The sequence below is a fragment of the Dermacentor variabilis genome, chromosome 8 (assembly GCF_050947875.1).
Source record: "Dermacentor variabilis isolate Ectoservices chromosome 8, ASM5094787v1, whole genome shotgun sequence".
Taxonomy (NCBI): domain Eukaryota; kingdom Metazoa; phylum Arthropoda; class Arachnida; order Ixodida; family Ixodidae; genus Dermacentor; species Dermacentor variabilis.
The window spans coordinates 79161122-79305300 of NC_134575.1; the positions used below are offsets into that span (position 1 = coordinate 79161122).

General features: G+C 46.8%; 3 protein-coding genes across 4 annotated transcripts; 1 reads left to right on the top strand and 2 right to left on the bottom strand.

Annotated features, from left to right (window-relative positions):
* Positions 1-4246: 4246 nt before the first annotated feature.
* Helz (Helicase with zinc finger) lies at positions 4247-95667 on the top strand. 2 transcript variants are annotated; one of them, XM_075702434.1, is made up of 20 exons: positions 4247-4573; positions 5499-5612; positions 7263-7446; positions 11814-11949; positions 12318-12500; positions 20694-20861; positions 28362-28573; positions 28812-28976; positions 34700-34931; positions 39907-40017; positions 58515-58630; positions 59629-59841; positions 64944-65079; positions 68165-68297; positions 68396-68514; positions 69277-69594; positions 72189-72296; positions 76559-76634; positions 83511-83715; positions 87215-95667. In XM_075702434.1, the coding sequence occupies exons 2-20, from the start codon at positions 5603-5605 to the stop codon at positions 88986-88988; spliced, it is 4599 nt and encodes a 1532-aa protein (XP_075558549.1). In that variant the 5' UTR covers positions 4247-4573; positions 5499-5602; the 3' UTR covers positions 88989-95667. The 2 variants fall into 2 exon arrangements, with proteins under 2 accessions (XP_075558549.1, XP_075558548.1); XM_075702433.1 differs by lacking the exons at positions 4247-4573; positions 5499-5612; positions 7263-7446 and adding an exon at positions 10193-10311.
* A 5261-nt stretch (positions 95668-100928) lies between these two features.
* On the bottom strand, positions 100929-109579 carry PIG-Z (phosphatidylinositol glycan anchor biosynthesis class Z). The gene is made up of 2 exons (XM_075702435.1): positions 109282-109579; positions 100929-108215 (listed from the first exon to the last, which is right to left on the bottom strand). The coding sequence occupies exons 1-2, from the start codon at positions 109430-109432 to the stop codon at positions 106651-106653; spliced, it is 1716 nt and encodes a 571-aa protein (XP_075558550.1). The 5' UTR covers positions 109433-109579; the 3' UTR covers positions 100929-106650.
* A 23138-nt stretch (positions 109580-132717) lies between these two features.
* LOC142590366 (membrane metallo-endopeptidase-like 1) lies at positions 132718-135659 on the bottom strand. Its single transcript, XM_075702436.1, has one exon. The coding sequence runs from the start codon at positions 135528-135530 to the stop codon at positions 132930-132932; it is 2601 nt and encodes an 866-aa protein (XP_075558551.1). The 5' UTR covers positions 135531-135659; the 3' UTR covers positions 132718-132929.
* Between the last annotated feature and the right edge of the window lie 8520 nt (positions 135660-144179).

Genomic DNA, 144179 nt, shown 5'->3' on the forward strand with positions numbered 1-144179 from the left:
TGTAAAGATGAGTGTTCTTCCAATACTTTATTGCCAACTATGTTCAAGAGTAAAGTTGGAAGAAAGGTGCGAGAAATGTTATAATGGTGGCCATAGTGCACATAAAATGCGATGTGGTGGAGCACGTTACAAAGCTCTGGGGAAGCCAGGCTAGCCAGACCAGCTAAACAATTCGCATTTGCGAGCAAATTCCAAGTATATGGACGAACTGCTTGTTTGCTCCTAATGATCCATTTGTGCTTGTATTAATGCTTCATTGCATGGAATCTGATGACAAAATCTTGCTAATGTGGTGTAGTAGAACCTCGCCCATACGTTTCGGTAAAAACCGTGATTAAAAAAGACGTACTATCCGGGAAAACGCATGATCCGAAGTAAAAAAAAATTGAGAGAATGCAATCGTTGACATCCACGTAATGCGAAGCGTCGCGCTGATCGTTACGGCACGAGACGCCGACGCGCGTCGAGCTGGCCGTGATCCGGCCGCCCGAGACGCTTTTTGTTGTTTTACGATTGCGTGGTGTTTTTAAGAGGGCGACGGGAAACCGAAGCGAAATCAAGCTGGTGAGCGACGCTCGGTGCTGCCGAAATAAAACGTGGCGCCCACATCGCGCCGCCTGCAGCAGGAAACGGCGGCGCGTTTGGATTATCGCCTACTAAAAGCGTGCAGTACGCTATACCAACGGCACTACGCACCACGCGCTGTAAAACAGAGAGGTGAAGATGCTTATCGCAATGGGTTTGGCGGAGATTTGCTGGCACCGGAATGAGAATATGCGCACGCCGTCGTTTTCACGGGAGACTGTCCTCGATCGCGCGCGCCTCGCTCCTTGTTCACATATGGGACCGAGCGGCCGGGAAACGTATACGATCGCAGGCTGCGGCGGGGAGCGTCGGCGCGTTTCCGTTGTCGCGTATTAAAACCGTGCGCTACGCTTCCGACGGTACCACGTACGCGCTGTGAAACAGACAAGCGAACGTGCGTATCGCTATGGGATTGGCGATGATAGCTGTGAATGCCGCGTGCGACGACCCCGGAGATTTGCTGGCACCGAAATGAGAAACTGAGCGTGTGCCGGTGTTTTCACGTGAGACCGGCGGGCGAGTATTGCGGTGAAGCTGCCGTGGCGGCCAGCTATATACGCACTGTTCTCGATCGTGCGCGCCTCGCGCATTTTTCGCGTTCACGTGTGATCTAGCGGCCGGGAAACGTATCGTACGATCGCAGTTTGGCAACGTACTGAAGGTTGGTGCCGAAATATCGCGTTTTCCGGGAACGTATGAACCGGTAAAATATTAGCATAACTCTATTGGGTCATTTTCTGTGTTCTCGATTGCGAACGAATTGGTGCCGGGAAGACGTACGTAACGGCGCAACGTAGCAACGAGGTTCTACTGTACCAGGTTGGGAAGATCATTCGTTATTAATGGTGTAAACAGCTGTTAATAATTCGAACAGTATTCGATTCAATTTTCTTGTGGCACTAGTATTTGATTCAGTCTTGAAAATTTCTATTCGCGTGTTCCTATAGTGGAAGAGTTGAGGAGGACTTCGGGATGGAAACTTGGGAGGTTTATTTACATTATTTACAGTGAGAGTCAATTAACAGTCTTAAACGTCATTACGGGCCGGCAGCAACTCGGACGCTGCAGCCCGTGGCAAGAAGCTCGAAAGAGATGAATCAATGAATGCTCTAGGAATGCTCTCGCTGCTCCCGGTCTGTGTCTTTTAAGCCCTTCGGTGTCTCGAAGACACGTCACGTTCGGCCAATGGGCGAGCCCGCTCAGGTGTCGCCATTTTCGGCCAATCGGCGAGCCCGCTCAGGTGTCGTCATTTTCTGCCAATGGTAGGCTCCCGTGCGATTGTGTCACACCCGGCGAAGAGAGTCGCTGCTTCGTCCCCCATTGTCCGAGGGCTTACTTCTCCCTGCGGTCTTGCCTTGCTGACTTGCAATGCGCCGTCACAATAGGCGGATGGGGGCGACGCTGCCAGGGTTTCGCGGTGCATTACACCCGCCTTGCCTCTTGGACCCAAGTTACCTGGAACAGTGCCAGGCTCTCGCTTCACTTTCGGAAAGAATCAAGCAGTGAATAGCTCTACCTGCGGCACACGAGGTGGGGGCCGCCAACTTTTTTGCACGTGCCGCGCCTCTGGAACGTGATATCCGTGCTTCTGCGCTTCTTAATTAGCTGTGGCGCGATTCGATGTGGTCTGGTGAACTCGAAGTTGGCTCAGGAAACGGTCCCGTATCTAACACTGGACAGTGCTGGTCCTGTGCGCTGTCTTTGTCCTTGTTTTTATTGTAGTACGATTTTGGTTCGTCATGAGCCAACCAACTTGCCCCAGGAAATGTTGTGCTTGTCAATTTGGAAGCTTCCGGAAAACCCTGTAATAAATACATTATTCAAGCGAGTGCAAAATCTGCAATCTTACAATAATGCAATGGCTGCCTGGTTTTAGGCGTGGTACTGAGAAACCGGAGAGTTCTAGTGCATCTGCAACATATGGAGTCGCCTAGTGTTCGTATATTCTTTTTGTGCTGCGCAACGACCACTTTGTAATGTTGACCATAATGCGTTTGAAGTGGTTAAGATCAAAGTAATGCACACTCGATCGGTGGTGGACATATATGGGCCACTAAAGACAGCCCGGTTATTGCCAAGTTCGAAAAGGGCGTCAATTAACACCACATCCAGGATGCACAGGATATTCGTTCCCATTTGTGCCTGCTACACTAGCAAATGCAAGAAAATGTCTCGAAGATAAGGGACCAATGAATAAAAGCAGTGCCATTAAAAAGAAAAAAAAAACTGTGATAACTCCAAACTAAATTTATGCACATGCATTGAAGTTGAACAGAATTCCTAGCCTTAGTATGCTACCCTGCATCTGTTTGCCAGGGCAGGTAAATAAATTTAGCTACTGATATCGAGATGCAGGCACTTCACAAATAGCTGTTTAATTTCAGAATGAGCAGAATGTGTCACGCGAATGCAATCCCGCGAATTATACACGTAAAATGGCCGCGCGCGCGGCCATTTTTGCGTGTGTATTCGCAGACTTTCTTTCACGTTCAGAAGAACGCTTATGCAGCACGCATTGAGCAACAGAAAGCTGTATCGGAAGTTTTGCATGCTGTTCTGCAAGTTTCTCATTATTATATTGACACTTTTCTACTACTTACAAATATACGAGGATTTGATAAATTAAGACTAATTATGTAATTATGTGTAATGCAAAAAATACTCCGAGTATCTCCAAGCAATGGCAAACAACATTACCTTGGTTCTGTCCAGCTACGTGGCATTTTCATAATTTAAACCTTGGTGCATGATAGTTGAACACCGTAGCTGTATACCATAGTCTGTTATAACCGAAAGTATGTTGTATGCAAATCTGTTGAAACTGGCGTGGATCATATATATATATATATATATATATATATATATATATATATATATATATATATATATATATGGAAGGTGGGTGGCCATGCAGCTAAATCGCGCAGAGGAAGCAATCGATGAGGTACCGAAGGAAACCACAAAACTTGCGATTGCTGGCATGAAGAGTCAGCGTCGAAAGTTCATTTGGGACAATGGGATTGGCACAAAATCTGAATACCCCCTCAGACACGTACGCAGACTAGTAAGCAAGCTTGCGTAGCAGCTAGCGCACGTTGTTTTGCTGATCGCGGGCGCAATTACTGTGCACGAATTAATTTTTTCCGAGAGATTTGCGCACCCGTAGACGAGTGGCAGCTACATCGAATATGTCCATTCCGTAGACACAACGTGACACGCGCACCGACAATGGAGCACGTACGTACATAGTCAGAATTGGAGCGCGGTTATCGATCGTTGGGAAATGTGCGCGCTAACGCCTGTTGGCAGGATTATGGGCAGGACGACTAGTAGTTCATTTACACATGGCATGACGCTAGCAGTAAATGGGAAATGACGTTGAAGGGAAACGGGGCCTAGACTAGTCGCTCTGTTACGTAGAGTGTACAGGCAAAAGCGCCAAGCCTGTTCTTTCTTGTCGCGCCTCTTAGCATATAACTCTTTCTGGAGCCTGTCTGGTCTATGCACCAAATATATTCTACAACGCCGCAAAGATGCGAACACACCATTACCGTGTCCACCTCCACAACAAGATTCCACTACTACGGACTTCCACCATCCACGATGACATGGGCATCAATATCACCAAGAGGCGCCAGACAAACCTGGAGCCACTCCAAGCCTGTCGAAGCCAGTTCCAGTTCACTTTGTTGATTGCGGCCTGCAGCTACTGCAGCAGCTCGTGGCGTGTGGCAACGAAATCGTGCTGGTCTATTGACCTTTCCCTTAGCGCTGTGATTGCGGTAGTCGGCGCGTCTCCAGGCGCCCGTTTGCCGTCTACAGTCGCCGCTCTGTTACGTCGGCCTGTCACATCAAGCGTACTTCCTACTCGTACTCGCTGCAACATGACTCACCGCGTCGGAAGATAAGCACTTTGCCCAGCAGCTGTCCTGCTGCGCATGTTCAAGTGTTCTTGGTGTATACGTCGCTCACTTTGACCGGTTTTCAGGTAAGCTCGAGTAACTTCGCGTTTATAACACTTCGCACGTCCACAGCGGTGTTTCTGGGACTATCCGTACCTTCCGAGACACCGCGTTGGAGTTGCGTCGTCCGGCGGTGACTGAAGCAGTGCCATGACGTGAAAGGGGATCGCGATGTCAGACCGACGAAGGCAACTTGTTTATTAGACCTTGTTTTGACAGTGCTGTTGCCAACAGGGGATCGCGCGCGTCGTCGTGTTTCAACTGGTGGTGCCGTGCGCAAGCGGAAACCCCGCTTGTCAGTTCGTCGGCGCGAAAACATAGTTTCTGTTTCTATAGTGCTACGCTAGCACATGGGGCCTAGGGTGACGAACGCATGGGTATCGCGCTGGCTTGCAATGCTTCGATTGTCACAGTACTCCGGCAGAAAAATACGGCGCGCCGAGGTAAGTAGATAGGAGTGCCGACGTTTGACGATTCGCTTGTTAGATGCTGGGCCAAGGGAACGCGTCTTGCATGGACAACAAACATTGCTGGAGGTGGGTGCTGTTTTTATGTGTAGAGTGTGGTTCGTGTAAGGGAACGCCTGTAGAACGCGAGCATAATTTTGCACGCTGTAGGAGTCGCGCAGGCAACTCGCCGCGCCAATTGCCAAAGCGCGGGACGTGGGTCTACCAGAGGGGTATGTGCCGATTTATATGACGCTTGGTTAAAGCAACAAAGCCGAACCACTCATGGGGCATTGGGATCAGTTGCATTCTTACCTACATTATGCAAAAGTGGTGCGCTGAACACAAAACTTTACAGTCGCAATCGGATACCGAGGCAGCGCTACATTGTTCATTGTTTTCTCTCGCTTTGTCCACCAGCTTCCCTTGTTAATTCTCCCCTTCCTCCTCATTTTCTTTCTTTTTCTTTGCAAAATAAGATATTGCGCATTGTCTGTTCTTACAGTGCCATAGGAGTATTACATGGCATCGCAGTACAGCCCTGCCTAGCAGCCATGCTTACTCTTTGGTTCCAGTAGACCAGGCAAGAGAAGCTTCGGACACACGAACATGTCTTGGGGTAAGTGTTCCAGAAGTTGTGCAAAGTACAGCTAGTTCTTTCAGACTGAAGTATAGCAGTGTTTGTGCATCACTGTGGATGCACCAGAGCAGTATTTCTTGGGAATAGTGTGCAGTGGCCGAGTTGTTTACCATTGTTACTGCACGCTTAAGATGTGCGCATCTGGTCACATGGCCTGTCAAGTGCTCATGATCAGTGTGCCATTGTCTAAATAGTAGAGAGCTACTAAGTGACAGCATAGGGCACATTCCCAAAGTGCCTGCAGCCGTTTATGAAGAGAGGGAAACAAGTTACTATGGAGTCTGTTATTTAGGTAGCCGAATTCCTCTTTGTGTAGGAATCATCAGCCTATTTTTATCTCCACTGCACTGTGAAGGCCTCTCCCAGCGATATCCAATTACTCCTGTCTTGCACTAGCTGATACCAAGTTATGCCTGCAAATTTCCTAATTTCATTACACCACCTGATTCTCTGCCACCCTCGACTGGGCTTCCCTTGGCACCCTTTCTGGAGCTCTGTGTAGAGATAAGGCATAGTTATCTTTGAGCATTGAGGGCAGTGATAGAGGCTTATCAGATTTTTGTGTTGTATTATGGCAAACAGCATTTTTCATCCCGTGGTGGCCATACTTAAGTACATTAGGAAGTATGCTTTGTTATGGATGACAGTAAATGCAGCTAGTCACCCGTTTTTATGCCTTGCAGAGATAAGAGACAGATAAAAGAAGCATTTGCTTCCGAGTGAATATAATAGTTGGATAACTAGGAGACAAATTTGTCCTGCGGTGGACATCACAATGGGCTCTTCATACTGAAGGAATGCAATAAAGGTAAACCTGGCTCGAATATGCATTGCAGAAGAGATAAAAAGAAAAGAAAGAAAAACCTTTTGAAATTGATTTGTAGTGTTCAGTAGCACGAAACCAGAAAGAAATCTAAGGTCTGCACAGTCAGTGATGTAAATGTAAATAGCAGGCTCAACATTTATAAGACATAGCAAGATGCCGATATGAATTAGGGGGTTCAAAGTTGGGTTTTTTTTATATGCTGGCTGAGCTTGAGACGAAAAAACGGGAGTTGGGCAGACCATGTAATGCACAGAACAGGTAACCAGTGTATTTATTACGGAGTGGGTGCTAAGAGGTGGAGAACATACATGAGCATGGCAGGGGTTCAGGTTCATAGCTTGGTTTGCGTGAACACAGTACTGAGGTAATTACTGATCCGTGGGAGAAGCCTTTGTCTTGTATTGGACTTAGAATTAGCTAATAATGGGTGTGCTAGTAAAAATTTACCGATGTGTTAGTGATAATAAATCATTTGCTTAGGGACCACTAATATGTATGTACCTTCTGTATTTCATTGGCAAGTCAGTGCTTTGTGTGTCTCCCTTCCTTGTACTCTTTGTGCGCACTTTTTAAATTCTGTAAGCAGGGTAAACTGTTCTGTAAACTGTAACTGTTCTGTAATTCTGTAAACTATTTCTCCTGCACAAGAAATCTGTTGCTTGTAGGCAGGTGCAGCTAGGTTGTTGCTATTTCCTCCTCGCCTTCTCTCTGACCGTCTCAAGTTGGCTAAACCAGCGTATCGTCGGTCTCTTTGTATTTGGTCTGTGCGTTGCTCCCTTTTTACTTTTTCCTCTCCTTTGCAGCTGACACCGAGTCTGATTTTGCGTGCGAGTTCTGTGGGGTGAGCTTCCATGGGGAGAAGGAGTTTCGCGACCACTGCAACTCTCCTGAGCATCGGACAGTGCTTGTGTCTGATGGCGGCCGCACTTGGAAGCACCGGCCACCGCCACGTGGCGTCCCAGCTGACGAGCTCTCAATCTGTCAAAAGTGAGTGATCCGTTGGCATCCTTTTGACACACCCTACTCTCGTTTCCGTCCGCGAAAGATGACAGGTTTCTACAAGAATACTTGCCCGGGCTGGTCAGTTTACCCACATGGCAGTAACTTTAGAAAACGGTGCAGCAAGATAATGATGATCTAGAGGCACTGAGGATTAACACATACACAGTAACTATTGCTTTGTTATGTGGCAGGTCCTGCTGAGCCCTGGTTAAGTTTGTGGAAAGTACCAACCTGTCAGGAAGGAAGGTTGGTCTAGCTGCTATGACGTGAAAACTGTCAAAGAAGTGCGAGAAACATTCAGAGAGAAAGAAAAGTATGCACATGCACATGGGAAGTGTCTTAGAGTTCAGACAAGCTCTAAATCAGTTTAGGCTGACAAAATGTTTTCTTCAAACTCTATTTTCGTTTTCAAACTCTTATTTTCGTTTGACTACTGGAAGAGAAAACTGAGGCCAAACTTTCATTTCCTAAGTTTTGCACCGAAAATCCAGTGCTGGTGTGCCACGTCACGAATTTCCAAGTATTTTCTCATATTTCAGCCGTTATGGTGCTGCAGAAATAGGTCTTGAAACTTGCTACGCTCAGTTGTTGCCTCCCTTAGAACTCGGGATGCAATGTAGTCTTATATTTATCAACAAAAATTTAACTAAGCTCTAGCAGTTGTCTCCAAAATCCATCAGATAATGACCAGCTGGTGTGGGAACTTCAAAAGGGCATTGTCTGTTTTTCGTTTTTGCCTCTTTTCTCGCCTGCCAAGGCTGCTGTCATGCTAAGAGTGGATTTTTTAGTACTATAGAAGGCTCATTTACTAATGCAACTGCGCTATTCTTTGTCTTTAGCGCTCCTTTAAAAGATCTTTGCTCACGATTGTGTCCAGGTGTCCCGCTTTCTGTTTCTATTTTCCCCGCTGTTTGAACAGTGCTTGTGCGTCTAGTACCGACAATGTTATCTTTAGCCGTAAGCGTGATAATTCCTTTCGTATAGAAATATCACGTGGAGATCACCTTGCAGTAGCATAAGAGGCCATGCTTCTGGGTCCTGTGGTTAGAGCAGGGCTCATTAAATTGGCCATGTGTCCCCGACTTCTGCATGTAGATGACACCATAGCTGTTTCAACTTGTGGGTAAGCTGCCAGCAAATTTAGTATTCAGTGAACAAGTAAACCAGTTTCTAGCTGAATGCTGAGTGTTGCTTTTGTTTAGAAGGCCTAACTGTCCTGCACTATGGACCAAGTCGTTACACTAGCATATTGCTCCAGGCAGTATACAAGGGCTTGCATTTTCTAATGTACATTCTTGCATCATCCCGCAGTTGTTTCTGTATACAAGCGAATGTTCGTACTGCAACTACAGTTTGCAGGAATTGCCCTTTGCCTTGCAACGTAATAAAGCTACAGCCAGTAAAACTGCTGGAATCTCAACCAGCCAACATTCAGCTTGCTGAACCTTACTCCAGATTCCTGGTCCCTGACTGAAACCTTGTTATGTAGCCAGTGGCATCTCCTTTTTTTTTATTTAGTTATTTCATTACAAAAAAAAAGAAGATACCCTTTTCCTCTTTCTATTCCCCTTTCCCCCACCCCCAGTGTAGGGTAGCAAACCGGATGCTCTTCTGGTTGACCTCCCTGCCTTTCCTATCCTTGCTTTTTCTCTCTCTCTCTATTTCATTACCCACAGTGCTGATTGGCATTACAGCGGGAAACAAATAACAATGCAAATTTAGAAACACAATGCCGGTAGAGGGAAACTATCAAAAAAATTATGCATTATAAACATTGAGAATACAAGTAAACAGAAATGTGATCACTCAAATTTGAAAACTTACAGATGTAAATGCCATCTACAAAAATGTAGTAAACCCGTCGTTTGACACAATAGTTTTAACATCACTGGGCAGCATGTTCCGCTCCGATAGTGTACGTGGAAAGGACATTTGAAGCAACTTCTCTTTTAGATTCTGTGACTTTGTTTACGTGATCTGTAAGGAGGGAAATAATCTTTTTGTAATTAATATCAATCTCTGTTTATGCATGTTCTAGAAGAAGAAAGAAAGAATGTTATAAAAAAAGTTGACTCTTACTACAGTAAAACCTCGTTAAACCGTACCCGCTTAAACAGTAGTTTTGTTTTAGAAGTAGTAAAGTCAAATACCCAACTCAGCGGCCATTGAACATAATGTGTTTTGTATTTGCATAAACTGTACCACCTTATTGCGTACGTATCAGTTAACACGTAGTGTTTCCACTTTTCGTCGTGCAAACATGGTGGTACGTCGTCTCCATCGGGTGGCCCAGCAGAACAACAAGCCTCAGAGATCAGAATGGCCTCCAAGCGTCCTGTGCGATTGTGCGTGAAGCCACATCAACATCATTTCGGTGCCGTGCCAGAGAGTGTCGTGCAAGCAAGGACTCGTGCTATTGCCGAAGCTCGGATAAAAAAGTGATGCCAGGTGCTCAGCATAGAAGAAAAATTAGACACCGTTCGTGCTATCGAACGTGACACGAAGAAGTCGGCGCTGGCATGCGACAGGGGTCTACTGTGTGTGGCATTTGGAATGTGAAGAAGTTGCTCGGCAGTGCTGCTGCGACCGCGAAGTGATGTTGGCTACGAGGTTCCACTTTTCGCCATCACTGCCTCTGTTGTTGCCAAAGTGTCGCCTAGCGACAGTGATGAGGACGACACGGGCGATTCAGGCCCGACAGTGGCAGAAGCTGCACGTTACGTCAGCCTCACAAATGCAATCGTCGCGACGAGAACAGCACCCCGCAATGAAAAAGGCACCCCGCGACTTCTGCAACACTACCGCACCCATGCACCGAGAAAATTGCAACGTCAACGAGGAATCTGCCATGTGAGTGTTTGCTAATAATAGGCCGCTGGCTGAAAAGCTGGCTCGCAGCTTCAGCAAGTTTGAGGCCGCTGTCGTCGCTACTAGGCCACCGCGGCATCAAATGAAAATAACACCTTTGTCACGCGAAGTGTATAAATACTGCATGTATTTTTCCCCTTTCATCGCACTCTCTCTAAGTTCCGTTTTTGACAGGTAAGTGGGCGACCTCATGCTATTTCGGTTAAGCAGTACTACCGTTTAGTGCATACTTTTTTCGAGCTCCGGCCAACTACGGTTTAATGAGGTTTCACTGTATTTTTCAGCGTGCCTGTAAGGCTTTCCATTTGAAAGTTTCTTTAGCTTTAATACTGTGAACTTATTTAAACTCTGGGAAAAAGGAATTTGTTTGTGGTAATTGAAGTTCTTTAGATGCAAACCTATGACACACTCTGTGAGCAGGTGTGAGGCATCCTCATTGAATGCGCTTCACCAGAATCATGGATAGGGCTTATCAGGGTTGTAAATTTGCTTTCTTAACTAGAGATGTGCAAATATTAATCTTAAGACCGAATTGAATTTAAGTTAGATAGTACCATTAGTGAATTGAATTGAACATAGAATAGTTTTCAGATAATGATGAGCAATTTTCATCATTGTAATATAAAGCTATGTTAACATCCTAGTATATTCAAAACATTAGCTGGCTTCTGTCATTACATCGCGCATAAGGAATCATTGTTCATCAAAGGCACAAATGGAGCACAAGGAACAGATAAGCACTTCCTCCCTATCCTCGGGACTCTCAGGTGAGCGCGAATACTAGTGGTTTAGCTGGAAGTCTGGCTTCCTCAGTGAAGTGTAGCATTCTACACTAGTAACTTCCGGTCTTTCATGTGTACTATGGCTGCTGAGGTAATTTGCTCCAGTTGTTCGTTTCATCTCCCGCAGTTTATTCTTTAAAAACATTTTTAAAAAACCATTTACAAAATATTCTTATTTACAAATGGTGTCTATTTGATTCGAAAATTGAATTGAACAATATTCGATTCACTAATGAAAATTTTCGAATATTTGTACGCCACTATTTGGAGCCATAGACAGCTTTAGTTCAGCGCTGCAGCTGCTGTGCACACAGCATGCAAGGTCTCTGCTCATGCAAGCAAGTTCTTTGCCAGGACTGATTTTAGTTGCACTCTGTATATGCGTCGTATTTCGAAACATTTAAGAAACTTTCGTTTACATTTAGTGCGTTGCTTAGTGCCATCTCGTGGGGCATCGCGGTATCGTGACAAGATTACGGAGTCGCCGCCATCGTGAACTGTAACGCCCACCATTCTGTAAATGCTCCGACCCTCGTTGGGAGTGGGATCTCGTGAGAACCTGCAAAGCCCGCCCGTAAGCAAGAGACGAGTGCACGCCTGTGCGGAGCCTGGTGTCGCGGCTACAACCTACACGTGGGCACTGCTGATATGCAACTGGCTTGCGTACAGTAAACCGAGAGTGCCTGTTGTTCTTTCCTGCAGCCACCATATTTATGGCCAGTGCCGGCTGGGAAGCCAGTGCTGCGAAGCTCACAGTGAGGATGAGCTGGCCGAATGGCAGGAACGTCTCAGGTACCGCATGGAGAGGGTCAAGAAGGCCCAGCAGAAACACCTCGAGGTTTGTGGAAGCGCTGTTATCCATTTCCTTTATGGAGCGGGGGGGGGGGGGGGGGGGGGAGAGTTCTCACTCCTTTCAGGTTTTGAAGAGTCTGTATGCAGGCAGTGCCTGAGACCTAATGAGATTAGTGGGGCAAGTAAAGCTGTTCTAAGCTGCATGTAATGTACATGTGTTATTTTGGAGGCCATGTCACGTGTGACCCTTTGTTGTCTGCTGCTTGTCATGAACAAGACAGAATGTGCTTGCTGGGCTGTGGAAAGGGGTTGCATGCGTCCACAGTGCATGAAGGCTAAGCTTTAAAATGGGCCAAGTAATTTGGTGGTGTTGCTAGCAGAAATCCTCAGAGCAGTTGTCCTGTGTTTGTACAGGGATACCAAGAGTATGCTAAGGATCTGCTGGAACGGTACACAGAGGCTAAGGACCCCACGGCCATGCAAAGAGTGATGACAGAGACCATGCCAGGCCTCAGGCTGACCTGCAAGCAGCAGCTCAAGCGCACGGTCACTTCCAAAGAGACCGCGCTGGTCTGGGAGTTTGAGCTTTGCACGATTGTGAGTATGGACACAGCCAACTGGGGTGATGGCATTGACGTTTAGTTGATGAGATGCTTGTTTTCCCTGACTTAGTTCCTACCATGGTGCAAGTCCAATTCTCTTCACGATTTCAATAACAGTGCACTAAGAAAAGTGAAATTTCCTCGGCTTCTACTACAGTTAAATTTCAATGTAACAAACTTCAATGCAACGAAATTCACTATATAATGAAGTACTGTAGTTATTCAAATCTAGCGCATACTTTTTTTTTCGATGAAACGGGTCCAAAAATTGCGTGCGTGTTAGAATCGAGTACGACCCTAAATCTGTGTTATTGTATAGCCATCAGCATTTCAAAATGGCCGCCTCAAACGTGCTTCGAGCCTAGCTGCCATAGCTTCCTCCATGTGCTGTAGTCTGTGTGCTTAGGTTAGTCCGCCAACCGTCTTCCCGTTTTCTGCCTTAGCTCTATCAGCGTGGAAGTGGTGACTGCGAAGACATGCCGAGTTCATCATGATGCCACAATAAAAAGGGAAGTGATGACATGTGCGGAGGCAGATGGAAATTGGGCCGCATCACAGGCTTTTGGAGTTCCCGAAGCTTGCCTGTGGGACTGGCACAAACAGGAGAGGTGACAGCTGCTGTGTACGGCCCGGCTGCATGGCCCCTATCTTGAAAATGATCTGAAATTGGGACAGAGTCTATGCATTGTCGTGCACCGCACCGTGTTCTCATCGTTTACTCTGCGTTGAAGTGAGAAGCAGCATGAAGGTCAATTCGCTCACTCCTGCTATCGCACTTCCTCACTCCAGTGTTTTGATAGCAAGTTTCTGCAGTCATTGAGTGAGATGTGTTAATGTTTGCTTGTGCACATGGGACACCATTCCTGTTAATTTAGTTAGTAAGTGGACGTCTACAAGTGTATACGGCCGATAAAACTTTACTATCCTTACTTCGTATAACTGTCTGCTAATTGGCTATTGCAATCGATGCTTCGCCTTTCAGGTGAAACTGCAACTTTTTAAAAATTTATGGCAACTTTAGTGCTATGGGAGTAAATCTGTTTTTCCAAGTGAGAGAAAGTTGTATTTCTGTATGAAAAAATTAGATGCACGGTACTGTAAAGGACTTTTCTTTTTTTTAGGTCACGCCAAACGAGTATATGTTACAATCAAGGGAGTTTTTTTCTTTCTTATATTTTTTTGGTCACAGAAAATGGGTGTGCGTTAGAGTGGAGTAAATACAGTACTTCACTTTTTATAACTTCTTGTCCATGGAACACCATGTATTTTTAACCTCAGTATAACAAAGTGTGTTTATGCACACTTTCAGTATGACGCAATTTCACTGTCGCGGCAAAGAAATACCGAGACAATGAATGGAAACTTCTGCGGATGCAGATCATCAAATGGTTTAAATTGCATGCAGATGCTTGTGAACGTACCTCTCAAATCGTTTGCACCTCTGAGAGCAACCGCCGAAGCAGAGCAGCATTATGTGCGATAAGATCGGATTGCTTTGGGTGCAAGTGAAATCATGCGAGGGTGAGCTGAGAAGGATGGTGGCTTGGTGAGCACCATCTTCTCGCACGAGCAAAGTGAAAAGAGGGGCGAGGAGCAAGCTCGCGGTAACGTCATCAAGCACGTGGGGGTGGGGGTCAGGTTGGCGCACATCTCCTTCTTTAGTGCAGCCATATCGTGTTCACTATACGCATCCTGTGCACCGTTTTAGAGGCAATCTGCCGCACGTGAAAGACTGGGCAAGGTGAGATGGCATGGCTTCAGGGGCTGTCTTCCCATGCGTTTAGTACTGGAGGTTGCGTAATCTCGAGTTTCGGAGACACGTTCAAGTGAGAGACAGACGAAGCATTCGCTACCCACTGCCAGCGCTTTTCACGATAGCATCGTTCCACTGCAGGCGGCACTATCAGCTGCAAGGGTAGAGTGGACGCGAATGTATTGCTGGCTTCAATTTGTACTGCTGATGTGAAGATATCGTCGACAGGGCATGAAATCGTATCTTTGTTGCCGACATCAAATGGTTTCTTTTCTTGTTCACATTTGCTTATTCTGATTGCCCAATAATTCGTAAAATTTTGCGGCTCCTTCAATGCAAGAAAGCTACATCGGTGACTAATTATTTGCATAAATCAGGGACTGTACTTATTTGCATAAATCTGTGACTGTACTTATTTGCATATAAGATTGAATTTTAATATAACAAAAGTGAAGCAAATGGCTGATTTTATCAACTTTGTTATATTGCCACTAGGTGTCACGAGCCAGCGCTGAGAAAGAAGTTGGGACTGGAACGCGCGCTCGGCAAGAGGCGGGCGCTGAAGAAGTAGAAGCTGAGGACAGCGGCTTGAATTATTGCACACCATCTTGTATAACTGTCTGCTTCGCCGACGCCGGGTACATCTTCCATTGTCTTTTCGGGACAAAACTGGTGGAGGTGCTAGGTACGGTTTATCCGATGCCACAAACCCCTCCTGGTAGCAGGAGTACCAGTCCTCTACTAGTGAACACACCTGTTCACCGGGCAAGCAGGAGAATCCGAGGGTTGCCTCCGGACCTTGGATCATCTCTCCGCAACAACATCGACGCCCCCACACACCGGTATGGAAGGAACATCGACGTCCCTACCGACCATTAGGCAAAGTACGGCCACAAAGGCAACTCAGTATCTGCGGCAGAATCTCCGAGTGTCGAAAGTGTTCCACGGAGATATCTTCGAGGATGTAGAAGACTGCTTAGTCCAGTTTGAGCGCGTTGCCAAGATAAACGAGTGAAGCGACGCGGCGAAGTTAAGGAACGTCTACTTCAGCTTAGAGGACGGTGCCCGCACTTGGTACGAGAACCGAGAAGGGCTCATCAAATCGTGGCTTGAGTTCCGTCGTGCCTTGCTGGAGACCTACACCAATGCTGATCGCCGCGAACGATCCGAATGGGCGCTCTAATCCCGCATACATCTGCCGAATGAGAGCGTGACGTCGTACATCGAGGATATGATGCGCCTCTTCCGTCGGGTGGGCCCAACCATGTCCGAGGAAAAGAAGCTGCACCATCTAATGCGGGGAGTTAAGGAACAGCTATTTGCTGGCCTTGTTCGAAGCCCGCTGAAGACTGTGGCTGAATTCCTAACCGAAGCCACCACAATGGAAAAGATGTTACACCAGCGCTCAGCTCTCTATGAAAGGTGATTGAACGCAACTTCACCTTCGGACCAGTGCTCAGCTCCGTATGACAGGCATGCGAACGCTTCTTCACTGACGGACGTGATTGCCTTTGGAAACATGGACGCTCTCCGAGACCTTACCCGCTCTGTGGTGCGTGACGAGCTTCAACGGCTCACCTGCCCGCCTCAGCCCACGCTAGGTTTCATTTCTGCCCTTGTGAGGAATGAAGTGCAGCAAGCGATCCAAGGTCCCGTTCCAAGCAGCAATGCGCCGCCTGTGACAGCACATTATCAGCGGCCGTCGTATGCGGAAGTTTTGAGGCCCTGCCCCCGCTCCGACCCATTTCGATCCCGCCACGTCTTACGCCGCGTCATACGTCCTGCCGCTTCCATCAGTGCAACCGATCCAATGTATGGAGGATCGGCGCCCGCTCGAAAGGAAATCTGACGTCTGGTGTACCCCAGACAGAAAGCCTCTGTGCTGTCACTGTGGAGAAGCCGGTCACGTATACCGCTAATACCCATACCGCCGCCTCGCACTGCAAGGTTTTGCCGCGGATTCACCAAGGCCCAGATATGGCGAAAGGCCTAGGGCAATTGAAGAATACCTGAACCAGCAGAGTGTGCCACCGTTCCCTCGGTGGCAGTCGCGCTCTCCGTCCCGTAGGCGTTCTTTCCCAGCTCCTAGAAGCCCTCCAATGGCAGCGCAGGGACGATCGCCAAGCCCTCGCCGGGAAAACTAAGAACAGCGACCTTCGGGGGCGAGTCCGCTTATAATCGCCCTTCCGAAGACCTCCCATCGATGCGAACACGGTCTATTCCGCACGATTCAACGACGACAGCAGCCGAACTCAGCGACAGACTCTCGCTAGACATACCTGTTGTGCTCGACGGCCGCCACGTTAGTGCTTTATTGGACACGGGGCCGACTACTCAATCTTGTGCAATAAACTAGTGATGGAACTTAGAAAAGTTATCACGCCTTGGTCTGGAACGCAAATTCGTACTGCTGGCGAGCATATCGTAACACCGTTGGGCATGTGCACGGTCAAAGTACAAATTCGTGGGTCCACGTTTCCAGCCAGCTGCCTTATACACTGCGATTGTTCTTGGGACCTCATCTTGGGCGTCGACTTTCTGCGAGAGTATGGTGCCATTATAGACCTCCGGAAGCCCACAGTGACTTTTTTGACAGAGAGAGCAGCAAACATACGCGACAATTGCCGACGTAACGCGCTTCGGGTTTATGCCGACAGTGTAACTTTACCACCACACGCAAGTGTCCTGGTAGCGGTCGTATGAGACGATCTGTGCGACGGCGAAGGTGTTGCAGAGGACAACTCCTCCCTTATGCTGACTCATGGTGTATGTGCAGCCCGCAGTCCCATTATGCTTCGAGGTGGGCATTCTGCGCTCCTCGTGATGAACTTCAGCCAGGAACATCGGCACCTGTTTCGTCGTACTACTATCGCTTTTGCTGAGCCCATAGCAGATGTTGCTGAATGCTTTGCGTCTATGACAAAGAACAACCCAGCTCAGACACTCAGCAATATCGACATCAATTCAGGCCTTTCGGAGGAAAAGCAAAAAGCGCTGCGCGAATTGCTACTTCGGTTCAAGGAGTGCTTCGCATCTTCTTCTAAGGTACGCCAAACGCCCATCACGAGACACCGAATAATCACGTATGACGATTCTCGTCCCATACGACAACTGCCTTATCGCATATCGGCGAAAGAGCGCAACGTGATTAATGCACAAGTGAAAGAAAAGCTTGACGATGACGTCATACAACCATCCCAAAGCCCTTGGTCGTCGCCGGTGGTCCTTGTCAGAAAGAAAGACGGAACGCTTAGATTCTGCGTTGACTATAGAAAGTTGAATAACGTCACAAAAAAAGACCTTTATCCGCCTCCGCAGATCGATGATTCGTTAGATCGACTGTGGCGAACTAGGTATTTTTCATCCATAGAGCTGAAGAGCGGATATCGGCAAATCGAACTTGACGAACGAGATCGCGAAAAAACTGCCTTTTTTACCCTGGATGGACTGTACAAATTTAAAGTACTTCCATTCGGCCTTTATTCTGCACCGGCGACATTCCAGCGAATGATGGACACTGTTCTGACGGGTCTGAAGTGGCACAGCTGTTTAGTATACTTAGATGACGTCGTCGTGTTTGTGGCGACTTTCGAAGAACATCTGAAGCGTTTAGAGGCGGTACTTGAGGCGCTCCGCTCCGCTAATCTCACACTAAAGCCAGAAAAGTGTCGCTTTGGTTGCGAAGAGCTGAAGTTTCTTGGGCATGTCGTGAACGCCGACGGCGTCCAGCCTGACCCAGACGAAGCATCTGCTGTTGCTGTTTTTCCGACTCCTCGCGACAAGAAAGCAGTGCGCTGCTTTCTCGGTCGCTTCATTGCAAATTTCTCGCGCATCGCTGAACCACTCATAACGCCTTACGCGAGAAGACACACCCTTCGTTTGGACAGATGAGCAGGACGCAGCTTTCACCGAGTTCGGCAACGCCTGCAGGAATCACCCGTCCTCGCTCACTTTGACGAGGACGCTGACACCGAGGTGCATACCGATGCAAGCAACATTGGTCTTGGCGCTGTACTCGTTCAACACCTGGAAGGCGTCGAGCGAGTCATCGCTTACGCCAGTCGCACCCTTTCACGCGCCGAAATCAACTACTCCACCTCCGAGAAAGAGTGCCTAGCGAATGTGTGGGCCATCATGAAATTTCGGTCTTATCTCTACGGTCGCCCTTTCAAGGTGGTGACAGATCACCATTCCCTGTGTTGGCTAGCCAATTTACGAGGCCCGTCCGGGCGACTTGCTCGATGGAGTCTCCGTCTACAGGAGTTCGATGTTACCATCGTCTACAAATTGGGCCGTAAACACGAAGATGCGGACGTGTTGTCGCGCGCTCCCGTCAAAACTTGCGGTAACGACATGGACGAAGACGGCGCATTCCTTGGGGCCCTCACCGCATCTGACTTGATCATACGGCAGCGCGAGGACGCCGAAATGTGCCCTCTCATCGATCACGTAGAAGGCAAGAATGCTACAATCCCACGACACATTTCTCGCAGTATCTCGGCCTTCTGCCTCCGAAAGGGTGTCCTCTACAAGAAAAACTTGAGTGCTAGCGACAAAGAGTATCCATTGGTCGTACCTGCCGCCTTCCGTGATGACATTCTCCTAGCCTGCCATGATGAGCCCACGTCTGGACACTTGGGATTTTCACATACTCTTGCAAGAGTATGCCAGACGTACTTTCTACCACCAGTCTACCCAGTCTTTCTACCACCGTGAAGCGTTACGTGCAAAGCTGCCATGAGTGTCAACGCAGGAAATCGGCGTCTTTGAAGCCCGGGGGGTTACTCCAACCCATCGCACCACCTAGCGTGCTGTTTGATCAAATCGGCATGGATCTTCTGGGACCCTTTCCCTTGTCAGCCAGCAGAAACAAGTGGATTATAGTCGCCACGGACTATCTAACACGATATGCCAAGACGAAAGCTGTACAACGTGCCACGGCCTACGAAGTTTCCCAGTTCTTTATCGGTCACATAGTCCTCAGACATGGTGCCCCATCACTGACAGAGGCACTGCCTTTACAGCCCAACTGATAAAGGACATATTCGAGCTGAGCTGTACGCAGCATCGCAAGGTGACTGCCTATCATCCGCAGACCAACGGACTGATGGAATGGCTAAACAAAACCATTGCTGACATGCTGTCTATGTATGTGGACGTCCAGCATAAAACATGGGATCAAGTCCTGCCGTACGTTACATTCACGTACAACACTGCCATTCAGGAAACCACACGATTCACACCGTTCCGTCTTTTCTACGGGCGCGAGGTCCAGACCACGCTAGACGCTATGCTCCCGCACGACACCGACGCATCACTTACTGCCGACGCCGAGCAACTTACTCAACACGCAGAGGAAGCTCGTCAACTTGCGCGCATACACATCACGAAGCAGCAGAGTCCAGACGCACGACGCTACAACCTTCGACATCGGCAAGTCGAGTACCAGCCAGGTGACCAAGCCTGGGTGTGGACTCCAGTCTGTCGCCTGGGGTTGTCTGAGAAGGTCCTTAGTAGGTACTTTGGACCCTACAAAGTGATACGCCGCATTAGTGAACTATGAGGTAATTCCCGACGGTGCCGCATCGCCTCTGCGTCGACAGCACCACTCAGAGATAGTGCATGTTATTCTCCTCAAGCCGTATTTCGCACATTAAGGCGGCGCCAATCCGATCTCATACGACTTCCACACTTCTACTTTCTAGTTTAGTAAGCATCGGGTCGATGCCTTTCTTTTGACGGGGGAATAATGCCACTAGGTGTCACGAGCCAGCGCTGAGAAAGAAGTTGGGACTGGAACTCGCGCTCAGCAAGAGGTGGACGCTGAAGAAGAAGTAGAAGCTGAGGACGCTGGCTTGAATTATTGCACGCCATCTTGTATAACTGTCTGCTTCGCCGACGCCGAGTGCATCTTCTATTGTCTTTTCGTGACAATATCAAGGTTTTTCTGTATTTCAACATATGATAAAGGAAGGCCTGAGGATTGTGAAAAAAATAAAGAAGTGCTAAAATAGAATATCTTGACCAAGTCAACCATTTCGTTGCCCCATCCTCCCTTTTAACAGGTCCGAGGTTTGTATGAGCTGTGCACACACCAGGTGGAGATGAGTTCATCACGTAAATGTGCATTCTCACTCCTGTCGGTGTGGAGTCTTTCACCGACGTAAATGCATTTGTGGATGTACTGCGATTCCTCTTGCTGAATTTAGTTTTCAAGGCCAGTTTGCGTGCGTTCGGTACAACAATATTACAAAATAATTAAAGCTTTCTGGCGGTCCCGTGAGATTCATTATATTGAGATTTCACCGTGCGAGTTTGGAGAAGAATGCAGAAACATCTGTTTGCTAGACTTTTGGCGCATTTACACCCTTTGTTAATGGACTCGTACTGCATCCGAACTTGCTTGACCACGATCCTTTCTTGGTTTGTGAGCAGACGCCCCTTCAGCGCCTGGTCCTGCTGCACGACGCCTTCCGGGGCCACTTTGAGCTGAGGCGGGTGGAGAAGTCCCCGTTCAAGTTTGTGCTTGCGCCAGGCTGCCAGGAGTGGGTCAACAGTCTCAGGGCGCCCACCAACAAGGACGTGCTCGTCTACTTCATTCAGGTAGGGCAGTGGGCATTGGACAGCAGTGGTGTGCAAAGGGGGGACGTCTGCCCTGATGTTCAGGGACGCTTACACAAGCCTCTGGGGTTTCAGAGGCCTCTCGGTAACACAGGAAATGACAACATCATACTGGGAACACAGACCACTTATTGCTCCTTTTATGCAATAATGCCAGCTAGCTGAAATACAGTCGAACCCCGCGGTAAAGAAAGCCAGAGATAACGAAATTCACGTCACAAGATATTTTGTATCTACGGCGAATGCACATAGGATTCATTGCATGTTGTGTATTTTGGCAACGAAATGTCTCTGACCGCCACATTATTGAAATTTTCTGGAAAATTGCAGCCCATATTATCTACCATGTAATGCTACAGAGTACAATAAAGTGCACAAATGCATTTTCTCTACTCTGAAACTATGAATTAGTGGCGTTCTGTTGTACTGAATACCAATGAGGTTCTCGGTTTAATAGTTAACCTGTGCTTTGCGACAACCTTTATTTATTGCGTATTAAAGTTTGCTTTCTAGTTTTTCTCCAAAATCCAAAGGGCTATCCTAACTTTGTGGCAGGTGGGTTATCGTAAAGCGAATCTGCACGACAGATGAAAGGACCCCGCACCATGTGAATTGATCACCGCTCTGCGTGTAGCCAGCGCCGGCATAAAGAGCAGGCACCATCCATGCTGTTTTATTTCAGGTTTGGCGCGATTTGCCACAGGTCAAAGATTCTGAAATCGGGAGGGTCACGACTAATTTGTACGAGGTATCCCCCGCTCCTCCATCCGCCATCCACGCAAATGCATGCAGCTAAGTTGTCAGTGCACTAGTCACACTAACGCTTTCACACCTGCCGTTTAAATTCATAACGAGTATTTTGACAGGTTTGCTCGAAGCTACAAAAAAAAAAAGTTGGTGTGCATTTACAAACAGTGCCTGGAATGAGATGACACTGTACACTGTGTCACAAATATGGTGTCTGTGAACAACTTTGTCGCCATCCCACACACTTGCTTTCGTTCGCGAGGCAGTCTGTCAGCTTTCCGTGCATCGCGTGGCAGCTGTGAATGGATCTGCGTCGATGCGACACAAAACCACAACTTTAGTCGTCGATGCCCGCCAAAGCAGCGCTATCAGGCATAATCGCCTAGGCATTGTGCACTAAATAGGCAGTGCATTAAATATGCACTGCTTTTATTACTGTTCCCTCTGTCAGCGTTGTGTTATCACTTTGATCTGTCTTGTTGACCTGGACGAACCTTGTACCAACAAAGGTGGCTCTGGCTGATGCAGCACTGTTCTGCTAATTGCGGCGTTCGGGTGCTGTGTGTGTGATCCCCGCATCAGGCCGACGTTAGCGAGTGTTCACAGGGACAAAGTGCACTGCTGCCTTAGCTGGGGCTGCCTGTTTGCAGCTCCTTTTGCGCTTAAAATGAAGTGAAATGCTAACTTAACAGCATCAAGGGAAGACGCAGGTCTTGAAATGACAAAAAATTGCAAAAAAGTCGATTTTTGGAAAAATGCATTTTCGCTACATTTATACATTCAAGAATCCCTCCGCAAAATCTAGAACCTAAATTTATTGGAAAGTAATAAAAAAACACACTTATACGGGCCAGGGTGGCCGCGGAATTAGCAAAAAATTGCCAAAAATGTTCGAACTTTGCGCCGTCGCCATTTGCGAACGCGTTGGCCGGCGGGCCCCATTTTGAGTTTGTTTGGAAGCTGCTTTGTGCGTATTTTGCACCAGTTCAAAATGGCGCAGGTGAGGAGGAACCGACGCTATTGCGTCATTTTTGAAGGATGCGCTCGTGCCGCTGATTGGCCAAATCACGCACGCCCCCCGCGCGCCTTGCTCCTATTGGTCTGGCGCTGTTTGAGTGCCGATTCCCGCTTGCCCGACAGGCTGGAAGCTCTCGTGCATGCTGCGAGTTTCTCTCGGTGGTTTTATCGCGCCGCTGTGAAGTTTGTTCAGCCACTCGCTTCTCGACAACGTTCGATAAAGTGTCTTTTTCGCTGCCCGAATGGCTGGAGGAGATCGTCGTCTGAAGACTACTATGCGTCAAACGTTCGGCAAGGCGCAAAGGCGTCTGTGGAATGCGCGACAGAAAACGGATAAGCCTGTCATGCACCCGGAGTTACCGGCTGCTGGTCTGCCTGAAGATTCTGCCGAATTGAGTTCCGAGCTGCAACCCGGTACGTCTAGCATCAACACTTCGTCCACCCACGCCTCGCGTGTTGGCGCAGACCGTGTAGATACCGTTTTCTTCACGACCAAAGAAAGAAGCAAGCGTGCAGCAATTGCCGACAAGGCAAAAACGTGCCTGGTGTCGCAGTCTGCAACGGAGCGAAAGTTTGAGCTTCTGGGTTTTGACATGAAATAGGACGTCAATGACAGTGGAACGGAATTTGCGATCGTGGATTTTTCCGTTGTACAAGACTTTTTTTGGACTTAGCCGTGTCCTGTGTGCGGCAAGAAGACGCTGATGCTTTCGAAGGGCCCCGCCAAGGAGTACGGGCTCCGTGCGAAGCTTGTGCTGGAGTGCTCCACGTGTGGCATGCGCGAAAGGATGATCAGAGGATGAAAAGGGTCGTCAGAGGCTTCACATGTCCAACAAGGATCACACAAACAGAAATGATTTGACAAAGAAGCTTGCAAAGAGGCACAAGCCAGCAACAGACTCTGCCTACAGTCCTGGGCTTTTGTAGGTATAGGTGTGACTTGTGCTGAATGCACAATTGTGAGAGAGTGCAAGAGATATACATTTTTTAAAATTTGAATTCCAGGATTTCGCGTTCCAAAACCATGATATGATTCTGGATCGATTTTGACCAATTGGGAAGCGCTACAACACAAGCACATGAACTTTTTTGCGAGCAGCTTTCCGGGCAAGTTGGTAATCCATTGCTTAAATGATATTGCGCGACAAAAAAACGACACGGACTTGAGTCGTCTGTCGTCTTCTGTCTTCGGACGTGAGTAGTGTGTCGTCTTCTCTCACATCCGTGTCGTTTTTTGTCGCTCAGTATCATTTAAACTTTTTTGCATTTCGGCTCCATTGAAATGTGGCGACCACCACTGGGATTTGATCCAAATTTTTTGTTGGAGTCTTAAACTTTGTGAAAAGGACATATTTTGTTGTGGCCATGAACCCTGTGCAACTTTATTTGCATAGGGATGCCGTTTGTGTGCCTTCTGTTCAACAAGGAATTAAAATAGGAACGTGAAGCTCGAGGTGCTAGCTTTCTGGCATTGCTTTCAGTGACTATGCATGATGTTGCAAGCAATATCTCAGTGTTATTTTTGCACAATGGCCACATATATGTCATGAAATTGTTGCTGAAAGACAGGACTACATGGTGATGCAATTTATATTGCCATATTGTTAGACCATTCAAAATTGCAATAAACTGAAAGTTCGAACTCGTTTTTCTCAGCTTAATTTTTTCGGACACCGCACACTGCCATACGGGGGTATCTTCATATGTTCTTTCTAAGTACCAGCAAAATGTTTGGCATCAATATATTTGTGTCGAATATATCTAGCTGGTGATGCTATTTATTTATTTCTAAAGTTGCCAGATAAATTTTAATTGCCACTAAATACAAATGAAAATTAGCAAAAATATTGAAATTATGTTTACATCTGTTTTTTTTTTGCATTATAAGTGCACTGAGAACAATAAAAATAGCATCACCAGCTAGAGCTACTCTCTGATGTTCTGGCCGTATACTTTGTTTTTGCTTTTGACAAATTTAAGTTTTTGAAAAGTCCCGTAAGAAATTGATTGAATTTCTGTTAAAAACATTGCATCATTTGTTCTAATGAAGATATACAAAATCTAATTAGATATTTGCAATCAGCAGAAAAAACTGAACAATACCGTTAAATATAATCCAGTTTACACTAAAATTAACAAAATTGGTTTTGGAACCCACGTCTCCCCTTAAGCAGCATCAAGCACGAGAGGCTCTGTGGCACAAGCGGCATGTGGCATTACGCAGATCTCTGCACTGAATATGTTCGATATTAAAAAAACTGAGCAGTAGATAATTGATTCGCAAACTGAATTATTCATATGTTTGCTGTTTAGTTTGATTCAGCGACATTCGAATATTTGCGCACCCCTACAAATTATCGATGCTGTCATATGGTGCTAGCAATGGACCACATGGGCTCTCTCATCGTAGCTCTGTGACTACAGCACTGGCTTTTGTCACTGTGTGTGCCATGAGGGAAAGCTGAATGTCAGGGAACATGAGTCACTTGTCCCCACAAGCTCAACAAAGATGGGTTCAACATGTGTTGAAATCTGTCTGCAAGTGTGAAGTTTGCCTCTGTATGGACTAGGTGACGTGAATAAAGAGAAAACATGCTGCCGGAATAATCTGGCGGGCCAAATTAGAAAAGAGGCATAAAGTAGCTTGTACACGCCACACCTTCATTTGGCAGTACAATCTTCAGCCCGCAATAGCGAAACCCCTTGACAATGGAATTCTCGCGACAACGAAGTATTTTTGTACCCCGGCGAACGCCCATAGGATTCAATGCATTTTGTACCTCTTGACAAGGAAATGTCGCAGTACTACAATCCCACATCAGCGAAATTTGCCCCGAATGTAACCCCGTATATTACCTACTAGTGCAAGGCTAGCAGTCTCCAAAATGTGCTCAAATGCGATTTATTCGCACTAAAATTGCTAAAAATACCACCACATTACACTTGCATGGGCGCTGCCATTTTTGTTTACAAAAACAACCAAGCGCCGCCAGCAATTGCATGCCCTGAAACACGTCATGGCCACCAAGTTGTTTGCCGATTGCCCATTTGAAGTGGCACACATGTTGCTACCGACATGTGACGACGGTTTTTGCACCCCTAGTGCAGTGGTTAAAGTGTGCCTCAGTGAGAAAAATGCAGCAAAAGCAAGGAAATCCATGTCCCACCGACGCTGAATTGTTTATGGCACTTGAGGTGGCGGTTGCAGCATGGAGTGCCACGCATCGGGCCGTGATTGAGCGATTGTCCGGGAATATGCATCTCTTGCTTCAAGAATGCTGGTTTTGGTGCCACTTGACAGGCTTCGCATATGAATTTGGCACTGGACTTAGATTTGCACGAAGAGGCCGTAATCTCGACCGATTGCCTTCAGATGTATGAGGTACGATAACTTTAGCGCTCGGCACAGGATGCGTTGGCATCTACGGGCAACAGCATTCGCTGGAGAAATGTGGTTGCTTGCCTGGAGTACTGTTGCTCTGGTTCCTCTGCCGAGTTACGCAAAATTTTGCAAAAGGGATCATATCTCAGATAGCACTTGACAAAGAATTGTGCTCCACGACAGGGCTGCTGTTGTGGATCAGCGCATGCGGCGCACTTTTTACTATGGGCACTGCACTTTTATATCCTTGAGCGAGCTTGCCAAAGTAGGCTAACGGAATTTTGACTGTAAAGTTCCGTCCTGTGACGCATTACCTATCTGCGTTGTCTCATTTTGTAACAATGAAATTCAGTTGCCATACTCAGACGGCACTTATTACTGGTGATGGACGGCAAGATGTCATCTTCAGTAGGGTGCATTGCGAGTTTGATATTCCACATTTATTGAACTGCTTCACAACAATCGCAAATGGGTTGGCCGCCCTTACCTAGACTAACCACTTTGCTAATTCATCCTGCGATGCGTGTCATTCTGGGTAACGCCGGAAGTGCGTTATGCAACTCTGTTGTCGCTATTATAACATGGAAAAATATTTTTTTTTTTAACAAGCCTTTGTAATGAAAGACTGAATGAAAGTTGCATGTCGTCTTTGTCGTCCCACATGAGAACTTGTTCTGTTGATGACAATGAATGGTAGGCTGTTGTAAAATTGCAGATGTGGTTTCGTATCTGATTGCCCCACGCAGGCAATTTTTGGTCCAATTCTTAAAGAAAAAATGCACATTAGAAACTTATCATTATGATTCATTGTGAGCTCTCACTCCGCTTGAAAACTTTCCTAGGGCCAGAAATAGCCATTTTCAGCAAAAGTTATGTCAGCGCATTCACTCTTCCCTAGTGCCACTAAGACAGAGGCTGCAGCCATTGGGGTTACGATTAGGGTCGCCATTTGGGTGAGGCACAATTGTTTCGACCAGTCGATTAAGACAGTCCACAAATGTGTACTTAGAGGCGTGAGGTTAAGCAACCTGAAGACTATGAAAGACGGATCTTGGGCAACACATTCTCTAACTCGCTTTTGTTGTATGTATGAAACTGGCCTTTATGCTTACATTTAATTTCCTCCTGAAGTTATAATGTGTGGCTAGCAAAAACAAATAAAAAAAAGGTTTGGTTTATTTCAGGATCAAAATTGCATGCCATATGTACTCGCATAATGAATGCAGGTTTTTTCCCGAAAAATATGAGCAAAATTGGAGGCTGTGTCCATTATGTGGGGTAAAATTATGAGTGATGCTTTCTTTTTCTGCAACCGCCTCTAAGAAAGTCAGTTTCGCCCGAAATGTGAACCATTGAGTGCGATAGCGAATGTGTAGACGGGTACACAAAGTAAGGATAGTGGTTTTACTGGCCGTATAAAGTTGCAAACATTCGCTTCAACGCAAACTGAGCGGCGAGAATGCAGCACGCACAAAGGTGTGAGCCGCTGTCGACTCAGCCCCCGACGCAAACCGCTTTGAAGATAAGGTGCACCTTGGTTGCACAACGTGCAGTTGTTGCCTCCTTGCTGCCTCCTCCCCTCCCCTTCGGTGCCATGCGTGTGACGGAAGACTGAGTGTTTCCTTCCCGCTTTCCTCATTTGTAGACGGGAGACTGAGCCACGATTGTCAGCGCCCCTTGGGCACCATTGTGCAATAGGCAGTTGCTGCCAGAGTACAACCCCTCCAGGGACTTTTGCGCGGCGAAAGACGGCACGCAAGATCGAGCCATGATCATCGGCTTCCCTCGCACCTACACCATGCGACGCTTGGCGACAATGACGGAAAAAATGTGCCTAAAGTGTCCATATAATTGCTATCGCAGTAAAAGTAGGAGACACTGGGCGATTCGCCCTCTGACACTGTGTCGGACACAATTGCACCTGTCGGACGCCTTATCATATGCCGGTCTGTACCGTGTGTCTCCTACTTCACGGCAGCAAGTTCAGGGTGTCAATCATTATGCGAGAAAAAAAAGAAAACACACTTCCTTGATTCGAAAAGTTGGGGCCGCATTCATTATGCGAATAAATACGTTAAGTATTGGCCCATAGAAATGGCCCACAGTATGGGTGCCGGCCGGGACATTTGGTCAGAATCATATGAACCGAAGAATATAATTAGCAAACATCTTTTTCGATGTCATTTGAAAAAGAAGTTGGATGTGCAGAAAATTATATACAAATGGCATCCGATTCCTAGTTCTAGTCTAATTGGGATCCACACCTAAGCTGACTGTGGCTTTGTCTGCATTGGTGTCTCTTCTCAGTCCTCCTGCCTGTCCTCATTGTCCTCTAGGTTGGCTTCCAGTCGTCCATGTATGCCACGTTCGTGCAAACCTTGGCCTTTGACTTTGGCGGCTACCCCGTGCTGATACGGAACTTCAGCGTTGACATGGTGGCACCAGACATGATGGGTTCCATTGAGCGCAGCCGCCGTCTCATCCTGACGGGTATGGGGCGCTGGAATGCCACCGCTATTGACCTGGTGCCCTTCACAGAACGCAGGAGGTATGTGGGCCCCTCGTTGGAGCGAAAAGATTTCAGTCAAAATGTGTGGCTGGATGAATTGGTAATTGAACTGCTCACGAAGTAAGAACAAACAAAACATTTCAGGGTTTCGGGTTAGATACGGGAGCAGTGTTCACAGTTTTGCCAGTTTGCAACTGTGGTGAATGCACGTTTGCCGACGTCTGGAAACTTGGTGGCCTGCGTGCGCATGTGCGAGAAGTTGTCTTTGTTGTTGCAGTGCCAAGGTACAGAGCCTGTATGACATGTATCCGGCTCCGGATGTGGACACGTTCCTGCTGACGCAAGCCGTCATTGGAGAAGAGCTGACCCGTGAGAACTACAGGGCCCGGATGCACGAACTGCTCTACGTTGAGGAGATGGCACGGGCAGACATCATTGCCCAGTGAGTTGGACACAATTGCCCAGTGTGAAAGGTAGCATGGGTAACGCCGGCAGGCCCGATGGTGGCACTGCCACTGCAGTTTGCTGCACCCTCTTTAGGTGATGCATGCTAGAACTGCTTTGAAATCTTGCTAGCCAATAATCACTCATGATTATGCTGTCACGGAAGTTTGGTCCCTGTAGGGCTAACAATTTGTTTGTAATTTGCATAACAAGTTAATGGCAGGGCTGTGGGAATACAGTAAAAGCTGATTAATTTTAAATTTGCAAGGACACAACAATTTTGAATTAATCGAAATCGAACCAATTAAAGTGATTCATATGATGACAAAAAAAAGAAGAAAGTGGGAGTACCTCTGGGAACTACTTTTATTTGCAAAAGAAAGTCTGTGATGGCTTTTTGCTTTTTCTCTCTGAAAGCGATTGCTGTCGCTTTATCGTCCAGAGCTTGAATGAGCCAGAAAGCATCGTGTTCTCCTTCGAAACTGAAGAAAAGCCAGGTGTGATTGTCAGTCTGTTTTCTCTCATCCCTGTTCGTTTGAGCCATTCTTCCTTGAGTATGGATTGCCAACACGCCCAGCCGTCAGTACTTCTAAATCTCACTTGATCCTTGGGCCCTTCTCCGTGTTTAAATTTTCCAACTTTAATCCAGGTGCTTAACTGTACGAAGCCTTTTTCGGTCCTTAGCTTAAGTTTCAGCTGCGTAGGCATCCCCAATCGTCTTCTTGCTCCGGATGTATGTTTACAGCATGCTTCTTGGTATTTCGTGCTTGGCTATTTCGTTCTTGCTCAGCTTCCCTGCACCCACTGCACAGAATTTTCAATTTCTCCTTCAACGTTTTGGCACCGTACTTGCCACACGACGACATAGCAGCATGCGAGCAGTGTCGGTTTGCGATAAACGCTTCCCACCAGACACGAAACAAAATAAAGCATTGGCGCAGCTTCCGCACTTGCAGGCTTAACCATTGCGATTGCACTGGCGACGGAGTGGTCGATCTTGGCGTTGCCACGGAACACGATGCGTATTCCACTGTCCATGATGATGCGCCAGAGCATTTGTGAATAAATGGAAGGACTGCCCTGTAAGAACATGCAATGATGATAGTGATGGGTATGTTGCACCATCTGTCACTTAACAGCAGAGACTGCAAGCTGGCTACAGTGGTGCGCAGTTTGAATTATTTATGGTCAACTGGATTAGTGTTTGAATTAATGAACTTTTCAAAACATGGCACTCTATAGAGCATGGCTGGACTGCACCACTTAGGTTGAATTACTTGGAAAATTCAAATTAAGGAGGTGTGAATTAACGAGCTTTTACTGTATCTGAAATTTCAAATAAGTCTAAAAATACTCCTGTTTCAAACTGAAGGTATTTGATTTGAGAATTGGATACAGTCGAAGTCCACGATAAGGAAATCTGAAAATGAAATATTTCGTATCCCCAGCAAACTACCATAGGATTCTGTGCATTTTGGTTCTCTCCACAATGAAATGATGCTGACTGCAATCCCGCATCGGCAAAATTTGGTAGAACATTACCCTGCATGCTACCTACCCGAGCAAGGCTAGCAGGCTCCTTGCATAAAATGCTGCCACAGTGCACTTAAAATTGTGCTGCCATTTCTGTTAACAGAAACAACCAAGCGCCGGGAGTGATCGCGTGTTCCAAAACCCATTGTAATTGCCTTCTTGTTTGTTGATTGTCCGTTTCAAGTGGCTCGGCCGCATGTCTCTACCGACAGGTGATGACTGTTTTTTCGTACCTAGCGCAGTGCATAATCTGCTGCTAGGTGAGAAAGGGGCACCAAAAACAAAAAAAAAATCCACATCCCATTGACGTGGACTTGTTTGTGGCGCTTGAGGTGGTGGCTTCAGCAGGGGCTGCCGCGCATCTGGCAGTGAGCATGCATCCCTTGCTTCAGAAACACTGGTTTGGGTACAACTCAACAAGCAGTGCTTCAGAAACACTGGTTTGGGTACAACTCAACAAGTGTTGCTTCAGAAACACTGGTTTGGGTACAACTCAACAAGCATTGCTTCAGAAACACTGGTTTGGGTACAACTCAACAAGCACTGCTTCAGAAACACTGGTTTGGGTACAACTCAACAAGCGCTGCTTCAGAAACACTGGTTTGGGTACAACTCAACAAGCGCTGCTTCAGAAACGCTGGTTTGGGTACAACTCAACAAGCGTTGCTTCAGAAACACTGGTTTGGGCACAACTCAAGCGTTGCTTCAGAAACACTGGTTTTGGTACAACTCAACAAGCGTTGCATCAGAAACACTGGTTTTGGTACAACTCAACAAGCATTGCTTCAGAAACACTGGTTTGAGTACAACTCAACAAGCGCTGCTTCAGAAACACTGGTTTGGGTAAAACTCAACAAGCACTGCTTCAGAAACACTGGTTTGGGTACAACTCAACAAGTGCTGCTTCAGAAACACTGGTTTGGGTACAACTCAACAAGCATTGCTTCAGAAACACTGGTTTGGGTACAACTCAACAAGCGCTGCTTCAGAAACACTGGTTTGGGTACAACTCAACAAGCGCTGCTTCAGAAACGCTGGTTTGGGTACAACTCAACAAGCGTTGCTTCAGAAACACTGGTTTGGGCACAACTCAAGCGTTGCTTCAGAAACACTGGTTTTGGTACAACTCAACAAGCATTGCATCAGAAACACTGGTTTTGGTACAACTCAACAAGCATTGCTTCAGAAACACTGGTTTGAGTACAACTCAACAAGCGCTGCTTCAGAAACACTGGTTTGGGTACAACTCAACAAGCACTGCTTCAGAAACACTGGTTTGGGTACAACTCAACAAGTGCTGCTTCAGAAACACTGGTTTGGGTACAACTCAACAAGCATTGCTTCAGAAACACTGGTTTGGGTAAAACTCAACAAGCATTGCTTCAGAAACACTGGTTTGAGTACAACTCAACAAGCATTGCTTCAGGAACGCTGGTTTGAGTACAACTCAACAAGCATTGCTTCAGAAACACTGGTTTGGGTACAACTCAACAACCATTGCTTCAGAAACACTGGTCTGGGTACAACTCAACAAGTGTTGCTTCAGAAACACTGGTTTGGGTACAACTCAACAAGCATTGCTTCAGAAACACTGGTTTGGGTACAACTCAACAAGCGCTGCTTCAGAAACACTGGTTTGGGTACAACTCAACAAGCATTGCTTCAGAAACACTGGTTTGGGTACAACTCAACAAGCATTGCTTCAGGAACACTGGTTTGGGTACAACTCAACAAGCGTTGCTTGTTGAGTTGTACTCAACAACTTCAGAAACACTGGTTTGGGTACAACACAACAAGCATTGCTTCAGAAACACTAGTTTGGGTACAACTCAACAAGCATTGCTTCAGAAACACTGGTTTGAGTACAACTCAACAAGCGCTGCTTCAGAAACACTGGTTTGGGTACAACTCAACAAGCGCTGCTTCAGAAACACTGGTTTGGGTACAACTCAACAAGTGCTGCTTCAGAAACACTGGTTTGGGTACAACTCAACAAGCGTTGCTTCAGAAACACTGGTTTGGGTACAACTCAACAAGCATTGCTTCAGAAACACTGGTTTGGGTACAACTCAACAAGCATTGCTTCAGAAACACTGGTTTGGGTACAACTCAACAAGCAGTGCTTCAGAAACGCTGGTCTGGGTACAACTCAACAAGCGTTGCTTCAGAAACACTGGTTTGGGTACAACTCAACAAGCATTGCTTCAGAAACACTGGTTTGGGTACAACTCAACAAGCATTGCATGCGGATGTAGCATCACCAGATGTAGATTTGCGTGAAGCCGTATCCTTGGTCGATCACTTTCAGCGATACGAGATACGATCACGTTCACACTCGTCACCGGATGGGTCGGTGTCTGCGTGCAACAGTGCGCTGTTGCGCACATGGAAAGCTGCTGCTCCTTGTCTGGTGCCGAGTTATGTGAAATGTCGTAAAAGTGATTGTATCTCCGAAAGCAATCGACCAAGAACCACCATGCCATCGCAAAGCCTCCATCGTAGACCGACGCAAGGGGCGCACTTTGAGCTGTCGACAGTGCAATGCTATAGCCTCAAGCAAGGCTTTCCAAAGTAGGTTAGCAGAATTTTTACTGTAAGGTTTTGTTTTGCAAAGCATTTCCTATTTGTGCTATTTCATGTGCAACAATGAAATTCACACGAAAGCGAAATTTTTCGCTTTCCTCGTCGATTTTGTTATTGTGGCGTTCATCTGTTTATTTACAGTAGAACTTCGTTCATACGTTCCCGTTAGGTGCATTTTTCTAGCGCCAATGTTTGCAATCGAGAACACAAAAATTGACCCAATAGAGTTATACTCATTTTTTACTGGTTTATAGATTCTCTGAAAACATGATTTTTCGGCACCAATGTTCAGTATGTTGCCAAACTTCGATCGTATGATACATTTTTTAGCCGCTAGATCCCATGTGAACAAGAAAATGCACCAGGCGAGCACAATCGAGCACATTACGTATATAACTGCCCACCACAGCAGCTTCACCGCAGTACTCGCCCGCTGCTTGGTGTCAAAGGCGTGCCACTGTCAATCTCATCGTCACTGCTGCTGCTGTTGTCGCACCACGCCACCGTCTGTGTCGCGACAGTGATCGCTCCATCAGAGATTCTTCGCTGAATGAGGCAGCACTATCTGCACTCAGAAACTCCTCCATTGTAGCACCGCCTATTTTGTCGCCAATAGCGATGTGCTCCCAGAGTTTGCCAACGTCAGCGGCTGCTACCGTGTTGGTTTCATGCATGGGGGGTTTCACCCTGGTGCACAAAGCCCACCTTTTTCATTGATTGGCATGATCACTGCGTCTAGCCTTCATGATCGTGGCAACGCTCGTGGTTTTCAGAATGGTCGACATTGTCGACTGCGCGAGCTGATACACTTTTAACGTATCAGTGTAAACGCGGCTACTATCGTTGGTGGCTACTATCGTTGCCGCTCACAATTTGTTGCGTGCCCACGAGTGCTGACGAGAAGAATCGGAAGGCGCCTTTTTTGTTGTTGTTGTGGACCACAACCATTATAAAGCCTACACATAATAAAGGCAAGTTTCATTGTAGCTTTTTAGTTTTGTCATGGAAGTGCGAAAAGTGATGAAAGGAATGAAATGGGGCATCTGCTTAAGAATGTTTGGTGCATGCAGACCGCTTGGTTTGTCTTGAAGAGTCGTTCACATAGCATTCGACAAATAGCGCGATCATTATTAGCTAGACTTGGCACAGAACATATCGCTGCGGCAAGTTCAGGGTGCGATCATTACATGGGAAATAAAAAAAATCGAATTTTGACGACAAAATTCAGGGGTGCGATCATTACGCGAGTGCGATCATTATGCGAGTAAATACAGTAGTTGAGTCTCAAATTCTTTAGTTACTTCGAACAGGACGTTTTCCTGGTTAGTATGTTTTTTTCTAGTGTTTTCTTCCAAAACATATGTGCGAGGTTCTGCTGTATTTGAATATTCAGTTGTGTTTGGGGGGGGGGTATATTTCTTGGTCACTTCGAGTATTGAATCCGAACTGCTTTGTACAGGGCCCATTCATTTAGTCCACTGACTGTGTCAAGCTTACTATTCCTTGGTAAGGTGGCCAGAACTTTCATGAGGAACAGTTCTATTTTCTCATGGCTGTAGCTGTTGGTGTTGGCTGTGGTGTTCCTTCAATACCGCTCTTTTGCAGGTACAACATACGGGTGTCCCTCGATGTCACGGACAATCTGCAGACGTCGTCAGCCAGCTCGACTGAAGCATACTATGCCCAAGGTGGTGAGCTGTTCGCTTGCCTGCGCCTCGATGCAGACATCACTGAGGACACCGCCGCTGGCCGTCTGGTTCTGCAGAACTGCCAGCTGGTCTGGCTAGCCCCTGTTAAGGCAATCGACATGGAAGAGAGAAAGCCAGCGAAGCCTAGGGTGAGCCATGCTGTGCTAGCGGTATTGCTGCATTGCTTCGAGACTTTGTGGTTCTTGGCTGTCAGCTTGGCTGTAGGCTGTAGCCCGGAAGCATTAAGAACTTGGCACTAGTGAACTGCCGATAGAGCACTTTATGCGAAGGTGCTAATCTGGACATTTCAAATTCTGCCACGCCAAATTCACCATTTGGTCCGCATGGATTGGCTCACAGGGTGGATGCTCTTCCTTTGTTTGGCTCAAAATGCCAACGTGGGTGAATTTGACAATATTGCAAACTTTGGAAGCGTCCTGAATTGGTGCTCTGGCATGGGAATGCATACCTGCCAACTCTTCAAAATTTTCCGTAAAATGTATGAATTTCAAGCAGTCTTACTATTTTATGAATCTTGCTTGAAATTTAACGGAAAACATTTTATTTGTGATAAAAAAAAGGACAATGTGCAAATGTAGTAAAACTACACCCTGGTACCTTAAGCCGCCACGAGAGGGCAATACAGTTGTGTCGTATCATCATCAGCAGCTGCAAGGTTGTAGTGATTTCTGCCGTCTACTAGGGGGGTCACGAATCCATATCCAAATCTCGATAGTGCCGATAGCACCTCTAGCGCCTCCGCAAACCTGTTGCCATGCTGTTGCCTTTGTTTGCATAGGCGCACAGGTTTGGACTTCAGTCAGCTTCAGTCACTGCAGCGTTGGCCTTGCCTTTTGTGTGACTAGCTGCCGCGTCGGACGCAGTGTGGCTTCGCCGTGAAATATTGGTCTTGAAGCCCCGACAGTACTTCCAAGTGTTTTTGCAATCCTACACGGCAGCATTTCCGTGCTTCGTGCCATCGAAGAACGGGGAGAAGTTCGGATTTTGCACCACGTGTGCCTGTGATTTGAGAGTTTTGCATGGCGGCAAGTCTCACATCAAGGTCCACATCGCTTCGAGAAAACATCAGGGAAATGTGCGAGCCGCGGGCAGCCAGCCAAGGCTAGCAAGTTTTGTACGCAGTGACAACGACCTCGGTGTGATTCGTGCAGAATGCCTCTTCACGGGCGTTTTTAGTTGACCACACCATCCCCCTGAGTGTCGCTGATCATGCCGGACCGCTTTTCCGGAAGACGTTCCCCAAGTGTGAAGAAGTGAAACGCTATGTCTGTGCACGAACAAAGAGGACATCAATTATTTAGGAAATGGCCGCCACCGTGGAGACTCCTTAGCTCGATGCCCTAAAACAGCGAGTGTTTTCTATCGCTGTGGATGGCAGTAACGATAGGGATACGCACCTTTACTCTATTGTTGCGACATATTTCGTTAAAGAAATGAGTAGAGTCGAAAGCTGCCTTCTTTGCCTCGGGACAATCCAAGGGGAAGCAATGAGTCACAAGATTGAGAATCTGGTTCTGAATGAGATGAAGTCTCGTAATTTGCTGTTGGAAACCTGTTGGCTATGTCTTCAGACAATGCCCATGTCATGATCAGCAAGAAAAACAGTGTTTCTACTGTAATGAGACAGGCTCAACCAGGTGTGATAAGGGTTGGTTGCTCGTGCCATCTCATCAACTTGGCCGCCCGAAAAGGAGCTCCATGTCGTCCTGTAAAGGTTGAGGAGGCTTAGGTTGATACTTTTTTTTACCTAAAGAAAAGCTCAAAACAAAAAGATCAACTTCAGCATCATCATCATCAGCCTGTTCCCATTGCAGGATGAAGGCCTCTCCCTGCAGTCTCCAATTACCCCTGTCCTGTGCCAACTGATTCCAACTAGCGCCCGCGAATTTCCTAATTTCATTGCTCCTCCTAGTTTTCTGCCGTCTTTGACTGTGCTTCCCTTCTCTTGGTGCCCATTCTGTAACCCTAATGGTCCAACAGTTATTTAACCAGCGCATTACATGACCTGCCCAGCTTCATTTTTTTCTCTTGATGTCAATTAGAATATTGTTTATACCCGTTTGTTCTCTGATCCAAACCGCTCTCTTTCTGTCTCTTAACGTTATGCATAGCAATCTTCGTTCCATCGCTGTTTGCACTGTCCTTAACTTGTTCTCAAGCTTCTTTGTCGGTCTCCAAGTCTCTGCCCCACATGTCATCACTGGTAAAATACTCCGATTGTATACCTTCCTTTTCAATGATAATGATAAGCTTCCAGTCAGGATCTGACAATGTCTGCCGTATGGATCCAACCCACTTTTATTCTTCTAGGAATTTCCTTCTCATGATCAGGGTTCCCTGTGATTAATTGATCTAGGTAAACATACTCCTTCATAGGCTCTAGAGGCTGTCTGGCGATCTTAAACTCTTGCTCGCGCCAGAAACACTGGCGGCCGTATACGTGGAAGCATTCGGCCTGTGAAAGCGAAACTATCCGATCTGCTGTTCTCACGTAGCCCCGCAACTGTTGCGGTTCCACTGTTTCACTGTGCCAGCTTGGCTTGGCCGGCTTTTCCCGGCTTCGCGCAAACTGCAGTGCAGTGCACTGCAGTGAGAGAGTGGAGGGGAGGTGCTGATTTTTTGGCACACCGTGCGTGGGTGAGCATTATTGTTAAAGTGTAACATGGCATAGCTACACATGGCCTCTGAGATTGTTAATTCGGAGGGTGCACCTAGCCGCCTAGCTTCATCAGCTACACGCCATAGCGAGATGGAGGTGCGATAAGATAAAGAAGTGCTGCTTGTGTATGGCTATCTTCTGTGCAGCGGCAAGAAGGACCAGTGTTGCTCGACAGCGTATTCGACGCAGAAACTTTGAACTTCTGCATTAAACGAGTGCAGAACCCGGTGAAAAGCGATATGCCTTCTGGTTTTTTCTGGATTTCTGGTTTCGGAGACGATTCATTGTACCCTGTGTGTTCATTTTACCTAGTTACAGTCGAGCCCGCTTATAACGAACCTGAGCGTTAAGTGGCGTCTGTTCGTTATGCCCCGAAGTTCATAGTAAGCAGACAGCAGCTTAAGGGGGAATGAGGGTCATCAAAACTTTTTTTCTTTTGCAACATATGTTGCTTAAATTTTGTGTGCAGATATATGTAGAATGCTGATTTCAAATATGCATTTAGATGTCAAATATCTCACTTGGAAGAAAAGATATGACCGAATACAATAGTCCTAATTAGGTCGTTTCTTACGGGTCTTTGTAGTAATTTTTCATTAAAATACAGTGTTTTTAGGAATGTACAGAAATTTCCAAAGGCCCACTGCACATCCTAAAGCTAAGCAAATACCAGTGAAGTAATTGTGATTATCAGAAATAAATACCAAAGTTGGGAAGAAAAAACAATGTGGCAGTAATTTGCTTTAGGATGTAGCTGTGATAGCACCAAAAAAATATGACACCTAGTTCACTGAAATCAGTTGACGCAAGCATTACCAAAACTTCCGTAAGGCAAAGGCACTTGGCAAAAAAAAAGAAAGTTGAGAAAATTGCATTTGAAGTTTTACTGCCACTACCTCTTTTGTCTATTGAACATTTGGAAAACATTTAGGCTCTAGCATGTTGCCCAGATATTGCTGAGCACAAGAACACCAAATTTACTGAAATCGATTCACGAAAACTTTATCGAACCTTTCATAAGGCAAAGACACTTGAAGAAAAAACACATCCAGAAAGTCACTTTCAAGTTTTCACTTTCAAGCGTCACCCCTTAAACGAAACTGCTGCTTAAACGGAACACCAGCCTCATGATTGGTTGGTTTTGTATTCATGCAATGCTGTTGAAACATGAAACCTTCAGGACACGTCTAATTTTCTGTGCTGCTTACAAATATGGAATTAAGTTTTTTCTAAAGTCAATAAAAAAAAGTTGTTACAATTTTTCCTGTGTTAAAAACTTGGCATGTGACTTGCAAAAAATGTACTGCAACAGGATAGCTAAAACTAAGCAGGTATGTTCCTGGATGTTCAAATAGTGCAAGTAAGCACTGGTATGTTTGTATCTCTACTTTAGCCAAAGTTATGAAATTGTAAATTTACATGCAGCTTTACAAATGCGAATTCTTGTTGGTGATTGCTATAGGATTTCAAGATATTTCAGTGTCCTAAGACATTATATCATAGTTTTTGTGCACTCTCTGACTTGCCTGCATTCAGGGAAGAAAAGGAATGGCGATAATTGAACAAGTAGAATGGACGCAGTGCTAATCCCAACATTTTAGACATTAAAAAAGCTATACAGTGAAACCTCGTTAAACCGTAGTTGACCGGAGCTCGGAAAAAGTACGTACTAAACGGTAGTACTGCCTAACCGAAATAGCATGAGATCGCCCACTTACCTGTCAAAAACGGAACTCGAAGAGTGCGCTCCAAAAGTGTTATTTTCGTTTGATGCCGCGGCGGCCTAGCAGCGACGACAGCGGCCTCAAACTTACTGAAGCTGTAAGCCAGCTTTTCAGCTAGCCCCCTCTTCTCGGCAAACACTCGCATGGCAGATTCCTCGCAGTGGCGTTTTTGACAGGTGATCTCGTGCTATTTCGATTTAGCAGTACTACCTTTCATGCTGTTTCGGTTAAGCAGTACTACCTTTTAGTACATACTTTTTCCGAGCTCCGGCCAACTACGGTTTAAGGAGGTTTCACTGTAATCGGGGTTTCAATGTAGCATAGCACCTTGTGTAAGCTGTCATGGTTTTCACCATAACAGCACTAACACCTAAGCTATGTCAAGTTTGGCTCCAGTACTGAGCTTCAATTCAGTACGTTCTCTCTTGTGTTAATAATTGCAGCCTCTCACGGCTGCATTGACTAGCACACAGCGTGGGTATTATGGGGATCGTTGGTTGCCAGCTGGGTGACTTTCTTGGCTTCCTTGTCCTTTAAAGCAATTTTCTTAAGATGATCAGTACAATCTGGGCTGGCTACATCATGGGCTGTGTCACGACTTTCAAGGATTTTGGTGCTACTTTTAGAATTTGAGACCCCCGCGCAGAAGTGATGAATCAGTGATTTGTGCATCTATGCACTCAGGCATGCTGCAGTGATTGCAATTTATTTGTGACGCAGGTGCATGAGCTCCCGATCCAGCTGGCCAGGAAGGACCGCGTCTACATTAGGCTGACGAAGGAGTGCGTCAGCGAGTTCATGCTGAAGCCCGACACCAGCTTTGAAGCAGAGGTAGGGATACTCTAAGACAAACTTGCCCGCAGTGTGGGGCAAAAAAAGAAAAAAGAAGAAATTGCACCATTATTTTAAACCTTACTGTTCCGCTCAGACCAATGCACGCATACAGCAACTTGGCGGGGACGCTAGTGCGCTTATACAGTTGCCGATCGTTACTTTGAATACCGATAATTCGGACATGCTCGATTATTTCGACAGCTTTGTGGCACCCGTCACTGGCTCTATTAGTCTCGTGCGTAACCAACGACGGTGCTGCGAATGGCGCTCGGGCGATGTCAGTCGGGCCACCCGCCTTTGCTGTCTGCTACGCTCCGGCTAGATAATAGCTTCATTTGCATGCATTTTCTGGCACTCTGACTGCGTCTTGCATAGCACGGTGCTCTCCAATTACTGTCTGTGCGTTTTTCTAGTTTTAGTTGTATAAATGACAGCATTAGGAATACAGTCGACTCTCGTTACAACAGACCCTGATAATCCGACCTAAAACGTTCGTTTTATCCGAAGTCCGTAATATCCAAAACGTCTCGCTTCTTAAACCTTCGAAGCAATGTCTAGCAACTTTATTGGAAAATATGAGTAACGATCATTCAAAGTAATAAACAAACAAAAAATGTCGCAGCTTCACCCGAAAGGCGAAGCATCGATTGAGATAGCAAATTAAGCAAGATAAGCACGGCAGCAGCGAGCAAATTGACCTTTGTGCCGGACAGCGCATACTAAGCTACCAGCACTCCGCACACTTTGTCTGCATCGCAGACGGCTTTCAAGATATGGTGCCCCAGTGTGCTTAGCCAGTGGACTCGTGGCGGCACCCTGCGGCGGCCGCAGTATCTGCGCTATGTAACTGACAGCAGCTACCAATAGCCGTCACGTATGGGAATCCGGTTTAATATGAAATACAGCGTAAGCCTGCTTCCTTAAAAGAGTATTGGAGGCAGGCTTCTGTTGAAAAGAGCGAGTTTGAGAGGAAGGTGACTTCGCAATCCGCTTGCAAGCTCTACGTACCCTGTACGACAGCAAAACTTGGCTGATATGTTCACAGCTGCGTATGCCACCCACGGACTATGTCATTTCACCAAGCCCGAGGGGTAGTTCAACGCCCATTTAAATACGTGTGACACACTTACAGAACGAAGCATATTGAAAACGGTGATTTAAGCAAAGGTTGTCACCTTTCTTATGGCACCCATTCTCATTGCTGGACGAACCTCGACCTTGAAAATGTGCTTGCTATCCATGGCAGGAGCAAAGAGAAAGAAAGAGTTAGGCTGAGCTGACTAACTTGCAGGGGCGAGCGCTGTCATGATGGAAATAATTAAGCTTAATGAAAGTTGCCTTTCGAAAGTCAGCACAGCAGCACAACACTACATACCCCGCAGGGGCGTCTGCGTAAGCAGGCGTTTGGTGTGTTGCGACACCACGGACCCGAGCACACGAGGGTTGGACCCTCCCGCGTGTAGCCGTGCGCGGCATAGCCGTGTCTGGGGAAAAGGGGATCCTGGAGGTTGAGCCGAAGCTGGGTGTTTGGACCTTTAAGGCCCCCCGGCGGAGGCAACACACCTCTTCGGCCTCGGCTTCACATAGACGGCACCCCCGGACTGACCCACCCGGGGGAAATCGGCAGTCGCTTTTTCCTGTCCTCCTCTCCAATCTTCGTCTTTCTCTCTCCTCCTTTTGCATCTTTCCTGTCTTCTCATCACTTCTCCTCACTTCCTAGTTTCCCGGCGGCAAGGGTTAACCTTGTGTAGCTAGCCAGCCTTGGTTATGCTGTATTTGGTTATAGCAGCGATGTACGGCTGGCGTTGGCAGGGTTTCCCTTGCAGGAACTTCTGTCACGTCCCCTTGTAGGGCTCCATGGTGGGTGGCCGGCATCGCGGCCGAAAAGCCAACATTACTTATGGAACATGCTTTCCCTAAACTACTTGATCGCCCTCAGAAACGAGGGCGCACCGAAGAAGTATTTCAGTTTTTTGGACGCCAAGTCCACAATTTTCCTCGTTTTCATGTGATCCACACAGAAAAACCAGAGAAACAAGTCCGAACGATCTCCCCGTTCCTGGTATCTAAGACCCTTACCGAAGTTTTTGGTCCAGGTTATAAGGCGTCGAGGATGGCCAGCGGTGACCTCCTCTTGGAGCTCCGCGATCAGAAACAATTTGAGAAACTGCCTAAACTAGTATCATTTGGAGAGACCCATGTAGTAGTAACCCCGCACCGCACGATGAATACCAGCCGAGGCGTTGTCTCGGACGATGATTTGCTGGAGCTCACTGAGGCTGAACTCTTGGAGGGCTTCAGCGAACAAAATGTCATAAATGTCAAAAGAATCAAGATTAGGCGAGATGGAAAAGAAATCCAAACAAAACACCTGATACTCACTTTTAGCTCAAGTGTCCTCCCCGAGTCCATCGAGGCCGGTTACATCAAACTTCGTGTTAGGCCGTACGTGCCCAATCCCCTCAGATGTTTTAAGTGCCAAAGGTTCGGCCACAGTTCACAGAACTGTCGAGGCCGGCTGACATGTGCCAAGTGTAGTGACACTGAACATTCCTCTGAAACATGCCAGAAGACTCCACACTGTGTCAACTGTGATGGCGAGCACGCCGCATACTCGCGCGCCTGCCCGTCCTGGAAAAGAGAAAAAGAGATTGTGACAATCAAAGTCAAAGAAAACATACCTTTCAAGGAGGCACGTAGGCGGGTGTCATACCTGTCAAAGAGTAGCTTTGCCGATGTGGCGCGTAAGGGGGCAGCGCCACAACGGCCTCCAGCGGCTGCCCGACCCACAGGCAGTGAGTCGGCAGTTACGCCATCTGCCCCCGCGGCGGTTGCAGCTAGCGCTGCTCCGTCTACCCAGCAGACGGGGCCATCGACCCCGAAGGTGGACGCAGCCGAGGCTGCCCCAGCCTCCGAGGCCCCTTCCAGCGCTGGCAACGGCCAGCGCAGCCAAATCCCTCTGGGAGCCCCATCGACCTCCGGGCTGGTGGGCGCAGGGGTCTTGCCCTCCAAGGCGGGACTCCCTCTGAAAACTTCCCGCTCGCAAGAGCACGTGTCCGGCGCCTCACAAGAGGCAATGGACACCACACCTATCCTCAAGGCGCACCAGGCGCCTAAGGAGCGTCGAGAATCGCTCGAACGCTTCAAAAAGAACAAAACACCTATTACAGGGCCTCGAAAGGGCTCTGTAATCTAAGGCATCTTTCCGTTTCCGTAGACACAGCACTAATTTACATTAAATATGGATACACAAATCATACAATGGAACGTCAGAGGTCTCCTTAGAAATCTTGATGACGTACAAGAGCTCATACACAAACACAATCCAAAAGTGCTGTGTTTACAGGAAACACACCTAAAATCAAAACACACAAACTTTCTCCGACAGTATATAACTTTTCGCAAAGATCGCGATGATGCTATCGCATCATCGGGAGGTGTAGCTATATTTATCCACAAAAGCATTGCGTGTCAACATTTACAGCTCCAAACGCCTCTTGAAGCAGTGGCAGTCCGAGCTGTCCTCCTAAACAAACTCATCACCATTAGCTCGCTTTACGTACCCCCACACTACAAATTAAACAAACATGAATTCCAGTCATTTATAGACGAATTGCCAGAACCTTATGTTGTTCTTGGCGATTTCAATGCGCACAGCTGCCTGTGGGGCGACTCTCGTACAGACGCGCGAGGTCGTCTCGTTGAACAGTTCCTTTTCTCTTCTGGTGCTTGTCTTCTGAATAAGAAGGAAGCGACATACTATTCTCTCGCAAACAAAACATTTTCTTCAATAGATCTTAGCCTAGTCTCTCCGTCACTACTGTCTGAACTTGAATGGGAAGTAAACGACAATCCTTACGGAAGCGACCACTTCCCTATACTTCTAAGAACATATAAAGAACACGAATGTCTACCACACGCTCCCAGGTGGAAAATCGATACAGCCGACTGGGAGAAATTCCGAACTCTCACCAGGATCTCATGGGATGACATGTCCTCTTTAGAAATTGATGCTGCCGTTCAGTATTTTACAGCCTTCATTATAGGTGCCGCGTCTAAATGCATATCTGGAGTAAGTGGTTTCGCATGCAAACGGCGCGTCCCGTGGTGGAACGACGAGTGTAGGACCGCCCGTAAGAAACAAAACAAAGCGTGGGGGTTGCTACGCACCTCTCCCACTGCGGAGAATCTTATTAACTTTAAAAAAGCAAAATCTGAAGGAAGGAGAACGCGCCGACAGGCCAGAAGAGAGAGCTGGCAGAAGTTTTTATCGGGTATCAACTCTTATACTGAGGAGGGGAAAGTCTGGAACAGGGTTAACAGGATAAAAGGACGACAAACTTATTCACTCCCTCTAGTAAATACACAGGGCGGTACACTGAAAGATCAGGCCGACTCACTTGGGGAGCACTTTGAGAGTGTATCAAGCTCAAAACATTATTCGCAATCCTTCCTAAAATATAAACAAATAGAAGAATGCAAGCCACTCGTCAATAAATGCCGACAGAATGAACCGTACAATTGCCCTTTTAGTGCTGCTGAGTTGAAAGCTGCCTTGAGCGCATGCAAGAGCTCTGCACCGGGATCCGATAGAATCATGTATGAAATGCTCAAAAACTTACACAATGACACGCAAGTAACACTACTTACACTTTTCAACACTATCTGGGACGCAGGGTACCTTCCAACGGCATGGAAAGAAGCCATTGTGGTCCCTGTTTTGAAAGAAGGGAAAGACCCTTCTTCAGTGGCAAGTTACCGCCCGATAGCCCTCACAAGCTGCATGTGTAAGGTATTTGAAAAAATGATAAATCGGCGACTCATCCATTTTCTTGAACAAAACAAAATGCTTGATCCCTTTCAGTGTGGCTTCCGAGAAGGGCGCTGCACAACCGACCATCTTGTACGTATTGAAGGACATATTCGTGACGCGCTTGTACACAAACAGTTCTTCGTATCGATATTCCTCGATATGGAGAAGGCGTACGATACGACCTGGCGCTACGGAATCTTGAGAGATTTGTCAGAAATGGGCATTCATGGTAAAATGCTAAACGTAATAAAAAGCTACTTGTCCAGTCGTACCTTCCGGGTGAAAGTCGGCAATGTGCTGTCACGTCCTTTTACACAAGAAACTGGTGTACCCCAGGGAGGCGTGCTCAGTTGCACACTTTTTATTGTTAAAATGACAACGCTTCGTGCGTCCTTACCACCAGCCATCTTGTATTCCGTCTATGTGGACGACATTCAAATAGGCTTCAAATCCTGTAACCTCGCAGTATGCGAGAGACAGGTACAGCATGGCTTGAACAAGGTGTCAGGGTGGGCAGAGAAAAATGGTTTTAAAATCAATCCTCAAAAAAGTTCTTGTGTGCTGTTTACAAGGAAGAGAGGCCTAGTTCCGGATCCTTGCTTACAAATGTGTGGACAACAGATTCCTGTAAACAAAGAGCACAAATTTCTAGGTATTATACTCGACAATAGACTCACTTTCGTCCCACACATTAAACAACTCAAAGAAAAGTGTCTGAAAACAATGAACCTAATGAAACTTCTATCCCAGACTACGTGGGGTAGTGACAGGAAGTGCCTAATGAATCTGTATAAGAGCCTCATCCGGTCACGATTAGATTATAGTGCCGTGGTATATAACTCTGCCGCCCCAAGCGCGCTAAAGATGCTAGACCCGGTTCACCATCTAGGCATCCGTTTAGCCACGGGCGCTTTCAGAACAAGCCCAATTGAAAGCTTATATGCCGAATCGAATGAATGGTCTCTCCACCTACAGAGATCATACAACAGCTTTATATATTTCCTTAAAGTACGCTCTAATCCTGAACATCCATGTTTTGATACCGTTACCGATATGACGTGCGCTACACTTTTCAGCAACCATCCCTCCATAAGACAGCCTTTTTCGCTGCGTGTGAAGGAGCTTAGCAATGAAATGCATGTCCCACTCCTCGAGCATCGCCTAATGCACACAATCAAGCTCTTACCTCCCTGGGAGTGGCAGGTGATACAATGTGACATATCCTTTATAAAAGTTACAAAGCACGCTCCTGAGGCTGAAATCAGAATGCATTTCCTAGAACTACAGCACAAGCACTCCTGTGCAGATTTCTACACAGACGCTTCGAAGTCAAATGCCGGGGTATCCTATGCAGCAGTCGGCCCATCCTTCTCGCAATCCGACGTACTGCATCCCGAAACAAGCATCTTTACGGCCGAGGCCTACGCATTACTCTCTGCCGTGAAACATATAAGAAGATCAAAACTTTCAAAAGCAGCGATCTATACAGACTCCCTAAGCGTCGTGAAGGCCTTGATGTCAGTCTATACACACAAAAATCCTGTACTTAGTGAACTCTACACCGTCTTGTGTAAAGCGTACATATCTAACCAGCGTATCATTATATGCTGGGTGCCTGGCCACAGGAGCATTGAGGGTAACGTTCTGGCGGACGAGATGGCCACGTCAATCGCATCGCAAACTGTTAACCCTACCGCTGCGGTGCCTGTCACAGATCTGAGGCCTTTCTTGCGAAGGAGATTGCGGGACCACTGGCAACGCATGTGGGACGCGGAAACGAATAATAAGCTCCACCTGATAAAACCACAGTTAGGATTCTGGCCCTCTACTACAAAATCGCGCCGAACAGATGTCCTATTCTGTCGGCTCAGAATAGGACACACGTTTGGCACCCATAATTTTCTACTAACCGGAAGTGAGCCTCCAACCTGTGGTAGATGCGGGGAGAGGCTGACCGTGCTCCACGTCCTTCTGGAATGTCGCGAAGCCGAATCTGAAAGAACGAAACATTTTTCCTTAGCTTACAGACAGCACATCCCTCTCCATCCAGTAATGTTCCTCGGTCCAGAACCGCTTTTTAACACAGACACAGTCCTAGGTTTTCTGAGAGATGTGGTCCTACATGTTATTAGCCCCATGCATTCCTAGCGCTTCCTCTCTTTAGAGGACGCCGCTGGGATAGTTGTACGGTATAGCACATGCCTCCAGACCCTTGTGTTTCAAGGGCTCCAAGGAGGCAGTAGTGCTCTGGCATTTCTTATAATCGTGATATATTTTACTTATCGTATCATTCTTTTTATATGCATCTAAATTTTCATAGAACAAGTCATACGTCATCGCCATAATTTTATCATACAGATTTTACGCACTTTAGCGCGTATATTTTAAGGCCTCTTTACAGCCACCTCACACCAACTTCATAGCAATCATAATTACACCGCAAACTCATTACCACAGACATGGCGCTCTTTGGCCACACCTGGCCCTTGCGCCATAAAACTCCACACATCATCATCACAATACTACATAGCTGTTTTGACGACTAATTTTGTCCACCCATCTATCAGACATTCCATACAGCATTTTGGGTCAATGCTGCTAAAGCAGTGCATGCATTAACGCATTGCAGTGACCACCTTGTTTTCTGAGAATGGCATCAAACGTGTCTCGTGATATGCTTTATGTACGCCGCAGACATTCCAATTTTGTTGCTGTGCAACTTGGACAAAACTTTCTTCTCTTTGTGGCCAACGGAGCGGGTGACCGAGCACAGAGCATGCTGTGGACAGGCAAACACAATACCATATTTACTCGCGCGATGAACGCACCCGCAAATTAGTTGCAAAAAATCAGAATTTTTTTTCCCTCTCATAATGAATGCATCCACAGCTTTGCTATAAAGAAAAAAATGCAACTGACTCTCTGCAACACACACAGTTTACATATTTTACACTGACATAATATGAGAGCACGCACGTGGGATGCACGGCTGGGCGCGGCACACGGGATAGTCTAAGTGAATAAGGGGCGGCCGCCACTTGATCGGCTTAGTGGCGATATTTGGGCTCAGTGTATAGTTCGTGTGTCTGTGGCTCGCTTTTCTGCCTGCTTTGGGTTTCGAGGTGTGTGATGGGCCTTAAGTCGAGTTATACGCCTGCTGCGGGACATAGAGTTTATCTTCTCACGAAACGGAGATACTGATCGGACAGATAAACTTTGACATGCCTATGAGCAGGATGGTCGAAGAAAGAGACACATACAGCAAGCTTGACAAAACAGGTGCGCGCTTCAACATGATGCTTACGATCACAGCAGACAACCGGAAGCAGCTCCGAGGACGAGCTGAGGTGCGATCGGAGATCGCTGTTCAGAGCGTACGTTCAGTTTTGCCGCGTGCACGATTGGCTTAGGCCACACCGACTCCACGTGGCTGATTACGCATTGGCGCTTTATTCTATGGTGGAACCACAATGTAGATGAAGCGGCCAGTGACCTGAACGGCAGGTCTGGGGGTTTCGATGATGAGTTCGCACAGTTTGCAAATGGTACACATGTATTTTCACGACATAAATTAGTTATTTTATGCATGTCATTTTTTATCATTGCCTTCTTACTTTTCAGTTTTGCTGTTTCAGAAATGTCTCTGTAAAATTTACCTTGCATAATAAACGCACCTCCAACTTTGCTTCGCTTTATTGGGGAAAAAAGTGCTCTCATTACGCGGGTATATTGGTATTACAGCGCAGAGACAAAGGATGAAGGACAAATGCTGCAGTTCATTGTCGGAAAAGGGCCGACAAATCATTTATGAGTGTGCCGCGACAACGGAACAGCAATGGCAAGTAACCAATGCCGTACACAGGCATGTACACACTAATGAATATAGCAGATGACGCCAGGAGCAGTTGACATCATACCTGATCATACGACTTTGAGGGGACCACGCAACACCGTCGTATAATCCAGGAGTCGTATAATCGAAAAAACGAAGAATATAGGCAGTAACACTCAGTCTGGCCAAAAAAACAGGTACAGTCGCCGACCGATAAAGCAGACTGCGATAATCCAGACATGCTCGCTAATTTGGACAGCTTCGCGGCACTCTCAGTGGCCCCATAGACTTAATGTGTAAAGACGACCGATGTTTTGGACAGCTGCCAGCTCTACATTCGATTACCAGACTCCATCCGCTGCTGTAGCGTATGCCAACTCTACCGCCATTATCTCCTCTGACAACCTCGACGAGAAATCAAGGCAAACACTCGCATGGCAGATTCCTCGTTGGCATTGTGTATTCTCCGTGCACATGTGCAGCAGTGCTGCAGAAGTCCCGGAGTACCTTTTTCGTTGCCGGGTGCCGGAGTTTGGAATACTTTTCGTTTGAAATAGTATTCCAAACTTAGAGATTACACGCTATATTGTAGTAGTCTCTGACGCCTTGCTTTGATCACTGCTCTATGCCTCTGAGATCTTAACTGCAACTACCAATCTCGGAGGCTTTGCCTGAATTGTGAGGTCGCATCACCATAGCGATCATCGCATCCTTTTCCGGCACCCCTGTGCATGGCCCGCTATCGCCATTCTGTTTGTTGAATTTGCCCTGCACACAGCGTTCTGCCATGCTGTGATTGTTTGTTAAGTTTGCATTCCAGACAGCGCTCTGCTGGCTCCAACAAGTCTTTCTCGTCAAGTTGTAGATAGGCCGCGTCAAATGGCACCAACAGTGCCCTCGCAGTCCGACTCCAGATGAGTCTCGAGTTGTAGTCCAAATGAGCCCGACTCCGCAAATGAAGAGGCTGAACTGCCGCCTACCACAACGAGCTCAAATGCAGACATCATTGATGACCTGCTAGGCTGTGGTGTGCCGATTTCTGCCACCGTTATATTTGAAGACTTTGCAGACGTCGACAGTGCAGTTTCGTCATGTGCCGAACTGAACGATGACGGAATAATTGAGCAAGTTCTCCCACCGTCAAACAGCGACTCTGACTCGGGTGTTGATGTTCCGCATGCTCCGGAGCTTTCCACATGTAGATCTGACTCAAGCTTTTGCAGTCCTTGCATCGGCGTACAGTGAAACTCAAAACTGGCAGAAATACAGGCAGCAACGCATCGACCACATGTTTCGTGCGCAGGGGCCTTAAAATGTAAACAAAGTGATCTTTTTTAGATACAGTTGTTTTTTCGGACATTCCACAGTTCAGACTTATTTACGTTCCCCGTGGAGTCCAAATTATCGGTCATCGACTGTACAGACTACCAGATAAAGATGAGCCTGCGGCACGAACCAGCACAGCTCCAATGAAGGTAGATTAAATGATATATAAAAATAAAATGAAAGCCAAGTATTTAGTTGGAGAAGGTGTGAGCGAGTGTTCATTTTCACCTTTAAAAAAAATTAGTGATATTTTTCTGCACATTTCCCCAGCCGCGAAGCATAAGTTTCCTCTCAATAGCTACAAGATCTTCCAACGAGTAGCCAACATAGTCTCTTGCACAAACAAACCGCCAAATGTTGTTGATGCTGCGTGGCACGTCTGCGTAAGTCAGAATGAACGGACAACTCTGAAACCAGTTCTCTTCACATATCGTTGTCATCCGAGGTGGAGACGGCTTTCCTTGGATGGTACTGTATTTACTCGAATCTAACATGTACAGTCGCCAACCGTTTATTCGGACCTCACGGGGACTTCGGAAATGTCCGAATAAACAGGTGTCCGAAAAAGCAGATTAAGAAAAAAAAAAATGAAATCCTTTATTTCCACGCACTTATTTGGGCTCGGCAGTAGGCCTGAAAAAATCGTGAATGCGCCGTTGCACGCTGTTCCGTTTACGTGCAATCAGATCCTGAATCTCGGAGAGGGCCGTACGGTCACTATAGGCCTCGTGCACCGCCTATAGAGGCGCCACTGATAGCCACCTAGCGGGCGCTTCCAACAATACGCGCGGGAGCAGTAGCAGACGACAACGCTTTGCAGCAAGGGTGACTGAAGTTCGCGGCTGCGATTTGTCCTTTGTTTGGGCGCCAGACTGCTTCTTCTGCGGTGACAGCTGTAGGGAAGACGCAGACCTCTGTGGGAGCGGGTATGAACAAGATGTTACCGGTGTTTGGGGCAACATGGTCCACATACGCGCCAGGTGCGTCCCGCAGACAAACGCCATGAAGGCCATTTACATGAAGTGGAGCTCATGTAAACTAGCCGACAAATTTTGTTGACTAATGCGATGTCTCGACCGTGTTTTTTCTTTAATTCTACCCTTGCCGTAATGCTGCTTCTGTACTTCAATAATAAGCACCCGTCGTTAGTGAAGACTTAGATAACAAATCCGCACGGTGCGATGTCTGCATATGCCGTTGTGATTTTTCTGCCGATGAATACATGTGACGCCGCCGAATAAGTGTAGTGAAAGTTGCCTGAAGAAGAATAATTGCGAATTTATTGATAGAAACGCGTACACTGTAGTCAACGAAGCTACCAAACGCACGGGTTAATAAAAGCGCGTGTTAGCGCTGTACCGCTGATGAACTGCCGTTCGCGCTGCAGTTTTTGCAATTTTAAATTCCCTAAGGGAGCTGCTTGGAAACGTACAAAGTTATAGTCTAACGTTGCAGTACTTTTTTTAAATGTTACTAGAGAGAGGTGCCACATGATATATTTAAAGGCAGAGCAGCGCCAGTCAAATTAGATCCAGCGCTGGCGGCAAGGCCGGGTTTAGTCCTATGCGGCGTAAGCATAACAAGAAATAATTCAGTTGAGTACAAAATTCATTTGCAAGAAGCGACTACGTTGTGGAACAAACAAATCACTCGGCGTGTTAAGTCTGCTCTGACAGCATCAAGGTGTGATGACTTACCAAACGTGACGCGAACTATTCAGCGAAAAATGGATCAGCGAAAAATGGACCAAAATACCATATGCAGCAACTATTAGCAATTCTCGCCCTGAGCTACCTATTTTCTAAACACATTTCCCAAAAAACCACGATATCTAAGATGCCCTCGGGCGAAATGAATAAAACTGTTAAAGAAGCACTTGCTTGGTGTCATTCCGATAAGACACAGCGTGATTTATACCCTTTACAAACGAGGCAGGGTGAAAACCTCGCAGCCCAAAAGAATCAAGAGTTATGCATGAAGCAACTAGCAACAGTTAAACATGTGCGAAGCCACGCATAAAATAGATGTAAAAACATGAAGTCCGCGACAGCTGGTGCGAGGATTTACCGGGCCACATAAAACTAACAATTTCAGTTCTTGCAAACTTCTGTAGCTTTAACATACAACACAATGTGCTCATGCAGTCGTGCTGCCTAGCTAGCCCAACGCGGTAAAGAAGCGGAAAACAATATAAGCGGCAAACGGCATTCCGAACTTTAGCAAAATGCCTTTAAACCACATGCTGCACTGCAGAAGGACTTCGTCGCTTACGCGTCTAACTACAATCGAGTAAAAAAATATTAATAAAAGAAACCGAAGCGACGAAGGAAAGGATGAGAACAAGAAATTTCGCGCCGAAGCGACGATCCATTGCCACCGTTGCTCCTGCTGATGAGGCTTTGCGGGGAATAATTAGAACCCTATCGCCGGCACGTTTTCGCCGGTATTTGAGCCCCCCACCCTGCAATAATTCTTCTTCGACATTCTTCGGAAGCTTTGGCCATCCCACACATGCGAAGGGTGTTGCCTATTTTGCTCTCAAAACACAAATAAGACGGAGAAGCACTGTCAGCGACGCAGCAAACTACGGCGTGCCACGGCGCGCGGCTCGCTCCTCTCTTGTGCGTTCCGCGCAAGGCCGCCACCAGTGGCGCGGCCATCGGCGTGCACGCTGCCTATAGGCGGCTGAAAGCACAGTCACTGCTTGTGCACGCTCCGCATGCGACGGCAGCGTAGCACATGGTGCGTCATCTTCCGACTCGCAGTCATCGTCCGGCGGTGCAGCAGAAACCTGACTAATGATCTCGCCGTCGTCGAGTTCTGCGCATGTCAGTACAGCAGTGTCAGCACCTGTGAAACTGTCAAATAAGACAGTGTCCGGAATCGCAATGCAACCACTGCGCAGGTCTCGGCAGAACATTTTCTGCGTCAGTAGGGAGCACATCGGAAGGCGACAAATCTTAGGCCTCCTGGCACCCGCTTGCCGGCATTCCCCAGCGCAGTCTGCGCGGGCACTGTCGGCGCCATTAGACACTTGACGCGATGTTTCCGTACGCCGCGTTGGATCACCGAAACCTCGACACAGCACACAAAGCAAACACCACCGTGCCAACACCAGTCGCACAAATGAAAAACGTGGCCTGCTCGCAGCGTCGTGCGCGAAGAAACAAATCAGCTGCTGGACTGTCTTGATATGGCTTACTAAGCTGAAACCGGAACTGCTGTAGAGCCACTCTATCGAACCAGGCAGAAACGATGATGATGAGCGGGGATTTCCAGCAGCGCCAATTCGTGGGGCAGCAAGGAGGCTCCGTTCAAAACAAAAAAGGCGTTCAGCAAGTCGAACTATGCACCGGTCAGAGTCAGTGCATGATACTCTCGATCGAGTCTGCTCAAGGAGTGTCCGAAAAATCCGACGGAAGGTTGCAAGGTGTCCGAACTTTCGGCAGTTGTTATACATTATGGTCTATGGGGAGAATGGCGGTGCCGCGAAGCTGACCGGATAATCGGGCATGTTCGAATTTTTGGAGTCCGGAAAATCAATCAGCGACTGTACCTTTTTTCCGATAAAATGAGTAAAAACATTGCGTGCGCATTGAATCGAGTATGACCCTAAATCCGCGTTACCATATCGCCATCGACATTAGAAAAATGGCCGCCTCGTATGTGCTTCTAGCCTAGCTGCCGTAGCTTCCTCCATGTTCATACCTCCATGTTGTATGTGTAACAAGGCGCTGGTGTAACCTAGTCTACTGCCTGTCTTCCCATTTTCTGCGTTTATTCAATCAGCATGGAAGTACCGACTGCGAAGACACGACGAGTCCACCATGATGCCGCATTTAAAAGGAAAGTTATCATGTGCGCGGAGACGGACCGACATTGGGGGGGGGGGGGCGCATCGCGGGCATTTGGAGTTCCCGAAACTTGCGTGCATGACTGGTGCAAACAGAAGAATATTTGCACCAGCAAAGCAACAAGGAAGGGTTTCAGTGGACCGAAGCAGGGCCGCTTTGCCGAAATAGAAGAGCTGCTCGCGGAATACGTGCAAGAGCAGCGATTGGCAGAGTGGCCTGGTATGACCGATCTGCTCAAAGTACGGGCGATGCAGTTAGCCCTACAGAAAGGGCTAATGCGGAGTGACTTCAAAGCGAGCAGGTGCTGGCTATTAAATTTTATGAAAAAAAGAAAGGCTTTTTTCTTCGAAAGTGGGCAGGCATATGCCAAAAATTGCTCGAAGAATATGAAGAGAAATTGCACAGGTTTCAGTGGTACGTTTTGAAGTTGCACCATAAACGGCTACCACTTTTAACAGATTGGAAATGCTGATAAGACGCCGCTTTACTTTGACATGCCTGCCACCACAAACGTTGAAAAGAAGGGGGCAAAGCAAGTGCGCGTTTTGTCTTCTGGCCATGAGAGAACTAGAGTCACCGCAATGCTTTGTTGCACTGCGGATGGGCACAAGCTGCCCCCATATCTTCAGACGGAAGACGTTCCCGAAAGGAATCATGTTTCCGAGTGGCGTGATGGTGCGCGCAAATGAAAAAGGTTGGATGACCACGGACTTGGTCACTGACTGGATTGATAACGTTTGGCGGAAGAGACCCGGCGGCAGTTCGGGTTTGCGTGAGATGTTTATGCTCGACGCGTTCAGGTGCCACCTTGACCAGCGCATCAAGGACAAGCTGGCTGCATGCAACACTGACCTTGTCATGATACCCAGCGGCATGACATCGCAGCTCCAGCCGCTCTATGTTTGTTTGGACAAGCCAGTGAAAGATAGAATTCGGGCGCTCTACCCTGAATGGCTTGTCAGTGGCTGCCACAAATTCACGCCCGCCAATAAAATGAAGCGTGCCTCACTGCAGGAATTTGTTGGATGAGTGAAAGCTGCATGGTGCACGATCCCATCTGCCATGGTCAACAAGGCCTTTAAAAAGTGTGGGATTTTCAATGCCATGGATGGCACCGAGGATGAAATGCTTTGGCCTGTTGATAGCGATAATGAGTTGTCTGATGGCGATGACGAGTGATATCTATTGCCCCATGCGACCGGTATCGGCGCAGTGAAAATCTTGGTGGCAAGGTACGTAGCTTCCATTTGTGTTTTTATTCATCACAACTTTAGTCTATTGGGAATAAATCTGTTTTTTTCCAAATGAGAGAAAGTAGTATTTCTACATGAAAGCACGAGGTGCGCGATATTGTACTCTTCTTTTTTTTTTTTTTGGTCATGAAAAACGGGTGCGCATTACAATCGAGGTTCTCATTTTTACTATCTTTTGGTCACGGAAAACAGGTGCGCGTTACAATCGAGGGCGCATTGCAATCGAGTAAATACGGTATTTGTGGGCAATCCCTTTCACAGATAGTTTCACTTTCGCAAAAATTTGCGGGACTTGACACCAAAAGCGATCCCCAACAAGTGTTTTTTGCATTGTGCCAAGCTTGTAATTAGTGTCAAGAGAACTGTCGGCGGTGTACTTCGAGGGTTTCGGAGCTGGGATAAGCCGAGTCTCGTGAAAGCGAAGCTATCTCTAAGTGATCGCATGAGTGCATGTCACCTTGGAGCTTGTTTGAGATGAAGTACTTCTCTAGAGGCCGCACAATCATTTGATTTGGGGACGGTACCAGGTCACTACGAGGTCCACAGGGCCGTTCTGTCCGGCCTTGCACTTAAAGAGTGCTTCGCGCTGGTCCTGCCGTCTGCGAATTGCTAAAATCGAGCCACTAAACCACGGCAGAGTTTCCCTCCCTCCTGGCCATCAAAATTACTCGTCTGTCGACGCGGGCATCATAACGAATGCGCAGCATTGCCGTAATGTCACGAATGAACAGAGCCAAGTGCGAAAGACCACAGGCTACTGCAGCACCGTAACCGTAACACAAGTACAGCAAAAATGGTGTCTGTTTCAATCAAAAACAAGTTTTGACTGCGGTCGACTTGTCTATGGATTAGATCGAGACGTAAAGGTACAGGTTGCCAGCGTAATGCTAAAAACCGCAGTATTTAGGATATTTGTTTTTAAATTTATGAATTTTTCCATTATTCAAATTCAATGCGAATGAAACCTGTTATCAGCCGGTTTAGTATGCTCACATGCCAGTCTGCATCTGCTTAGGGCTTCTTTTTCTCTGAGAGACGGTACCAGACAGGCGTCGTATGAGGCCGGGTCTGTGTAGTACATTATTTCTATGGGGGTTTTGCCAGGACCAAACCAATTCGTTGTAGAAATGCGGTTCGTCGCATGACTGGGGGACATATAATTGAGCTTCCACTGTACTGTTCTACAAACTTGCAGACTCGCATTTCAAGAACTCGAGCAGAGCAGGTTGGCTGGCAACGCCAAGTTACCTTCATGTAGCGCGCGTAGTGATGTAGCATGCGTAGCGAAGCCTAGTCGATCCAGTTGTCACCGACCATGCTCAAACCCCAGGACAAAAGCAAAGGCAAGCTGTTAAGTTATAAAGGCAGCATTTGTAATTTGTTGTGCGAGTCCCGCATGTCCAGTGCGGTTGTTAATTTGCATGTTGAATAGCGATATGGTCCCGGGCAACTCTTCATGCTAAGCTGTTTCAAAAGGCGCCAACTCCACCCTGGAATTGTGCGCCGATGAGAGTGGGGAGGGAAGCACTGGACAGTGATTGTCGCAAAGACACCAGCAATTATCCGGCTATCACAGTGTGTTCAACTTTTGTTAGGTTGCCACGGGCTGAAGATTCGGAGCAGGCGTTGACTGCAGTTTCCCCTGTAGCGACAGCATGACAGTGGTAGAGGAAAGGGCTGTCTTGGTGAAAGGCAAGCGTATGTGTGCACAGCAATGCATTGATGAACTTGGGCCGTACTCTCGCACGATCACTTTCGCGATGTACCGTGTGGCTAGCGGCCGAACACGTCAGTGGGCGACAGCATTCCCGAAACTCGCACTTGGCACTGGTTCTTGGCACTATGCCAAGAAAGCCATGGCTTGTAGAGGCCGATGCGTCTTGCGCTAGCCATGTGATATTGAAAGTGACCATCCAAGAATACGGCACACCTTTTCTGACCACTTGTGCAATAAAGTCACTTATTTTCTGTCAGATCCAGTATTTAGGACTTTCGATTATTTGGATTTTCTGGCGGCCTTCATTGAGCCCAAATTACTGGTCGGGGACTGTAGTATCTATGCCTTTTGTGCACAACACTGCCCTGGCTCCAATAGCGAGCCGATTGAGCGGAGCGTTGATTGTTAATGGTGCATGCATTTGCATCGCTTTGTCACTTTTGCAGGCAGATTGCACTCCACATCTCAGAAAACCTTCTGAGATGCAGAAAACCTTCTGTGTGCAGGTGCAATTGATAACAGGGCAGTAAACAGTGGTAATGCGCCTCAAACGTCCATATTATTGCGATTGCAATAGAGAGGCCTGTGGTGACAGGGTTGAACTCAAACGCAAGTGCAATGGGGCCAGGCTGTCTTATTTCCAATTTTCCAGTTCCAATTTTCATCTTTTATTTTGTGGTATTGATCTGTCTGGCTGGCATTTGTCTACACTTAGTCGTGCATATATTCTGTAATGCCAGTTGGGAATGTTTTTGGCGATGACCTTGATAAGTCTGAAACTTCCACTGGCCCACTTGATGCATGCCCATGAGCCAGAAAAGAAAAATAACCAAATGAACAGAAATGTCAAACAAAACCTATTGGTTCTTCGCTTCCTTTGTAGGCACTATTGCTAACTTAGCCTAGCGGGAGAAATATTTCGGCATTTGAGTATTTGTTAGCACAAATATTAGATGAGTGCTGACACCAGTGCTGCTCATGTCGTATAGCTATAAAGCCAGGTATGATGATAGTGGTCATAATGAAATTAAGAAGGCTGTGTGTGCTTGCAGTAATCACAGGAATTGGAGTGAGTAAGTGTATTGGGACGTCATGACGTGTCAACGTCCTGAGCACTGAAACCGGTTCGTAGAAACAAGTTTTATTGTAAGTTTTTTATTTATTTGGGGCACTCTGACGCTTCCGAATATCTTCTCTTGGTTTTAGGGGTTTCCAAACTTCTTGTAATGCAAAAAGAAAAAAATAAACTGATGGGTCGAAAATGTCCTGTCAGTAGTCCTTTAACCCCTTAAGTGCCATGAATAATTTTTTAAGATTTATGAAAAGTGGTGATTTCTTTTTACCTGCATTTATTCTGCCATATATTTCTATAGAAACTGTGAGACCAGGAGTGCCTATAGCAATTCTTGTTGCTGCTCATGCTTAAAAAATAGCTAAAGGCATTGCGCATTATTTATTTATGTGTCAAAATTACTAGGTATTGCAATCTTTGTCTTGATGAGTTAACTCGTCATCAGTAGTTAAGGGGTTAAAAGAGATGATACACGAGTGCTCCCTAAAGGTGTTCAAAAATAAAAGCAAGAGATGATTGGTGGCACCAGTGACCGCCTGGCTCCAAAGGGGATGCTCATAGTATCATTTCCTGCGACTTTGGACAGCCAGGGACTCTTGGGACATTTCTCTGGTGCTTGCAATGCAGGTCCAGTTCCTGCTGGATCGGCAGCCACTGTGTGAGATGCATTATGCTGTGGACAAGTTGCCCATGGCCAGTCTCGTGTTTCCAGACTTCAGCATCCGTCCTCCACGGTGCCCACCGTGAGTGCACTTTAAAAAAAAATGCGATGTGGGACTTGGTGTAAGCAAAAGTTTAGATGGTGTTTATGAAGAACACTGTTTCCTTTATTTCCCATAGACCAACTAGGCATGTCCATACGCTTCGTGCACCGGCTCCCGTGGACGAGCTAGGCTAATCCACTCCCATTTATCTAACCTAAAACAATCTGAGGGCGTCAATGCATCTAGTTCTGTTTTTCGATGACACGTGACACTGCAAAGAATAAAGAATCTTGGAGGAAGAACTGCATCCGCAGATCACTGTCGCAAAGTTGAGCACATGTACAATGCGGCAGGCGAACAAAACAGCTGCAAACATGAGGGCACTCCAACGGATGTTACATGAGAGGCACCAGAGTTCGAAACAAATGGTGCCAATCCGATTTTCTATTTTCGTCATTTTCTTGCTTAAAAAAGTTTTGTTGTCACTACGAATGGTAAATTCGTTACTACAGAAGCCTAACCTTTCAGTCTAGCATGATTTAATATATTTTTCTTTAGTGCCTCTTTAATGAATATTCATAGAACCTTTCTTTTTCTTTGGGCTATGTCGGGAAGCCTCAGTTTCTTAGAGTGCAGTGAAAAGTTGCATCATCTTTAGACGATAACAGTTCAAAAGGCGCCTGAAGAGCAGTGCGGCTTCGATTCTGAAGCAGGCTGCAGTGATGCCATGGAAATCAAAGTTACTGGTCAAGTGGTATGCACACCACTGACACTTTTCATGTATGCATGCTACTCATACGCTAAGATACCGTATTTGTTTCCTCGTGAAAGACTGAGCATCCATGTCATGCCTGCATGGTAAATGTAACGTGGGGAATTGTTTTTGCCTAATGTAGGTTAGCGCCAAGTAAATGTTGGTTCCAGTAAACTAGCGTTTGCGATACTCGTGGCTGTCACTCTGCCCCATTCGGTTTTGTGCTGGTAACTTGTATCACACCTAGCAGTCGGGCCTGACAGCATCAGTTACCTGTTTGCAGGGAGCTGTCGCTGAGCTGGGACCCAAGGCTCAACGAGCGGCAGCGGCAGGCGGTTGCGGCGATCGTGGCCCCACGCACGGTTCCCAATGTCCCACCCATCCTTGTGGTGGGCCCCTTCGGCACAGGGAAGACCTTCACACTGGCGAAGGCGATGCTCGAGGTGGTCAAGAAGATTCCGGAGTCCCGTGTGCTCATCTGCACCCACTCTAACAGGTCAGTGCTGCCGATATGGCCTCTGTCATGCACACGGCGACAACAAGAACACCAAATTGGGCACTGATGCCAGGCACGTGGCGGAATACAAAATGGTGCTGCATTGCATGCGCAATTCTTATATCCACTTGTGTCTCCGACTGACACCACACTCACCAGCTTATGGCTTCTGAGATCTGGTGGCACATCTCGGAGGCCATAACCAGTTGATTTGCCGTGGCCACAGAAGCGCTGCTCCATTTAGGTGGCCGCTCTTTGTCACACAGTGATCAACATGAAAGGTGCATTCACAAACAACTGCATGTAATTATAGTAAAACCTTGTTATAATGAAGTTGAAAAGTGAGCCAAAATTACTTCGTTATATCCATCATTGCGCTTTTTTCAGCAGTGTACCATAGCCTTGCATTTATAACCCGTACCAAAAATTTACAAAATTTATCACCTTGAGGTGTCGCTTCACGGCAGTGTGACGCACTTCCTAGGGAACCTCACCTTCTCCCTCACCTCTGTGTGTTGAACCTCACTTCTACCTGTTCTCCTCTTTACGGGTCGCCGTTTTGAGTTCAGTAGGATGTGGAAAGTGCATGTGGCGCCGGCAAACTCCTACATCACCCATTGTCGCGGTGCTTCCTTGGTTCGTGCGAAGAGCCCAGTTACACGGTGGAGAGCTGAATCATCGTTGGGATTTTTGGCTTGGTCATGTTTGTTTTGTCTGCACTGTCATCCTCTTTTGTGTGGATGCTACCTGTGGAGTGATCCGATTCAAGTGACATGCCACATGTCACTTGACTGATTTTCCAGGGGTCACTTCTGTCCTATGAATCTGGCTTTATCAGCATTGCCGGGGAGGGGGTGCATGGGCACTGAGCCACTGGCCGAAGGTACGACATGGACGAGTCGTGCATCTGTGAACAGAGACTGTTTTACAGCGAAGCTGTTTATGTGACGGGCTTGTATGAATGAGCAGTATGCCTAGTCTTGTAAGGGGGTTATCTGGGCTTGCTGACGTTCGTAAAGTGAACAAAAAAAGATGGCGGTGCTGCATGGTTTCGTAGGGGGGTATCTGGTTTGGCTAACGTTCGTAAAGTGAACAAAAACAATGGTGACACGAGCTGCGAAAAGGGGAGAATGAACTATAGTAATGCGGAGAAGAAAGGACGTGATTTCACCCCATGCCGCACCTGTGGAGCCGGATTGCAAATTGTAGAGATAGACCATTACTAACAGTTACAACTCCAACAAAAATGGGAAAAGTTGGAAGACCACGCATTGTGCGCACAGCCAAACAACAAGCCGAGTACGAGGAGAGGCGGCGACAGCAGTGACGCGACCGACCATAACCAACGACAATGTGCCCGTGCGAAAGTGAAGTATGTGGCCAGTGACCTTGCCTCCAAAGAACGTCGGTGAGAGCAGATGTGAGAGTCTAATTGTCGGTGTTGACCTCAAGCTACCAATGAAGATCACATACTGGAGGCCGCTCGCAAGCGTCAAGCTAAGTTGTTGAAGTCTGTGTCCAAGTGGCAGAAGCGCGAGTTGCCACCTCCTTCAAGTTTCACCGGTGCAAATTCCAAGTTCAAGAGAGAATGTTTCTGGACGCGGAGTTCAGCCATAGTTGCTCGGTCTGCGATCAACTGCTTTGCTGGCTAATCCGCCACCATATGAATGGTTTGGCACGAATTTTCGCATAAGAGTTGAGCGTTGTTGTATGTAACTATTTCAGCCTGTTATATGTGTGGAAATTTTTTTTTCTTCTTGAGCTGTACTAATTGGGGATGCATGTTATGTGCTCTAGTGGGTTATAAAAAGAAAAATATGGAACAATTGAACCTTGTTCGCACGCACACACACACACAAAATAAATTTAAAAAATGTGAGAAGAACATATTGTAGAAGAACATATGAACAAGTGAGAAGAACATATTGAACGTATTTTAGAAGAACGTATTGTAAGAATGTAGAAGAACCGGGTGAACGTACGATCTGTAGTCACAAAGAAATTTGGCAGACGACTCAACTGTAGTTGACATCTACGTAATGCAAAATGTTGCATGAATCATTGCAACACGAGATGCCGATGTGTGTCAAGCTGGTGGGGCTCAAGCAGCCGAAGACACGCATTATCATATTTACGGCTTCGGCAAGCTTGTGTTCGTGCTCTTCAATTTCGGCCTGTGTGAGCAATTTTTTCGAGTGGGGCATTTTGGCGAGTAGTTTTGCCGTGAATTGTTAGGGCACAAGGCACAAGACACTAACACGCATAGAGCTGGTAGGGCCCAAGTGACCCAAGATGCACATTGTCATTTTCCTGTTGCATAATGTTTCAAGACTACAATGGGAAACCAAAATGAAATCGAGCTAGTAGGTGACACCAGAATATGATGCCTACGATGCCACCAGAACGATAGCTGACGCTCACTTCGCACCACCTGCAGTAGGGAATGGTGGCACGTTTGGGTTGTCGCCTATTAGAAGCTTGCAGTACGCTTCCAATGGCACTATGCTCCACGCGCTGTGAAACCGATAGGGGAAAATGCTTATTGCAACAGGGTTGGTGGCGATTTGCTGAGCATACGGCATGTGACGACTAGGGAGGTCTTTTGCTGGTACCGGAATAGGAGATGAGTGCACGCTGGCATTTTCACATGCCACGGGCGAGCGAATATTGTGAGGAAGCTGCTGCAATAAGCGACTACTGTTCTCGGTAATGCGTACCTCGTGCCTTTTCTTGTTTACATGGGATTTAGCGGCCATGAAACGATTGCAGCTTGGCAACCTACTGAAGAATTGAAAAGTCGTGTTTTCCAGAAACATACTAACCGTTACAAAAAGAGGCATAACTGCATTGGGTTATGCATCTTTTGCTTCCTCGATTGCAAACATTGGTGCTGGGAAATTGTACATAAGGGGATCGTATCAACGAGGTTCTACTGTAATAGGAATAAGAAAAGTAGATACACTGAATAGACGCACTCCATTTCGGCGTTTGAGCATCAAAGAAATTGCCATTCGACATTCTTGCGGAAGATCAACCGGTGGGCACGTCGATTGCATAATTGAACTGTGTATGTGAGTACACACAAAAAAAAACTTAATGGTTGTGCACCTGCTATAAAAAGCAAACTAGTCAGAAACTTGAGTAATTTTTCGTCCCATCGCCAATGAGGGTATATCAGTTTCTGTGAGTCTGAAGACAAGACATGCAGGCATGGCAGCATCGTTCATACAGGCATCATTTGCATATACAGTTCAACTCACTTATAATAATATTCAACTGCCATGAAAATTCCATTGTTATAACCGATAATTATTATAACTGGGCTGCATGAAAAAAAATCAAAATGGTGGATGGCATAGCTGTTCCGGGAAGGCTATAATGGTGGGGAGGCCAGTTCTCCTTCCCACCACCTTTCTCCATCCGGCTTCTGATTGTGTTGTCTCATTTAACTGTTTAACTTTGCTTCCTGCACGCTCCGATCAGATTTTGTTAGCAAGCCACGGCTGTCAGCATTCAAGAATGGCACTGCTATAAAATCTGCAAAGAGGGAACACGGGCTGCAAGTGACATATGAGCTCTGCCGAGGCGTCGGTTTGATGGCCCCAAAAGGTGCCTTTTAAGAATGCTGGAAGGTTGCCGTGGCAGCATCACAGCTTGAGAAATCCAGAAGAAATGCTGGAGCGAGACCGCTACAAGCATCTCGCCATGTACTTCCCACTGGCTTGCACAAGAAAACCGCACGTTCGTCAGCTTTGCTTGCATTTACACGAAGCTTGCTGACATCCTTCTCAAGGCATCCAGGCATTCCACATAGTGCAGCAGAAGGTCCCTCGCGAAAATAAGCCCATGAAGGACGGAATCATCTACAGGACCTTCCAAGGGGACAATATTGAGGCAGCCTGCCCTACCGTGTCAGCGCTGCCGTCATGGCCGTCACTGTCACTATCCGATGCAAACATGTTTGCAATGATCGCCTCATTGGTTAGAAGCACTTTGTTTGCAAAGCTATAGCAGTGTGCTTTCTTTTCACCGGCAACGTCGTGCATTGCCAATGATTAGTGGGCGCATCAGCCATCTTCCGTTTCGGCGGCAAGTCAAACGAGACTGAGAAACAATGTGGCCAGGAACGACTTCGACGCAACGAACAAAAACAAGCATGAGCGACTTAATCCATTAGAAGAATTGTGCAGAATGAGGGCCAGAGAATAAAGAATCAACTGCGAGGGTCGAGCGAGCAATCTGGGAGCAGCGTCTGCAGCGTTGTCCGCACAGTTGGTGCGGCCCATTTGTGTTTCGGAGGGTGGCGCAGCACAGAGCTATGAGTTCAGGCCATTCGTGTTTGGAGGGGTGGAAGGGTGATGGCGTAGATGCGCGCAAGGCTGGTGTGCATCTCTGGTGTGCATCTCTCACGGAGATAAGCATGCAGCGGCAGTTGGGGTGGAGGGCGATTGTGCAGCGGCTTGCATTTCACCTTTTCTTTTTTCTTTACAAGGATTTCGCATTTCATTACCTTTTGGCGTGGCCTTCATCATTATAATCGATAATGCAGCATAGTGACATTGTAGTAAGCAGGTTATTTCTCCATGGAAAGCATACTAAAGCTGACGGTGCAGCACGTTTTCATTGTTATAACCGATATATTGTTAAAACCGGTACCGTTATAAGTGGGTTTGACTGCATTTGGGATTGTTATAAATGGGTTCAACCGCATTTATGTATATGACCCTCAAAGGGTTAGTAATACATATGTGCACCCGTCGTCTCCAGTCGCAGTACGAGCACTGATACGCCTAATAAGTGTACTGGAAGGCCTTCAGAGATATTTTGGACATGCCTGTGGCAATTTGAGCGCCTTGGGGGCAGTAAAAGGCATGCATTCATTTTTTTTTTTACGCTCTAGGAAGTCCGAAAAATCGGACTCCCTAGGGGCTCCCTAGGACACGAAGAAGGCTGTGTTTTGTGGTCCTTTTCCTCACATACATGTGGGGTTTGTGCTGCCAGAATTATTAGAGGCAAACATGGTGCTGCGATAGTTCAGCTGTCACGAGGGATTGTATGTTGGCTTAAAGGTAATTCCGAGCACGGCTTTAATTTGTGTGCAGTGCGGCTGACCTTTACGTGTTGGAGCACCTGGACAAGGAAGTGCAGAACCATCCGGCACTGTGCCCGCTCAGGATCCTGTACGAGTACCGTATGCCCAACCGTGTGGATCGACGACTCCTCCAGTACTGCCTCGAGGTAGGTGGGGTGTCGGCACCCTGTACCTCAGGTTAAAAGTGCCATCCGAGGCAACTTTTCGGCATGGCAAGGTCCTCTACTACTGTTTTTGAACACTTCCGATGTGCTATTTGTTGAGTGAATTGGGTGTGATTATACTTTTAAACATTCTGAGCACGAGGTGGGCATTATAAATATTGTTGGTTTCGATCAAGGTTGTGGTTCAAGGATCAAGGATCAAGGTTGCTGTTGATGTTTATTGGTTGTTCACGAAGGTGGTCATAGTGAGATTGTTTGCTGTTGGATGTCTGTAAGATGTTCATAACAGTGCGCAGTTAACATTTTCGCACCCTTAATAATGGTGCTGGTTTGTTCCATGGGTAACACCCTTAACCTTGAGGACTTAAAGTTTTTATTGCGATAGCAATTATATGGACACTCCAGGTGCATTTCTGCCATCACCGTCAGGTTCCGTATGAGTGAAAGCGTGTGAGGGTGAGCCAGCGAATGTGGTTCAATCTCGCGTGCGTGAGCGGCAAACGCCACCCAGATGCGTGCCCTCTCCTGCGATGCGTGAGGCAGGGGGTCAGGCGAGCGAGGAGGGGCATTCTTGGGTGGCTGCTAGGGTGCCTTGATGTCCTCCTTGCCTGCTGCTCCGCACAGAGTGGAGACAACCGCAGCATCTACTACGGCGTTGGCCATGCGAATCACAGACGCCATAGTAGACGCCTGTGGCGGACGTTGTAGGGACGCGTTTCCTGTGCTTGTATGTCTTGAACACAATCTGTGACGTGGCCAATGTGCATTCTTGCGCGCGCCTCATCTTCAGAGCAACCTGCGATGTTTGTACAGTGTGCGTAATGCCGGTGGCTTCATATGCGCTCTGCTTTCAACGTTTTATTCGCACTGAAGCTACAGATGCACGGAGGTCAGCTGAATCGTGGCTGCTGCCGCGATTCCTAACTCAAGCATTTTCACAGACTGTTTCCCCTGTCATTGAGCGAGATGTGTTCATGCTTACCCATGTGCACCTGACACCGTGCTGGTTAATTTAGTTAAAACACGTTGACAGGCCAGTTGGTTTGAACCCATGATAGAATGTGTAAGTGCAACTGAACAAGGACGTAGAAAAAAGCAGACACACAGAGATAGCGCTGTCTCTGTCTGTCTGTTTCTTTCTATGTTCTCGTTGAATCACGCTTACACATTCTATCATTGCTAATTTAATTAGTAAGTGAATGTTCATAAGTTTATACGGCCCAAAAAGCTACTATCCTTACTTCGTACAGCCATCTACTAATTTGCTATCACAATCAGTGCTTTGCCTTTCGGGCAGTACTGCAAGTTTATATTCTGAATGACGGCAAGCTGAAACTGCACCTGCGGTGGCAAAAGCAATAGTTGAAACCTGTGTATTTATTCTAACTGCCTGATGCATACCGAAATGTCTGGGATGAGAGCTTGACAGTGATAGCTGCATTCAGACCTCTGTATAACCAAGCTTAATTTAACACAGCCCACACCCATAGGAAACTACTTTCATTCATTTGTCGATCTAAATTCCATTGAAACTATGTATTTTTCTTTGTGATTTAACAGTGTAAGACACAGAATTGAGTTAACAAAGTTTTTGGCCTTTTCAAGCATGTACTTGGAGCCTTTATGCCTAGTAAATGTGGCAAAAATACTGCAAAAATGTTGGCCAAAGCAGAACTCATCATTTGCACCTGTCTTCCGCATCAAAAGTCCGAGTGGCAAAAATGGCGTCGTGGAGAGGGAATGATCGGGTACTTCGAAACTTGATAGGCAGGTAGCACCGCTGCAGCCTCTGTCGCGTTGCTAAATAAATTGTGGAGGCGGGGCGGGGCACTTGGCAGCTTGAAGTAACAGTCATCAATCTTTAAGGCCATGATTTGTGCACGAAGGCGCTGATCCTGGGAAACTTGTACTGTTGGCCATGCTTCACTCACAGCGACGTGATCAAATGCGTGTCTCCTCCACTACCCCAACTGTGGCACTTACATGGGTGAGCCCATATCCAAGCCATAGGCCATATTTCGCTGGTAATCTGCAGTGGGTGCAATGGCAAGCTCAAATGGTTGGCGCCTTGATGCAGGCTGTGTTCCTGTGTGCCTAGCATAGTAGGTCACGCAATATCAAGTTTCTGAGATACAGTCGCTCCCCATTGCTGGCGCTCTTCATTATGCCAGCGTTGTAACTGCGAGTGTTCGTGGTCATTGAGTGAGATTTGTGTGTATGACCCCATTCTTGTTAATTAAGCAAATGTTAAGGGCTATTTATACGGCCGATAACACTATGGACCTTTGTGTAGTTGCCACTTTGCTATCACGAAAATACAGAAAGGCTGCCGCTAGCACTTCACTGCTAAGAGAAAAGTGTTCCCTTGGCTATGCTGGGCACTCTCGCAATGACCACTGGCCCTGTTCGTGAGAGCGAGGGCAGCCTCCGTTGGCTTGAGCCTCTGATAAGTGTGCTGTGTACAGTGGGACCATGAACAAGCACTAGGCATTGCTCTTTGTCCTATCATTCTGAAAACGATCAACACAAGTTGCGCATTTCGCCGGAGGTGCAAGGCACCGTGGACAAGCTCGAGTACAAACAATGTCCCAACAAAGGGGCTGGAGGATGAAAGGAAAAATGCGTACGTATCCTGTGCTGTCACGGAATGGTCCCCTTCGCGCCTGCCATGCCTGTTTCCCATGACTTGGAAGTATGAAGTACCACTCTCGAAAACGGGTCAGTGGAAAATGACTCACTGACCCTTTCGGGGCGGAGCAACAAGTGATTGACAGCTTGGTAAAAAGGAGGTGTGCAGGGAAGGCAGAATAGGGGAACGCTTGCAGAATGGGGAACACTCATAGAAAAGGGACGGTGTGTGCCTCAATCCCCACAACGATTCAATCTTGCCCCGTAATGTTTCGAGTGCCATTGCATGGACCAGCGCCTCTAAACAATTGCAGAATTTCCTCTGTGGACATTGCCGTTTGCTGGTGATGTTTGTCAAGATGATCTTGATGGTGACCTTGTGTAATGTGCTGGTAGCGCCCATCAGTATGTTCAAGCTGTTGAACAATTGCCCTTGCAGGTGCCTCGGGAACAGCAGTCCAAGCAGGGGCCCTGGTTTCGGCAGCCAACTGCCGAGGAGATCGAGGCCCACCGTGTGGTGGTCACAACCCTGTCGTCGTCCCAGATGCTGCTTGCTAGCAACATAAAACGAGGTTGGTGTAAAATGCGGCTGCAGGGTTCTGCCTGTTCAGTGCAGTTGAGTTACAGTTGAGCAACCTCACTGTGGCCTCTGTTCTCTCTTCACATGCAGGATTCTTTACGCACATATTCATTGACGAAGCAGCACAGGCGATGGAGACTGAGTGCATCCTGCCCCTTGCCTTGGCTGACGAGAACACCCGGATAGTGCTTGCTGGAGATTACATGCAGGTGAAGTTGGCTCTTCCTGCAGGTTGGCACTGAGGCATGCTGGGTGCACTTAACTCCATGCGCAGGGGTAGCAAAGGAAGAAGCCTCCCCTTCTCGCCCACACAAGGAAGGGGTGCGCCTCGTTGGCATTGGTTCTGCCGTGCGCGTCTCAGAGAAGTTCAAATGCAAGCAATTTGGAGCAACGTTTGAGGGCATCAGAAAAGTTAGGGTGTTCAAAAAATGACCTCCTCGTGTTGTGTGCCTTCAGTGCTGACGGAACAGTATTCTTGAATTACTTGATCTTGATGGATTTGAGTGCGTTGCAGCTAGCTGGTAGAAAGTTAGCGGGAACTGATCATGATGCTAAGGAATGGGGGTGGTGGATGCTGCTGGATGTTTAGTTCCTGCTGCTTCTGCTGAAAATACCTATTTTTGACTTGCTGAATGAAAATTTTCGAGCGAGGCCAGTAGCTCACAATGAATCATTGCAGTACGTCGTCAATTCTAATGAGCACTTTTTTTTTTGGTATGAGAATGTCTCCAACAACTTCATGGTTTCATATGTAATTTAGGTGAGCAATCTTACGGCGGTGCAAGAAAGTTCAGTATCCAATACACCTTACTATGACAGGCCTAAACCATTGGCAGAATTCTCTCTTTTCAGATCTGGTGCTTCAAAAGCTTTTGTGGTTGTAAAGTATGTAGCATGTGCCATGTGCTATGCATTTCACGCTTCCACATGCCTTACTCTCTGCCATCCCCTCTTCGCTGTCTCTGGTGCAGTTGAACCCGGAGGTGTTCTCGGTGTTCACGCGTGAGCGGCGTCTACACGTGTCTCTGCTGGAACGTCTGCACGACGCGTTCCAGCGTGCCACTCGAGGCAGTGGGGATTCCCAGCACCCGTGCCAGGTGGTGCTCGAAGACAACTACCGGTCGCACGAGGCGCTGGTGCGGTTTACCTCGGAAAGCTTCTACGGGGGCCGGCTACGAGCCCTTGGAAGCCCCGGGCCACACCACCTACTGCACGCATTGAGCTTCTTTGCAGCACGGGGCGAGGACATGCCCCGCGATGGCAGCACCTCTTACGTCAACCACATGGAGGTGAGGGCGGCAGTCAACCATGTGTTTGGTAGTTATGAGGTTTATTTTTAATGCCTGTGTAGAAAACTGCTTTGCTGTCTCTGCCGGACAGCCGTCATGTCCCGTGATGCTCAATCACCGTCTCTTACACCAGACCTTGCCAAAACCCTCTCTCCTGGGCAGCCGCTCGCCCTGGAAAGCAGCCCGCAGAGCGGCTGCCCCTGAAAGGTGGTGGTCCCGGGTTCGAGTCCCTGACCAGGACATAGTTTTCTTCAACTGCGAGGCTTTTCTTTTGAGGAACCCGTATGGGTTTCCTTTGTAGCAATTGCTACGATTGGGTGGATGTCTCATTTTCCCTTAAAGGGGGACACGGGGATCAGATCGCGAAAATAAAAAAAAAAAAATAGATTTTTGGCAACAACGCGTTTCGGTATCTGCAATGCCTAATCTACATTGTATCAAATGGTTTGGCTGAAAACACACTGAAAGTGCCCGAAAAAAAATTAATTTACCAGAGCGTAGGGAGAGAAAACAGCTTTAAATCGCGTAAAATCGCCGCTGTTCGTGGAGCCCTAACTCGTCTTTCCCGCCACCGAACGCTGCCATCTTGGTATCGTTCGAAAGCTCGAAGTTTCGCCATTCCGTTTCTTAATTCTTCGGTCGTCGCCATCTTGTAACAAACACACAAACACGAAAGAAGGGCGGGTCTGCTAGAGGCGGTCACACGGGCCCTGCAATGAAAGCGGGCCTCCGATTGGTTGCCGTGCTGAAAGGCGCCTCGCCATTGGTTGCTGCTGCAGCAGTGGGCAAGCTGGCAGCCACAGTGGACCGCAGTTGTCTGATTTGAAAACCACGTCGGTGTCTTTCTTCGTTTGATACTCGCAGAATTCGGATTTATGAAAGCTCCCAGCTAGCTCAGTGATGGATCATCGCTCGTTCGAAAAGAAATTTTAAATGAAGCATGCCTTCGGAAAACGGAAGCACAAGCCTCCTACGGTGAGCAAAAGATGGCGGCCAGCGGGAGAAGCGGAGCACCCGACTGAACACGTGGGTAACATGCCGCGTTATCTTGCACTGTGTGATTCCAGCAGCGAGGCCGACAATTGCCCTGTGACATCACCGCTGATAACCAAGCCACCGGAAGACATGCCAACGGAGGCTCTTTCACCTGTGTGTATGGCCGCACGAGTTAGTAACCGAGATCGCATTGTTGGAAGCGACGCGGGTCGAAGGTCACCATCGCCGGCAGAGACGGTGTACCGTTTCCGACGCATCGTGCGACAGGGACACGCAGCCTGCAAGTGAGCCCAACCTTCGACGAGCTACATACAGTATGGTGACTCTGGGCTCACTAGACGAATCGTCGCCCGAACGTCGCACTATTCAGACGTGCCTCGAGCCGTGTTTTATGTCAGCGGTGACTGCAGAAGCACAGGCATGCAGCGTGCTGGGTTTGTAAATGTCTTTGTGTGTGCGTGCGTGTGTGCGGCTGATACAACATGAATCCCATGCAACCCACCAGGCACAGTGCTGGTGATCCTTCCGGGCTTTGTGTGCTCGTGTCTTTCGAGAGAGATAAATCAAAGACAGGAAAGGCAGGGAGGTCAACCAGAAGAGCACCCTGTTTGCTACCCTACACTGGGGGTGGGGAAAGGTGAATAGAAAGAGGAAAAAAGGAGAGAGTGTCTTTCAAAATGCTAATAACGGGTGTGCTTACTGAACGGAAAGAGCAGATGAGTGTTTGTCTTCTGCAACCGAAACGCTGGACAGACGATCAGGAGCACTGCGTGATCTGTGGTTGGAAACGTGCAAGCTCAGACGACATTATTGATGTATACTTACAGTTTGTATTATTTATCTTTTGCAAATTATAATAATTTCAATGGTATTTTGAGAGTATTTTAATTTATAAATCTAGAAAGTTTTGCACAACATGTTTTGTGCGGTAGGTACGCTAGTCGATCGCAGCGCCCTACTGGTAGTGTCATCACAGAAGCGTCCCAGTTCTCCTTTTGTTTTGCTGTACAGACGACACATTGCCCCATTTCAGTACACCATAACTTCGGCATCGATGAACAAAATGTCCGTTGTTGGAGGGGGCAACGGGAAATGCTTTTTGCTTGCACCGGCCACAACAAGGAGGTAACAGCGATAAGGAAGATAGCAACGTAGAATGAGCTCGGCATGTTCATATTGAACAAATGCCGTTTTCATTTTGTGAGCACTGTCCGTGCTGTTTTGTTCAACCGACATAGTTACAAGCGCTAATAAGACTTCAAAAAAAGTGGGACTGGACAGAGCGCTAGACTTTCAGTCCTGTCCCACCTTTCCTTTCCATTAGTATTGTTAGTGCTAGTAATTATGTCACAGCATGTGCATCAACACCAACGAGCCCAACTTTCTGCATTAATTGTTCAACCTACATTCAAGGTGAGGATTTTTTTTCTTTTTTTTTATGGCTTTGGACTTTCAGAGGTTGGCTTAGAATTGGGGCCGGCCTAGATTCGAGTAAATATGGTAATTTTAAAGTTCACATGTTGGCAGTATGAGTTTGCGTCTGTGGGTCTCCACTTTCTCCCTTGCACACCTCCTTTGTGTTGCCTTTCTGCTGCCAGGTGCTTGAGGTGTGTGACGTTGTCAAGCGACTGGTAGAGCAGTGGCCCATGACCTGGGGACCTCGCGACCCATCGACTGTGGCAATCGTGACGCCTTACTATGACCAGGTGAGCATTGTGACACTCCCGAGGCTTTCATACTCAAACATTGCTCTATGAGCTCATCTTTTGGGAAAGCTTTATTTACTTCGTGGGTAACTGTGATTTTCATGTTTTGCAAAACACAGAAATGCTCTCACTAGATAACTGCCGAACCAACGTGGGCATCTGTGGCTGTCATGAATCTGCAAGTTGTGACCACTGGCAGTAATGTGGTGGAAGCCACGACACCTTTAGTGTTCAGGCAGCTATGCCAACGTGGTCAGCTACGATGACGGGTTGAGTGTTGCATTACTCATTGTTGCCTTTGCTTTGTGGCCAGGCTGACGAGCTGGCTTGGCCGTTTGACATGCCACATTCCCAGTTTGCGTTTGCCTACATCCCTGTGCATTGACCGTGCACTGTGATTCGATCAGTTGATGAAACGATGGGGTTTAATGTCCCAAATGAGAACATTTGCTCTGAAAGGTGCTGTGGTTGTGGCCCCGGTCTAAGCCACCTGAGTTTCTTTAAAGGTCCTATGACCAAGTCCTTTGACATACAGAGCCTCACTATAACGAACTTCAATCTAACTAAATATTTAACTTTTTACAACTTCTTGTCCATGGAACACCACGTATTTAGAACCTCAATATGACGAAGTGTGTTTATACGCAATTTCAGTACAATGAAATTTCGATGCCACTACGAAGGAAGACCGAAACAATAAATGAAAACTTCTGTAGATAAAGATGGTTAAATGTTTGAGTTACAAGCGGCTGCTTCCGAATGTGTGGAGGAACAGCTTCATGTTCCGTATAAAGTCCAAGTGCGATAAAGTCCTACCACGCCCCACACTGGTTTATGTGCAAGTGAAATCTCGTAAGGATGAGCAGAGAAGGATGGTGGCTTGATGAGCGCCATCTTTCCACATGAGCGAGGGGAAAGAGGGGAGGGGAGCCAGCTCACAATAAGGTGATCAAATGTCTGCCAGGGGGGACAGAGTTGGGGGCGGGTAGGTATGAGTCTCCTATTTTAGTGCAGCCATGGCAGCACGTGGCTGTGAGTGTGGCAGAGTACATACGCAGCCCGCATACCCTGTTTTAGGTGTAATCTAGCTGCCTCGTAAACAAAGAGCGGGCTTACCAAGTCTGCGTGGCATCATGTGCGCTGTCTTCCTGCACGTACAGTACTGGAGGTTGCGTAATCTCACATTTTGGAGGCGCGTTGAAACACGAGCCAGACGAAGTATCCGCTTCCTGCGGCTGGTGTTTTTCAGGATAGCATCACATCCCACTGCAGGCCACTGGGGCAGAGTGCACGCGAAAGTGTGGCTGGCTTTGCTTTGCACTGCCGACGGGAAGATGTCGTCGACACAGCCTGATACCCTACCTTTCATCGCCTACTGAAATTCAACAAAATGATTTTTTTTTCTCATTCAACTTTGCTTTTACAGTGAAGCTGTTAGCCTCTAGCTGTTCAGGATTTTTCGTGGCGTCCTCGCCTAAAACATGGCAGCTGGAAAAGAAGTTGGTGTTTGAGTTCCTGCATAACAGAATTATATTTTCTCATATAGAGTCGAAACCCGCGATAACGAAATCTTGCGACAACAAAAATCTCGCAACGACGAAATATTTTCGTATCCCCGGTGAACAGCCATAGGAGTCAATGCATCTCGTACCTCTCCACAACAAAATGTTGCTGTACTACAAATCCCCCATTAATGAAGTTTGCTGGAGCATATTACCTACTCGTGCAAGGCTAGCAGGCTCCAAAATGTGCTCAACTGCAATTTTTACATTACACTTGAGTGGGCGCAGCCATTTTTGTTCACAAAAATGGCAGCTGTAATCTCGATCGTACCGTATTTACTCGCATAACGATCGCACTTGCTTAATGATCGCACCCCTGAATTTTGTCGTCAAAATTCGATTTTTTTTGTTTCCCGTGTAATGATCGCACCCCTAACTTGCCGCAGCGATATGTCGTGTGCCAAGTCTAGCAAAAATGATTGCGCTTACCATCTGTCGAATGCTACGCGAACGACTCTTCAAGACAAGCCAAGCGGTCTGCACGCACCAAACATTCTTAAGTAGATGCCTCATTTCATTACTTTCATCACTTTCCGCACTTCCATGACAAAAAGAGGTACAACCAAACTTGCCTTTATTATCGGTAGGCTTTATAATGGTTATGGTCAACAAAAACAGAAAAGGCGCCTTTCGATTCTTTTCATCTGCACTCGTGGGCACGCAACAAATCGTGTGCGGCAATGATAGTAGCCACGTTTACACTGATACGTTAAAAGCGAACCCTATTCTTACGCCGACGCTTGTAACACAGCTATTCGCCCACCCTTAGCGGAAACGTGCCGTATTAGGATAGTAGTGAAGACAGATGCCACAGTTTCCGCAGCACGCCGGCCATGCGTTTCCATGTCACTGGCAGCTAAGCGCGCCCATCTGTTTCTGTCCCCTCAAAGTGCACATGGCTACATTATTGCAGCAAACTTGCCGATATTAACTATATTATTCATCACTGATACGGAAGAAACTGTTTCAATGCACGTAATGTACTCACGAGAAGGAAAAAAAAGTCGCGTTCGGCTTGTTCCGCCGGCCGCCATTTTTGTTTGGGTGTCCCGCACCCGCATCCTGCAGCAAACGCAGGACGTAAAAAATTTTTTTTTCTTTTCGCGGGAAATTTAACCCACGTAATGATCGCACCCCCCGAATTTGCGTCAATTTTTTCTGACAAAAAAGTGCGATCATTATGTGAGTAAATACGGTAATCTCGACTGTAATCTCGATCAGTTGCCTTCAAATATACGAGATACGATCACTGTCGCGCTCGGAACTGGATGCACCGACGCCTATGGGGGACGGCGCTGTTTGTCGGGGTCCGGTGCAGAGTTATGCAAAATGTCGCAAAAGGGATCGCATCTCCAAAAGCAGTTGACCGAGAGTACTGCTCCATGGCAGCGCTGCCATTGCTGATCGACGCATGCGGCGCACTTTGTAATGTCGGCAATGCGGTGCTATATCCTCACAAGCTTGCCAAAGTAGGCTAACTGAACAGTGGCGGGAAAGTTTTGTACTGCGACGCACTACCTGTCAGTGCTGTCTCATTTCGCAGCTACAAAATTCCCGTGAAAGCGAATTTTCATGTTCCCCGCCATTTCCATTAGTGCGAGGTTCAACTGTATTCGGATTACAACCCAATGGTATTGTGTCTGTAGGTTGTGTGTTAAGTCATACTTTACGAATTTTCTGACACGTCTTACTTTTGAGAAATTCAGTTCATTCAATGACGCACTTGCGCTAGGCAGAGGGCCTACAATAATGAGGATGTGTGCTGCGCCAAAGGTACCGCCCCCTAGTGGCTGCGGGGACTCAGACCTCCAACGACGGCTGGAAAAGAGCCGTCGAAAGAGTCTTTCAGTTTCAGTGTAACAGATTTGTGTTCTCGTATATTCGAATAACATCCTGAGGCTATCATGTCTGCAGCTTGTGTGTAAGTCGTACTTTACGCAATTTCTGATGCAATTTACTTTTAAACATTAATTTATTTCAATAAGGCACTTGCACTTGGCGGGAGGCCTAGAAGAATGAGGATGTGTGCTGCACTTCCGCACACGTGCATGCGCGTGTGACGTACATCACTTGAGGCGGTGGTGCTTGTGTAACGTCCATACCAGCTTCGCCGTACGTCCACTTTCCACAAGACGCAATGGAGGCGAGCTTTTCTTTCCAGATTGCCCAATAATTTAGAAAAATCTGTGGCCCCTCCCAAGTAAGAAAAATCTACGGCTACTGTATTTATTTGCATAAAAGGTCTAATTTCAATGCAATGAAAATTCAATTGGCAAAGCAAATTGCTGTTTTCACAGACTTCTTATATTGTGGTTCAACTGTATGACCAGTAATTTTGGCCTTTTCTGTATAATTATAGTGGTGCATAGTACCCGGTTGACATGTCGAAAGCCAGACAGTATTGTGCTGTGGAAAGATATTGTCTCATGACTGTTAATCTGTTGCAGGAATGAGGATGCGAACGAAATTATTACGAAGTGGCACATGCTTGCTTTGTTGGTGTCCACCATATTGTGTGCCACTGGGCCACTTATGCCTTGCATGCGCTATGTGTGCGAATGCACTCCTGCTGCTTATTTTCCTATGACAATATTGTGGGTATCAGAAGTAATGTGTGAAACAGGGCAGTTGGTTGTTTGCTGAGCTACAGGTTGTGGCCAGAAGGATGAGAAATGGAGGGGCCCCCTTCTGTCGTTGCAGGTACAGTGCATTCGTATGGAGCTACGGAAATACAAGCTGTCCCAAGTCCGAGTCGAGAGCGTTGCCAACGTTCAAGGTATGCATGCATTGATCTCACCTTAGTTGAAGCAGCACCTTGAGGAGTTGTGTTTTGCCACGGAGTGATCTTGTTAAAAAAAAAGCCTTTCTGTCTCTCAAGTTTGTTTCTCGCGGCCTTTCTGGCAAGCCTTGCAGGGGTAAATGCGGGAAGAAGCATTGAGATCGGTCTTGGTAACTACTTATTTAACCATGCAATCCTGAAACGCATGAAAATTAAATTTTGGCCCATTTTGAGTTTGATAACTTCTACTTGATCAGTTGACTCTCCCAGCAGTGTGCCTGTGTGGGCTGCCTATTGCAAATAGCAGCAGTTATACCAGCCTTGCAAAATTCAGCACCTGGCATGCAAAAGTAGCCAAATACTTCACGCAGCCAATATTTTTCACTTTCCACTCATCTAACACCTCCCAAAAAATATTCCCAAGAATGGGACCTCCTGTCCAAGAAACTGGAACAGCTTAGTTTTTAATACCTGTAAAATCGAATGCCTTCTTTTGGTGGGATACTTTAGGCATAAAGTGCAAAACCACTCTTGCTACGTCGACCAGTCCGCGACGACGAATGTGACGAGCCAGGGCAGTCGAGCAAACAGTGTGGCTAGCGCTACCCTACAGAGGAAATGGAAGGTTGATGCTCCACAAGCCATAGCTTTCAAATTGAAAGTAGTCTAAAAATGTTGATGCAAACAGCCGCACGCAGTTAACTCTTTCTGTACCGCACTCATTGGGCATCGTTAGCCCACTAACGATAGTTTGAAACACTGCTTTCGAGATCTTCCACGCCGCTTACGGCCACTCTGACCCACAGGATGTGAAGGAAGAGAACTATATTTTCTAAGCAGTTCGCTTTTCCCCGCCAGGCAATAATTTTTGAATGCACTCTGAAGCTTTGGGATCGTCAAAGTCGAAAGCAAAAATGGCCACCTCCTGGAGCGGTACGCACTCTTTGAAAGATTGCAGATCTTGCCATTCTGTTGCGCCTGCAGCTGATTTTATCGGTGGATCGAGCAGCAGTGAGTCTGAAGATGCTGCGTTTTTGTAAGACTTTGACTCTGAGGGTGACGACGACGCAAGCCAGCCCAGAACATTGGTGGCTGCAGTTCGGCACACCAAACTGTAGTGCTCGCACTTTTTTTTTGTGGAATATCTGTTTAATAAATTAAAAAAATTTTTTTTTGAGATATTGCATATTAGACAGCAATACATTTTGTATATCTCATAATTTTTGTTACATTTCTTTCTTAGTAGATAAAAGTGCGTCTTTACAAACTTCGTTCAATTTTATCCCACAATCTTGATTCTGGCAACTTATGTCTCTTTCATGACGTATATCTCTTTAATAAAACTTTTATGCAGGAAAAGTGCATTCATTATGCTTCTTTTCTATGTATTACATAAAATATTGAGTGCAGTAGTTCCTTCAGAAAAAAAAAAAAAAAATGTGGCATACCCTATAAAAGACACCTATTTTCCGCACGGTAGGGAAAGAGTTGAGCCCTCTGTTTACAACTATAGGCAGTGACATTCTTACCGCCAGAACTGGCGAGCGCAAGCGAGGGCTGGTCAAGAGTAGGGTTTATCCGCACCTCCTTGTTAGTGGGGCAGAGCCACGTGGTTGTCATGGCACCGTTTCCGGGAAAACACTTATTGTTTTTCTGTTTTGACTTGCGACGGTGCCATGGCAGTTGCTCTTGGTTGTGATGTGCTGCCCTACAATAGCAGTGGTCACGAATTCTGATATTGTGTCAGTCACATTACTGGACAGTGATCACCACAATCAGAAAGTGAAGACTGAGAGAGAGCAAGCATCGAGAGAAGGCACATGCAGCGAGGGGACTCTGAAAAGGAGAGGCCAAGGGAGGAGGAGTGTTGCCCCCCTTAGCTTATTCAGCGAGCTGACACCCGCCCACTCAATGTGATCTCTCGGTGGCTGTAGTGAGCGTCGAAGGGAAGTCAGTTGCATGCAGAATCTTGGTTTCAGCTAGTTGGTGCTGTCACATTACCTAGAATTGTCTGAATGAACCACTGTGGCCTTCATCAACCCTAGCTTCCTTACAACTTCTGTTGGAAAACACCTTCAGCCACTTCACCAGCAAAAATAGCATAAAAATGCCTTTAAGCTGCCCTTCAACACCTCTTCAGTTCTGCAGATTGCAATGTTTTGCGACTTATTACCCCATTTAATTACAGTAATGCCCTGTATTAAAATTAGAATGCTCTAGACTGCTCTAATTAAATAGTGTACAGTAATTCCTCGTTATAACGAAGCCAGCGGGATGGCGATAAAATTTGCTATAATTGGTAATTCGATATAAGCAACCACTCGATAAAATCTAAAACAGTCGAGCTTTAACTGTGCCACAACTGCGAGCAAGTCAAAATACAGTGTATTCAGCGAAGCAGAACTTTATTCAGGTGCAACAAAGGCAGTGAGCTTTGGCTGTTTCAAGTACTTACCGGGAGAGAACAACCCCTGCTCTAATTTGACGAAGCATTGCATGAGGCCATTGTCACCGCCCGTGTATTCAACCTTATTTCACAGCAGGCATAGGTACTTCCGAATCTACACCATAATTGGCACTTCACATGGCTCTTCGTGCAGCGGCTCTTCGTCATCATCGGGGCCACCAACAGTGTCAATTAGTATCCCCGCATCTGTCGCTGGGGCGACCACGAGAGCAGCAGCATCAGCCAATGCAAATGTCTCGACGCCACCATCTACCGCTTGGCAAGCAATTTTATGAACAGCCTCGTACAGATCGGTGCAAGTCCGGTCATCGACAGGCTGGTCAGTGTCAGGGTCGCTGATGACGGTGTGGGAAAAGCCGGTGTACGCAAAGCAGTCGCCGACCTTTCTGCTTTCTGCTCCAAAGTCAGACACTTTCTCCTGGAGACTGACGGAGTCATCTATCACTGTAGACCACAAAAGCACACGTGAGGCATGCCTAACGGAGCACTCCGAATAACACACAATCACTTGGCCTGCAGCATGGTTCCAAACGCACATTCTCCGTTGACGCCAAAGTGACTGAACATGGCGGGCGATGCAGAAGGCAGCAGCTTCAAAATGTCATCAGGGTATCTCGCTTTCCTTGTCAGTGCATGCTTGTGATGGCTACGGTTGCAATGGCGGGCTTGGCATCGGCTTCACGTGTAGCGGAAGAAAGGCGATCAGAATTGTAAGGACCAAGAAGCAAGAACAGCGAAAGGGCACCTGTTAGTGGAAGATGGTTTTTATAAGGGCAGGCCGGAAGAGGGCAGCTTTGGAGGAGCAGTGACGTCAAAACTGGCAGCGAGGGGGCGAGGAGTTGACATGAAGGTGTGCAAGAGGGGTGACAGGTGTCCAAACGGCTTGTAGACTGGAGAGCGAATGAGGAGGGGAAGGCAGTGGGCCACATTTAGGGGGGGGGGGGGGGGTACGGAGGTCACGGAAGGCTACGAGGGTTGCACGTGAATTTGGTGTTACATGCAACTTTTCTGCCATGCCTGTTGCAATGCCTTGAGGCTACATTTAGCGTAAGCGGTTGCATCTCGGGGGAAGTCCATGCACAGTGTGCTGCCCGGCTTCGACCTTAACTCTTTCCCTACTGTGGAGAAAATGGGTATTTTTTGTAGGTAACTGCAGATTTTTTTTTCTGTATGAACTACTGTACTCAATATTTTACGTAATGCATAAACAGAAAGCAGAACGAATGCACTTTTCATGCATAAAGTTTTATTAACAAGATGTATGTCATAAAAAAGATATAGATTGCCAGAATCATGCTTCTGGGATAAAATTCAACAAAGCTTGTAAGACACACTTGTATCTGTTAAGAAAAGTATATAACGAAAGTTATGAGATATACAAAATGTATTGCCATCTAATGAGCACTATGTCTGAAAAAATCATAATTTTTCATTGAACAGGTATTCCACTAATAATATTTAAGTGCAAGCACTACAGTTGGGCATGCTGGGCTGTGGCTGCCAATGTTCCGAGCTGGTTTGTGTTGTCGTCGCTCTCAGAGTCAAAGTCCGACGAAAAGGCAGCATCCTCAGACTTGCTGCTGCTCGATCCATGCGATCTTTCGAAGAGCGTGTGCTGCTCCCAGAGGTGGCCATTTTTTATTTATGCTTTGACGTTCGTGAAACTTCAGCTCCCGTTTAAAAAGTACCACCTGGCAGCAAGAAATTGAATTGCTTAGAAAACAAAATATTGTTCTCCTCCTTCACGTCTGGTAGTGCAGTGTGTCTATGAGTGGCATTGAAGGTATTGAAAGTGACATTTCAAACTATTGATAGTGGCCTAATGATGCCCAATGGGCATGGTACGGAAAGAGTTAACTGGGTGCGGTTGTTTGCATCAACGTTTTTAGACTACTTGCAGTTTGAAAGCTACGGCTTGTGGAGCATCGACCTTCCATTTCCTGCCACGGGGGAGCGCTAGCCACACTGTTTGCCCGACTGCCTCGGCTCGTCACATTCATTGTTGTGGACTGGACGACGCAGCAAGAATTGTTTTGCACTTTATACCTAAAGGTTCTCACTAAAAGAAAGCATTAGATTTTACAAATATTGTGAACAAAGCAGTTTCAGTTTCTTGGATAGGAGGTCCCGTTCTTGGGAATATTTTTTGGGAGGCGTTAGGTGAGTGGAGAGTGAAAAATATCGATTGTGTGAAGTATTTGGCCAGTTTTGCATGCCAGGTGCTGAATTTTGCAAGGGTGTTATAACTGCTGCTATTTGCAATATGCAGACCACAGAGGCACAGCACTAGGAGAGTCAAATGATCAAGCAGAAATTAAAGGGCCCTTGCCAGACTCCATTGGAAACTTTAGTTACTGTATTTACCAGCATAATGATCGCACTTTCTTTTTAAAAAAAAGTTGACGCAAATTTAGGGGTGCGATCATTACGCGGGGGTAAATTTCCTGCAAGAAAAAAGAAAATTAATGCGGGATGACAACAGGTCAACAAATAGGCGGCTGCCGCTGTATGTAGTGCAGGACACCAAAACAAAAATGGCGGCCGGCGGAGCAAGCCGAACCCACCGAAAGCAATTTTTTTTTGTTCTTGTGAGTACATTGCGTGCATTGAAACAGTTTCTTCCATATCAGTAATGAATAATATTGTTTGTATCGGCAAGTTTGCGGCATTAACTTAGCCATGTGCACTTTGAGGGGACAGAAACAGATGGGCGCGCTTAGCTGCCTGTGACATAGCAACACATGGAGGGCATGCTGCAGAAACTGTGGCATTTGTCTTCACTACTATCCTAATATGGCACATTTCCGCTAAGGGTGGGCGAATACCTTAGCTGTGTTACAAGCGTCGGCGTATAAATAGGGTACACTTCTAACGTATCAGTGTAAACATGGCTACTATCGTTGCCGCTCGCAATTTGTTGCGTGCCCACGAGTGCTGACGAGAAGAATCGAAAGGCGCCTTTTTTGTTGTTGTTGTGGACCACAACCATTATAAAGCCTACACATAATAAAGGCAAGTTTCATTGTAGCTTTTTAGTTTTGTCGTGGAAGTGCGAAAAGTGATGAAAGGAATGAAATGGGGCATCTGCTTAGGAATGTTTGGTGCATGCAGACCGCTTGGTTCACATAGCATTCGACAAATAGCGCGATCATTATTAGCTAGACTTGGCACACAACATATCGCTGTGGCAAGTTCGGCGTGCGATCATTACACGGGAAATAAAAAAAAAAACGAATTTTGATGACAAAATTCAGGGGTGCGATCATTACGCGAGTGCGATCATTATGCGAGTAAATATGGTATATACTAGCAGTTGTAGCACAGCAAGTGTTCTGCCACAAGAATATGGTCACGGTGCTGAAGACAACAAAGATGTTTTGATGTTGTGTTCAGGTGAGGTAAGGTGGGGAGAAGTCACATGAGCTTCAATGCCTTCTTGGTTTCTATTTCTGCTTACAACTTGTAAATAGATCTAAATGGAAATTTTCTCGTAACAATATGTAAAGTTCCCTAAACCACTCTGAGCTCTGAGGCGAGCGGGCGGTTTCTCTCATGCCCTTGCCGTTCTTCCCATAAGTGCTCTGTCCTTTTCACCGTATGCTTCTCTAGGATGTAAAAATAAGTGCTGTAAGAGTTGGGGTTTGGGCATGTCAAAAGGGGTAGCTGGCCCATGCCGTTCTCTGACTTATCCACACTAAGGACGTTGTTGAAGAGAGGAACATGAAAACGGGGAGTACTGGGTTTATATCTACATTAGGAGTGGAGAACGTTACATCTCAACAGTCCAGCATGACTGAATTGAAGCACACTGAGTAGCCAAAAAAGTCCGCTTAAAACCCTTCTGTCCTCCCTAGATCCCTAGGCCAGGGAAATCTGCCGTCCCACGTTCGTCCAATAGTAGCATCCAAAGCTGTCAAAGGATCCGCGTTTGAGGGCAAGGGCTCACTTAGTCACCCCCGTATCTTTGTTCACTGAACACACAGAAAGGAGGGGAGCTTCGTAGACAGGGATTGTTACGCTTGACTTAAACTGGCGCGTCTTGGTTCTTGGGATGACCCAGCAATTAGCTGGAGCGTCTGTAAAACGACCGTGGCAGTTTCCGGAGTCCATGAGGAAACACCACAGAACACCCTTCTCTTGCTCCCATCGTTGGTGACGGCGACAGTGAACCAACAAACAACACTCGATCTGCCAAACATGTCTCTCCCTGCTGTCCCTCGTAGGTCTGTCCGAAGCGGACGCATTGTTAGCTTCACGAAGCGATTCGTCGCAGTGGTGCAGAAGAGGCTAGATGGTCACTACCCCTGCTGGCCGATCGTATAACAGTGCATGCTATCCCAGGTGTGCGCACCTAGGGTGTAAGCGAACAGTTGAGACACATTGCTGACTGGTGCCTCACCCTGCAGGCAAGGAGTTCCGCGCTGTGGTTCTGAGCACGGTTCGTACGCGTGCCACCTGCGTGCACCTGGAGCAGACGACGCCCTTTAAGACTGCCCTCAACTTCGGATTCCTCTCGGATGCCAAGCTGCTCAACACGGCTCTGACAAGAGCACAGTCACTGGTTGTTGTCGTCGGGGACCCCGTCTCACTGTGCTCCATTGGTGACTGTCGGTAGGTGATCATACTTGCTTTTTTGTGATCATTGTGGGAGAAAGACATGTGGGGACTCTTTAAAGGGGCACTGCAACACTTTGTGAACACTGTAACAAAGCATTTCCAATGTTTAGACAATGCTGCCATGAGCATGTAAGCCAAATATTATTCTGCTGCATTGAGCAGGGTAGCTGCAGCCTCATTATATGCGGCTGCAGCTACCCTGCTCTCTTTTGTGGCTTTTGAAATCTGCAGTCTCTTTTTTTAGGCCTAGTGCAGCGTTGGCAATGGCCTTCCATGAGGTACAATGGCCCGTGGACACTAGCCGTTGTGCGCACCTGTATGCGCACCCTTTCCAATTTTTTTGAGGAAATATGTGAAGTGTTGGTTGTAAATGAGCCACGCTCATCCTGTCATTGCTCCTTTGTCAGTCTTGGGCAGCATTTAAGGGTTACGTAAGTGCACCACTAAATGAAAGGAGTGACAGGCAAGGCATTGCTGTCATTTGCCACACCAGCTGGGAGGAACTGAGGAGTTATTTGGGAATGGAGAAAGGAAACATTGCACTTATGTATGCATTCACACGAGGCCCCTTTTGAACAGTTTCTTAGGGAATATATTGCTTGAAATGCATCGCACTGATTTCAGCGTGTTGCTCAGCTTAAAAAAAAAAAAAAACTTTTAGGGATTTTGAATAAAAAACTTGAGAGAGGTTTACATTACAAATACTGCCGCATTTACACGATTGTAAGTCGACGCCCCACCCCCCCCATATCGCGTGACAGGAAAAAAAAAAAAAAAGCGCGTACCCGAGGGCGCATTCGATAACGAAAAATTTATTAGTAGCTGACATGGTCACTGGGCTACTCATTTTCACTAATGCTGCCATCGTCATCGTTGCTACGGTCCCACAGCGTTTCGTCTAGCGAAATTTTCACATTTGGCAAACGACCGCACCACGACATCTTATGGAACAGCAGCCCACGCCGAACGCACCGAACCACACACAGCCATCAGGGAGGCTCTTTTGACAGGTCCGGTTGGCAGAATTTCGCGGTCTTCTGCCGCCAGCCACTTGTTGTACTCATGGCAGAGCAGGTCCTTAACCCTTTGAGGGGTCAATGACGTAAATGTAAGGCGCTGCAAACGAACTCCAAAATGGTCGATGCCGCATATTTATGGCATCGTCTAAAGCGCACTACTTTCCCTACTTTTTTCTTTTCTGTCATGTACTGCCACTATATGGGAATACAAGGAATTTTTTTTGCGTGCCTAGCTCTCTCATTTTTAGTTGCACGGTGTTTTAGCGCTAGTTTGCTCCCACGCGTCTATATACTACCGCTCGCACATTGGCGTGCGTGCAGGCGGGTGGCGGTTTGGGTTTTGTTCTGCGGGTTGTTTTGGCTTCTTTCGCTTGCATAACTGATGGCTATCTCGTTACTAATTGCTCAAAGGGCAACTGCTTGTTTTTCGCTTGTTTAGTGCTCACCAGGGTGCACATAGGAAGGATGCCGCCGTGTGTGCATTTCCATTGCTTTTATTTATTATTATTTTTTTTAGACTTGAGAAAACTAATTGCCTCTGGTTGGCAGTAAGATGAAAGTCAGCGGAAGTTTGTCACACGTTTTGCTTTTTTGATGGGCCCTCAACCACACAGTTTTCTTGAGCGTGCACCTACGCAGTTCGATTACACTATGGTTGTACATATTAGTCTAAGAGCAGGAAGATTTGAGTGAGTGAGTGAGTGAAGTAACTTTATTTCGGTCCAGAGAAGACGCAGGGGAGATCCCGTGCCACCCGGCTAGTCCCACGTAGGGACCGCCAAGCCGAGCTTGACGGCCCGATCGCGGGCACTCTGGACGGCCAGGGTTTGGTCGTTGAGTTCGGGGAAGATTTGAGTCTTCCGAAATATTCTCCTGTGTGCATTTTCAAAGCCTTGAACTATAACAATGCATAATATTTGCAATTCCTATAAGTTTATTTCCTTTTTTATTGTTGTTATTCATGAACGAAGAGTACATATGTACCAACGCAAAATAGTTTTTTCTCACTTCACGGTCACCCTAGAAAAATCACAGTCATTTTTTTTCGAAATAACTCCCCAAGAAGAATTTGAATCTGCAATAAAAAAAATCGACCATGGGCGGTCGCATCTGGCAAAAAAAATCGACCCTCAAAGGGTTAAAAGGCAAAAATCCGGGCTTGTTTCATGACCATGTCGCACTTCACTGGCAGGGACCGATCACACATTTCAGCGACATACGCCGAAAGCTTGGCCTATAGCTCCAGAAAGCATCCCGACTTTGGCCTGGGGGAAATTCTTCGCTTGCCATCACAGGTGAAAATTTTGCTTCGCTGCAGTCGCCACTCTCGCACCATCTGTTCAGAAACATCGAACTTTCGTCTTGCTGCGCAGTGGTTTGTTTCTTCGGCGTAAAGGACGGCAGCGCTCTTGAACGCTGCTGTGAACGAGCGTCGTATGTTTAATGGGCCTGGAGCACTCATGACGACTGAGGAAGCGTGGAAGTAGCACGTAGCCGACAGTCGAGTCGAACGCGTCAAACTAAGAATTACAGGGAAAAAGAAACACGTGAGCCGTGCCTGCTCTTCCATGAATTATCGATACTCCCTGCAAGCGCCGCCGTTCTGGGAGTGCCGCCGTGAATGGAACAGCGGCACTTCCATCAACTATCGACACCCCCCATAAGTGTTGTCATTGGTTGTATGCGCTGTAAAATTGTGAAAAATGTTGAAAAACCCTTCCAGAAAGTGAACAAATGTACGGGATAGCGAAAACTACGGGTAATTTGTAACTACGTTGTAGCTCCCCTGATATCTCATTGGTCTCGCTTTTTTGGCGGTGCCATGTTTTGGTTTCGATTGTAAGCCGACCCCCGCCCCCCCCACCTCAGATTTTCAAAATTTAAGATATGGGTCGACTTACAATCAGGTAAATATGGTAGGTGTTCGTGTCCTGGCATGGGCGAATATATTCTCTCAATATCCTTGTACAGTGAGTCGAACTTTCCCGATGCCTTAGTCTATTTCATAGACATGTTCCATTCGTTGTGGCTGATGGTATAGAATGAATGCCCTGTTTTGTTTGCGCTACTGTGTACTGTGTCCTTTGTTCCTAGAGCGCTTGAGGCCCCACAGGTCTCTAGTGCGAGTAGTGTTCGCTGCTCCAAGTAATTTAGCTCAAGGACCACAATTATGCTATACGTCACAGTGGATATAGATATATTGTGTATGGTCAAGAAAAGAAGGAGAAAGGAGACGTATGTGCACTCTTTGCAGACTGGAGAATGTATTTATTTTTGTGTTGTGCTAACATGTATAGTGCTTTAAAGAAGAAGAAAACTATGGCAGCATGTTTATTTGCGAGTTTCAATGGAGAAAGATTGGCAGTGTAAAAAAAGAAAGAAAATGATCCAGAGGCATTGTTTCCTTTTTAAAGAGGGCATTGTCATGAAATATTTCGGCGTCATCATTGATCCAGCCTCTGACTCTCTCGCAGGACACTCTGGGAGAAGTTTGTCTCGACTTGTGCTCGGCAAGGCAGCCTGTTCAACATGCAGTGGGAGGACATCAAGTACCAGCTGGAAGGCTTCGAGTTGCAGAAGGAGTATGGCCTGAACCCCCACGCCAAGTGCTTTTGGCCCAAGCACCCCTTCCTGGACAGACCCCCAGTGGACGATCCACGGCCGCCAGTGCAGCTGACACCGACACACGGTTTCAAGGCACCGCCAGGCTTGGCGTTCCCACCCAGGCACGTGCCAGTGGCCCCACCGAACTACTACGTGCCAGCGATAGACCGCCGTCTCTTCGGTGTGCAACCTCCGAGAGCGCCAGGCTTCTTTCCTTCCTTGCATTCGAGCCAAGGCAGTCCCAGCTGGTGGCAAGGACTACCACCGGGGCCACGCCCTTCGAACCAGCCGCAAGCCACCAGGATGTACCAGCAGCAGCTGCAGCAGGCGCAGGCACAGGCGCAACGGCAACAGCAGTACCCGCAAATGTGGTCACCATACCTCCCACATGCGCCAGGGCGTCCCGCCCAATACCAGCACTTCCCTCCAGCGCAAGCTCGACCGAGTGGCCAGCCACAGCAGCATGGGCAGCCAGTACATTGGTCTCAGTCGGTTCCTTCTCACAGACTGCCACAGCACCTTCCTCAGCACCTTCCTCAGCACCTTCCTCAGCAGCAGATGCCCTCTCAGCTTCCACCCAGACAGCCGCAAATGGAGCCAAAGATGGTCGCCCAGCCAAGCATGCAGCTGAACTTGCACAGTCAACCAAGCACTTATGGTCATAACCACGTCCAAAAGGAACAGCCGCACCAGCAACTTCAGCAGCAACAGCAGTGCAGACCTCCGCTTGGCTTCAACTCTAACCCAAGTCTCTCTACAAATGACGTGTGTGGAGCCACCGGTGCCACAGCTGTTGCAGGGGCCGCAGGCGACAACCTCGGCTCTATGGACACTAGCTTCCGTAACATGCTGCTTGACGACGATGACAGTGGTTGGACATGCGTCGGTGCAAACAAGCAGACAACAAATGGAACTGGTCCGGAAGCACGGTTGCCACGCAAGAAGAAGACGGTGGCACCTCGATTTGCAGCACAGCATTGTCCAAGTCGACCAGCCAGCCAACCTTCCAGCCAGCCTGAAAGGCCACTGAAAGTGCTTTCCAACGGAGTGATCGCAGGGGGAAGCTCTGCTGCCAGGACTGTTTCGCAAGTTCAACAGCTCTCACAGCAGACATGGCCGGAGGTCAGCAAATCAGGCTCGAACACTCAAAATGGAGGAACGCAGACCAAGCACAAAGTGTTCAGGAACTCTGCATGGTCTGGAGGACAAGATCGTATGGCACAGTCTCAGGAGGCAAGGCAGAAGGCTAGGCCAACAGTCGCTTACATTGCTGCTGTGTCGGAGCCTGTGACCTGGGGAAATAGTGAGACACAGCGCTCGATGGGTAACTGCGCCGCTTCCTCACATCGGACTATCAACGACATCAACTTTGGTCTGGATCTGTACAAAGCTTTTACCAGTGATGACGAAGACCGCCCTAAGGACTCTACCAAGCTGACAGACACTCTAAGGGCGGGATTTGCGCAGGCTGGCAGACAGACGACGTACACTGCTGCTGAGCAGGCGACGGCGGGATCTAAGTTTGGTCCCATTGGAAGCAGGCCACCCGACAAGCCTAAGCTATCTTACAGTGATGCGTTGCGTAACGGCCACGTGAACGGCTTTGTCACACCCATGTCAGCAAACGTTAAAAAGACCAAGTAGTGTTTGCAGGTGTTTGCGCATGTGCCCGGTAACCTGGGGCTGGAAACTGTACAACTTTGTGCGTCTGCTGGCCAGACGTGGAAGATAGCACGCTGGGTTATTTTTCACGACCAGGAAGCTGTTGCAATTTTGTGGAATATCGTAAATATGAATATTTTAATCTATCTTTAGCTGTGTGCAAGGATGCTGCAATGCGTTTCTTTTTTTTTTCTTGACGCATCAGCAGTCCTGGGCTAAAGTAAATTTCGGACAGTGGTGAATCCAGAATTTCCTCCCACAATGCTGCTTAGTACATGGGCCCCAAGGGCGTTCACGTTTCACGTTTATTTTGAAATATTGCATAGTACAAGTTCCTTCTTCAGTCCTTGTGTGATGCAGTATGGTATGGGGCACCAGAAGTGAGGTTTGTTGAAATGTGACCTTGAATAATCTCTGCATTGCTCGGATGTGTCTTTGATGGGTCTGTGGTGGTGATTTTGGATACTTTCATTAGCTCATTTTTTCTTGTTTGTGTTTCTCTGTGTGCTAAGCATCATTGTCAATGTGCACCAGCTCGAGGCACAATCTGTGAGAGAATTTCACATTGGGGGAGCAGAGAGCCTGGTTGCCATACGGATCCATGGGCCTGGGCATTGTACCCGCATGCTTGCGTGTTTGCAGCTGTATGTGAAAGAATCTGGTGGAGATGGCAGAGTATTGTAGTTTTATTTTGTCCATGCTTGGAATGCTGACAGCTTGCGATTGCCAATCTCTTTGAGCATTTCCGTTTCTCTGAAGTTGAGGCTTAGCGCCGCTCGTTGCATTCTCCTTTCTGTTTTTTTTTTTTGTTCCCCTCCTTGCACGCTGCATTAATTGTCGCACTTCTAGAAAAACATTTCTGCAGTTATCCATGGCAGTGGCCAACAGTGCTTTGTGGTCTGTGATAGGCAAGTTGTAAACATCTGTACAAATTTTTTGCCTCTCTCAAGGCTCGTTAGACAGTTGGGCGAGGTTGGAGGTTCTCAATGTGAAATGTGCGTGCATTTTAAATTTTCATTTGTTTGTTTTCCTTGTTGCGGTCGAGTCGGGTAGTATGCACCAGCCTGCATGTTACGTGAATTCATCTTCTTGGCCCGAGGATATCGAGGGCCATCTTCAGCAGCGGCAGTGTCCGTCTGGATGCTCTCTCTTGTCCATTTCAAATGCTGTCGGCTTGCCACTTTTTTTTTTGTCTTACTAGAGCTTTGGTAGAACATTTTTTTTTCTTTTGCTGCAAGGTCCATGTTGGGTTTATTCCCGATAGCAAGGTTGTTGACCCTCTGGCTTTCCTGTTCTCACTTACGCCCACTTTACGGACTACTAGCAGTATCCTCAATGACTGAGTGTATAGTGCTGCCCAGGACCGTTGTTCGTGGGATCATTTTTCTTTGGTTTGTTTGGAACTTCCTAAGACCATCGTTTGTATGATAGTCAACACGGCCTGTTTGATCTTTTGATGGTTTCGCCATTCTAAGATGGCTGGTAGTTATAACCCTGTCTTTGAGGTAAGCTGCGTAAATCTTGCATCTGATAGCCTATTCTCTTTTCTTGCGCCATGCTGCATGGCTGTACGGCAGAAATGTCTTGCATTGTTTCGTGCTATTGTTGCATGTAGATTATTATAGTGGGATCTCTACGTGTTCGCGACGCTGGATGCAAAAGTACAATGTGCATAGGTCGTCTGGGATTATTTCTTTTGTCTTTCTTAGTTGAGTACATCTGGGGGGGTTACCGTCAACAGCAGGCCTAATTTTCGTTGATTATCAAGTCAGGTTATGTCATGATTGACGGCGTGCGAGGTAGAGATGGATAGTGCATCTTCATGTAGGAAGATATCACCTTGGCACATTTACATCATTTGTCAACAATTTGTTGGAAGGCCTGGCAGTTTCTCACTTTGTCAAAAATATTCCCCCTACCCTCCATTTTTTTTCTTGCATATATGTGAATGTCCTGTTTCATCAGAAATTTGTGTGCATGCTTTTTATGAAGTGTATTTTGGGACACACATAAGGGGGGCTGCGGGGCTGAAAATTAACATTTGAAGCATTGCGCAGATATTTATAAAAAATTATATAAAGATTTATGTATCTTGTTCTAAGTGCATGTTATAAATTTCATTAATACAGATCAAATAGAAAAGAAGTTGTGTCTATCATACGGACCAAATGTCACTTTGGGAAAACTATCATTTCAAAAATAACAAAGGCACAAAGAAACAGTGTCATCACTTTGAGACTAAGTTCACTTTGTTTTGTTGTCATTATATGTCAAATATGTATTGACTCTGTCTGTTAATAAACAGTTAGAAATATAAAAAGTACCTCATCATGCTTCTGACAAAGTTTCAGCCCAGAACCTACTCTGAAGGCAGGTTTTGGCAAAGCAGTTTGGAAACGATAGTTTTCCTAAAGGGTTTTGTTCTCCAAGAAAGTGCAAACTGAGAATGACAGATTTTGAAACATGCAATTTTATTTTAAGAGCAAAAATACTTAAAAGTGCCCTGCTCCGTAGGTTTGACTCACCTCTTCAGTTGGAACGTGCACTGTGGCAATTTCTGCAAGTCTTCGCTTTTATTTTTTTCAGCTTTAAGCAGTCCATTGCCCTCGTCTGCACTTGTAGACAAGGGCGCTGCAGCCAGAATCTTACGTTTCTTTTTAGTTTTTACTTTGCAGCCTGCTGTACTCTCTATGGAAGGTCTCCAGTGATTAAAGTGCACGAAAAACAAACTGTGTAACATGGGCATTCACTCCATGTTTGGTTTCTTCCCTGCTCGGCGGCCGTGTCCTAAAAGTTTCATGGGCACTCTCGACGGCAAGTATGTGCCGCCGCCATGAGAATAGAATTCACTTTCTTTTCTATGCCGCAGATTGCAGCCAAGCTAGTTGATGAGCTGCTTTATACAGTCTAGGAATCCAAAATAAGCAAAATTCGAAAATTGAGATTTTAGCCCCGCATCTCCCTTAAAGGGCCCCTCACCAGGCCACATAACAAATTTTGGGCATGTTCTGGAATTTGTTACGTGTTCTCTAGGGGGCATTCTATCTCGGGAATTTTTCAAAATTAGTTGATTAATAGCAGAGACAGAAATATTTGAAGACCTGCGAACCCATGATTTCGGTAGGCGAGCGTCACCGTCAACACGCACACTCTCCCCGCTTGCTTCGTCTAGCCTCTGCAAGCGAAATTGCTTTACTGCATTCTCCCATGCCGGGGCCACAGGATCACATGACGGGTACATCACGAGCCCCACCTTCTTGTTTTTTTTCTTCTCTCTCATGTTTTGCTGAGTGGCGCACTTCCGGTGACGGTCTCGAGCATGAGCTGCTGTTTTGTCTCGTTTCACGCAGCAGATGACTTTGCGTACTCTGCACGAGAACACCTGATCAGCTGTGTAAGTCAGTGCCACAATCGCAAGCACTGAGGCAGGCGTGAGAGGATGAAAGAGTATGATTGCAGCACTGGAACACGGCAGAAAATGACGTGGTTTCGTTCTTTGTGCACGCGACAGCACAACATGGGAATAAGCAGACAAAATGGAAATACATTTCTCTTGCTACACTATGAAGTAAAAGAAAAACATGCAGACATTCTGCTTATATGTTTTATTCTTTCCCTAAACATTAATTTTGTTGTTGAAGCAAGAGATTAAACAAATAACTGATGTTGCCTTGAATATTCAATTCTTGGAAGTCATGTGTCACTATGCGTGGCATCACAAAACTGCCATGTGCTTAGGCACACTTCCGCGGTAAACGTCGACTCTCCAGCTGGGAGTGCGGCACCTGCGAGGGGGAGGGCAAATGGCATTTGGCTTGAAATTTGAACTCTTTCCTCAGCGTGTAGGTATGTAATACTTAGTAGACGCAATTATTAATGTGAATTGTATGCACTGTACTTGTGAGCTCAAAAGGGCCAGACCTGGTGAGGAGCCCTTTAAGCAAAGTTTTTGACATTGTGGCTCACTCGAAGCAGTCAATACTTGTGAGCTCAAAAGGGCTGGTGAGGAGCCCTTTAAGCAAAGTTTTTGACATTGTGGCTCACTTGAGGCAGTCAAATGCATTCAGTCTCGAACAGGTGCTTCATGGTGTTTCGACGTCATTCTTGATGACTCGCTCGTGACTATTACTGAAATGAATCGTTTTTCTGTCTTTGCATGCTTGAGAAAGTACGACTTGCAAGATTTGATGTGACAATAGCCTTGCACACTAAGTGTCATCCAAAGTGGAGTCTTAAGTTCAGCAGCAAAACATTTGCGTATCCAGGGGATGCCATTTGTTAAGTAGCTAGTCCCCAGCGACTTTTCTAATTCCACCACTTCTGCTGAAGGGATGAAGGAGTCTCATTCCCCCTGCTGCTGTTCATTGGGGCACAGGGAAAGCGTTGCCTATTTCGCAGACACTTTATTGTTCGTAGTATTGTAGCTGACAAAATTGCATTTTGCAGAGCCCTTTAATGTTAATGACAAGCGAGACTATAGTCATTAAAATTGAACAACATATGCTGATGCAGCGATAAAAATTGCACAAATACATTGTAATGTGAGTAAGGAGGTTTGAGGACTTTGAAAGTAAAAATTATTGCTGTGACTCGGCAATGTTCGTGGGCTGAAAACTGTTTGAGCAATGTGTGACGTGCTATCCACTTCTACAATGCATAACTGCATGGGACTACTGTATAGACTCATGTGAGGGCCACGCTTTTTTCCCACAATTTTGGTGAGGTGCGGCCCCTGCACGGGAACCAAGCCTTTTTTGTCAAAATAGTGCTGGTGCAGTCTCGACTTGTGCACACCTCAAGTCCCCAGATGTACCATTGCACTAGAGGTCAACGCACAGCTCTATCTAGTGGCGGCATGCGGAAGTACACAATGAGCTAAAATTCGCCAATGCGCGCATGTCGCATCGGGGCACTAAACGCTGTTGCTTCTCCATTGAATTTCTTTTTTTTTTTCCCAAATTTTGGGCTGCAAAGTTAGGGTGTGGCTTTTAACATGCGTCTATGTGGTACCTATGTATGCACAAGGGCTTGCATAAGCACACATTACAGATGCTAGTGTAAGGTAGTATCTCTGGAATAAAGTAGCAATTCTATTCCGTTTTGTTTCCTTCACGACCTTTGCCAGTGCTCCGAGTGGTGGTAGGCCTATGTAATCAATAGGATTGGCTACTAGGATTTCTAGCCAGGATTGACTAGGATAAGAAAGGAATGGAATGGTTAAATTATACTCGTGCTGGTTGTGCCTTCTGCCCTGCTAAGACATTCTAACAGGGCAGTGACGTGCTGCCACCTGCAGGCAACCTGTGCATGTGTAGACATAACCATGGTGGGACTCTTCGCTGAACAGGCTGATCTTGTTCATTCATTCATTGATTCACTTAAGAAATGGCAGATTTTGGCCTGAAGGCAACTCCTCTATTCTGCCTCTCCACATTGGAAGAAGCCTTAGTGCCATCCAGAACAGTGACATCTAGCTCAACAGCTAGACATGGAGACGACGTTGACTAGCGTGACAGCTGTGGACAGTGACAATGGTGACTGTGGCATGATAGCTGGCAAAGGATTGAATATGGAGCAAAGGCATTTTTGCGATGCGCAATTATAGTGCACACGGGTGGGCCTTCTGTCTTTATCGATGCTATATTCGGAATCATTTGAAGTACAGTGTGGTCTGCGCAGATTGTTGATTTTCAGCTCCGCATATACAGTTGTTCCTGTAGAAGAGAACGTAGTTGGACCATGCTGTCGTCGTTTGTTGTACACAGCCCAACATGTGTTGAATCCTTCTTTTCTTGAGTCCCACGTACATGCTGATCTCACTTACGCATGCTTATCTTTCAGATTGCTGTCGCACTCATTTATAGAATTTCAGAACTTTGATACGATCTTTCTCAAACACTGGTATTGCTGTGCTCAGTGTAATGGCAAAAAAAGAAACCTTTCACTGAAAAGAAAGAAAATTTGACTGTGATGTAATACATTTGTTTCTTGCCTGTCAAGATGCGATAGTGAATCACAAGCCTGATTTTGCACTGGGCTTCACTACCCTGCTTCAGAGGTTGTGGTTAGTGGTAGTTCTTGGCTGAGCGAATGGCAGCTATGGTTGGAATAAGTTGGCATGTACGTTTCAACACTTTTTTTTTTTTGCCTATGTGACGAACTGGCTCGTATGGTATCCATGCTTGGGAAAGATCAACAGACACAACAGCTTGTTAATTATTTTGTTAAGGATGTCGGGAGAACAGGAAGGTGATTGGGCAGCGTAGGCAGAGATTGAGGTGCCGTATGACATGCATTGCTTGACTGCATAATTTCTTTGCCATGATTATGCAATGATTCTGTTCCAATTCTTTTCATTTCTGCATTTTGGTTGTTCAAGTGGCGCTCGACTGGTCATCTGTAATGGATAACAAAGGAATGAAATTGAGCAAACGTAAGTGCTGAATTATACTGGCCATGGCGATGACATAACCTCAGCTACAAATTTGATGGTGCCTCCTCTAACAGTTTTATGCGATGCAAAGAAATCGGCCTCCAGAAGCGTTGACGCTGCCTATGCCAAATCTGTCACTCCTGTCTCCCTGCCAACAATTCATTAGCAAGATGCACCATGCAGCTAGCCTCTGTGGTCAGCTGAGTGTCGCCATAAACAGGCATGAAAGGGGAACATTAAGCTAAGTTGGGGTGCAGTTCTGGGCACTGTCAGTTTCAGCCATGTTCGCATTATGAGCCAATTGGAGACTGCATTGCTGCCCCGTTGTCCAGTCAGAGTTGGCAAGGTGGCAAATTACTACGGCGGAATTCGGCAGTGTTCAGAATGGAGCCCCTGTACTTGTAAGTTGTGCCTCTGCAATGGCAAAGTGGCCACCACGAGCGGAGGCCGGGCGAGCAAGAAAAGATGTCTATGATAGTGGCGACATTGTCCTAAACTTCCTTTCCCTGCTTTATGAATTCTTATCATGTCTGATGGGTTGCACTTATGTATCAGTAAAGAAGGACTTCATTGAATTCTAAAGGATACTAGAGATTCAGCCTAGCAAGTCTCAAGGGCTTTTCCTTTGCCAAAATGGCCGGAATGTGAGAAAATACTTTGGGATCTCTGGTGTCGCGCTGACATGATGGCTCTTGGGTATTTGTGTGATGTTGACCACGGAAAGTCCAAACATCATTCCACATGAAGGAAAATAAAACTTGTTCACCTTTATATTTCTAGCCACAAAAAGTACATACGTACAAAAAAAAGGTTTAGTGATTAGCAAGCGGTGTCTGGAAATGCCCACAACTGAAAGCTTACTCTGGCATATCAAAAGATGGTACTACTATAGGCTCTGCATGAACTTTCCTGTGTCACTCATTGCAGTAGTTTAATGTCTACGGTGCTGCACTGCTAAGCTTGAGGTCAAAGGTTGGATCCCAGCTGTGGTGGCTGCATTTCGGTGGCAAAATCTTAAAATATACTTTCAAGATTTAGGTGTTTGCAACACAACCCCAGGTCAAAATTATTCCGGAGTCTCACATTATGGCGTGCCTCATGATCAGATAGTGGTTTTGGCACCTCGGACCCAACTGTTTGTTATTGTTTTGTACTTTACCATGCTTAAATTGGGAAATTGGAAGTGTCGCATTGACTGTATCAAAAATTATATGTTGGGCTATGTGGTTGGCTTTCACTTTCTCTAGTAACAATGTTTTTCCGCCAAGTGAATGAGGATGGAGGTTAGAGAGAATAAACTGATTGATGTTTCTCTTTAGAGTTCTTTTAAGCCTAAGCCCACTGGAAAGATGTTGACGGCTACTGGCATTTTGGCACATAGCAGATACGCACAGTGTTGTGAGGGCGGTCTGTTGTGATATGTGCAGTCATCTCTTGGCTTTGGGCCCTGCACCCTTTCGTGCGGGGCCCAAATCCAATGATTTGGTAATGCGATTGTGTCGTTTATGGAAAATAATTGTAGAACTTCGGTAATTTTTTGCAGTGCTTTTATTTATGGGTGTACATTCTCATGAACAAAGGTAATTTTGCTCTCTGGTATTAATTTAATGAGGCCATTGTACTTTAAACGCATTCGCTGTAGCAGCTAAGTAGCTTTGGCATGCAGGTAACGGTGGGTTGTAGAGCCACTTCTTTGTATTTGTATAGGTGCTCATTAAAGGGCAGCCAAGGCATTTTTTTCTGCCACGTTGTGAAAAATGGTTTTTCAAATTACATACGTCCTCCTATCACGCATATGGTGGGTTGACTTACTTGGAAAAGAAAAGAATCGAGATTGGAACTGAACTTGGGTAGTTTGATCGGAGAGCCAGTTTGTGTGATGACGTCGGAGCCTACCCATTGTGAGCGTGAAGAGCATCGGCACAGCATCCTCCTTCAAGTGCCTACCATAGTTTGACTTTGCGAGCCTCAAGGCTTCCACCCAGTTCAAATATAAGAATCATGAAGTTTAGGAAAGTCAAAGCCATTGGTTGTTGTACACTGTACCGATAAAAGGGCTGTGTGCTTTAATACTCAGTCCTTGCAACGACGAGCAATTGCGCAAGAAAGCTACTGCTCTGCAAGCACCTGCTCCTCAATTATTATTGTCTGGTAGTAGGTGCTGACGTCGGTAGGCACAGGTTGGCCAATAAAAGATGGAAGTGCACAAGTGACACTTCTAAATTTGACAATTTTGCATGACATAATTCTAAAATTTCATTTGAAGTGGAAATAAACTCACTCGTACCATTTGGCACAGATGATGAGAGTGCCAAAGAGAACGCGTAGTAGAAATTTGGTAAGGATATGTGGACCTTGAGAAATCGCTGGAGTTGCCATTTAATCTGGTTGAAATCAATTGGGCAGCCTCTACACACAGGGCATTTCACAAACCCTCTGGAACATTAGACTGCATCAATTGGTCAAATGGGAAAGTGTTGAGAACTGCGAAGAGTACAGACAATCGGGCAAGATGCAAACAGGGCAGATGTGCGCCGTTTGCCACGTTGAACAAAAACCAACTGGCTGAGAAAAGAAAAGTGTTGACACAGACATCCTTGCTCTTCCCGACCTGTGTGGCCAGCATCAGGGCTTCAGGTAGGTTGTCTGTACCCTAGAATTTTCTGCAATAAATACTAGAGGGAGCTCTGGCACTGCAGCCACCATGGGAATCATGGGGAGTGCATGGATTTGTCTGATCTTTGTGCTTCTGGATTCAAACGTTCTGGTTGTTTTGTTTGTTACACTTCAATGCCTTCGTTGTCATAAGTTTCCGAGTGATCTTTTCAAAGCGCAGAAGGCACTGCGAACACGCACAATCGCTAATTGCAATGGTTCAGCTTGTTGAGGTGGACAGATGGAAACGGGCCAAGCGTCTAAAGATACTGGCTTGCCTGCAGTAAATTTGCAAGGGTGTTTTATGTTGCTTCTCTATGCGTGCGTCTGAGACATAATGGTTTCGATATCTGGCATCTGTGCTAGAGGCTCAGTGTTCAAATCCTGCCATTGGATAATTTTAGTAATGTTTATTTAATTATTTATTACGCATTACTTTGTTTAAAATGAAGAACTTGCAAAGTCGCGAAGCTGTTTGGAGCCAGAAAAACGAAGTTTGGGCGAATTCATGTACTTCCCGTGATGGCTGATCTGCTCCCATTGCAGCTCCCGTACGTGCTAGTGCCATAGTTTCCTCTAGCGATTATGGTATAAACTCTATGGTTCGTACATACTCAAATTTGTACAGAAGTATTTATGTGCTGAACAAATTGGCAAAGTTGGTTTGCCAGCTGCCACAAAATTTGCCACAAGATGTGCTGCTTTTGTATTGGTTCTACTTAGTTTTAATGCCAGCCAGTGGCAGAATGCTGCTGTGCTGTGCTGCAACTAGCTGCGGGTGCCTTGACAGTAAGCTGATCTGGACCACTCTGAGGTAGAATTGTGCAATGACTTCCAAGCTTCTGTGAAACCGACTTTTAATTCCCCTGAAGTAATGCTTCCATCTGGGGCACAAGTAATGTTAAGGTATTGTTTGTTCTTTTCATTTTCTGGACAAGCAAGCAGTTGTACTGCGAGGCAGTATTGTATTCCTTTTCAGCTGCAGCCGTGAAGCCATCACTGCAGCCGTAGTTAGGTCACCAGACACTGTCGCAGGTTTAGAAGAGGAAAAAGCAGCTCTTCAGAGGAAAAGGCTGCTGGAGGTCTAGTCCTGTGCATATTGTGACTATCTCATCAGTTGCCTATAGAAAATTGTTCAACAAGGCAGAACTTGGTTTTGTTTCCATAACTTCAGACAAGTGCAGTAGAAAGTGTTCATTTTAAAAATGATTGACAATTCAGTGGTAAATGCGAGAGAAATGCGTAAGCATTACGTTTCATGCCTTTTGGGGTCCCGGATCCACAGTTTAAATCCTGTTCACTACTTTGGATGGTGTTGTTCAGGAGCTGACTCGACACACGTTCTGCCTCTCCGAGGAGCGAATTGTAACTGGCGTTGGTCTGGAGCAGGCCACCGTCAATTGCACTATATATATATATACGCACACATGCACTCTTCTAAGCTCTCCCATCCCCTCTACATCTAGAACGCATGCATTGCCCACGCACTGTGCAATTCTGTTTAAACGAAGCTGTGCTGGGTTGACAAGACAAAGTGGCGCGTCTTGACAAGAAACTTATGGCGGACTCATCCTGTGAACGTACTCCCCAACCGTCGGCCCAAGCAGCGGAGAAGCACAGTACGGCACCACCACCGACAATAGCATCTGAACCTTCGGACACCACAAAGCTCTCTTGAGGGAGCATGCATGTCTCAAAGAGCTGGTTGACATTGGCACGAGAGAAGTATGTGTGCTAATTGAGGCCGCATGCTCTTCCGACCATGAAAACGGCAGGAAGGGTTGAAGAAACCTGTTCACTTTAATAAAGGAATGATGCCATGAAAACGGGGAGGGAGAGTCATGACAAAGCCATTCGCTTTATTGAAGGCCTGAGGCACTAAAACGCGTATATTTTTGTCACAGTGAGGGTATTTAGGTAGTGTTTGTTTCACGCGTAATTCCATAGGGGACAGAACCAGCCACCAGCACATCTGTAACGGGTAGCACAGATGGGTATGCATATAAACTGATTCATTATATATACGAGAGCTGCTCCGTGTGTTAATCAGCAAGATGGCACCAGCAGCCGCATCCAGCAAAGCCTGGCAGGATTTGATAAAAAAAAACTTTGCTTTTAAGAAAGCTTCCCTATTTGCAATGGCTTCACCATTCTGCTTGAAGTTGCCGCGAGTCTAATCACAGACAAGTGGTGAGGACCACCAGAATAGAGATTCAGGTCACTACATCTGCGAACTCTCCCAAATACCCTGTAATGTTTGCGAATTTGGGCTTATTCTATGGTTTTACCAATGTTTCCGTCAAGTTCTATGCAAAGAAGTTTTGCTCGTTGGTTTCCGACCATACCCTTGGAACTGTTTCGATTGTGAAAGGACACAAGAGCAGTAGTTGATCATTCAGGTGAGTTCCCGGAGCAGGCAAAATTCGTTTACCAAGTTGCTAAAAAAGTCGCTATGGTCTAAAACGGCACGCTGATTGCTTGTCAATTTGTGCTGCTCCAAGTATGCTGTGTGTATACTCTGCATGCATATGCATCCCACAAAAGGTGATTGATTAGGTCAAACTAAAAAAAATGTGTGCAACTCGTCTTCCCCCCTGCCCCCATCTGGTGTTGCGTCTGCAAGATACAAATTCTAAGGTGGGCAGGAGTGTGAGACTGTCGGGACAGGTGTGCATGTATTTTGGGCATTTTGAACTCGACTTTGCCCATCCAAGAAGTTCTAGCAGGCCGTTGTCCACATTACTGCCATGCATGTGCTTGGAGGCCTCTCATTATGGCGGTGTCTCGCTTGGTAGGGTGGCTGCTGCTCCACTATTTGCAATCAATTGCAGACATAGCCATTCGCACGCTTTTATTGGTGCCACTAGGGTTCAGGGTATTAATGAATACATACAGGTGGTGGGGAGGTAAATAGATGACTACGCAAATATACGCATACACACATGAAATACATGATCAGACCACAAATGTTGCTCAGCTTCACTAAGAAGGAAAATATGGGGTACGTCATTGTGTAAAAATAAACAGGAAAGTGGTCGCAGCAGACTTGGCACCCGCCTGGTGTGGACTTATAAAAAATTGACCAGAAAAAGAAGAAGTCTAGCTCTCCCTCGTTCCCATTTTTGGTGATCAATCAGTGCCAGGTGCATGTTGACTATGAGGCTAGAAGCGTTTGCAAATGGAAACCATTGAGCTTCTTTTCTTCATTTTTTAGTTTTATCAGGAGGATTTGCCTTAACACATATAGGGAATAAATGAAAAACAAAGAAGAGCTTGCAACTCTGCATTGTGCATGAACTGCAGCAGTGCTTTGCGAACTTATTGTCCGTCACTCAATGGATGTAGTTTCCATGTACATCTGGCTTCAGTACAGTCTTTCGATCTTAAGCTTAATCGCCCCAACACAGAGCACAGCCAAAAGAGATGTCAGGGATCTCATCCTGATGTTGAGCACTTGGACTTTCCCTCTGCAATTGTGAAAAGTGATGCATTTGCGGTCCAGCAATATACCTTTGCATCTGTTGGACAAGTAGTTGGCATTTGGTCAAGTTGGTCAAGTAGCACTTCGTGTACCACTCGCCCCTGGCTATGCCACTGGCTGTCCGACTACGCTGGACTGTTTGGTTCACAAGAGCTGCCTCTGCATCTTTCCCTTTATTGACACACAATGTTGTCGGCGTGTGTAGTTGCGTAGTTACATTTCTTTATCTCTGGCACGGATTGGCTCTTTTCTGCCATCTTTTGAGAATTTCACGGCTATGTTTGAGAGCTCAGGACTACACAAATCCACCAGGTGGTGCCATCAGTCGCGCACTTTCATCTTTCTTTGCACTATGCTCATAAAGTGCACACAGATGATGCAACATTTCTTAAGTAGAGGACATTTTTTTCAAACCCTGTATTGCCCAAACAGAGCTCCGCTTCACAACATGATCACAACGTGATCACAGGATCATTGTTCCTTGAACAATGGAGCTACTTTGTTCACGAGTATTCCTGGCCATGGAGAATATATATATAAAAACAACAACAAAATACCTTTTGAAATAAAACTGGATTAGTATAGGAATGAATTAGTAATTGGTGTGTTGAACTAAAACAGCTGGAAATTTACTTCGGCATATAAAAAAAAAGCAACCATGGACTCTGCATCAAAATCAGCATTTTCAGGTACCGAACTCTGCATAGCATATACGATACATTGGGCGTTACAGGATTAACTGTGCTTATAGGTGGTACATGTAGTTTCCAAGAACACATGCCAGTAACGCATAGCTTTGTGAATATGCACAACTCGGTCAAACTTGAGTAAATATATTTATAAGTATTGGTGGTGTGTGTGCAAGCTGATAACTATAAGTGGAAATCGCCACTCACAAACCAAAGGCAGTGCAAAAATGTTAAAAATGATAGGATGGCACTCACCGCAGTGAACACATATGAGAAAGTGAGATCATTGATATGTTACCAAAGAAGCAGCAGGAGCTGCAATGCACACGTCGCAGCAATAATTAAGGTCATAACAGGAACATATATGTACAACGCAATGCAAACACAAAAAAAATCGCACTTATACTCCTTAAGCTTCACAGGACAAAGTTCAAATGGTCTATGTCCTTACACGATTTCCAACCTAAAATACCACTTGTACATAAAAAGCCAACAAACACTGACACCATGGACAACCAAGCACAAGTAATTTCCCCTATGTTGTCCTTGGTGTTAGTGTTTGTAGGCTTCTTCTGATATGACTAATAAAAAAAATCGGGCCCGTAGGTTAATCCCCTTCCTTCTCGTTCACTTGTACATAAACACACTGTAAGAGAACTTGGAAAGAAAAAAAAGATGACCTGTTGTTAATGTCTGTCTCGTCATGCTCAATGTCCCTTCTCAAGTTTCTAACCCCTTCAGTGTTTCTTTTACCGACAATTCTTACCTAACAAAAATAATGTTCTTACTTTGGATTTCCAATGCTGATGGCTTCTTTTAATTACATCGCACAGCAGAAACACAATTTAGTGAAGACCAGCTGCAGCATCTTTTGTATACGCAGTCTACATTTGTGCGTTGTCCCCATGGGTTGGCCTTGACTAGAGAGAAGCAGCCGACATAAATGAGCACGCATTAGTTCAACAGTAGTTGCTCTCAAATATCCACGAGCTTGGCCCACTCACTCCAGTATTCACATCTCTGAAGGAAAAGATTCAAAATGCATGTACTCCAACAGTGGGTAGGTGTCGGTGACATCGTCGTCACTGCGAAAGTTAAGCGTAATGAGTTCTTTTTTTCACTTAGTTCGACAGTGGTCAGCAGCAACATGAAGCAAACGCATCTCGTCAAAATTTTAAGCAATAGTTTTTTCTGCCACTTCAGACACTTTCGAATGCCATTGCTTGGAAATGGCATTTTTAATGCAAAACCAGCTGACTGGACAAGACATGCAGCAAGCGTGACAGGTTTGGCACGAGTGAGTCTATTTCTCACCGAGTGGACAATGGAATGGTTGCAAGACTGATGAATAAGCTAATGCAGCCACCTGTACTAGCCTTATACAAGCAAGTTGGTGACCGGCTATGTTCTACCTAGATTTATGCAATGTAACAACAGACGGTACCTAAGTATCCTCAGCGCAACAAATATCCGAGCGCTTAATTTCTTTATTATAAAGTGAAAATTTCTTTGCCTTCCTTCCCAGGAGTTTGGCATGTGTGCTCAGTCGGTTTCTTGCCAAGTGGGTAACCCCGAAAGACAGTGAAAAAGTCAGCATGGTCACAGTGGCTGGACTGTCCTCTTCAAAAGCACTTATTGATAAAACCATGAAAGGGGAAATTTTCACCCACCCGAGAGTTCGTACCTGGAGCTGTCCAGCCAGATTAATGACTGATGCATGGTCGATACGAACCACATCGTCATTGATATTTTACTTTTCAAGAGCTGCGCTCATTTGATGATGGGATGAGAGGGAACGATAGTCATTCACCCAAGGGTAGCACAAAACTACAATGGAAGCACCATGGTTCATATGAAACATTTGGCTCAAGTTCAAAGCCAATTCAAGGATGCCGAAGGCAAGAATTCAAGAAGGGGGGAACAAAGCCTATTTATACACATGCACTACAAATCAGCAAAATATCCTCACGAGGCTTTCAGCCGAATATATTTAGTGCGCTAAAGCCATGCGGTTGAAACTGATTTTCTACCAGGCATTTCTAGAGCTTAAAGGTCTCGGAAGTGGAGCCACGATGGCTGCAGCGTGAACCAACAAAACAACAGAATGGTGGCACAGCTTGGTGACTTGATCCGACTTTGTCTAGCTCTCCAATGGCAATTTAAACAGGCCTGGCGTTGGTGGCACATTACCGTCATTTGGCGACACTCTCAAAATATCTAGGATTGCTTCCCGACAGACAGTGTCCGTGGGATATACCATATGCGGAGTTTGTTACTCTGAATGTTTGCCCTCAACTACAAGTCCTCAAGGGATTCAAGAAGCGCATTTATTTTAAAGATTTAAGAGCCCTTGAATCTCCTTCTCCAAATTCAAGGGTTTTCAAGGAGATGTACGAAGCCTGAAGGGCAGGCATCTGCTTTTCCTGATCTAGGGCTAAAGCATGTTGGCAAGCTAGTTGATTCAGATTCATTAGAAAGTGCAGCGCAACACGCACACGATGCTATTTTCAAAAACAGATAGTTTCTTTTTCACAGGCACACAATACATATTGAATGAATGGAAGCAAAAGAATAACATACATTCAGGGATAAATATAGGACTGTACATGTCCACAGTTTTCATTACGCTGTGGACACGCTTACAGTTCAACGTGTACCTCTGCATGTACGTTATTCTTGCTTTTGTTTCCACTCATTCAATATATGTACAGGGTGTCTTGCATAACATGAACCATAGGCGCATCTACCATGTGAGAAGGGAGGCCAACTGACACACCGAGGAAGCCTTCACTGATTCATGAAAAAGAAGAATGTCGTCTACCTGAGAGTTGCACAAAGCTACAAAGGAAACACATACAGGTTTCTCAGGAAATTGGGAAAAGTGTAAATTTTTCCAAAAACAAAGCTTTAAAACGAATGATGGGCAAGCCAAAGGACACTGGCTAGGTGGTTTGTGATGACAGGAAGACATGTAGGGACAAGACACTGCTGGTTCACTTTTTCTTGGTCAAGAGATGGAATGTCCCTTGTTTGGCATCCTTGCAACTTATGTATTTGCACTGTTTTACTCGGGCATTTACTTTCAACATGTTAGCTCGGCCCTGCAAGAGAGAAAGCTCTTTAATAAAGTGCAGAGAATTCTGCTGGCACACAGGCGTGCTATTCTGCATACGAAAGGAGGGACAAAAATGCCCCAAGAGGAGGAGAGCGAGAAAAAGGCAAGAAAATATATGATCATGGTATGCACAGGCGAGACAAAGGTGATGGTGTTGATGTAAATAGGCTAGAGCTATGTGGGTGCACTGTCTATGTGAGGGCCGTGACAAAACATATTTGCACTGCTTGAAACATACAAATAATATAATGGAGGCATTTCCTGTAGTGCAACACCACATTGTTGGGAAGCTGAACTTGGAACTACTTAGTGCAATGGGATACCAGTAAATAATCGGGAGGTTCGGCACTACTATTGGCAAACGAAGAGCAAATAAGTTGGGGTGAACTAGAATGTGCTCTTTCATTTCTGCTTTTGCTGCTTCATGCGATGCTGGCATGAATTACGGCTTGTGTGCTTAGTTTGGGACCTTCACTATTTTTGGTTATTGGATATGCAGAGGCGCAATGTTGGCTCCCGAGTTACTTGTAAGAAGTGTTCCACTTGGTACTTTTGCATTTGCATTTCATTTGTTTGTTGCGACACAGAGTGCATGAAACACAGAACTTGGTGTGGTGTTCCAGACAGTCTTTAAATTACACAAACCAAAAGAGCACCAAAATGTACTTTCGGGCACAGCAGCAGGTTGTCCAATGTGGTCCCTCGCAATAAATGGACAGTGTTTGTAAATTCAACATTGCCAAACTAAAAATACGAGTGGTAAGCTTCAATGACAAAGCTTTGCATCACACAGCCATATTCTTGCGCAGTACAGGAACAGGTTTATATTATGCAATATGACTGTCCATGAAAGGCCGATGACATCCCAGCCTCTCTCAGGATATAGAAAACCGAAACAAAACTGGTAAAGTCCAAGAGCGAAGTGGGGAGTTGCAAACGTGGGACTGCGACACTGCAATTGATAACGTATGGGGCGTACAGCGCCACCAGCCAGGAAGACTGCTGCCTTGTCTAAACATTAACACTAAATGAATTAAACATTAAACTCAATGAAGAAGATGCCACACTGAGCACACATGACAGGGTTCCTATGTTAATTAACACAATTATTGTGTCCACATGAAAATATACAACTTCTTTCATGCATGTGCATTTTGCTGACAGCCACACGATGAAACAAGCATACTACAGACTCAAAATGCACTTCTCTGCAATGTGCAGCAAAGCGCAAGAAATGTTTCTAACAGCACAGGGTCACAAGCTCATTGCCATCACCACTTGGGAAGCTGCACCAAGTACACATTCAGGGTCAAGGCCTTGGTTAAATCTGAGAGCGACACCCTTCCATGGAGATAGTCTGCATAGCTAAAATGCGGGAGGTGTTCACTGCTGAAGTGTGTATAGGAAGTACACAGTATGTGCAAGTAATCTTTCCACAATGCCATCTCGGAATCTACGAATGAAGGTGGTGCAACGAGATAGTTCAAGGAAGCCCGATTTTCCATGAAATAAAGCATCAGGTCGTGCCCTTTCAAGTTGGTGCCCATCATGTCGACAATCTCCACCGCGGCACTGCCTTCCTTCACGGTCAGCAGATGACGAGGTGGCATGTATGTGTGGGCGAACATGACTGTAGCGCTCACGTTGGGCTTGTACTGTGCGAGATGCCCATGGACATTTAACATGCACGGAATCAAGCCACCCTGGTGCACATAGCCAAAGAAAACTATGAAGAGAATATTCAGTAAACCCCAGCAGAACTCCATCAGTTTTGTTGAGAAATGCCGATGTGCCATGAGAACCACTGGGATCAACAGCGGCACCAGGAAGCGTGGTTCCTGGTGCTTGAAGAGTGACAAGGCGCATAATGGAAGTAGAAGGGTGCAAGCAGCGACTGTGTCGAATGTCTTGGAGACCGTGAGGGTTTCAGGGCACACTGGTCTTGAAGTACGTGACAACCTGTCGTATAGAACCTTGCAGGAGGCCCAGAGGGCTGGGATTCCAAGGACATTGAACAGAAGGGGGAAGTTGACGAGGAGGTGCAGGAAGTTGGGATGCCTCCCGTGCAACTCTAAATTGGCTGTGTCGAGATTGTAAAGAATGAAGTTTAGTGGTGCCACAACGAGACGGCGGGGGCCGTCACGGGAGAAAGTTTCGGGGTGAAAGTAAAAAGTATCGAACATGATGGGATATTGAGCCCACAGTAAGAAACACATGCCAAGCTTGGCCACACGTTTTGCAAGTTTTTGTGCTATTTGTGCACGTGTTCGCCGTTTCTTGGTTTTAATGTTGCGGTCGACTCTGCTGCACAACCAGAACACAATGGCTGGCAGGGCAAAGCAAATGAAAGTGGGCCGGTTGAATGTCCCAATGCACAGCAAAAATGATATTAGACAGTACCTCCGCGATACTTTTACGCGCGCATCTTTGAGCTTCAGTTGGTCATTGTGCATGACATTGTTTACACAGAGCAACAGCAGTGCTAGCAGATAGGATTCAATGGAATTACTGAATGTCCTCGTGTAGAACACACATGTCACATAGGAGCTGCCAAGAAATACAAGAGCCTTGAAGCGTCTTTTCTGTTTCGCAGGCGGTGCTGCCAGATGGTAAATGGCATAGTCGCAGACAAATGATGCAGCACAAGCAAATATCCGCGGCACCATCAGAAGCAGTACGGGCGATGGCAGTGTCCCAGCTGTGGCTACACATGACCATATCAACTTTAGAATTGACAGCGGTATAAGAGTGGTCATCCAGATGGTGGTCATACTACGTATAGGGTACGGACTGGTGAACTCCCATGTCCGATGAATCTTGAGCCCGAACAGATCACCTGTGAGTTAAATAAACTTGGTGAGAATGCTACCCATACACTACTGCACAATGCAATTAATGATGTAGCTAATGACATGCCATGCAGTCTAAAAGCTTCGCCATGAAGCAGCACTGGGAACTTGAGACATTCTTTTGCTAATGAACAAGAATGGGTAAGTATGGGCATGGACCTGAAACAAGCAGCAGCGCTGTGTACAAACTTGCCTTGTATATACACAGAAATAGGGTAATTGCCGCTTCACAGGAAGCCAGCTACATAACTAAGCACTAACTGGCGCTTATTCATAACCAGCACTTGTACAGAGCTCCCTTGATATAGGGGGTAGTAATGGTGCACCACAGCCAACGCTAAGCTGACGAAGCGAGACAAACCAATGAACAAAATGTTTTACACTAGTTAATTCGAAAACGAAAGCTGTACAAAATGCCGGCGTTTTGTTGGAGAAAAATTAATAAGTGTCAGATCGCAATTGTGCAGTTATTGCGCATATTGATTATCAAGTGTCAGATCACCCTCTCGGTTATGTTGAAAGTTTAACATCAATGTACTGAGGCAGGAAGAGAGTACAACGAAAACAAGAGTGTTGTGTCGTCCCGTCTGTATTTGCTCGGTCTCAACACGCAGTTGTGTTCATAACGTCGCAGCACAGCAACAACTTTTCACTGCTAGAACAAGCCTATCACAGCGACAACAAAAGGTGTCGACCGTGCTTATATCGTACGCGCTGGCGTCCAGCGAGTGTCTGTCACTATACACCTCACCAATAACCGGTTGTACCGGGTGGTACCAAGTCACATGACATGTAGTACCAAGTCACCATTTCTTTTTTGTAAGTTCTGCTTCAGCTTTCCCCCTGACAGCGGGAGGACATCGGCCGTCTGGTAGTATAGAGGCATTTTGCCATCAATCGAAGTAACTACTGCAGTTGGGTAGAACATAGTTCACAGACTGTCCCTTGAATCGTTAGACTAAACTCGTTTTTTTTTTTCTTTTGTCATTCAGGGCGTAGTGTTTCACACATGCAGTTATCGCTCCATGCGTACGGGTAAAGACGCTGGTTTACCTGCAACGACTTCGGTGTTTTGGAAGAACTCATCAGGGTGTACATAACCTGTCTGCAGGAATACGACAGCGAAGCAGATTCGGGAGAACACTACGACGATCCACGTAGGGTCAACGTGCCGGAAAAAGTGAGTCACAGCGGACATTCTCATTTGCTTAACGACGGTCGTACGGCAGTTCGCGTAGCGCGCTTTGTGGCTTTGTGCATAGAATAAAGAACCAAAACTTTGCTTCGTGTACTCCCATGACTCCCCTCATATTCCCATAGTGGAACTAGCGGCTGGGGCCATACAGTGGCTGGGGCGCAGTGAGGCGCACGATGACGAAAAATACTGTGGCGGCGCTGCAATCGAAGTGAATTGGGCCACATCAAGGTCGTGCCGTTGGAAACTGCTGGCGATACTTCTCAGAAGGGTCATTCGTACTACTTCTCGATATATGCGTTCAGACCGCTCAAACGCTATTTATAATTGCACATGACATGTAGAAGCTTCATTTAGGCGAGTTGGTTTAACATACTTGAAGGAAAATAAAGAGCGCTACAAAGACGCGGACTAAAAGAGGAACATGTACGACGGTCAGGCGCTAACTTCCGACTAAATGTTTATTTGAAGAAACAGGATTTATATAGATAGAAACAAGAATAGCACCACCGTGACTTCACTACCTCTCTATGACATCGGAAAAGCAATCTCTTTTTCGGCAAATGCCACTGACGGGAAGCTAATGCACGTGCCCTCGGCCTTTGCAACGTAGAAAGCTTCTATAATAACTCTCTTTCTAGTCTATCTCTAGAACTTGCCAGAAACCTGGTGTCACGAAGATACGGAGGACAATTGTGACGTTTACAATGTTCAGCCAGATGGCTCCCCGCATTGTTATTTACGGCCCAATTGTGCTCACGCGCCCTTTCATTGTAACACCGCCCGGTTTTACCGATATAAACCTGGTTGCAGCTTAGGGTTATACCATATACGACATTTCTAGTGCATTCCGTGTACTGCGCTGCATGTTCCTTAGAGCATGGTTCCGGTATTGGTTTTGTCAGCATAGGACATATCGAATTTGCAATTTACACGGTGCGCTGAAAAGAAGATTAACATTATGCCTTTACGCAACCTTCTTGAGGTTGTGGGACACCCCTTGCCAATATGGAATCACTTGTAATCTCTTCCTATCAACTGACTTTTCTTTGTTAATGCCCTCCCTTATCTGTTTTATCTGTTGAAGAAGCAGACGCTAGAAATCAAATACGAAGGGAAACAGGCTAGGCGCAGCCTGTAACCTGTAAGGGACACTAAAGTGAAAAATGGTTTCTTCTGCATCAGTAAATTACCGTTCTACAAAACCAAAAACACCCCTCTTACAACGATAAGACGTTTCGTAAGCCAGAAAAAGCGCAAGAACGAAATACGGGTGGCGACGTCTACTTATGTTCCCGCACCTGGGGGCTGTGTCGCCTTGGATTTTGATGGCATCTTCTAGGGCCTACTAATTATATATAGCGGTACAGATTGACTACATTGTGTTCTAAAGAAACCAAATATTAAACATGGCAAGTTTCGGGAACCTTTATTCAGCCAACGCGGCCCAAATGCGAAAACATACTTTGGAATCCATGACGTCACGCTGACGTACCGGTGCTGAGGTTTCAGCGCGAAATTCAAATACTGATAATTGGACCTTCATTTTCTCGTCTAATAATCAAACTATTTTTTTTAAATGACTGCCTGCAGGGTTCTCAAACAATGCTTCATTAGTCTAAACTGATTTATTGTTTGGCTTTAGTGTGCCTTTAAAGCTGCTTTCTACTTTGTGGATGCAAGATTTATTTAGAGCTTCCTTTAGACAAGTCATTGCAACTACTCTTTTTACTAACTGGGAGTGGGCACTGTCATATGAAATCAGCTGCTTGTTCAACCTTGGCAGGTATTTCAAACAAACATGCGTGTTCATTAAAGTGAGATTGAGGTCCAGGAAGCAAATGTAATTATCACATGGCCTTTCGCACGTGAAGTTTAGAGCATGCGATACATTTCTAAAAGTGTTAATTATCGATTCTACAGTGTCATCTAGCCTCGAACCTGGTACCACGTTAACAACCACCACGTAGTCATCCACGTACCTCATTACGGAAGGAGCACGTAACTGATCCAGAATCCTATTTACACACTTGTCAAAGGCGCTAAGAAAAATATCAGAAAGAATAGGAGCAAGCGACGAACCAACGAACAATCCTACATGTTCCTCTTTTAGTCCGCGCCTTTGTAGCGTTCTTTTCTTTTCTTCAAATATGACATGTATTTGTGCCTTAGGAATAAATGCCTTTCTTTCTCCTCTTTATTTCATATTTTGTAAATGCCGCTCGGTGATTGTGCGTGCATTGGGGCCGCAGTGTTGGCTTTCATTCTACTATGTTATTGCACGCTTCCCTTTGGTGAACAAATATTTTTCTTGTTTTTCAAGCAGGATGTATCTCTGGTGCGTAATTTTGCGCATATAGTTCTCCATCAGCAGGTCTTGCGAAGCGCAGACGGAAAAACAAAAATAAACTTACTGCTTGCGGCTTCAAAGAAATAAAACATGTCTGCCCCATCCGGCGCCCTATACTCAGATATGCGGGAAGTATTCTTATATATATATATATATATATATATATATAAACTGCAATGCAACATTTCATTCATGTTTCCGTTTTCCTCGCATAACAGAATGCGGAGTAATTGGTACGGGTTCTCTTATTGCGGCCGGACCTCGGGTGCCGAAAATAGATTTAGGTAGCCATTATATATACTAACCGTTGGCCCGTAAGCCGTGTGAAATTTTTGTCCAGTCCAGGCTTAAAAAAAAAAAAAAAAAGAAACTCCGGCGTGGTAGTGGCTCCCTAGTGGATATGGCGTTGCGCTGCTAAACTCGAGCTCACGTGTTCAAACCAGGTCGCGGAATTCGATTGGAACGATATGGGGAAACACTTGCGTACTTCTGTTTAGGTGAACGTTAAAGAACCCCAGGTGGTGAGAAGTGAACAGGGTGCCTTATAAGCATATCGCCGAGACGTAAAATGCCAGAATTTGTTTAACTAAAAAAAAAAAAAAAAGAAAGAAAAAGCGGAGTAAGTAGTTGGGTCCTTCGGCTTCTATCTAAAGGTGTCAACGAAAGAAATATATCCTCGAGTCTGATTTCTGCGAAAGACATGTTACGCTTATATTATATTTCATACGTAAATGTAATGCCGTTCGCAACTGTACGTCAGCTCAACTAAGCAGCTTCGGTACTATAAACGGCTACTTTCAGTTATCCGATGCACTATCACAAGGACAAGCAATTAAAGGAAAGGCACGCCTCACATACACATAGAGAAATTTGTAGATATGCTGTGTTCCTTGAAGAAGATAAGTGTGGCACCACATTGGGCACCCAGTTTTAATGGGTTGCGGACATGGTGAGACAGTCAAAAAATGTTTTTCTTGCCTGTATCAAGTTGGGCAGGTTTACAGGCTGCCTCCAAACGGGCCGTTTCTTTGAATGACAGCTGGGAACTTGTTCAGCAGAACCGATTAGCATCCGTGCGTTAATTCTCTCAGGAACTGATGCGCCAACAGCCACGACTCTCCAGCGGCACAATCATTCGCAATAAGGGTCCTCACTTGCATGGGGCCCTCGCTTTCGAGACTTCAGAAGTGCTGCTATGCGTTACATTCCAATGGAAACGGCTATTCGGTAACTTTACAGCGGAGATGTCTGAAGCTAGTTTCCAGCGTTTCGTGATGTGCGTAGACAATAACGATGGCGGCGTGTATAGAGCTAAAATAGCTGAAGTATAAGGCAAAATGAGGCCTCAGACGCGTCCCAGCTGCGTTTGAGGCCAGATGATGTGTGCCGAAACCGGTGATGGATGATGGACTGATGCGCTGCGATCTACGCAAACAACGACAGCGTGGCCGTTGAGTCCTGTGCCTTACCGACGATGGGCGAGGGCCTTGCCGTGGAATATGCCGACGTGTGAGGCGTACAGACTGGGGACGGAATCGTTGTCGCCACCCGGGACGTTGTCGCCACCCGGAACGTTATATAGGGATCTTGAAGACCATATGATCGACACATTTCGGTGAATCCTCCCGGTGGATCCCAATCCCATCGTCATTCTGGGTGGCTTTAATGTCGATGTGTCTCGTCCAGACGTAAAGTAGGTCTTGGCGTTTCTCTTTAAAAAAATGGGTCTTCAATGTTACAATTTAAAAAAAAAAACAGCAGTTGGCAGCCAAGGCACGCGGACCGTACGAGGTTGTTACTCCGCCAGCCAATCACAGGAGCAGACAAAATCGCCGTCGTGCGACGATTTCAAAATGGCGTCGTACTTGATGCCTCCAGATCGTCTGCTGCTCTTGAAGAGACTTTTCATTCATCGGCGGAAGCGATGAGGTGTGCAACAAGCATGGACAAAGTGCATGGAGTCTGGGCATCTCACTCTTCAAAAGTCCGCTATACAGTTCATTTTGCTGCTGAGCCCGTTTTACTCGTGAAACTTCGCTGCCAACTGAAGTGAAACTTGGCAATATATAGTTGCAGCGAAGCAAGTTTTTTGTTTATGTTCAGTAAAGAATTGGGCTTTCACCGTTCCACGATAATCGATGAGTGAGAACGTACAAAATTACGCGCTTATAATTTGGTTTCGTGGTTACCGCCTTATTTAGGCAGCAGGGAAAGTTTGATGTACGAACTATTTGCAGCCTCGCGAAGGAACAGTGGCTAGCTGGCGGCTATGAGGGCATGGGTGGGGCTTCACTGCAGATTTGAGTTGTATCTGACTATAATGTCTCCACGACGCGCCATCGGTCGTGCGTAGACCGAACGTTCGCTAAGAACATCTCCAGTGTCATCACAGAGCTCATGGCCGTCTATCATAGCGACCATCAAGCCGTAATAACTGTGGTAAACATAACAAGTAACGTGCATATTTGTGTTATATATATTTTTTTCTTGTTTTGTTTTATTTTCATTATAATTATATGCAGCTCCGCTGATCATCCGCCTTCAGAGAGTGGAATGGCTCTGAATATTTATATAGTGAATTCTGAAGTCGAATACGATCTGATGTTGAGGCTTAGGCCGGGTGGCGTTAGGGCAAGGAATCCACCAAGCCTATCGACGAATACGTCCGGTAGCAGGAATGAAGGAAAAAGAATTCATTGGCTTAGTTCCCGTTACAGAAGCCCATTCCATGCAGGAGCTAGTTAAACGTCCGAGTTCACATCAGGACCCTCTCAAGCTAAATTTCTGCCTGCCTCTGTCTCTTCCTTCTCGCGCTTCTTCTCTTCCTCACTTTCTTTCCTCTCGCGTTCCTTTTGTTCCTTTTCGCGACATATCTTCTCCCAGGCATCCGTGAGCTCGTCCTCATCAAAACCCACTTCGTCAACCGCAGCACCGATTACTGGCTCCCTCAACCTATTGTTAATATCCATACCGAGCTCTGCTGCCAAGAGAAATAGGTCGTCTTTCTTTAACGATGTAATATCCATGCCTTTCGAGAGCTGACTATAACTTCCCCTGTATTAACCGCACACCCGGTGGCGATCAACTACGGCTCATTGCCCGATAGAACCCAGTCCTTTTGGTCCGCCAAACGTAGTCGCTCAAGCACTGACCGAAACTCGAGCTTGCGAAGGTCGTGTCTCCCGGGGCCACGTCCCCAAGTCCGCCGATCCCAGATCGTGGAACTGCCTTCTGCTGCTCTTTCTTCCAGATTCCTCCAGTAGTCCAAGACTCCGCGCCGTTACTGCGACGGTTGTGCCGCCACGAAAAGGAGGTCTGCTGACCCCGGATCCGCAGAAGTCGCTCTTCCGTCCGTATAGTTTTCCTCGATCTTGCGAAGTTCGTGTCTCCCGGAGCCACGTACACAGTGTTGCGTGCTCCAGGGTAGCGTACCGTACTGCTGCCGAGAAGTAGCGGCGCCTGCCTATCGAAGCTCGACCGACATTACTTATTGGGTAGCGTGGCGTTGTCGGCGGGCTGCAGGCATCCGGTAGATCATGGCGACCAAGCAGGGGCGATACGATTTGCTAGTGCGAAACTTGCACGGTTTATTCAAAGGTAATTGAAAGAAAATAAGAAAAGCATGAAGTATGAAGGCTCAAGTATGAAGTATATCAAAAGTACATTTCGGAGCCCCTTAAATAGGCTCTCTACAAGTGTGGGCGGGATCTTGCTTCCGTTGATGACACGTGACAGGCACGGAGAGAGGGCCCCTCCTCCTGCCATACCGAGCACGGGTAGGAGAAGTCGATCCTCTTTTCGACGAATCCGGGGAGAAGGTCGGGTGAATGACCTCTCCGGCGCCGTGGGGTCCGGCCAAGAGAAGGTGACGGAGATGAGGTAAGCACACACGATGCCACGACCAAGAGAAGGTGACGTGGATGAGGTAAGCACACACGATGCCACGACCTAGAGAAGGTGACGGGGATGAGGTAAGCACACACGATGCCACGCCCAAGAGAAGGTGACGGGGATGAGGTCGCCCGTGGGCTCCGGCTCAGGGGGTAGGGTGAATGACTTGTCGCCACGTGGTGTCAGACGCCAACCCTAACAGCATCTCCGGCGGGGGAGGAAGATCCCGACGTGTAGGGGCCAGCAGCCGCTGTACGAGGGATCGGCGTTTCGGTATCAGGATTCCCCGTAGAGGTCACGAACCCGTCGTTCGTAGCAGGTGGATTCCGGGGAGTGGTCATCCGTCCTCGAGGCGCTCTTGTGACTTTTCTCCTTAGTCCGGTCCGGTGAAATTGGTCTTTGCAATCAGGTCTCGCAACTTTTCGTCTCCTGCGTGGGCAAGCAATCACCCCAGAACAGTGCCGGACCCACAACCACAAAGCAGCGAGCACAAGGCCACTCTCCCCCAAGACACACCCAGCTTTTAACAAAAAAAGAAAACCCGCTACACCTTTCCCATTTCCTACGCGCGTCCTCCCCCCCCTTAACACTAAAAACAGCCATTTCTTGAAAGCGCTAAGACGTGGTTATTAAAATCAGCTAACAATCGGCTTCACTTCGGAAAAACATATGAATGCACGAAAAATATGTCACGGAAACCCGGATGAGCATGAGGCTTTCGATACTCTAGGGGCAACGACTTAAACCGTCGGCATTGCCGTTAAGCTTACCCTTCTTGTAGCGAATATCGAAGGTGTACTGTTGAAGAGCCAAGCTCCAGCGCAAAAGACGACCGTTTTTCGTAGACATGGACTGCAGCCATGTGAGAGGACAGTGGTCAGTCTCTATGGTGAATCTTGAACCAGCGATATAGCAAGCTAGCTTCTGTACCACCCAAACTACGCAAGCGCATTCCTTTTCTGATGCACTGTATGCTTCCTCACGAACTGAAAGCTTTCTACTGGCGTACAGTACAGGATGTTCGTTCTCGTAATCTCTCTTTTGACAGAGCACCATCCCCATACCCCTGTCACTGGCATCACACTGAAGAATGAATGGCTTAGAGTAGTCGGGCGCGTTCAACACTGGCTGACTCGTTAGTGCGTTCTTCAGCATACTAAAAGCATTTTCTTTTGCGTCATCCCACTTTACCGTTTGTGGTTCTGTTTTTCTGAGAGCATCCGTTAAAGGACTCGCAATCTCGGAATACCGTGAAATATATATTTGGTAATAACCCGCCAACCAAGGAATGATCTGATGTCCCGCTTGGTGCGTGGTTGCGGGAAGTTGTCTATCGCGGCCAGTTTAACCTCGGAAGGCCGACGATGGCCTTGCCCTATTACATGACCTAGATAAGCTACCTCCGCGCGCCCTAATTGGCATTTGGGAGCCTTAACAGTTAAGTTGGCCTCTCGTAGCCGACACAACACGGTTCGCTGGTGTTGCATATGGTCCGCCCATGATGAAGAAAAGATAGCTATGTCATCGAGATAGGGAAGTGCAAAGTCCTCTATTCCTCGTAGCACCTGGTCCATAAGGCTAGAGAAGCAATATGGCGCATTCTTCAATCCAAAACTCAGGACTTTCGGACGAAAGGTTCCCATCGGGGAAATAAACGCTGCAAGCCTGCTTGCCCTCTCGGTTAATGGAACCTGCCAATACCCTCTGACTAAACCGAGCGTAGAGATGAAATTAGCACTGCTCACTTTCTCAAGCCTTTCCTCGATATGCGGTATTGGATAAGTCTGGTCCTTCGTGATTAAATTGAGCATGCGGTAGTCGATACATGGCCGCGGCTCTTTTCCTGGGACCTCAACCAAGATAAGAGGCGAGATATAATCAGTCTCTCCTGGCTCGATTACACCTAGCTCTAACATCTTGTTTATTTCAGCGGTCATGACTTCACGTTGACGAGGCAAAACGCGATAAGCTTTCGAACGAACTGGGTCCGACGAGGTTAACTCGATGTCGTGAACGATCGCAGTTGTCCTGCCCGGTGTGTCTGAAAATACGTCTTTAAATTCAAACACGAGTTCCCTCAGTTCGGCCCTCCGATTGGGATTCAACTCCGTCTGTTCTACTAACTTATCAATGGTCTCGTCAATGTCTTTTGTCTCCGTCACTGCTGTTAACTCTGGAAAGTCGACAGGCATTTCCTCTGGTTGGTTAAGGGACATGTTCACAATGGCTTCCCTCTGCCTGTAGGGTTTAAGTAGATTGCTATGGTACACTTGTGGTGTCCTTCGTTTTTCCCGGTACCATGATTACGTAGTTTGTATTAGATAATTTCTGAATTATGTCAACCGGTCCTTCCCATTGAACCTCTAGTTTGTTTTTCAACGAGGGTTTCAGGATCATTACCTTTTCCCCCACTTCAAAGCGTCGCGTGCGAGCCGTCCTGTCATAGTAATGCTCAGCATTGTTTTGTGCTTTACGCATTTCCTGCTCAGCAATCATTGTGGCAGGGCTTACGTTTAACAACTTTCTCCTACATTCTGCCTCTCGCGACATTTCAGGCTCCGCTGCTTTCCTGGTTTTTTCATTAGCTGGAGTACTTTCCGCCTCATCCCCTATAGGGCTATCCTGTTCAGTACTGGTTGATGAATCAGCTGTCAAAACTGTTTTCTCCACCACTGGACATTCGTACACTGCCTTGGAACGAGTTCGGGCTTGCACTGTTCCATCACTAAACCCGATTCCCTTGCGTCGTAGCAAATCCTCTGATTTGTTAGAAAAGAAATACGGATACTGCGGCGGAAGATGTGCCGAGACAGCGGCTTCAGTGTCCAGTACTCCGAAAGGGCCTTCAATACGAATTTTGGCCACCGGGAGACAAACACTGGAGGCCTCTACGGCTTGCCTTATCCAAGCACATTCCCCCGTGAACTGGCCTGCCTCTACGTATACGACGGATACACTACGTCCATTGTGGCTGCCGAGTCGCGAAGCACTCTACATAGTTTGCCGTTTACCACGAGGTCTCGAATGTACGGTTCGAGCAAGTTCAGATTCTCTGCGTTACTACTTAGTGACATCAACACTAGTTTGGGATTTCTGCATCCCACGGAGATATGCCCCGCTTGCCGGCAGTTGTAGCAAACTACTGGTTTCTTGGCCTCGAAAGCCTTTTTCTTTTGCTTTTCTGCCCTCTATTCGGGTGACTCCTTTTCTCCTTCGCTGTCCTCGTCACTACTTTTCCCTGAATCTGATCTTTCCTTTGTTTTATACCGACTCGACTTCGACCAACGCTCTGGCTTGTCGGCTCTGTATTTAGTCACCTCCTTCTTAGGAGCTTCGTTGCCTTCGAACGCACGGCGGGTTACGTACTCCTCAGCGAGATTGGCCGCTCTCGTGATAGTGTCTACGCCTGGCCTATCCTGAACCCAATGCTTGATGTTTACTGGCAGCCGGCGGTAGAACTGTTCTAAAGCAACGCACTACATTGTCTTTTCGGCATCGCCGAGTGTACCCTCTTCTCTGAGCCATTCCTTCAGGTTTACCTCCAAGGTGTATGCAAAATCTGAATATGACTCACTTTTGGTCTTCTCGACTTCCATGAACTTTCGCCTGAATGCTTCAGCTGATAATCTATACTCTTTAAGCAGATTTGCTTTGACTTCATCGAAGTCCTCTGCTTCTTCTTTCCCCATGCGGGCGATAATATCAGCTACCTCACGTGGCAGTAACGTAAGCAAGCGCTGCGGCCACGTGTTTCTCGCGAATTTTGCCTTCTCACACGTGCGCTCAAACTGTACCAGAAAAAGACCTATGTCCCCTCCTACTGCGTAGGGTGCCATCAAGTCTGTCATTCTGCGCTCGCTTTCACGTGCCTCTGTGCTAGGTCTTTCGCTATTTTGTGCTTTCAGAAGCTCAATCTCTAGGCGCTTCATTTCGAGGTCACGCTCATCTTTGGCCTCACGTGCGGCTGGCTTGCGCTCTTCTTTTGCCTCACGTGCAGCCCGCTCGCGCTCTTCTTTTGCCTCACGTGCTGCCCGTTCGCGCTCCTCTTTTTCCTCTAGGCGCTTACGCTCTTCTTCTTTTTCTTTAATGCGCTCGAGGCATTCCGTCAGTTCCTCGTCGTCTGCCCCGGTCGCTTCGATCGCCTCAATGATCTCCGGCTTTTCTTTGATTCGGCAATTTGGAGGCCCAACTCTTTGGCCAAGCTCAACAATTCCGGCTTCTTTATTGCCGTCAAGTTCATGGCTGCCCTTAGTGCTGCTAAACCTTCACTCTATACAACCTTGACGTACTCAAACTTCCGTCAACGGTTTAAAGAAAAATCACTGCTATGTACTTTTCAAAAAGATACGTAAAAGCCAAGTGATATCTCAGTGAAGAAAAGCCGTGCACTCACCACATGCAGTCATGATCCAGACACCTTCCTTCCGAACGTTGTCGCCAGGACGAAGAGGCTACGACCTTGTAGTTGTCGTCCAAGTTGGGGTCTCCAGGATTCCGTATCCCACCGCTGCCACCAGTTTGTTGCTGGCTCCAGGGTAGCGTACCGTACTGCTGCCGAGAAGTAGCGGCGCCTGCCTATGGAAGCTCGACCGACATTACTTATTGGGTAGCGTGGCGTTGTCGGCGGGCTGCAGGCATCCGGTAGATCATGGCGACCAAGCAGGGGCGACACGATTTGCTAGTGCGAAACTTGCACGGTTTATTCAAAGGTAGTTGAAAGAAAATAAGAAAAGCATGAAGTATATCAAAAGTACATTTCGGAGCCCCTTAAATAGGCTCTCTACAAGTGTGGGCGGGATCTTGCTTCCGTCGATGACACGTGACAGGCACAGAGAGAGGGCCCCTCCTCCTGCCATACCGAGCACGGGTAGGAGAAGTCGATCCTCTTTTCGACGAATCCGGGGAGAAGGTCGGGTGAATGACCTCTCCGGCGCCGTGGGGTCCGGCCAAGAGAAGGTGACGGGGATGATGTAAGCACACACGATGCCACGACCAAGAGAAGGTGACGGGGATGAGGTAAGCACACACGATGCCACGACCAAGAGAAGGTTTCGGGGATGAGGTCGCCCGTGGGCTCCTGCTCAGGGGGTAGGGTGAATGACCTGTCGCCACGTGGTGTCAGACGCCAACCATAACAACAGGTACTCCGATCCTAGATCGCGAGGTCTGCCTTCTTAATCTCACCGCTGTCAATCAGTTTGTTGTGGCTGAGGGTGGCGTTAGGGCAAGGAATCCACCAAGCCCATCGACGAATACATCAGGTAGTAGGGGGGTGGGTAGGGGCCTTTTGTGCACCTGTCAACAGTTGGTGTCCACGCTGCGTTGACGTCTGGATAAGCACTGATGGATGGGCAAGGGGTTCTCTTGTGGTAAACGTCTAATTAACGCCTCTGGTCGACTTGAGGCGTTACAATGAATCATCCGATTAGGTTTCTACTCCATTTCGCATGCTGGCACATTCAAGGAGATTTCCAGACAAGCCACGGAGATTACATTGCTATAGACCTCCCGGTCGCCCCGATTCAGTCTGAGTACATAGGCAGTATCTTTTCCCTAACACTGTTGTTCATATGAACTTGCCTTGATTCCTTTTCAAGGAAAATCGGTTGGTTCACCTGGGGCTGGTGCAGCTTTTAAAAGAAACACGCTTATTCCGTTCGGGAGTTTTCACTTTTTCAATCAGTGCATTTAGAATGTTTGATAATTTTTCTCTTACATATATGTCGAGGACATATATGTCTATGTACCCTTAGATTTACTTAGAAGTGCATTGTTTATCTGCATCTCTTCGCGCCACGCAGTCTATAAACTTGGTTTATTTCACTATATTATTGTTTTCTTTGATACTTGTCCCTGATCAATACTCCACCAACAAGAAGCACGTAAAATGACAGGATATCAATAAAATTTTCTTACGTAGCTTCATGTTGCACAAAGGCAACTGCTGTGGCAAAAATTACGCGTTACTTTTAGAAAACAATGTTAAAAATTGCAGTTCACCTGGCTAAAACTACAATTCGTATCGGCCGATAGGAGTTGTGGGCACATCAAAGCAAGTAAAACCATAAAAAATCGTACTGCACAGATTCTCTGCGAGAAAAAGTTGGTGTCCGCCAGCGTGCGCTCAACGAACGCGCGCTCGCTAGCAGACGACGCATTTGACAACGACAGCAAAACTGAAGACGTCATGTTGCACAATCCATGTCTGAAAACTGTATACGTAGCAAAAAAGTGTCAATATAAATTTACAGTTGAAATAAAGCACCATTATAAGAGCGTACGCGCGCAGTCGGTCTCAGCGCCCGCAGCGAAATTACGTTGAACATGTTGCGAAGCGCGTCTTCGCCCCAAGCCACTTCGCTCGCAGCGCCCTCGCACAATTTTTCCACACGTGGCGCCTCCGCGGGAGAGCACCTTTCGGCACACTCGACCATGGTCCAATACACTGTAGTTTCTATGATGACGATGATGATGACGATGACGATATGTGTGGTCTGCCTCTATGTATCGGGGGATCAACGGGAATTCGGATCTGACACTCATTAGAAGAATCCGGTTAGTAAAAAAAGTACATAAAAACACAAAACTAACAGGCAAACAAAAAGAAGACACGTCACTTAGCGGAAGGAGAAAAAAACAACATGAAAAAAGGGGAAGATGGGATGGTGGCGCAAACGGCTGGTTCTATATACGCGTTGGTTCACTCAACAGGCTCACTGCCCCAGTTGGGTTTCTCTGGCCTGCCACCAAAATTCCAGTCCTAGTAACTTCTACCGCTTCCCACTGCAGGTCCTGTCCCTTCAGGCGAAAGCCCATTGCTATTGCCAGCGCTTCGCTGTCGTCCGTGATCGCATAAAACACCAGTCAGAACCTTGCCCCTGGTGAACGACAAAGGGAATACCTTGCAGGACCAGGCAGACTCTCTTGGGGAGCATTTTGAGCGTGTGTCGAACTCAATCCATCATTCTGAACCCTTCCTTAAATACAAACAAATAGAAGAACTTAAGCCAGTCTTACGAAATAGTAGACAGAACGAGCCGTACAACCGGCCTTTCAGCACTGCCGAGTTGAGAGCTGCCTTGATTGCAAGCAAGAGCTCTGCACCGGGACCTGTCAGAGTAACGAATGACATGAGCAAAAACTTACACACTGACACACCAGTTACACTAGTCACAATTTTCAACACTATTTGGGCTGCCGGATACCTTCTGTCCGCATGGAAAAAAGCGATTGTGGTCCCTGTTTCGAAGCAGGGTAAAGACCCTTCCTTAGCGGCAAGTTATCGCCCGATAGCTGTTACAAGTTGTTTGTGTAAGCTTCTTGAAAAAAAGAAGGTTAATCATAGACTCATACATTTCTTTAAGCTCAACAATATACTTGGTCCTTATCAGTGTGGCTTCAGAGAAGGGCGGTCCGCAACTGATAATCTTGTGCGCATTGAAGGATATATTCGTGATGCATTTGCACGTAAACAGTTTTTCTTATCGATAGTCTTCGACATGGAGAAGGCGTATGACACAACGTGGCAATACGGGATCTTGCGAGACTTGTCGGGAATGGGCATTCGTGGAAGTACGCTAAACATAATAGAAAGCTATTTGTCGAATCGCATCTTCCGCGTGAAAGTCCGCAACGTATTGTCGCGACCTTTTATGCAAGAAATTGGTGTACCACAGGGAGGCGTGCTTAGCTGAACGCTCTTTATCGTGAAGATGAACACGCTTCGTACTTCCTTAATTACCACCAGCCATTTTTTATTCCGTCTACGTAGACGACCTCCAAATAGGCTTCAAATCCTGTAACCTCGCATTATGCGAGAGACAGGTACAGCTGGGCTTGAACAAGGTGTCGAAGTGGGCAGATAAAAATGGATTTAAAAATCAACCCCCACAAAAGTTCTTGTGTTCTTTTCACAAGAAAGAGAGGCCTGGTTTCAGATCCTTGTGTATAACTATGTGGACAACAAATACCAGTCAACAAAGAGCATAACTTTCTAGGTATAATACTTGACTGCAGGCTTACTTTCATTCCACACATTAAATATGTTAAAGAAAAATGTCTAAAACAATGAACATATTGAAATTCTATACCACAAAACATGGGGTAGCGACAGGAAGTATGTGATGAATATTTAAAAGAGCCTAATTCGATCACGATTGGACTATGGTGGCGTTGTATATAACTCTGCCGCTCGAGCGCGCTAAAGATGCTACATCCCGTCCACCATTAAGTTATCCGGCTGGCCCCTGGCGCTTTTAGGACAAGCCCTATTGAAAGCTTATAAGTGGAATCAAATGAATGGTCACTCCATCTGCAGAGAACTTACATTAGCCTCACATATTTCCTGAAAACACACTCCAATCATGAACATCCATGTTTTAATACCGTCAACAATATGACGTGTGCTACACTTTTCCGTAATCGTCCCTCTGTAAGACAGCCTTTCTCGCTGCGTGCGAGGGAGCTTATTGAATAAATGCATGACTCTTCGAGCATCGCCTAATGCACCCAACCAAGCTGTTGCCTCATCGGGAGTGGCAAGTTGTAGAATGTGACATATCCTTTCTAGAAGTTACAAAGCACGTTCCAGAGGTCGAAACCCGAATGCATTTCCTAGAACTTCAACACAAGCACTCGCGCACAGAGTTCTACACAGACGCTTCCAAGTCACCTGTCAGGGGTCCTGTGCAGCCGTCGGTTCATTCTTCTCGGAATCCGATGTACTGCATCCGGAAACAAGTATCTTTACGGCTGAAGCCTACGCACTATTGTCTGCTGTGGAGCATATAAGGAAATCAAAACTCCAAAAAGCAGTTATATATACAGGCTCCCCAAGTGTCGTGAAAGCCTTGATGTCAATCTGGAAGCATAAAAATCCCGTACTTATTCAGCTCTGTTCCGAGCTATGTAAAGACTATCTAGCTAACCATCATATCATTATGTGCTGGGTACCTGGCCATAGAGTAATCGAGGGTAATGTTCTGGCGGACCAGTTGGCCACGTCAATTGCATCAGAGGCTGTTGGTCCTGCCACTGCTCTCCCTGTCACAGATCTGAGGCCTTTCTTGCGAAAGAAACTGCGAGGGCATTGGCAATGCATGTGGGACGCAGAAACAAATAATAAACTGCACGTGATAAAGCCACAGTTAGGTTTTTGTCCCTCCGCAACAAAATCACGGCGAACATATGTCCTGTTCTGTCGTCTCAGAATAGGACACACATTTGGGACCCATAATTTTCCTTCTGGAAATGAACCTGCAACCTGTGGTAGATGTGTAGGGAGGCTGACGTCCTCCACGCCCTATTGGAGTGTCGGGAAGCCGAAGCTGAGAGAAAGAAACATTTTCCTCTGGCATACCGCTATTGCATCCCCCTTCACCGGGCTATGTTTCTTGGCAAAGAACCGCTTTTTAACGCCAAAGCAGTCCTCGGTTTCTTCAATGATGTTGTCCTACAAGTTATTAGTCCCATACATTCGTAGCGCTTCTTCTCTTCAGAGGATGTGGCTGTGACAACAGTTTTGTATAGCACATGCCTCCAGGCCCTTGTGTCTCAAGGGCTCTGGTGAGGCCGTACTGCTGTGGCCAATCTTTGCATCTGACATGTTTTGTATATCATATCATTTTTGGCAATGTACTTTAAGGCTCATAGTACACGTCATTAGTCATAGCCATAATCTTATTACACGTAGATTTCACACACTTTACAGCGACTATTTTTTTTAGGCCCCTTCATAGAATCCATCACTCCATTGTGAAGCCACTAACACTGACATGGAGCTCTTTGGCCATTCCTGGCTGTTGTGCCACTAAAAACCACACATTCATTCAACCTTGCCCCTTCAGACACAGCGATCACCAAATGGGGCGTCCGTGCCAACTGCCTAACCGCGCCGGCAGCCAGCGGCGGAGCGTAAACAAACTTGACCGCACTCCGCAATGCCGGCATGTCTAGGGGTCAAACGCATTCAACATGCGCTAGAAAACCTACTGCGTAGTGCCTAGGCAGAGGCATACATTCAAGGAGCAAAAGCCCCCACGTTTTCTCTCTCGCGCCTGCAAGTAAACGCAGCAAGGTAGATGACGATTATTGTTGTGTGGCTAATATACACCCCAAATGGTGTACATTTGTTTAACATGCACTCTTACACTCTACACTCTTAGAAATATTTACATCCTTTGGGGCTTATCTTGTCCCACAACATTAATCGTCATCTGTCTTGCCCGAGTTTCCTTTCTTGAAAGCTCGGCACTCGCTACTTTCCTTTCGAGAAGCTGCGTCACACTGATAACGCGCATGCCGTTCGTGACTGGGAAGTACCGGGCTCGCAGCGTTAAAGAAAGGAAACGCGGGCAAGACAGATGACGATTATTGTTGTGGGACAAGATAAGCCCCAAAGGGTGTAAATATTTCTAAGAGTGTAAGAAAAGTTTACACCCTTTGGAGTGCCCCTTCTGCCTCACAACGATTCTCCCTTTCAGTGACATTCCAGTTGTGGAAGGCAGCCACATAAGTGATGTGACTGATTGCGAAAGAGTGTATGAGGCGCATGACACTGTCCTCCTTCATGCCCGTGTGCTTGTTTGTAATGCGTTTGATCAGGCGTGTAGCCGCTGTAACCGTGCCTTCGATTTTGCGAATAGCTTCTATGTTTGACCCGTTGGCTTTTATATGCATGCCTAGGATGCGTATCTTCTGGACTCGATTTGCATGCTTGCATTATTCTTTGAAAATCAGGGAATTTCAGGGAGCGTATTCTGTGACGATCACTTTTGGCGACAGTGTCGCCGTCAGGCGCGCGCTGATTGGCTGGTTGAGCAAAAGCGGATAAGCTGATTGGCTGGTTGAGACCAACGTTACGCGGAGGCGATATTATCGCCGAAGTGACCGTCGCAGAATACATCGCCAGATTACGAAAACTGAAGCCAACAAAGGATGTTTTTGCTTTTCTAAGACCCCCTGTGGAAGCCGATCGGACGAAAAGTTGGTCGAGGCGTAAGATAGACGGGGCAGAGGGGGGGGGGTCGCACGCCGCATACGGTGTTTTGCCATGGGCCGAGAATGTGCCGCAGTCCCAAGCTCGAGTCCCATTGCAGGCGTAGTGCCGCCTTCAAAGATTGTCTCTCTGACGCGTAGTGGCAGCAGTGGCACAGAACATGTTGCAGGTGTTCAGGGGCGTTGCATTCAAGGCGCATTGGTGAGGCCGCCAGTTGAATCCTGCACTTGAAGTTCGTGTAGGCCATGTTGAGTCTGATGCGGTGTAGGGATGTTAGGTTTGGCTATTAAGACCACGCGGCGTGTAAAAGTCACATGATGGATCAATTTTGTATAGGGGCCCGTACTGATAACTTGCATCTGTCTAGAGGGATCACTGGAAACGCCAAGAGTGTGCAGATACCAGTGTCGCCGCGCCTTTTCTCGAGAAACGTATCTGGACCGTTTCTCTCTATCTGTCGTGTCCAGCTTTGGCAGCGTGGTCAGCCTGAACGTTGCCTTGTATTCCGCCGTCGGCTCGTAACCACTGCAGCACAACGAACAACAGTTCGCAGGCTTTATTGCATAGGCGTCTGATGTCCGTTACGAGTTGTTCCTGCGTGCGTGGCGGCTTCAGGAACTGCAGGGCCACTCTTGAGTCGAAGAAGATGGCCCAAGACTCAGCTGTGGAGTCAATAATGTAAGTAAAGGCTGCCCGCAGAGCAGCTAGTTCAGTGGCTGTAGCTGAAGCGCGATGACTGAGAGTGGCAGAGATGGTAACACTCGCAGACGAAATCTACACAGCAATGGCACATGATGTACGCGTAACGGAGCCGTCAAATGTAAAGATGACGGTGAGCCATGTAGCTGGTGTTGACATGTCCTAGAGCAAGATATGTCAGCGCTGGACCAGGTGTATTTCTCTTGCCCTTGAAGCCAGGCACGAAAGTGACAATTGAGCACGAATGAAATTTCCGTGGTGGCTCCGTCGGCATAGAAGGGCTTTGATAATTCGCCGGGAGCAAGTTCCGCACCACAGGACCGCTGTCTGAAGCAAGCGGATGACACGGCACTCCGGCGGAAAAGCGCAGATCAACTCGAATGAACCGCTGCAGAAGCATTGGAACCGATAGGCATCTGCTTTCTGCAACGCTTTCTACACTTCATGCGTGGTTTGGTAAGCCGAAGCACATCCTCGAGGCTTTTGCTTGCTTACCAGTGAGTGCTTTCGTGCTGGTGTGGGAATTGCCCAGTAGCATGGGAACGTTCTATCGCAGGATACCTTCACAGAGAGCCGTATACGTGTGTAGCAGAGCAATCACGGAGCAGCCCTCAGCGTTGCTTGATAGCATACGCATGATGCTCGCGTATGACCCATTTTTTCTTTTAATATTTGAACATGGGGCGTCCACGTCATTAGTCAGCATGTCGATCGTCATACCCCGAAACTTGTGACCCGACACGTGCTGAATGGGAGAGCGTGCAAACTTTAACGTGTAGCGCGAGACGTCCCGCCTAGTGAAGCAATGGCGGCAAACTTTTCTGCCGACATCGTTAGACCTCGTGCGAATAGAATTTTTTTCAATAGAATTGATAGCTATATGCAATCTTGCTCGTAGAACACGTCTGTCGCCACCACTGCTCTATATACGAATGTCACCTGCACATCAGGAAATTTCAACCAATGTGGAAATGCAATTCTCCAGTCCAATAAGAGATACATATATACACCGTCCTGGGGAACTTCTAAGTGCACTGTGTGCATCGAGAGCAGGAGAGTGAAAAGAAAACTTTATGGAATAAGGTCGACGAGGATGTCAGAAACTGGTCGCAGCACGCGCGTGTAGAGGTCTGCCCATGTAGTAGTAGTAATCGAAATTTTATGCAGGCCGTAATCTCAGCGCGTATGCAAACCTGCACTACCTCCGGGATCGGGCGAGCACTGTGGGCGATGCAAAAGTGAGCGGCGAACTAGCGCTTTAATGTGATTCATGTGGTTTCTGCACTACTAGTTTTAACTGCCATGTGAATTTCAGAATCGTCATCCCGTTGTCGCCATGCCGTCGTCGTCACATAGCCGTCGACTGCGCCAGTACATGCAGCCGGCGATTGATCGGGCATCGCAGAGGAGCATAGTATATAGCATAAACGGGAACGCTATAAAACATCCGTTGCACTGAAATGCCATGGAAGAAGCGTAACCTTCAGACTCCAAGCGATTCGGCATGTTCAAGATCGGGAACCAAAATGCATCGCCCACAGTGCAGCTACTTGTAACCGTCGTGTGAGTTCTTTAAAGCGCAGCCAACGAAAACGCCGAGCCCACACCACAGCTACTTGAGTTGACGAATGTAACAGCGCTAACGCTGGCTCGAGCTCGGTCGTGTACCCGGGTATACCGGCTTTGAAATACTCCTGTAGCCTGCCGTCTCGGTCCGCCTTCAGCTCCTAGGGAAAGGATCACGTCTGCTTTTTCCTCTTTTGTAAAAAGGCATCACGAAATTGCTCGCACTTTAACAGCCCGTGCACGACAGTCTGTTTATCGCTGTCTGGAACAACCACCACCACCACCACGTCCGTCAGTCGCTTTACGCAGTGCAAGCGATAACGCTTGCAAGCTTAAATCGAGCAGCAAACGCTAGCGTCGCTGACCTGTCGCCTTTTAAGCGGCAGCGCGCCTATGGCTGTTTGCGCACGGAACGTTTGGGAGCAGTGCAATCACGACGTGCAAGCGGGCATGTCACGTGGTGTTTTGTATTACGCGGGCATCATCAGTAAGCTGAAATGCACTAATACTTAATAAATAGGAAGACAGAAACTGCTTATTCAAACGTTTTGCGAACCGCTGTGCAACTTTCTAATTGGAATTTTTTTCCTAGGTTCGTTACTTCAGAAGTTGGTTAATTAGTCTTGACTAAAAATATAGTTAAGCAAAATACAAAAATATAGCGTGACACACTATACGTACAAAAGTGAGCAACATGCATTTGTTCGCGTTGTTTTAGAGTGCATCGGTATATTTTTTAACTCTGGCTAAAGCTAGCTGAAACACCCTGTATACAGTGACTTTTGCTTAGATACGTAGATTTGTTGGAGACATAGGTATATTTAAATATCTGGTTGCGAGGTTTTGTGGATACATGCAGTGAACTTTGTCCCCAGTGACACTTTATTGCCCTTTATCAAGCTTTATCTTCGCATTTGTGTATTCCGTTGTATCTTCGTATTTCTAATGTATATTTGCAGAACTCCTACTTTACATAAGTGATATCTGTTGCGCCTATAATTTCAGTGCAAATGCAATACACGACCGGTGACAGCTGCTCCTGTGCAATACATTGGAACGAAGGACAGCGTCACTGAGATTTTTCCCTGGCCGTTGCATATGTGCAAAAATGTAAACAAGGTATTCTGGAATGACAAAGTTTCATTAAAATATTTGTCCTGAACGTGTTCATTTCACGGCATTTACATTTATCATATCAGTGGCATGCACTGCTTTGCTGGTTTGGAACTGATATAGTTCTAAAGTTCATGTGAGACTTTCTTTACTTATTAAATAGACAGAAAAACATGGTAGCATTGATATCAGTTATTTCTGGCTCAATTTTTTGGCACACGAATATGTTCTTTTATGAAAAAGTACATATTTCACTTGTCTTGGCAGTGCGTAGCGTCCAAAAATTAGCTTGCAGCATCTTTGGCGATGACAATGTACTTATTATTAATGTATTTGATCCCTCGACAAATTCTGTAAGGTGGAGGCCGAGCTCTCCAACGTAAGCCCCTCCCCCTCCCCCCCCCCCCCCGAGCGAAATTTCTGGCTGTCACTGATAGATAGATAGATAGATAGATAGATAGATAGATAGATAGATAGATAGATAGCTTTCGAAAAACCTTGAAGTACCCGAAGAATGCTAACGTATTAAAGAAAATCATGAGCTATTCCGCTCTGTGAAGGTGGATGACTAGCGAATATGTTTAACACACGACACAGAGGTGGCACAGAATTTTGAACAAAAGTACGAGCTCATTTACCTTTATTTTTATATACATTCGCGAAGACGACGAGACCGCCGCCCATGGCCTTTCGAAGGAACCGCCACCACGGGAGAGCGGTTTGAAAGTAGGCACAAAAGTACTTCATGACCTCGAGCGTACTGGAACCTTGGAAGAACGCTAACATAATCCTAATCCATAAGAAAGGGGACGCCAAAGACTTGAAAAATCATAGACCGATCAGATTACTGTCAGTTGCCTACAAACTATTTACTAAGGTAATCGCAAATAGAATCAGGAACACCTTTGACTTCTGTCAAGCAAAGGACCATGCAGGATTCCGTAAAGGCTACTCTACAATAGACCATATTCACACTATCAATCAGGTGATAGAGAAATGTGCGGAATATAACCAACCCTTATATATAGCTTTCACTGATTACGAGAAAGCGTTTGATTCTGTCGAAACCTCAGCAGACATGGAGGCATTACGGAACCAGGGTGTAGACGAGCCGTATGTAAAAATACTGAAAGATATCTATAGCGGCTCCACAGCCACCGTAGTCCTCCATAAAGAAAGCAAAAAAATCCCAATAAAGAAAGGCGTCAGGCAGGGAGATACGATCTCTCCAATGCTATTCACAGCGTGTTTACAGGAGGTATTCAGAGACCTGGATTGGGAAGAATTTGGGATAAAAGTTAATGGAGAATACCTTAGTACCTTGCGATTCGCTGATGATATTGCCTTGCTTAGTAACTCAGGGGACCAACTACAATGCATGCTCACTGACCTGGAGAGGCAAAGCCGAAGGGTGGGTCTAAAAATTAATCTGCAGAAAACTAAAGTAATGTTTAACAGTCTCGGAAGAGAACAGCAGTTTACGATAGGTAGTGAGGCACTAGAAATGCTAAGGGAATACATCTACTTAGGGGACGTAGTGACCGCGGATCCGGATCATGAGACGGAAATAATCAGAAGATTAAGAATGGGCTGGGGTGCGTTTGGCAGGCATTCTGAGATCATGAACAGCAGGTTGCCATTATCCCTCAAGAGAAAAGTGTATAATAGCTGTGTCTTACCAGTACTCACCTACGGGGCAGAAACCTGGAGGCTTACGAAAAGGGTTCTACTGAAATTGAGAACGACGCAACGAGCTATGGAAAGAAGAATGATAAGTGTAACGCTAAGGGAGAAGAAAATAGCAGATTGGGTGAGGGAACAAACGCGAGTTAATGACATCTTAGTTGAAATCAAGAAAAAGAAATGGGGGGCATGGGCAGGACATGTAATGAGAAGGGAAGATAACCGATGGTCATTAAGGGTTACGGACTGGATTCCAAGGGAAGGGAAGCGTAGCAGGGGGTGGCATAAAGTTAGGTGGGCGGATGAGATTAAGAAGTTTGAAGGGACGACGTGGCCACAATTAGTACATGACCGGGGTTGTTCGAGAAGTATGGGAGAGGCCTTTGCCCTGCAGTGGGCGTAACCAGGCTGATGATGGTGATGAAGATGATGATGATGATGATGACAAAAGTGCTTGGAACGCTGGCGAAGACAGGGCGGTGCGAACGTAGACATGGTCGACGCGGCTCAAGGGGTAGTATCTGTTCTTATAAGCTCAATGTGTGATACGAGCTCTATTTGGAACCAACATAGTTGGCAGAGTGCTTGAAAACTGCTTTACCTCCGCCGTAGGTCGGCCCGGTTGTGCACTATCTCCGGCATGGGCCCACGCTTTTTGCACACGCAGAACAAAATGGAAGGAATCCTAGCCTCTAGTGAACGAGCGGAAGAGGCATGGCCTCCCTGTTCCGACATACATCTAGCCAATGGCTGGGTAGGGACCTACCTAGCAGGCCCTCTGCCAATAGTGCTTCAAGAGCCCAATAATGTCGTTTACTACTCTACCCTAGGCATAATCCCTATAGCTTCACTGTAAAAAATCATTGTAGGGGCTGAATGCGAAAAAAATCCCATGCGGCATGCTTCGGGTGCACATCACAGAACCCTAAGTATAGGTGTTCAAAATGAACCCGGAGCTCCTCATTACATCTCTCATGACCTGGGCGTTGCTTTAGATATTAAAACCCAAAATTTATTCAGCATGTCAATCAGCCTGATCTGTCACTAATTTCACAAAAAGTGGATGGCTTCACAGCGTACATGACACATTCCACGTATATGCATGCCTGCACGCATGCCGTTCTCGCGTGTCTGCTCTTTATTTAGCGGGAGACATGCGTGAGACACGACAACTTGCATAAGCTGTGCGTCCTTTCGGCACGTGCGGGTCATAGACACTTATCGACAGGGTTCATAGACGTGCCCGGCGGGCAGCCAAAGGCGATGGCGAAGTCGGGCATGTTTCGCAGCGGGCCGTTGACCCTGTACCAGCCGGGACTGACCGGCCCATTGGTCATCAGCTTGACCGCGAAGCGCGGGTTGAGTCGCTCGCAATGGCTGCGTGCGTAGTACAGGAAGAAGAGCTGCTGCCCGCTCAGGTTGGGAGCTCCGGCCAACCGGTAGTCGCCGTCGTGCGCTCCAAGCTGTCGAAGGTAGGCGTGAAAAGCCGTGCGGACCGCCAACAAGTCCAGGAGGTCCGAGGCTGACGTCTTGGCCGAGTTGAAGGGCACGCGGCTCGGGTTGAAGTCGATGTCCCGGTACTGGTTCTCCAGGCAGTGCCGCAGGCGGTCGAAGTAGTGGGACTCCTCGGACGCCGATCGCTTGAGGTCGAAGTTGATAGCCTCGTGCCAGAGAAAGCGCTGAAGCTCTCGGTAGACTCGCGGACCGACGCGCGGCAGGTGAAGATGTGTGATGCTCGAGTCGTTGGGCATCATGAAGTCGAAGACGGGCAGCGGTATCTCCAGGTGGTCGTACGGAGGGTCGAGCGTCGCCCACGCGTTCAGGAAGCCGCCCGTCCAGGAGGTCTTGTTGCCGAAAAGGAAGTCGCGCTTCCTCTGGGCCGAAGTGCGCATCCAGAAGTAGAAAAAGTGCGGCGCCGGATGCCGCGGGTTGTTGGTGTACAGGCCGTCGGCGTACGACTCGGCGGCCTTTTGCTCGGACAGCCAGTACGGCATGAGGGCCTCCCAGTAAATGTCTTTCACCTGGCTGGTCGCGTGCTGCTTGAATGCGTTCGTGAACATGGTGGAATTTTGGAGGTCGGCGAGAAACGTATTTTTTAGAACGTCCAGTACGCTTCGAATCACCGAGGGGCCTCCTAGTAGCTCGAGGGCCCTCTTGAACGACAGGTAAAGCGGCACCACGGGCTCGTAGCGTTCCAGGAAGCGAACGCACATCTGAGCCGGGTCTAACCGCTCGGAGAACTCGGCGTAACGGGAGTAGGCCACGGAGGCGAGCGTTGACCGCAGCGTCCAGTTGCTTATCAGTGGCGTCAGCTCAAGGATGACTCGATAGATGACGTAGTTGAGCAGGTCGTGCTTCGTAAGAGCGAGGGTGCGCATTCGGTCGAAGTAATCGGTGTCCGAAAGATGAATGCTGGTCGTTTCTGACATAGCCGAATCCGCGCCCACCGCAGCTTCGAGGAACCTGTGCATGCTGACGATGCCGAGTCTGGGCAGGTCGATCATCTGACGCGTCGAGCAGTTCTTGAGGCGCCCCGCGTCCAGGACGGCCCGGTTGGCGTTCAGCATTCGGCGAAGTAGTATTTCGACGGCCGTCACATTTGTCATCGTCGGCTCCTCGAATGGAGCGGCCGTCTTCTTCGCCATAGTCTGTATAAGGGCCTCGTAAGCCTTGCCGAGCAGACGACCAGCGATCTGCGGTTCCGAGCCGAGGAAGTGACGAAGCAAAAGGTTGCGCGGCTGGCCGATGACAGTGCCAGTGGGGCCGCGATACACACTGAAGAGCGTCTCTAGACCAACCTCGGAAAACACCCGGCCCACTTTGGTGGACAGCGTTTGGTCGGGGATGGTGTTGTCCATCTCGTACGGCCAACCCTTGAGGTCCAGATGGCGTAGTATGGCATCCCTCACGTTCCTAAAAAGGTTCGGCTGCGGCCGGACGCACTCGTCAATGAAAAACTTGAGCTCCGGAAACGGCGTCGCGTCCGAGCGGATCACGTTGACCAGCAGCTCGCTGAAGAGGTCGACGAGCGCGTAGTCGACCGAGAGGCGGTCGCTTTGCACGTTCGTTGGCTGCCGGTGCTGCCAGCGAACGCACGCATGCTGGTAGAAGTCGTCGCAGGGTCTGATCTTGGGCTCCAGCTCGTCCACCAACTTGGTGCCTTGCTCGACGCACTGCTTACTCGTGCACTTGGAGCCTTTCAGGAGCCGGTGAAGGCTCTTGCGAGGTCCTCGAGGGTTCCTGGCGGCCGGTCGTCTCGCCTTGAACAAATTGTGGTCCGCTCCGGGCAACTGAAGACGCCTGTTGCCTTCGACATCATCGGGCGAAGCATTGGGTGATGCCGTGGCGTCAGCGCGGCCGCCGACGCGGGACTCCGCGTCGGCCACTTCGGTGCTGTTCTCGAACTCTACCTCGGCGGCGGCGGCAGCACCCTTGGCCTCCTTGTTGGTGACGTCAGTGAGGATCATGGAACCGATGAGCAGCAGGCAGGCGACGGCGATTAGCAGGAAACTGATGGCTCGCACGCTGCTGCCTCCGACGGCGCTGCCAAATTCGGAGTTGGGTCCGGCGCGGTCGGCGCGATGGGCGTTGCGCTGCTGCTCGTCCGCGGGATCTGGCTGGTCGGCGGCGATGCGCACAAACGGCTCCTCCTGGACCGAGTCGTCGACGCGGCCGAGGGCGCCGAAGTGTTCCAGTGGGGCCCGGCTGCTTCCGCCGCCAGCGCGCACCCTGCCCATACGCGTCAGCGAGGAGCTGACGACGATCTCGTCTTGCGGTATGTCGAAGATGAGGTGCGATTCCTCGGCCATCCCGGGCGTGTCCTCGTTCCTTCTTGTTTCCTGCGTGTCCCAGGCCTGCGGAACGACGGACGCGGTGCTGCTTCTTATTCTTCGTGACGTGCTCACGCGCGCGCGGCGCGTGACCACCTTGGCGAGATGGCTTCCTTTTCCTTTCTTTCACGATATTTATGACGAAAAGGAAAACATGCGTGCATGAAATATAACGAAAATTGGAAAACATTTATGGCCGCATATAAAAGCACACAGACACTATGAATACTTTAACCTCATTAATCAAATTCACCAGGACGAGCAATCAGCAAGAGGACATAAAATAATAAATTATATTGCGCAAAGGCATCGGTTACCAAAGAGCGCCGAAAGTAGTGGCTCATAGAAAACTAGGATTATGAAACTGGCTTAAAATATATAGATTCGTAAGCAATGGTCAACAAATAAAAGGCCAATGGCCCGTCTAGCACTACACACACGGAATTAAAAACGTAAAACGTGGTTTTCGACGTAGCCTATTATTAGCTGGATTTTCTAAAACAAACAGAAAAGAACTGCTTTAAGTTATCGCGTATTTTATCGGTCAGTGAGAAACAGACAACAAAGGTAGAAGGAAAACAGATATTGTCCCCCATCGGACAGTAGCTCACTCCACTTCCAGGACAGAAAATGGTAAGTGTAACACAGAGGCACCAATAGGGTAGTACAAGAATGTGAAGAAGAAGAAGGGGAAGGAGTAGAAGAAGAAGAAGAAGAAGAAGAAGAAGAAAAGAAGAAGAAGAAGAAGAAGAAGAAAAGAAGAAGAAGAAGAAGAAGAAGAAGAAACAAGCAGCGATCAGCAAAAACAACCAGAAGATCCTCCAACGCTTGGAGCGGATTGATCGAACGCAAGTTTCTTTTTTATTGAAATAAAAATAAAGAGACGTCATCATCATCACCATCAGCCTGGTTACGCCCACTGCAGGGCAAAGGCCTCTCCCATACTTCTCGAACTACCCCGGTCATGTACAAATTGTGGCTATGTCGTCCCTGCAAACTTCTTCATCTCATCTGCCCACCTAACTTTCTGCCGCCCCCTGCTACGCTTCCCTTCCCTTGGAATCCAGTCCGTAACCCTTAATGACCATCGGTTATCTTCCCTTCTCATTACATGTCCTGCCCATGCCCATTTCTTTTTCTTCATTTCAGCTAAGATGTCAATAACTCGCGTTTGTTCCCTCACCAAATCTGCTCTTTTCTTATCCCTTAACGTTACACCCATCACTCTTCTCTCCATAGCTCGTTGCGTCGTCCTCAATTTAAGTAGGACCCTTTTGGTAAGCCTCCAGGTTTCTGCCCCGTACGTGAGTACTAAAAAAAAAGAGACGTAGTCACCTTATAATGGTTACGGCTACTCCTCTTCGCATAACGGAGAGAACAATATAAGAAATATTGTGAGCATTTATATTATGGTCGTCATCTTCCTCATCTGTACATAACCATCATCATCATTGATTCCTTCGCGTGAAGGCCCCTTTCGTGCGGTGTCGCGTTCAGAGAAAACCTCAAAGATTGACGTTCGCGGCAAAGAAGAGACAGTGTCGTGTGACCGCGTGAAACCAGCTTATCTTGAACATTAACTCTTCATTCCTTCTACGATTCATTTAAGCCTCCGGCATTAATGGGGGGAGTGGGGGAGGGGGTAGCCTTCGTCGCGTCCGTCCGTCACTTCGCCTTGCCTCGCCGTGGGGGTCATTGCCCCCCTGCTCTTCCTTGGAACTGAGGTGGCTGCCCTACTGGGGCGCCACCACTGCCACTCGACAAACGTGCTTTTACTTTTGAATAGAGCCAGTCGACCGTCCGTTCTCAACCTGTAAAGACGTGCCTTCCTTGCCTCCGCTAATCCGAGCTCCCAACAGGCTCATACACCCTTAGGCAATGGCTCGTACCTCCGTAAACAGGGCCTCCCCCTTACGACGACGGAAGAGAAGTGAAATTCTACGCGCGAATGATGAGCGGCTACGGAGCCAGCTGTGGAAGAAGACGACGAATGCGTGCGCAGTGGCCCGAGCACGTTCGCGCGGTTGCGCCGAGGGGCGCCAACGAGCCAGCTGTGGAAGAAAACGACGACGCTCTAGCCATTGATGATGATGATACTTTGGGTCCCAGGTGTGACAAGGGCAGTTCAAGGGCGCGTTACAGGTCCCTGAGCCCACAAGGGTAGTGCCACTGAGCTTGGACCCTTCCTGCGCTGTCACCAGGATCGGCCCACATAGTTTCTCCGCACAAGCTGCCTCGCCAATACAAGCTGCATTGGCGAGGCAAGACCGAGCAACACCAACGGGATGCCGCGATAGCGAATGAGGTACACCGTAAGCTTAACAAAGCTGCGGCCAGTGTTCCACTGCCTGAAAACGCAAAGACCAGCTCCACTGTTCCAACTGTTTTTACAGAGTGGAACTGGCCGTAATCTTTTGCTTCTCCTGCTCAACCGCGCGCGGTCTTGGTTTGGAATCGTTTTTTTTTTTGTTCAGTAAAAATTATTGCGAACGGTGTTCACAAGCCTGCACCGAATCTGTGTCACTCGCAATTTCGTAAAGTACACGCAAGACGCCTTTTAAATGAGGAAATGTTTATTTCGCTCTATATAAATGCTTGTCTCGGGCTTCTTGTGCATTCATCCAACATTGCGGCCCCAACTAGCTAAGCAGCAGCAGTTCCCGTACGAAGCTCCACCGGACGGCATCAGCTGAAAAAAAGTAAATTACAAGCGGGTGTCATTTCCGTATTTAGAAATTATAGGAATACTGCGTATAGAGGCGAAACGTGCGAAAGTGAATAGGCGGCATTACAACCAAAAGCAGTTCGCTTTTACAGACATGGCGTAGGAAATACCCGATTCACCTCGAACAATATCCTACAAAAGACATGACGGAAACACCCGATTCCCAAGCATTCCTCCATTCCCGGTCTTTAAAAGTACAAATACATGGACGACATGCCCATATTTTCGACACAACTTGGCCTCAGCCGACGTGACGGTGCGCCACGTATACAGAGGTGGCCACGACAAAGGCTTCCAGCCAGACCAGCTGGCCAGTTAACCTTGCGCGTAAAAAAATACACTGTTTTCGCCGGAATCGAACCCAGGCCCGCTGCATGGGAGTCAGCTACTCTGCGACATGGTATTTAATTACGATGGATGAAATTATTTATGTGCAGGAGCTATTTACAATAATGTGAGCACTAGGTCATCATAAGCGATCACAGGTATACGAGCAGTACATACAAGGAAAACGTCACACAAAGCGCCATCTTCCATCACCGGAAAAACTCGAAAGGAGAAATTAAACGCCAAATGAAAAGCTGATACCAATGCGGCTGACATTCTTCTTGATCGCAAAGTCCTTTAAGTGCGTAATCATTTGTTCGAAATGCGATCTCGAGGAAATTGTTCTTTGTGCATTTCGGTCTTGCAGGCGAGTTTTTCTTAGGCTATGCAGGCCTATCAGCAAAAACTTGTGGTACAGTGCATCATCGCACGGAACAGCAAGACATCGGGTACTTTGAGAAAAAAGATCAAAAGATTTTTGCAAATTTCTCTGGAGGACATCCCAGAATATAATAGCATATTTACTATCAATGAAACAGTGTTCAGTAGCTTCAGGCACGTCACAAAGGTGACAGTTAATTGACGAAACGAAAATATTCTTTTGTCGAAGCCGTATTCTAACCGTCAAGGTATTAGTGTGTAATTTGTGAAAAAAAATTTTGCAAAAGGGGTAACTGGCATTTTGCGCACTCGTGCAAGTACATCTTGTCCTGGTTATCTGATGTATACTGATCGATAAAACGACGGCGGGAACAACAATGATATTAAGCCTTTGTAACGATTTTCTCGTGACATAGTGAATAAATAAATTTAGAGAAACGAACAGTCAGAAAAGCAATAGTAAAGTAAACCTCACGCAGGAACCCGTGTAAACAAGGTGTAGAAAGAAAATTTGAAGACCCCACCAGTTCTGGCAGGACATGCACCTGGTTAACCTGCGAGAACGCTCGTAATACCAGATGAGAGCTGTAAAAAAAAAAAAAAAGCCAGAAAGCGCGAAACCGACTATGGCATATACAAATGCGCCAACAGTAACACTCCCGCACTCACTTGTCGAAAAATGTTGTCGCATCTCATAGGCTGAAAAATGTGAGACTACATAGATGCTGAAAAAAAAAAAAATCTGCGAAAACGTTGAATGTAAGAGCCTTGGGCAGTAAAGAAAACGGAGCTCTAATGGAGCTAATGGCGCCGCACCTCCAGCTTATGCTGGGCACTGTGGCTTTGTGTGCTAAGCAGTCCTGTGACTTTTTGTCTTCATCAGGCCGCCTCGTCATCCCCAGCTTCATCATCACGATAGGGTGAGGAAAAATACAGTTTTGTCCCGGACCGCTGTCACTGAGATTCGGACCCATGACACTGTAGCAATGTGCACTTGTTCGCGCGATCATCGCTGAGCTTTTTCTTTCTTCCTTACAGAGAAGCTAAAACGAAGCACTTACACGAAACACACCATAAATCAATGATTACACAAATTTAAGCACATATAGAAGAGCGTAAACCAGTTGAGAAGGTCGCTAAAGCATTCGTATGCTCCGTTGATTTGAAACATTTCTTCCTGGAAAGTGCTCTTGGTTGCTCGCAGTCACTCGGCACGTCTATCTATCATTCTTGCTTTCTAGAGGCTATGAAAACGAACAAGAAAAATGAGATAAGGCAGCAACTTAATTTTTTTTTAAGGAGCCACGCTGGACGATTGCGGTAAGCGTATGTGTTACACACAGACTGTGAGAGTGTGGCCGTCTGTGCACGTGTTTCTTGGGTAGGAACCAGCAATACCGTACCTATATAAGGAGCATGACATCGTGTGGGACGCATACAAATTGTTCCTGGAAAGATAGCGGTACGTTGGCGGGCAAATTGTGCATTCTCATGCTCTCGAAGACAGCGACAATGGCATGAAAGAGGTGTTTGTGACAATGACGATGATCAGCCTCTAGTACTGGAGCTCCAACGTATTTGAAATAGAGGATGCGCACAGAATCATTCGTTTGGTGCAAAACAATTAAGAAAGCATCGACGACGAGACTACAAACAATGATGCCATTACAGCAATATCACGTAGGTTGCTACCCAGTACTTCCCAGGATTTGCAGCCGCACATGCTCTATACAGTGGAAATGCAAATATATACATGGTGTTTCAGCTAACTTTAGCAACAGCTTAAAAATATGCCGATAAACTCTAAGACGACGCGACCAAATGCATGTTGCTCACTTTTGTACGTAGCGTGTCGCACTATTTCTTTTATTTTTTTGTAATTAGATAATTAGTCAAGGTTAGTTAATCAACTTCTGAAGCAACCAAGCTAGGAAAAAAAATTCAAATTAGAAAGTTGTAGAGCGCTTTGCAAAACGTCCGTTTAGTCAGTTTCTAACTTTCTATCTGTTAAGCATTAGTTTTTTTCAGCTTACTGCGAAGGCCCGCGAAATATAAAAAAAAATTTGAAGGCCCAATCCACTCTGAACGTGGATTGCCAGCGAAGCTGTTACCTTCCACTTAAGCTATTCTAGACTAACGAATGAAATGGGTACACCGTACCATGCAGTGTATAACCATTTATTGCACATTTATTGCACATTTATTGCACAACGACATTCACGACGGCTTTATGATCGCTGTGGTATACACTGAGGTTTTCGGTTTTGCCAGTTGCCACGTCCTTCGCCACGGTTAGGTCGACACACGAGCCACGGATGGTGGTTGGTAGTTTCTTCTCTGTGTAACACCTCAGTACAAACTCTTCGAAGACAGAGTCTACGAGCCACTTGTTTTCCCGTTTCGAAATGTCGACGTTAAAGTCCCCCACGATGTCGAAAGGCGTAGTGTTACCTCTCGCCAACACCGCGAAACGAACATAGCGTTTAGCCGGGTGTGCCAGCTCGAGGTCGAGGGCTAAATCCCTGCCTCAGCGGCCGAATAATGATGGGCATCGATCGCAAAAATAACAATAAAAAAGAAATCGTGTACTGCGCATTCAATTAACCTTGAAGAATACAGGTGGTCAAAATTGATCTGGAAGCGCCCTCCCCCCTCTCCACTACGGCGTGCCTCCTAACCACATGGCAGTTTCGGCACGTAAAAGTCTAGAATTTAAGTCTTAATTTTTTTCATGCGATTACTTAAAATTAACACATTACTGCACGGCGGAACCCATCCCTCTCCTCCAAGCAAAATCCCTCTTACAGCTAACTTTTGCATTCTCTCGTGGTGGGTAAGCGCAGTTATTTGAGGAACATGCAGGGCAATTGCAAATAAGGTGGAGGTCGTTGCTTTGTGAGAATGCTGCTGTCGCAGTAAATGAGTGCACAGTAGAAGTTGCCAACAGTCCTGAGTTAAGCGGGACAGTCCCGAAATTTCAGTCAAGGTTCCCAGTCCAAGCTTGACACAGTTGGGACGGCAAACCGTCCCAAATTTTTTTCGTACTGAATAACAGGTCGATAAGCCTGATTTTCATTCTATAATGCCTGGCGGCCATCATGCACATTCGTCTCTTCTGACAATTACGTTGCGCTCATAAACGTAAATGATATTTCGCCTTTTTTCCCATGAATTAAGGTAGCTGTAGACCCTAGTCATTCGCAATACCTCTATTTGTATTTGTATCCGTGTTAGGCAGGTAATTTGCGGCTCCTGACACTGACAGGGTCGGTCGTCATCAGCGCCCTCCCGTGCATGCCATTAGACTACGTCCCGACTTGGTCAGCTCGAGAGTTAGTAATCCTAGTTAAGAGCCGAAGTAATCGCAGAAGTCATTAGTCTTCTTGTTTCTCTCCGTCTGATCAAGTGAAAAGTGTTTTCTGCTCTGTTGCAACGAAACGTGACTCGTGCTAGTTCTAACACCAATTAATGTATAATTGGTGGCGCAGTTACCTGGCGAAGAGGCTTTGATTATTTGGACGGCTGCCACACACGCGATGAATGGCGCCGTTCTTCCACGTGGAGAGAAGTTGCGACTGCGCAGCCGGATCTTCATCCGGGCTTTTTTTTTGTGGGGTTATCGTGGCTCATCTGTGTTTTTTTTTGTGCAGTTGTGGTGGCGCGGTTATCTTTGTTCGCGCAATTTTTTTTTAAGCACAATAATACCAGCCTAGTTTTCTAAGTACGAGCTTATAGGAAGGGCGAACAAAAGTCAAACACAGCCGGCACAAGCAATGCAGAGAGGCAAACGCACGGAATAAGAAACGATGACCAGTAGAGATAAAATTGTCAAGGGTAAATAACGTCGCCATTTAAGAGGAAGCCTCAGCTCGTGGGTTCCAACCTCAATACAGGGGAAAGAAGAGATGGTTTTTCTCACCAAAAAAGAAAAAAAGAATCTGATAAGGTTTGTGTCATTTCAAGTAAAAAAAAAGTTGAAATATGTAGTGACTGTAGAGAACGGACCTTTTATTTAGGCGGTAGATTTAGAAAAAAGTTAAAATTGTTAAAAATCACTAATTTTCTGACAACGAAACTATCAAGATTAGAACTCTGTAACTCAGCTATGGAAAATGATATCACAATTCTTTAGGCTGCATCTATTGAAGCGGACAAAAATTAAGACGACATCTGAAGCGGACAGAATTATGTATTACACATGGCTCTGAATTACACCACTAATATGTGAGTAGGAGTGTTGCAGAATCATTGTAAACATTGTAGCAAATTATTGTAACCGATTTTTTACAAATAGAATCTAACCGATGCGGTGATCCTCTTTTTTTTTACTATTCGCTCTTTCAGCACGGCAGACACTAAATCGTCTAGTAGCCGTCGCAGTCCATTCGCCAATTAACCAAGGTTGGTTAAGTAACTTCTTGGTTACCGATTTTAACGCCAACGTCGCAATATCACTATCGCAGGAGGACGCCGTCGGAGGCTCAAGCAACTTACGAGGCTTTTAATAACGCAACTCGTTGTTGGTATACGCCTCACCAAAAATTCACGTTTTGTTGACCCAGCACCGAAAGTAGCCGCACGAAGAGCGCATGAAGCCCACGTGATGCTGACCGCCTCGTTTTGTTTCTCTACATCAACGGGCTGTTCGCCTGCGAACACCTCTTATCATCTTATGGCGCTAAGATGAAGGGCCGGCGACTTACCATCATTTGCATCACTAATGGGCGACGGGGGATTGGATGACTCAGCAGATCATCGCGGTGAACTGCTACGTCATGACGCTCGTCAAGAATCAGCTGGGCGGTGTTTCCAGGGCTGTTCGGTGGCGTGCCCAGTTTCGGCATCGGAGGTACAAAAGGGGAATTTTTCTCTACGAATACATCAACAAAGAATGACGTTTTTTTTAAGGCCGCGTAAATTGATTTTGCTTCCGGTGGCCTCCATCTGGAACGCTGCCATTGCAAAGTTGGCGTCAAAGCCAGTGACTATAAACTTAAATGCCAAATTATGGTTACTTAGCGAACTTCTTTCGTTCTTTTCTTGCTTTATTACGCACACATACATTCCATCATACAAAACACGCGCAGTCTGTATGGTCCCATAGCCAATGGCTGGTACGGGGCCCATGTCGAAATATACATAAGAGAAACTGTTATGAAATAGTACTGGTAATGAGTCTCAAATGGATTAACAAA

Excerpts from the sequence above, each read along its gene's own strand:
- Helz (XM_075702434.1), top strand. Across the intron at positions 20,862-28,361 it reads TGCTCGTCTACTTCATTCAG|GTTGGCTTCCAGTCGTCCAT; the intron begins GTAGGGCAGTGG and ends ATTGTCCTCTAG. Across the intron at positions 83,716-87,214 it reads TGCTCCATTGGTGACTGTCG|GACACTCTGGGAGAAGTTTG; the intron begins GTAGGTGATCAT and ends ACTCTCTCGCAG.
- PIG-Z (XM_075702435.1), bottom strand. The coding sequence starts at position 109,432 with ATGAGAATGTCCGCTGTGACTCACTTTTTCCGGCACGTTGACCCTACG. Across the intron at positions 108,216-109,281 it reads AAACACCGAAGTCGTTGCAG|GTGATCTGTTCGGGCTCAAG; the intron begins GTAAACCAGCGT and ends TTTAACTCACAG.
- LOC142590366 (XM_075702436.1), bottom strand. The coding sequence starts at position 135,530 with ATGGCCGAGGAATCGCACCTCATCTTCGACATACCGCAAGACGAGATC.